At 44.9% G+C, this 144,179-nt stretch overlaps 1 protein-coding gene across 2 annotated transcripts; it reads right to left on the bottom strand.

The window, feature by feature from the left end:
• Window positions 1-47,979: 47,979 nt before the first annotated feature.
• LMCD1 (LIM and cysteine rich domains 1) lies at window positions 47,980-106,612 on the bottom strand. 2 transcript variants are annotated; one of them, XM_039254946.1, is made up of 6 exons: window positions 106,476-106,612; window positions 76,882-76,970; window positions 70,373-70,628; window positions 62,847-63,176; window positions 49,352-49,567; window positions 47,980-48,649 (listed from the first exon to the last, which is right to left on the bottom strand). In XM_039254946.1, the coding sequence occupies exons 1-6, from the start codon at window positions 106,515-106,517 to the stop codon at window positions 48,491-48,493; spliced, it is 1,092 nt and encodes a 363-aa protein (XP_039110877.1). In that variant the 5' UTR covers window positions 106,518-106,612; the 3' UTR covers window positions 47,980-48,490. The 2 variants fall into 2 exon arrangements, with proteins under 2 accessions (XP_039110877.1, XP_039110878.1); XM_039254947.1 differs by lacking the exon at window positions 76,882-76,970.
• Between the last annotated feature and the right edge of the window lie 37,567 nt (window positions 106,613-144,179).

Below are 144,179 nucleotides of genomic sequence, written 5' to 3'. Positions count from 1 at the left end.
GACAAAGCTGCTGTATTGGACGGACTGAAGGTCTGTGTGCCCATCTCTAACACGGTGCACTGGCAAGGGTGGGTTTTGGAGGGTGATTTTGGGGGGATACGTGGGGTCTCAGATCATATGCCCACCTCAGAACCCTCTCACGTGGTAGGGTGTGAAGTGGGTGTCCTGTGCACCCAGTCACAGGCAGCAAGGCTGGGTGGGTAGGGGAGGAGGATCTGCAGACTGAATGCCCCGGCTGCTCTGGGGGCCGGGCAGGCCACTGTGCAGCTGGTTGGGGTGTAACCAGAGGCCCCTGTCACCTTACTCCACCTGCATCCCACCCAGAAGGCGATTGCTACACACCGAGAGGGTCAGTCTGTGCCCTCTTGATCCCCAGGCCCCTGCTGGCCTGCAGCCCTTCCCCACCTCAGTGTGGGAGGGTGTGGACATAACAGGGCTGGTCAGAAGAAGCCTGGGATGTCTGAGGCCACCCCCCAGGGCACTGTTGACAGATGACATCCAGACGAGCACTTCCCCCTCACCTGCAACCCCCAACCCCCAGGACGCCGTGCTCCATTCAGTTACTGCTGCCCCCTCTCCCCCACCAAGCCTGGACGAACTATGTGCTGGCGGGGGCCTTGCTTACAGGGAGCAGCAGTGTCCTGCTCCCTGGGGACTGCATGGCCGACAAGGGGAAACTGAGAAGCAAAGGACGTGAGCTGGGAGACCCTGAGTCACCTACCCAGCAAACCTTCCAGGCTCAGACTTCACCGGGCTCCAGCTGCCCCCAGCCAATGCCATCTGTCCCTGTGGGGGAGGCTGAGACCAGGTTGCGGTGCGCCCCCTGGTGGCGGCGGCGCACTCGGTCCCTGTGGACGGACTACTACTGGAGAGTGCTACAAGCCTCCCTTCCTCCTCTTCCCCCTGAAGGTCCTCGTGCTCAAGTCGGGGAGGCCAACACCTCTACCCCTGAAGTCTCTCCAGCCCACCTGGACCTCGGGGGGGATGCTTCTGCTCCTGGGGGCATTTGTACCAGTGGAGGGTGCAGGTTTTGTTTGCTGCAGTGATTGAAGTGACACTGCTGACCTTTGGTGGCTGGAGTCCAGGAGGGCGGGTTGTCTGACAATCCGGACAACGAAGCCTGTGTCACGTCTCCCACAACTTGCAGATACCCCACTGACATTCACAGGGAACTTGGTCACACAGAATCTCAGCTGTTGCTACTTGATGCGGTGGTAATTCTTATTTAGCGTTCGCCTCTGTCCTTCGATTTTCCTGCATGTCTTGTTTGAAGTTGCTTCTGGATCTCTCATTTCCCTGCAGTCCCAAGTGGTAATTCCCTGCCGACTCCGTTACTGCTCCTCGTGCAATCCCGCCTGAATGCCCACAAATTCACACACATGCATTAAAATATCACTTTTCTTCTCATTTCTCTGCTATCGTTCAGTTTGTGCATTCAAATGCTTGTTTTTGTTTTTGTTTTTAAAAACGTGTTATGTGACAGGACTATATGTGAGTGTCCTTTTAGGATAAAAAAGGAGTGTCAGGTATATTAAGGTTGAGGCCCAGTGACCCGGTACATACTATTGGTGTGTGAACCCAAAGAGAAAATCTAGCTGGAATACAGTGGGTCCAGAGGAACACTTTTCCAGTCAAGGACCAGTGGGTTCCTAGCCACAGGACCCCTAGATCCCCTGGTCCTGGCAAAAATCCCAAATAAATCCTGGGCCCTCTAGCTACTTGATAACCATTGCATGTTTCTCCCTGGAGTGTTACCTATTTTTTTTAATGTTTTTTTTTTTTTTAATTTATTTCTGGGAGAGAGAGAGACAGCGTGAGCAGGGGAGGGTCAGAGAGAGAGGGAGTGACAGACTCTGAAACAGGCTCCAGGCTCTGAGCTGGCAGTCAGCACAGAGCCCGACGCGGGGCTCGAACCCACAAACCGCGAGATCATGACCTAAGCGAAAGTCGGAAAGTCGGACGCTTAACCGACTAAGCCACCCAGGTGCCCCTGTGTTACCTATTTTTACGACCTTCGCTGCAGCCAGGGTATGACTTCATTTTCTATTTCTGCCTCTTTTTATTATCCCAGGGCTGAGTTGGCAGTCATGTGTAGCCCTAAAACTAGTCAAAGTGACTGGTGGGTGGAGAGTAGAATATAAGGACAGCCTGGACCCCAGAACTGGTCACCACAGACTGTGGCTCTGGTCTCCCTTCTGTTTTAAAAGAACATCAGACTCAGGTGATTTGCTTATTCTTTATTGCTTTCCCAAAGGAGAGCCCTAGCTCTTCACTAGCTACTGATGGTCAGTCGGCCAGGTGGCCAGAACCATGCTGGGCTTTGTGAGGGTTTCACAGAGATCCACCGTCTCTGCCCTACGACTATAAGAGAGTAGGAGAGAATGCATGCAGAGGACAATGAAAGAATGAATGTGATAGTCATGTAGCTTTATAAGAGGATCCCTAAGACCCAAGTCAGTGGTAGTGATTATAGGTGACAATGACTCAGATTGACTCGCTGATTGGCTCTTATCCCTTAATAAAGTTTACCAGCTTCAGGTACAGCTGGATCCAGAGATTTGAAGGATTTCATTCCAACGTGGTCTCCCCGGCCCTCCTGCCCTCTTCCTTTCCTACCTGCTTTTCTCTTTTTTGCTTTTGTTTGCAGGCACGCTTTCCATACCTTGGCAGTAAGACAGCTGCCAGCACCTCTGGAATCTCATCATAAGAGTTCAGTGACCCCAGGCTCATTTTCCAGAGACACCTGCACAGAGGTCACAGGGAAGGTTCTCAGTGGCTTGCTTTGTGTCACATGCCCACTCTGGAACCAGTCACTGACCAGTGAATGGACTGAACTGGCCAGCATACGTCCTGTGGAACCCCTTCTGTCTAAGCTGGGGGCAGCGTGGGGTTATCAGAAAGACCGCTAGAAGCTGGGCACCCCTCCACTAGAGGCACAGACAGAAAGTGCTGAGTTTATCCAGGGATGATGTCCCAGAGTTTTTTGTGTACTCTGCCCCAAATGACCTCTTAAGCCAGAGAGGTGAAATTGGGATTGGGTCCTTTCCCTGCCTAAGCTCTGCACTTCCCTTCCCTGTATTTTCTGGGGTTGTAGGGCCGCTATGCCTCTGCAGTTTGGCTGTTAAAATAAGAATTAGGACTGATCTTGGTCTCAGGGGAGGGATATGGTCCTGGAATGGGAGAGGGTATATGTCTGCGTTTGTCTGTGTGTGTATACATATGTGTATATATGTGTGTGCATGCATGGTGTGTTCATATGTATGTAAAAGTACATGGTACATGTGTGCATTCATGATGTGTGTGTACATATGGATGGTGCATGTGTGTATATTTGCAAGTTTGTGTGCATGAGGTGTGTGTGTATAGGGTGTGTGTGTGTATGTGTGCGCGCATATGTTTGTGTGTCTGTGCATGGGGTGTGCATGTATAGGGTGTGTGTGTGCGTGTGCATATGTGCATGGAGTATGCATGCATGTGTGTATGTACATTGTATGTGTATGCATGTGTATGTGTGTGCATGTATATGTGTGTATGTGTGTGTGCATGGGGTGTGCATGTATAGGGTGTGCTTGCATGTGTGTGTGTATGGGCTGTGCATGTATAGGGTGTGTGTGCGTGCATGTGTGTGTGGAGTATGTGTGCATGTGTGTGCATGTATGATGTATGTATGGTGTGCGTGTGTGTATAAGGTGTGCCTGTATAGGGTATGCATGCATGTGTGTGTGTATGGGCTGTACCTGTATAGGGTATGTGTGTGTGTGCATGTGTGTATGGAGTAAGTGTGCATGTGTGTGCACATATGCATGTGTGTATGAGGTGTGCATGTGTAGGGTGTGTGTGCATGTGTGTGTATGGGCTGTGCCTGTATAGGGTTTGTGTGTGCATGTGCTTGTGTGTGTGTTTGCCAGATGGAGAGCATACTGCGTAGAAGGCAGGAGGAACTTCTCCCCGACCTAGTTTTACTTCCTTCGCTCCAGGGTCCTGTCATTCTCTGTAGCTCCCAATACCCAACCTTCATTGCATGGTTAGCTTGCTGAGCCCACGGCCAACTTCAGTTTCTAGTTCACATGCAGCCCTTGATATGGAGAATGATGAGAGAACTGTTTTATTCACAGTCAGGACAAACAACCTGAATGGAGTTACACTTCTCAGCAGGAGGAGAGACCCTTCTGGCTCAAGCAGCATGGACTCTGCCAGCTTACCCTCAGAATTCCATTCTCCATCTGCTCTCATGGAGTGGTCGGGGATTGTGGAGAGGACGTGGCTTTGGGGGTCCTAAACCCTCTGGTTGAACTTCTGGCTCTGCCTATCGTCAGCCGTGTGACACGGCAGTTCACTAATCTTGCTGAGCCTGTTTCCTTACCCCTGAGATGGGGATGACACCACTAGCTTTTCAGGGTGTGTTGGAAAGGGATGAGGTGTGCAGAGCTCAGTGTCAGTAGGTGCTCAGTACCAGGAAAGGCTGTGTACTTCAGGCTTCTTCCTGAAGGAAACTCCTTTGGGGGGGTGGTGCTTGAATGCTTATCACAGGGCCTCTCTAGATGACGATGAGCTGGGCTTCGTCAGTGGACTGCAAGACCTCACTTTTCTGCCAGCTCCCCCTTCTTCATCCTTCAGCTCAGCTCATCCACCCCTTCCCCAGAGGTGTTTCTCCTCGCCTTCAGGTCAGGCCTGATCCTGCTGCCCTACTGCAGAGCTCGGACTACAGCAGAAATTACAGGTGTATTTTTCCCATGATTTGACTCCTATCCATTCCCACACTGGTCCACCCACTGGTCCCGTGGACAGGCCACTGTTTTGCCAATCACTGGGTTACCTACAGTGCCCTTAGTAAGGACTACCAAGTGTGGCCCATTGACCGAATGAAGGTGCACAAATACTGATATGACACAAGAATATTGCATTTTAATTCCAGTCTCTACCACCTGTGTGATGCTGAGTAAGTCCTTTTATCTCTTGGGCTTCAGTGCAATGGATACAAATATGTATATGTAGGTATGTATGTATATATATATATATGTAATTAATTTTGAGAGAGAGAGAGAGAGTGTGTGAGCAGGTGAGGGGCAGAGAGAGAGAATCCCAAGCAGGCTCCTCGCTGTCAGCGTGGAGCTGGATGCTGGGCTTGATCTCAGGAACTGTGAAATCATGTGACCTGAGCTGAAGTCAAGAGTCAGACTCTTCCCTGACTGAGCCACCCAGGTACCCCAGGACCCAGGTACTTAAACACAGCTCACAGCTGTGCTCCAGGTGCTTGGCACCCACTTGAACATGGCCAGTCTCTCATAATGTTCCAGGCTTCTGGGAGCTGGGCTGCATCTAACAGACCACAGGATACTCCTGGAAGTGTTGTCTGTTGTTGTTGTTAAAGAGAATTAGACCTTTGATGTGAGTGTATTTTCTGATTGTTTCTCAGAGTGAAAAATGTATATAGATAAGCATCATGAATGTTCTGGACAGTTGTTTATTCTCCTGTACTTTGGAGCAGAAGGGGCCCTGGGACATCCAGATTTGGGGTCCCTTCTTTCTATCTTGGTCCCCAAGCTGAAGGAGAGTCTGTTACTTGTGTTGATATCTTCAAGTCTGGGGCATTCTTTGCCTTTTCCCCATCAGCTAATTGAGATTTCCGGCTAAAAGAAAGAAGTGACCTGGATATAGGGAGCTAATATTTTAGAGCAAAATTAGTCACTGTCATTTTAGTACAATTAGTTTCTGTCCCACGGTCAGAAAGTCAGGCACAACTCTGAGGGCTTGGGGCACAAGATGGGACATTCTGTAGGGAAGATGGTACAATGTGGGCAAAGCCACACGATGTGGCCTCGTGGTCACAGCCTGGGCTTCCCATCCCAGCTCAGCTGCAATTCACCCATGTGGACTCATGTACCCTTGCTTGCCCAGAGGTCCTATCTGTAAGATGGGTACACTCTGCACTGACTGCTAGGACTGTGGGAGATGCAGCGAATAGTGTGTATGGTTTGCATGGCACATGAGTCCTCAACGATGTGAGAGGTTAGTAGTATGTATAGGTTAGTAGTATACAGGAAGAGGCAACTTAAGAAGACCCTAAACATTGGGGATAGAGCACAAAGACGGTGCTAGAGACTATGTGTGTTCCCCCCCCCCCCCCAGTTCATATGTTGATAGCCTAACCCCTGAATGTGATGGTATTTGGAGATGGAACATTTGGGAGGTAATTAGGTCATGAAGGTAGAGACCGCACCAATGAGATTAGTGTCCTTATGGAAGAGACAGGGATCTCCCTTGCCATGTGAGGACATAGTGAGATGACAACTGTCTAGGAACTAAGAAGCAGGCCCTCACCACACGCTGGTCTTCTGGCCCCTTGATCTTGAACTTCCAGTAACCAGAACTGTGAGGCACAAATTTCTTTTGCTTCTAAGCCACCCAGTCTATGGTACTCTGATACAGCAGTCCAGGCTAAGGCAGAGGGTATTGAAGTACAGAATCTAAGGCTATGTGATCCAAGGCACTGGTCTCCTAAAGCCAGTGTGAGTGTCAGGACCTGACTACAGCAGCCTTCCCTAGAAAGTTTGTTAAAGATCCAGATTCCCAGTCTCACCCTTAGATATTCAGGACATTGGTGCCTGAGATCCTGTAGCCTTACTAAATCCTCCAAGATGATTCTTGTGCATAGTACAGGAAGTTCACATTTGAAGTCAAGATGATTGGGTTTTGGAATCAAAACTGTCTGCCTTAAATTTCAGTTCTTAGCTCACTGTGGGCTTACTTTCTCAAAACCTCAGTTTCTTCTGTGAAATGGGGACAGTCCCTGCACTACCTACCTCCCAGGGTTGTCTGAAGGCTCACATAAGATATGGAATGTGAAAGTACTTGTAAACCAGTGCACCACATATATGTATCTTTCTTATTACCAGTGGGAAAGACAACCTTGATGGTTTCTAAGGCTTCCTGCTAGTTTTGACCTTTCCCACCAGGGGGCAGCAGGTGCACGCACACGAAACCTTGGAGCAGAACTCCCACAGTGAGTTCCTTGTCTCCTGAAATCAGAACTTTAGGAAGGTCGTGCCCAGCATTTGTCTACAGAAAGCTCTTCAGAAATGCATGCAGTCTGTTTATACTAAATATTATTCAGAGGCTCCAGTTAAAATGTTTTATCCTTCCAGAAGGACATCATGCGGAACAGTAGTGACTGACATTTAGGAAGCCAGGCGGGAGATGCCAAACCAGAAGCTAATGGTTGAGGTCAACACATTGGCTCTGAATCCAGTTCATTCATTCACTCACTGACGTATTCGTTCATTCATTCAGTAGATAAGAACTGACTCCTCTAAGCCTCACACTCTTGATTTCAGCTCAGGTCATAATTTCATAGGTTCGTGAGTGTGAGCCCCACATGGGGCTCTGCATTGGGAGTGAGGTACCTGCTTGGGATTATCTCTCTCTCTCTCTCTCTCACTTCCCCTCCCACCCACCCTCCAATTAAATAAATAAAATTTAAACCCCAAAACTTAGACCTTCTCTGTGTTGGCCACTAACTAGGGCAGGCACAGGGAAAACAAAGGTGAGTCAGGTCAGGCACTGACCTCTTAGCCTTGAGGACTGTTCTTCAAAATAATGGTGATCATTTTTGGAGCATTACTCATGTATCAGGTGCTGTTCTCGGTTCTGCATATGTGTTAACTGATGTGAGCCCTGCCAGGTAGGTATTATTATACCTCCACTTGACAGAGGAGGGAACTAAGGCCCAGTGAAGTTAAATCAAGGTCCCACTTTGAGGGCAGAAGCAAGGACTTGAACATGGGCAGTCTGATGCCAGAGCCCATGATCTACCTGGTTTAGTGGGGGAGGCAGGCATAATCATGACTTGGCATTAAGAACTATAAGAGACCCATGCCTTAGTCACCCCTTGTTCCTAGGCACGCTGATGGATGCCTTTTTGAGGTGGGCAGTGGGGCAGCTCTGGGGAGATCATTCTTCCCAGGAAGTGGGGATTAAAGGATCAATACCCCAGCTCCTTAGGGACGGACAACTCTGAGGTGTGCTCTATATCGCCATCTGGTGCTCCCCAGTGGGACTGAGCTCTAGATGGTCACGTGGTACCTGCTCCATTATGCATGCTCCTTCCTTCTTACCTGTTCTATTTCCTCTCATTCCTACTATTGTTTCCTGGGATCACCTTCCAACTAAAGGGTTGCAAGGACTCCCATTGCAATCCTTGGTTCAGAACCCGTTTTGGGGGGAGCCCTGACTGTGACATCTATTTCCCTGAAGTTTGCATCCCTTAAGGAGTAAAGAGCTGGATCCAGTTTGTAGCTAGAGCCTCAGCCCAGAGCATGTCAGGGCTGAATGGAGTGGAGTTGGAGGCTGAAAAGACTTGGGGGGAGGGGCATTGATTTGACCCTGTGGGGAGCAGTGAAGGCCCCTTGGAAGAGATGACATTTGAACTGCTGAATCTGGACACTCCCCTTACCTTGCTGTGAAGGGGTGTTCTCTCTCATCGATTTCCTCCTTGTCTTTGGAACCCACTTGCTTTTGGAGGTCTCAGAGAGTCATGATTCAGCACCCCGGATTCCAGTGCCTGCTGAGCCCTGCAGTGTCAAGCTCAAAGCATTTTCTTCCCACGGATTTATCAGCACCGTGAACCAATTGATTCCTTCCGCTTGGCTTTCTTTAGCCATCTGAGACCACAGGTCACCTTTTGGGGCGCGAGTTTCCACATCTGTGAAATGGGGGTGGTAATGCTCTTTCACCAGGCACCTGTGAGTCTCAGTGTAATAAGGTGAGAATGGGTTGTCAGCTCAAGGGCTTCTGTGGGAACTCCCAGCACAGCGCTATAACCTTGTGAATGAAGGTGGCTCCATCCCTCGCTGACCTCTGCCCTTTTTCTTGGGTGTCAGGCAGTCTTTCGGTCTGATTTTTGCCCTCCATGGTAGAGTCTTGGATTCTTGGAAGAAATCAAAGGGAAAGATGCTATATTTCTTGCTAGTTTCTTTTGGATGCCTCCAACACCCAGTAGAAACCCAAGCATCTCACATTAGAGGCACGTGGCCAAATAGGCGGTCCTGACTCCATCCAGGAGACTCAGCCCAGCATCTGGGCTTCGTTATGCTAACAGAGCCTCACCTCCTCCCACCTTGGTATGCTACCCAGCTCTGCGGGATTCATCTAACCTGACATTGCGATTCCTTCCAATTCCTAGTTCCCCTTTTCACTGATTAAAACTGATAATAATCATGGTAAACATTTATTAAGCCTTTACCAAGTGCCAGGCATGGTACTAACCATTTTACAAATGTTTAGCCTTAAATCTTCCTAACAATCTTGTGCAGGAAGGACGGTTTTTATCCCCATTTTACAGATAAACAGACTGAGGCCCCAGAGAGTTTAAATCACTTGTGAAAAGTCACAGAGCAGGGAAGTGCAGAGCTATGTTATCTGGTTTTCAATCCTGGGTGCAAATGCAGTTTGCCAGTATAGACGGTATGCTTATGTGCGTTAAGAGGGGCCGGCCACCAGGACTCCAGGGGAAAAGGTTGGAGAGCAGCTGACAGCAGCAGCAGCCCCCCACCCCCAAACCCCTGCCAGGGCCTGCCCAAGGCAGTGGGCGGACAGTGTGCCTGTCTTTGGGCGGCTGGAACAGCTGTGGCTTTTGGGAGGCCCCAGCCTGGCAGCTGATGAGAGGAAGTGCCTTGTTCTTGGGTAGAAATTTGGGGCCCAACTTTCTCTGTGGCAACAGCTGACTCTGCCTCTTCTCAACGTGGGTGGGTCCCAGGTCACCTTTTGAACCACACCCGAGAATAGGAACTTCATTTTGGAGTGCAAGTAACTGTCTTGTCCATGGCTTCCTGTTTACGATACTGTCCTGGGGAAGGGGGCTAATAGAGCCCTGTGTGATCCTTCTCCCGTCCAGGTATTCCCGGGGCTAGAGTTACTCATATATTATACCGTATATATGTAGTACACACTCACAACATATATATGATGAATTGTAAAATCACCTCTAAGAATTGATAAATACCAACTGCGCTCCTTCTAACTGGAAGACCTTGGTTCATCAGTCTCTGTGCACTCAGTCTGCCCATCTGCAAAATGGGATGTTAATAGTAGCTCCTCCTTCTGTAGTGGTTTGAGCACTAAGGGTGTGTAATGCCTGGAAAGCCCAGAGAATGGGGCCTGGCACGTACTAAGCACTCCGTGGTGATCACTGTCATTAATCCAGTGTCAGTGACCATTATTATTATTCCTGTTGCTTCTGCCCTGGAGATCACTGTAGGCCTTAAATGACTTAATGCACGGCACACCACAAGTGCTCATTAAAGGGCCATTTCTTATTTTGGTATTTAATTTTACTAAGTTCTTTTACGCTCATTTGGTTCTCACTCTGGATCTGAGGGAAAGCTGGAATTCCATTTCTCATTTGAAAGATGTAAAGCAGAGACGTAAAAAAGAAAAATGTCTTGTTCCAGGTTTCCTAAAGAGTGAGGGTCATAGTTGTGACTGAAATGCAAAGTATTCAGGCTCAAAACCCTATGTCCTTCTTTGAAGGCATTGAAGACTCTTTGAAACTGACCTCCTGTTATATAGGAAACAGCCTTTTATTTAATTTAATTTTATTTATTTTTTTAAGTGTTTATTTATTTTTGAGAGAGAGAGAGAGAGGCAGACTGTAAGCAGGAGGTGAACAGAGAGAGAGGGAGAGATGGAACCAGAAGCAGGCTCCAGGCTCTGAGCTGTCAGCACCGAGCGGGATGTGGGGCTTGAACCCATACCTGAGCCGAATTTAGACGCTTAACCGACTGAACCACTCAGGCACCCCCAGCCTTTTATTTTTTATTTTTTAAAGTTTATTTATTTATTTTGAGGGGACGGGGGAGGAGCAGAGAAAGAAGAAGAGAGAGAGAATCCCAAGAAGGCTCCACACTGTCAGTGCAGAGCCCAACATAGGGCCCAAACTCACGAACTGCGATATCATGACCTGAGCCCAAATCAAGAGTCAGACACTTAACCATCTGAGCCACTCAGGTCCTCTGGAAACACCCTTTTAAACCACACCAGCTTCTTAACTGCTTATTTATAAAACACCTTTCTGCCTACTGTCCCAGTCTGATGCACTCATTCATCCTTTGAAGCCTATTTACCTTAAGACCCATTTCAAAGATGAGAAAAATGAAGTGCAAAGAGCTTGAGCGTCCTGTGTAAAGTCACGTGGTGGGTTGGACCAGAGCCAGGACCTTCTGGTTTCTGGATCTCTAGTATGGAATTGAAGAAAGTTCCTTTAAGACCACAGAGGCTCGAGGTCCTAGGAGGCACCATTCCTAACACAGAGCATGACTCTTCCTTCCCTGTCCCCTCTTCCCTGGCCATCCTAGCAGCTCCCACTGTCTGTGATGCCCCTGCTCTGACTCTGGTTCTGTCCCCTCTTGTAACTGATGACTCCTGTTGAGTTGTGTCCTGGAGCCCAAACCTGCCCCACTTCTCAGGGCACAGACCATTTTGGACGTCCAGAGCCTCCTCTCCCAGCTTCTGATCCCCGGCCATCCCTGGGTCCAGTTTCCATGCTCTTATCCCAGACCTGCCAGCTTGCTGCAACATGTGCCCTGTGCAGCTAGGCCAGGGCTCACACTCGTCACATACCGCTGCCTCCAGACCAAGGCAGGACACTCGAAGACAGAAGAGGAAGGTGTGCAGAGGATAGCTGTTGCTGACTCCACCAGCAAAGAGTGACTCAGATATAGCAGAAAGAAAATGTAGATGGACACGTGGGCACTGGGGCACTTAGTTGTGGGTCCCAGCAGCCCGGCTCACCCTGGCAGAAGCAGTTTGTTGACATGCAGAAATGAAAGCCTCGGGGGTTTTCTGGCCTGGGGTCTGAGTGTGCCCAGAGTTCAAATGGTGCCATTAGGACCCTGTTTCTCGCCATCTCTTACCTAGTTGGGTGGCATGCTGTGCACCCACCTTAGTTCCAGGCTTATGCTGACTCTCCCAGCAAGTCTTATAGCCAAGTGCGCATGGCTTTCCTGATTGCTCCAGAAAAGGTTCCAGTACTGAGACTCATTGGGCCAAATGGCCTGGTTTGGGCCAGCTTAGGGCCAATGCCTGTGGCCCAGGTGATGAAAGGAGCTGGTCAGCCAAGCCTTACTCCAGGGATGGGACCAGGTCCATGCAAACCTCCTGGACTCATAAGGGGAGAAGCTTGGTTCCCTTAGGATAATCTGGATGCTGTTCCCAGAAGGAGAAGAGAATCTACGGGGCTGAATAAACAATGCCAGGGCAGCATGTGTGCACACACTCTAGATGGGGCCATTCCCCAGCCAACCTCTTTCATCCCGGGACAGTGAGCTTGGACCTGCTCAGTGTCACACAGGATAGAAACCTGGGTGCACAGTTTCCTTTGAGGATGCAGGGGCTGGGCTGAGACTCTCTGAAGCTGGGCAGCAAAGTCAGGCTCCCCACTCTCTTTCCTTCCTGTGGTGCGCTGTCCATGGAGGATTGCTCTGCCTCAAAGAGGAGAGGTGGTTTGACAGGAAGCCAATTGCTTCTAAGGAACATGCATTGTCTTCTGGTGGCAGAATGCAGCCCCTTAGAATAACAGCATGAATGCAGACCCAGTGGGCTGTGGGAGCCTGTGAGTTCCGTCCCTGGGCAGTGACGGGCAGATTGGGCAGGTGGCTCTGGGTCCTTGGCGGTTGGTAGGAACGAGGGGATCTAGAGACTTGCAAGGGAACAGTCCACATTCCATTGTGCAAACGTGAAATCCTCCTGGCATCTGCTTATTTCTCTCATCCTTGGCTCTGAGAGAGCTTTCTCAAAGGAAGACCTGCTTGGTGGCTGCCCTGTATGGCTGCAGAAAAGCCTTCTTAGCTTTGCCCTGGAACATAGAACTGGAGATGCAGCAAATGAACCGTGAAGGAATGGGATTTGTATTGACAGACTCATGTTTATCCAGATCAATTAGGGAGAATTATTATTATTTTTTTTTTTTGCAACACTCCCCAAACAAGGCTTTGCAGCTGATAATGAGTTGGAGCTGTGCAACACGAATGACAAAAACGTGAAGTGAGATGAGAAAATGATTTGCCAAACTGCCTCTGGGGGAGGGGGCTGTATGGCCCAGAAGAAATGCTGTGATGACCCCTTGGAACAGAGAGCAGGATGCCTTCTAAGTGGCTCTGCATAATTAAGGAGGGAGCGGTTTGACATTGGGGAGGTTTTAAAAGCTGACCTCTGGGGAATCCTGGGTAGCTCAGTCCATGGACTCTTGATTTCCACTTAGGTCATGATCCTGGGATGATGGGATGAAGCCCTCCGTCAGGCTCCGGGGTGAGCGTGGAGGCTGCTTAAGATTCTCTCTCTCTCTCTCTCTGCTCTACTCTCTCTCCCTCCCTCCCTCCTTCTACCCCTCCCCCTTGCATTTTTTCTCTCTTCAAAACAAAACAAAACAAAACAAAAATGAAAAAACCCATCCACTGTGTGGAGGAAGGACAACAGACAGGAAGAATAGCAGAGAAGGGCCCAAGGAATGTTGAAGTGTCAGGTGGGGGATTTTTCAAGAGAAATTCAGGGTGCTGGGTGATGTGGGCCTTCCCTGGCAACATACACAGTGTCAGTAGAAATTATTAAGAAATCCCCAAGTGTTTGGTGGCCTGAATCTCTTCTCTTTGCTCCTCTAGCTCTGGGAGGCCATCTGGCAGAGGCTTTCTTGCCCTCTGGCTTCCTTCGGGTTTGGCCAACAGAGGGCTTTGGGATTGGCCAATGAGGAGCTTCTATTTATGTCTGGTCAGAGCATCAGAGGGAATGAGGAGAGTGATGTGTGGGGCTGCTTGTCCCCTACTTCCTGCTTCCATGTTGCCTTGAGTTGGCTGTTGCCAGCCCCAGGGAATGAACTACACCCTGCCCACACCTTTGTAAAGTTTTCCTCTATTAGACACTCCCTAAATTATCCTAATTTGAGTGTGCTTGTTTCCTGCCAAGACACTGACCGACTCACGTGGGATGAGCACATTCTCCTAGAATCCTGAGTGGAATGGGTTCTGCATCCTGGGCGAGAGGCCCAAACAGCGGTTCACTCAGGCGAGGGGATCGATGACTTCCGCTTGTAGCCAACAGGTGCTCTTATGGGATCTCCATAGCCTAGCAGCTATGGTTGCTTGGAAGTAAAAACTGTGAGTTTCAAAATAATCAGAGTGGGCCTGGGAACTTTCCCAGGCTGGGGGCCCTTGCAGCATCATGGTGTGGTCCTCTTTTGACTGAGGCTGGGGACAACAAGCATCTGGAGACTCAGAGAGTGGGGAATTGGAGAGCGGCTGGGTGTGATCACTTCACGGATGTGAAAACTGTAAGTGGCTCAAGGTTACGTGTCAGGTAGATGGCAGCGTTGAAAGAACTGTAGGATTGCGAACACAGGGCTTGGTTTAAGATCAGTTATGGTGTCAAACAGAGGAGACGTCAGACAAGTAAATACAGAGCGGAGTTGGCCAGATTGGAGGGTGCGGAGCTGGGGCCCTTACAAAACAGTTCAGGCAAGTGAGCTAGGAGATTGAAAAGATGCTTCTCCGTTTTTTCTGGTTATAAAAGCAATTCAGGTTCATTACAGGGCATTTGAAAACCATGGAGTAAAATAGAAGTACCCAGGATCTTATCACCTCAAACTCAGTTGCTATTTTAGTATATTTTCTTCTGGACTTTTAATTTTTTCAATATAGCAGTCATTCTGTTCCTACAGTTTGTATTCTACTCTCTTCTCTTAGCATTATGAGTAAATGTCATGGATAAACATGATTTTTAAAACTCTTTTTTATATCATGCAGATTGCCATAGTTTGTTTTTGTAACTATTCCTATGATATTTAATTATTTTCTCTTCTAAATTTTTTGCTATTATAGTTAAACACACACATATGTAATGATATATATATATACCTAATGTATAGTGTTCAATATACCATATATATACTTCATATATACATAGATGAATATGTATATATGTTTTTGTCCTTTCAGGCCATGATCCCACTTTAAAAATTCTGAATGAAGGAGATAATAGAGATGCACATAAAAATGTGAGTACAAAGTGTGTGTGTGACATTATCTATCTACTTTAACAGCTCCTGTTATGTGCAGATAAATTGCATTCCAGAGAAGCTGCGTTCATCCCATTTCTCCTTCAGGTTAGGTGTCACTGTAGCTCTGCCTGTATGGAGTTGGGAAGGGACTCATTTCAAGGCCCCGCCCTGCCCCCAGATGCCACCTCCACCACCCTTAGTCTTAAGGGTGAGCCCACGGAGAGGGAGCACATGCAGTAAGTAGGTGAGAGTTTCTCTGGTTCAAAGAGTAATACCTATCTATTTTCTACTTTCCAGATGTTTCTTCCCTCTGGGACCAATTCCATAGCTCCCTGGAAAGTGATACGATGACCTTGGGCTTGAACCCAAAGAGGACAGGAAATTTTTGGCAGGTTGCTGATGGAGTGGTGCCAACCCACTTAGAATAAATACACTGTGTGTTGGGTTTACATGGAGGGATGCGTCTGCATCTGCCTCCCATGGGCTCAGAGCCACCACAGGATCCTCCAGGAGACCGCCTGAGTATCTGGACCCTCTGTGGGGAAGCAGGCAGGATGGCTTTTAGAGAGGATTTATCTATAGGGATTGATGGAGGAGTGAGCATATGCTAGGTGTGGAATCAGGGGACGTGGGCCTCAAGAGACCATTGAGACAAGATCAATGGTGCTACAAGAAGCAGGTGTTTAGCCTCCCTGGGTCTCAGTTGCTTTGCTATGTGGGTTAGTGTTGCAAAGACTTCTAGGGCCTTCCCAATAAGCTCACACACACTCATGTGTGTGCATGCACACACACACATACATGCCTAAAATATACATTTTACTGCATAATCCACTTGCTGGATGGTGAAATTGCAAATCATCCATCTTAAATGTTTGGCTTCCTCCAGCTTACCCTAATGCTGGGAATTCACTTAGTAGATTAATAGTAGCAGCTATGAAAACCTAGAGTGGCCTCGCCCCTGACAAGGCTGTCTTCCTGTCACTATACTTGTGGCTGGGTAGAGTTCATTTTACTCTTAACTCAGAAAAATATGATTAAGAAAGTTGATCCACAGAGCTTGTGTTTGGTCTTATCCAGTGTGTGTGCAATCATGCTGGATCACTTTCTCCCTGGGTTGCTGGATGGAACCATCTTATAGATGTAGAAACTGAGGCTGAGAGAAGGGACATGTTTAGCAAGAATGCCCATGCAGTGAATAGTGGAGTCAGGATTAGAATGTAAATCTCCAGATTCCAGGCCAGTGCTTTACTTATTTAACCTGTGCTTTTGTAAAAGTAGAACCTCTTAAAGATTATCTTAAGTTCTTTCAACTCATAAACAGATGGAAGTAGTGGAGAGGGGGTTCTCTGTGGCCCAGGGCCACATCCCCCCCAGCACTTTTGAAGCAATTCCATGGATCTTTACAGTTCCACTTAAAAACCAAGCAACCTGCCCCATTTATTACTGTCTCATTCATTTGTCCATTCAACAAGCTCGTGATGAGTACTTGTTATATTTTAGGCTCTGCACTTAAGTGAGCTATCTCCTGTCTTTGCAGTGAATTCTATGCTCTTACCTTTTTTTCTTTATTAAATTACTCAGTTGTTTCTGTTGCTTTTCATCAATGAGCCCTACTAGGTCCAAGGAGTTGATACTATCTAGATGGTAGAGCTCCTTTGGAAAATCTTAGGCAGGAGAGTCTCTGGGACAGGTTTGAATATATAGACCATGCTGGTGAGTGGACATTGAATGGCTTGGTTCTTGTGAAGGTAGGAGGTAGATAGGAAAGGAGGCAAGAAGATTAGTTAAGTAGCATGAAGACCAGAAAAGAAATATCAAAGGTGCAAACTAGGTCAGTGCTTGCACCAAAGGCAGGAAAGTGTAATGATTAAGAGATTGGTCTCTGATGATTAGTCTGGGTTTGAATCCTAACTATGCCACTTACTTGTAAGTATAAACATGGGCTAGTCACTTAACCACTCCAAGTTTGTTCCATAATCCAGATAGGCTAGATAAGAGTTTTTCTGCTTGTGGCGAATTGGGATGATTCACTGAAATAATGCAAGGGAAGTCTGCACATTGTCTGGCTCATAGAAAGAATTCAGTAAAGGCTGTTAACCGTTCATGATGAGGATGGTGTGAAGAGGAAGATGGTGACGAAGCTGGTGATGGTGATGATAGTGAGGATGAGGGTGAGGATGACAGTAATGAGAGTGATGATGGTGATTGTGATGAGGAGGATGGTGATGATGGTGATGATGACGATAATGATGATGGTGGTGGTGGTGGCGGCGGTGGTGATAATGGTGACAGTGAAGATAATGACGGTGATAATAATTATGGTGACAACTACCAGGGAGGGAGATAACAAGTGGGATTTGAAGAAAAAGTTAGGAGTTCTAGGCCAGGTGACTGAGGGACCACCTTTTAAGAAAAGAAAAAAAAAAAAAAACCACTCAGAATATATTCATATAGTTATATTCTGTTGTAGAATTTGAAAAGTTGGATATTGGCTATCTTACCCCTAGGCAGCTATGACTGCCTTTTCTGTCGTCTCTGACTTCCCGTCCTGCATGCTATGTCCCGTGCCAGGTGTGCTGGGCAGCCTCAGGAGGCCTGTGCAAGCTTCATTAAATCTCTGGGTCATCACAATTTGCACAACACCCAAATTCCATTTGCCCAACATTTTTTTACATTGCCTTATGGTTGTACATCAAAGCAGCATCAGTTCCATAAATAGAAAGTGGCTCCAAGAATTCAATGTGATGAAAATCTAAGTTAGTTAATCTTGGCTAGAGACTGTTGCTGGCAAGTGCTCCAAACCCAAGGCTCGCTCTCGGTCTGTTAAAAAGGGTCAGCTAGCATTAGAAAGGTGTTAAAGACACTGGCACCAAAAGTGAGCCTTTCTCCGTGTAGCCACCAGAAAGATGTGAAGAGAACTGATGGCAGAACATGGCCAATTTCTCAGTGTGTGAGTCAGTGTTATTAAGCGATGGGCTGTGGACCACCCGAGCCATTCCTCAGCTGCCAGTGGAACTCACCCTCCACCCTGGACAGTCCTGCCCCAAAGACAGGCTGTCATATCCCCATGTCACGTGGTTACATTATCTAGGACCTTTAGAAACTGACACTGACAAGTGGTCACAGGTACAAATTAGCTCAGGATTAATCGGCTTGGCCTTTGAGGTTGCCTTCCTCAAGCAGCAAAAGACAGGCATCCTCACACAAGGCTTCTATTTAGAGAAGGCATCTGAACAACTGGGTTCGGGATGGGCCAGGCTCTGCAGAGGCGTTGGTCACATCTCCAGAGCAAGCTTGCTGGTGGCATCACTGGAGCCAGGACACAACAGTCCAGCTTGGAGACTGCCATGAATCAACTGAAGGGACAAGGAATCTAGGGGGTTCCCTGGAGGTACCCCCTTCCCATGAAGGAGGCTGAAGTTAGCAAATTGGTCTCCCAGAAAAGAGAAATAAGGATGAGCAACTTTTCTGCCTTGTTTTTGTTTGTTTGTTTAGAGTATGAGTGGGGGAGGGACAGAGATAGAAGGAGAGAGAGGATCCCAAGCAGGCTCTGCACTGTCAGCACAGAGCCCGACGTGGGGCTTAATCTCATGAACTGTGAGATCATGACCTGAGCTGAAATCAGGAGTCAGACACTCAACTGGCTGAGCCACCTAGGCTCCCCACTGTCATGTTTTTAATGAGTGTGCTTTTCATAGTCCCTGCGCTGCTCGATCACATTTTGTTCAAATGACTTTTGGAAAGATTAATAAGCACTAACATAATCACAGACACCAAAATTGACCTTTGCCAACTATTTGCATCCTTTTAAAATTCTCTTTTGAGGCTATAACATTAGCAGTGATACTCAAAATATTGGCACCATCTTCTTTTAAAATCTTTAATTGTAGAACATTTCAAACATATATAAGGGTAGAGAGAATAGTATATACAATGAGGCCCCTTGTACCCAGCACCTAGTTAGAGCAGTATTAACTCACACCCAGTCTCATCTATTACCATCTCCCTCTCTTCCATTACCCCACTAGAGTATTTGGACGGAAGTCCTAGAATTATGTAATTTCATCCACAAGTACTTAAAGACTTGTTAGGTTGGGCATGCCTGGGTGGCTCAGTTGAGCATCTGACTTTTGATTTTGGCTCAGGTCATGATCCCAGGGTCATGGGATTGAGTCTTGCATTGTGTTCCATGCTCAGCACATGAGCTTAAGATTCTCTCTCTCTCTCTCTTTCAGTCTGTGCCTCTTCTGATCATGCATGTGATCTCTCTCTAATAAAAAAAAGTATGTTACAAAAAAAGAATGTGTTAGGTTGAACCCTATGCAGTTGCTAATAGACAAACATTTATTTGAAGTTGGGTTTTGGAGAGAAGATTCAAACGTGGCCCACCTGTTTTGGCAGCTTCTCCATGTTGTGGCTTCTCTTACATCCACAAGCCTCCATCCTTGTTCTGTCCCTCAGATGTATAGCCATCCCTAAAGGGGGAAGGCAAGCAAATTTGTCTGTGGAGCCCCCAAGCTCTTCTGGAGCTTGTCTGCTCTGTAGGGTTCCCACCCACCTCCTTTAGGTACTCAGAGATTGTATATTTTCTACTTCTTTATGAGTTTTGATTCTCAACAAATTCTGATTCCCTGAAAAAAGAGGTTCTAGAGATGAGAAGAACCAGTGAATTGGATGGTAGAAAGGCCTCCTTGGTGCTTCTGGGCCCCATGGGGCTGGCATATCTGTGTAAGAATTGACAGAGTCCTTGCCACTGCTCTGTGACTCTGGCCAGGTCCCTCAACCTCTCTGGGTTTCAGTTTTTTCATACGCCACAAGAGAGAACTTTGGTTCAGTTATTATTACTTTCATTTCCCACCGTTAGACTGAAGCCTGCCTTGTTTGTTGGTATAGCAAAATACCTAGTGTGTTGTGAGCACTCACTCATCTTCTGGGCAAGTGGATGACGTGCTTTCAGAAGCCCTTGCACTCTGAAGGGCTGTTCCATGACACCCAGACTGGCCAGTTGTGCCCACGTCAGGATGTCTCCCGTCCACCTCCCATCTCTGACTTTGCTTGGCTGAGAAGTGGCTGCAGAAAGTACTGGCGGAGAAACGGTCTGGGATCCTGGAGGCCGTTTTCCGAGTGTCCTTGACTGAATGTCCCCCTCCTGGGTGACAGCCTGGGTCCCAGCACTCTGCTCTATTTCCGTCGCCATTTGGCATGTGTCACCTTACAGAGGCCTGGGCCCTTAGGGACAAAAGGCTGCAATCTGCTACAAGAATGGTAATTTGAGGAAACTTGGCCCCGTGCCCCTGGGGCTTCGGTGTTCTTTGGGACCAGTTGAGTGATGATATCACGGACTTAATTACTTTCTGGGCTATGAAGGGCCCTTGTCTCTGGGCTCCAGCCGGTGAGAGGCCCCAGGGAGACTAATTTAGGAAAAGGAATCAGTGAGATGGCAGCTGTTGAAAGTGCTTGGCTCATGCCTTCAGCCAGAGAATTTAAGGAAAAGGCCCTTTGAGACACCCATCTCTAGGCAGGTCTTCCTCCTGAGCTCTCTCAGGATGGTCCTTAGAGATGAACGAGCCTACAGAGGTGGTCTGCACCTGCTAACACCCCTCCTGACAGCCCTGAGAGGGGCTTGTTCTGGCTGGGCTTCACAACTTTCAATGATGGGGAGCCCAGGCTCTTTGGAGACAACCTGTTTTGTTAGTGGACAACTCTATCTGCGGGACAGTGCCAACCTGACTTCTCCTTGGCTCAGTATGCCTTGATGCCACTTCCATTGCCCTGGTGTCACCTGTGGAGCCACATAAAACACATTTAAGTTCCTCCTTCTTGCGGCAACCCTTCAGATATTTGAAAGCAGCTCTCATGCCCTCCCTGAGTTTCTTCTCCAGGCTAAACATAGCTCTTTCAGCCATTGCTCATATGACATGGCTTCAGCCCACAACACTGTCCTCATCATTTTCCACTGGATGAGTCCCAGCCTTTCACTGTCCTTTAGCAGGCAGGAGTCAGACATCACTTTATTCCGACCCTCACACATCCACCATCACGGCTCGGCTTGGCAGACACCCACACTCTTTCCATGCAACAGAAACCCCTACATCTTTCCCACACGTGCTGCTGGTAAGCCCCGCCACCCACTCTGGGATCGGGGCAGCTGTGTTTCAGGGCCCAGGCACAGGGCTTCCAACCATCTGTCCCCATTAAAGTTTCACCTTGTTGAGCTCATGCTGTTGTTCCAGGCTGTCTGGGTATTTTTGGGTCCCAGTTCTCCCATTCACCCTCCCGGCAGTGTGGTGTCCACACTGCTCACTAGGGTGCTGCCTCTGCTCGCAGTGTCATCGGAAACACGACCTGTGGGAATGGCCATGTGTGTCCCTTTTCAGGCTCCCATGAAGCCACTATTCAGTGTGTTTTCAGAGCGGTCACTCAGCACGTTCCAGGCTGTGCGGTCATATAGCTCCTGTTTCTTCCCCAACTCAGAGATGGTTAGGGAGGCCAGGCTGCAATCCACATGCATCGTGTCCAGACATAGCCCCTGCTGACTTGTAAGGCTGAAGGCACTGAGGTTGGTCTGCGGTGTCTCGTGCACAGTTAACCCGGGATGCTCCTAGTGACCTCTGCTATCTGGGGGACCCTGGAAGAACCCTTCATGTTGCCCCAGAAGCCAGAGGGAGGCGAGCATGGAGGTGGCAGTCACCTCTGTGGGGTCCTGGGGTGCAGGCTCTGGGCTTCTGGCTGAGGTCCTCAGGGAGGGCTGGGTCCCGGGTGAGGGAGCAGGGAAAGGGGAGTCTTCTACCTCATACAGGCCCGCTCACCTCTAGAACCTTTCCCAGCAGTTCGACTCAGTGGCTTCCTAAGTAGAGTGACTGTAGGTCTCAACGTTTCTCTAGTTTATTTTTCTTCCTCCTTCCCTCCCTTTCCTCCTTTCTCGCTTTCCCTGCCTTCTTTCCCTTTTCCTCCTCCTTTTCAGCAGTGCTTCCTCATCTCAGCAAAGTCTGTGCTCACCATGGCTGTCAGGTTGCAGGCCATTGGACAAGACACATGTCAATCACCAACATCCATCCCAGGGTAGGAGGCGGGCCGAAGCGCACACGGGGTGCTACGGGAATGTGGGTTTCTGTGCAGTCCCAAGGCTTGAGGATCTACTCAGGGGTCTTCATGAGACCTTGAACTCCCCCTGAAATCATCACACTTTGGCGTCCAAATGACAATGTCCAGATTAACTTTCAGACTTGAAGGAGAGTAAAATTTCTCAGCCTCCGGGCTTACTTTTGGTTTGAAAAATGTATCCTTGTAAAAGGTGACCTTAAAGTCAGCTCAAGTCATTTTGGGATTCAGGACGCTTCTGAATTTGGAGACAAAGCCTGAAAGGAAGCAACTAACCATAGGTGTTGTGTACTGGAACCAGGGGCACCTGTAGGCTGGGAGCCTAGGAGAACCAGGAGCTCTTTAGGACCTTCTGGAAAGAGTGTAGATGCTCACATCACTCTTGGGTTTGTAGGGTGGCTCTTCCTCTCACTGTGTGTGTGACATTGAGCCTCTTAACCTCTCTGAGCCTCAGTTTTCCATATCTGTGAAATGGGGCTAGTCCTTTGCAGTGTCAGTTGTGAGGATTCATTGAATTCATGCAGCACCTGGTATATAGTAGACATTGCATTTATACTTTCACTGTGATGCCTCTAACAGCACCATGAGCTCTTGAAAAAAATCTGTCACTCTTCTGAAAAGGGAAAAAAAAAAAGGAAAAACAGTTTCTAAAAGTAAAATGGTGGAGAATATGAAAAATACAGATTTCCACAGAGGGCTTGAATTATGGTTTCAAACTGATTTCTAATGTACGTCTCTCGTGCATGTAACTTTGTGCGAGTTTGCCGTTCTTCACCGTTTTCACTAGAAAGTCTTTCAAGAGGAAAGAGTGCAGCTGCATTTCAAAAGAAGAATGCAGGCCTTGCCTTCATTTGGGACACCGGGGCCCCACAGAGAAAGGGTCTGGCCTGCTGAACCATGACAGGTGGGCCCTGGCCTGCCCTGATCTGTGCAGTGAGGTGGGGTGTAAATCAGGGAGCTCCCTGGGTGCTGAGTTAGAAGCGCTTTTGCGTGGCTGGGACAACAGGACAGCACAGTGGCATGGAGTGGCATGCAGGAGGAATGTGAGGCTGAGCCACTCATGTCTCTTGGGCTCCAGGCTAGGGCATGGCATACAGGAGCATCAAGGTGGGGAAGATTGCTCCTGCTCTGCTGACCTTCACTTCTCCTCCCTCATCTTCAAGGGCAAGGTCTGAATTCCATGTTCTGCATCCTACCCACTGTCCTCAGTAAACTACTCACAGGGCTCCGCCCAGTCCGGCTGCTAGTTCGCTGCAGCTCAAACTGAACCTTGTCTGACCATCATTTCTCTCTTGGATTTGTCTCCCTTTCCCCTTCCTCCCAAGTCCTAACATTGCACGGCGTCACCAGGATTTCCTAACTCCAAATTCCATGACACGGCCAGCCCATGCCATTCCTTACTCAGTTAAGTCAGCAGATTTCATACTATTTATAGGCTGATGCAGCAATTCAGACCTGGCGCCTCGTAGGCTGGCCTGGCGGTCACAATACACTTTGTTTCCTTTTCTCTTTTTTCTTTATTCTCTACACTTTAAAGATGATTATTCCTTCAAATAATATGCAAATATATTCTCATTGGGAAAGATTTTAAAAATAGAGAAATATAGGAAGAATACTTAGAGTAAAATATTTAGGTTCCATTTCATTCAATTCTGACTGTTAACAGCTTAGTATATTTCCTTCCAGTCTTTCTTCTATGCATTTATATACATATCTGTATAAATACAAATGCAAATATATGCGTGTCTCTGTGTTAAAGAGTTTAGCCTTGCTCCAAAGGAAGTCTGGCCTTGACCCTCAACTCCTGGGAGGTGACCTTCATTTGCCAGGGGTCCTTGGGCCAGCCAGATAGTAACAGTGCTGGCCATGACAGAAAGACCAACAATGGGATTTAGGGTGGGGGCTTTGGGTCATGCTCAGTTGTTGACCTGCAGACTAGACCAACCAAAGAATCAATCATGCCCGTGTAATGAGCCCCGGTAAACACTCTGAACACTAAGCCTTGGGTGAGCTTCCTTGTTGGTGATGCTCTGTGCATATAGTCACACATTGATGCCAGGAGAGTAGCACATCCATGACTCAATAGGGGGAGGACAATGGAATGTCCACGTCTGTCCCCTCTCCTGGACTCTGCCCTATGTGCCTCTTCTCTTGACTGGTTTTAATCTGTATCTTTCCCCTGTAACAGACCACAGCTGTGAGTATAAGCGTTTTCATGAGTTCTCTGAGTTTTTCTAGCAAATTATTGACCCTGAGGGGTTTTGGGCAGCCCCTTGAATTCTCAATTGGTGTAAGAAGTGAAGATCGGTCTTAGGGACAATGCCCTCTAACTTTTAGTTGGCCTGAACTTATTGCTGTGTGAATTTACATGCATGTGTGTGTGTGTGTGTGTGTGTGTGTGTGTATTTAAAATTACATAATTGAGGATTTTATTCATGGTTCTGGAACTAGAGTTATTTCACCTTTATGTACTTGGAGACCATTTTTTAAATTTTTTAATGTTTATTTATTATTGAGACAGAGAAACTGAGCATGAGTGGGGGAGGGGCAGAGAGAGAGGGAGACACAGAATCCAAAGCAGACTCCAGGCTCTGAGCTAGCTGTCAGCACAGAGCCCGACACGAGGCTCAAACCTACAAACTGTGAGATAATGACCTGAGCTGAAGTCGGACACTTAACCAACTGGGCCACCCAGGCACCTCACTGGAGACCAGTTTTTAAGGCTTCTGTGCCTTAGTTTCCTTAGTTGTAACATGGGATAGTGCCACAACCTGTATCCATAGCGTTGTAACGAGGGGTAAATGAATGAACATTTTAACAGAGCTCTTAGACAGTGACTGGCATGGAGTTAGGGTTATCTAGGTGATGATGATGATGATGGTGGTGGTGGTGGTGGTGGTGGTAGTGGTGGTAATGATTTCCACACCAGACCATTGAAGTCTAGCTTATTGCTTTTAATAGCTGATTAATGGTTATCATTTCTGTGAGTTCCCTTTGGGTGTTCCCACAGAGAGAGTAATCAGTGTGCTTTATGGGAAACGACTCTTTTGCTGCACTGCAAGTTCAGATAAATTAGCCAGATGATCTAGAACAAGTATGCACTGAGTGCCAGTTATTTATCAAGCAAATATTAATTTGGCACGCACTATGTGCAGAAGCCCTGTTCTGAAAACTGTGGAATTATAAAAGCAAATTTCTTGGGGGAAAGAAAAAGGGGAAGAGAATAATAACCATCAGAACAGCCACTAAGTGTCACACACTGTGAATCTGTTATTTCATTTTATCCTACCCACACCCCTAGGAGGAAAATATTAGGACCTCCATGTTCCAGAAGGGAAAACTGAGTCTCAGATTAAGAAACTTGCCCATGTTGACCCAGCCAGAATGTGGTGGGGGTAGAACTGAAGCCCAGAGATAATGGTTTTCAAAGCACCTCATTTTGAGCTGTGTTTTGTCCTTATGCAAGACATGGACCTCGTCCTGGAAGAGCTCATGGTTTCTTTGGAGGAGGTGAGGTAGAGGTGGGAAGGACCTTTGGAGGAGGTGAGGTAGAGGTGGGAAAGACCTTTGGAGGAGGTGAGGTAGAGGTGGGAAGGACCTTTGGAGGAGGTGAGGTAGAGGTGGGAAGGAGGAGCTACAACACAATAAAAGAATGCTCCCACTCTGAGAAGCACATCTCCATTTGCAAAGTTGCTTTGTCAACCAACATAGCATCTAAATTTTCAGAACAACTCTGATGTAGGCAAGCGTCCTTATCCCTCTTAATAGATAAAAAACCCGAGGCTCAAAAGGGCTAAGCCTCTTGTCCAGCTTAAACATCTAATAAGGGGCAGAATTGGGAGCTGCATCTGTGCACTGAAATGATTGGGCATAATACTGGTACAGGGAGTGAGCATCTCAGTGACTGGGAGAGCTGGGCGGCTGCAGGCAGGAAGCTCCTGCTCCCCCCTCAGGACCTTGTCACCTGTCTCTGGAGGGTGTCTGTGGCTCCCCTGATTCCCAGCTCCTTTCTCTCCTGGGTTGGCTGCTCCAGCCATCAGGATACTGGGAGCACATTCCTTTGGGCTCTCAGTAATGGAGCATTTCAAAATTGAACCTAAATTAAAAATAAAAGCCTTAATTAGTTTCCTTTGCAGTTTTATCTGCAGACAAATAAATGGCTGCCTCTGGAGAGTTTTCTTCATTTTTCCAGGCATGATTCATCGCCAGATACATGCTTCCTCCAAGACACAGTAGAGAACTAATGAGAATCTAATCTCTGCTGAGCAGAGTAGGAAGAACGCAAGTTGAATACAGGGACAGTCACAGGGCAGTCAGCGAGTGACTTAGAATGCTCAGTCTGACCTAACTTGGCCTTCAAAAGGGGCGCTGAGCTCCGAACCACCAAAATAAGGATGTGAATGAAACTGATATTCAGTTTATGAGACACTCCCGGGACTTTTCGCTCCTGCTGAGCAGGCCCAACCACCTCAGCCTTTGCAAAAATACCAACTATTCCTCCCTCTGGCACAGTCAGGCTGGCATTAAGGTGTCCTAATCCCTCCTGGAAACTGGGATCTGGTTTTTTCACTTTGGAATCACAGATATACCTGGGACAAATACTGGGACCATTCTCTCAGGTTCTGAGGACCACAGGATTGCTGGGGTTTGGGGAATTACTCAGGAAACTTCTGCTCTGAGAAACCATGGAAGCAAAAACAATTAATTGGCCCATTCATCTAGCTACTTTTGATTGAGCACCTACCATGACTCATTCAAAGTGTGAGGAACTGGGGGCACAGCCAGGAAGACAACAAATGTGGACCCCCTTCCCCCCCCAGGAAGCTGGAATACTCTTTGGTCATCACAAAGTCAGTTGGTATCCACAGCAAGTATGCAGAAAAGGCAGAGATTAGTTATTCCTATTTTCCAGATGAGCAAAACTGAGGTTGGAGAAGGGAAAATAACTTGGTGACAATCACAAACCAGTGTTGGAACCAGGTCTTCAGAGCCACAGCTCCTTCTACCCCCCTGCACTTCCAAACCAATACACCCTGTGACTTTGGGTAAGTTACTTAATGTATCAGGCCTCAGTTTCCCCTCCTATATGGTGGAGATAACTCTACTCAGCAGAGTTGCTGAGGTGGCTGAGTTAGATGGTATAGATGGATATTAATAGATAGATGTCAATCTGTAGAAATACATCAAGTAGATAATAATATGCTTAAAGCACTTGGTATTCTACTGAGAGCATGAGACTAATCACCATTGTGATACTAGTACCAGCTCATCTTTATTGAGTGCTGACTGTGTTTCAGGCAAGTTCTATTATCACTCCATCTTGCACTTGAGAAAACCTGAGAGTGCAGAAGTGAGGTGATTTGCTTGAAGTCACTCAGTATACTGATGATGGTTGGAAGGCAAGTACTCAAGGGTACAATATAGGCATATATTCCATGTAACTCCATCAGCTATATCCCCTTTTCTTTCACCAGTGGGAATAAAAGGCAGTTATTTTGAACTCCACAGAGGAGAGGCTGAAAAGCTTTTCTCAGATAACTTACATGTAGACTTTCCAGATACTAAGCTATGTGTAGACTCCTGGAAGAGGGCTGGGGCCTTAGTGTTCTCACCTGTTCAATGGGGATGGTTGTAATTCTCTCAAGCTTCTTGTAAATATAATAAAAAAATTTTTTTGGCAATGTTTACTTATTTTTGAGAGAGGGAGAGAGAGAGAGCATGAGCAGGGGAGGGAGAAAGGAAGACAGAGGATCAGAAACGGGCTCTGTTAAACCCACAAACTGTGAGATCATGACCTGAGCCAAAGTCGGACGCTTAACTGACTGAGCCACCCAGTCACCCCAAGCATATTAAATGAAGAGTCTGAAATGCTTCGCCCGTGAAGTGCTGCCCACAATGAGAATGGCTTGTCCTCTTAAGTGAAACTCGTAGGTCCACGGCATTTTGTGCTGGGTGTAATGATGTCATTTGACACAGAGATAAAGCATTTTTCTAGGTCTCCAACCCAGAAGATGGTATTTTACTGGGGCAAAGGGACACCCAGCTGACCACCTTGGAAACCGCTAGTAAACTATTTAAATTAAGTGCCTGGGTTATTGATGACCCACTGTCCCAACCGACGCCCTGACTTTAATCTCATTTTTAACAGACTTGTCCAGAAGCTGTTTCCTTGTTCTCATTTTGCCTTTAAGAACCTGCCTCTTGTCTTAAAATAATGCTTGGTATCACTGTATTGAGGTGCATAATTCAAAGAGGGAAAAGACAACAGAAAATTGAAATCTCTTTTATCAGTAAGCAAAAAACTAGAAATACCCTCTAGTATTCCACCTGTTTTCAGAGGTGGTGAAGAAACCTAAGGTAATAATTTCTTTTTGTAGATTTTTAAAAATAAAATTATACTTTCTTATTGTGGTTATATATATAAAACATAATGTACTCTTTTGACCATTTTTAGGCTAATAACTCAGTGACATTAAGTACATTTATAATGTTGCTGTGAATAAAATTGACCACCATCAATTTCCAGTACTTTTTCCTCATCCCAAACAGAAACTCTATAATCAGTCAGCACTAACTCCCCATTTCCGTCTCCTCCCAGCCTGTAAACCTCTATTCTACTTTCTGTCTCCATGAATTTGACTACGTTGACCACCTCATATAAGCGGAATCACATAATATTTGTCTTTTTGGGTTTGGCTTACTTGCTTAGCTTAATATTTTCCAAGTTCATCCATGTTGTAGCATATTATAAGCTGAATGGTGTCCCCTGCTAGAATTCATATGTTAAAGTCCTGACCCCCAGCACCTCAGAATATTTGGAGAGAGGGTCTTTACAGAGGTGGTTCAATTAAGAGGAGGCTGTTGGAGTATGACTCGTGTCCTTACACGAAGAGAACATTTGGGCCCAGACACATACAAAGAAGGAAGTCCATGTAAAGACACAGGGAGAATGTGACCATCTGGAACCCAAGGAGAGAGGCCTGCAACAGATCTTTCCTTCATGGTCCTCAGAAAGAACCAATCCTACCAACACCTTGACCTTGGACTTTTAGCCTCCAAAACTGGAGAAAATAAATTTCTGTTGTTTAAGCCTCTCAGTCTGTGGTACTTTGTTGTGATAGCCCTAGAAAACAGCATGTACCAGAAATTCCTTCCTTTTTATGGCTGAAAAACATTCCACTGAATGTATAGACTACATTTTTTTAAACACATGCGCCTATCAGTGGACACAGGTTATTTCCATCTCTTGACTATTGTGAATTATGCTGTTTTGAATAGTGGTGTACAAGTGTTTGCTTGAGTGTCTACTTTCAGTTCTCTTGGGTATATGTCCAGCAGCACAATTCCTGGATCCTGTGGTAATGCTGTTTAACATTTTGAGGAATTGCCAGACTGCTTTCCAAAATGGTTGTACCATTTTAATTCTTACCAGTAAAGCACAAGAGTTCTAATTTCTCCACATCATTGACAACACTTGTTATTATACTTTTTTGAGGATACGTTTGTTTTTTAATATTTGTTTAGCCAGAGCCATTAAGATCAACGAGTTACACTTCCAGGATGGCAGAGTAGGCTCCTGATAGCTGGTCCTCCCTCAGAGAACAACTGTAAACTCTGGATAAAATACAAAAACCAGTACGTGAAGCCTCTGGAAGGTGCATTAAAGTGGACAGATTTTGAAGAAGGTCAAAACTTGAAAGAAGAGACCATCATTGAGTAGTTTTCAGTTTTTGTGGTTTTAGCTTGAAGGTGAGGTACAGTCATGGTGAAATGAACAGTAGCTAAAACTCCAAAGTTTTGGGAACATTGTTTTACGCCTGGGAACCAGAGGTAATTTCTGTGGGGCTACAGTGACCACTGAATAGCAACAGTGGAGTCCTGGATAGAAGAGAACTAGAGAAGGGGAAACCCCCCAATTCTTCTTATTCTCCTTAATGCCTCTGGCTGAACATAGAAAACACATGTGCAGGGCAGATGTAAGTAGCTTCCAGCTAACGTTAAACAAAATCATGTGTTCATATATATTAGCAGAACAAATTGGAAAATGAAATTTTTAGACATTACAGTATCACCAACAATTTAGAAAACATTTAACCAAAGATATCCAAGACTTTTGCAATGAAAGACATTTGCATTAAGAGAAATTAGACTTACATAAACGGAATGATATACTATATTCATGGATTGGATGACTCAATATTGTTGAGATGACAATGTTCCCCAAACTGCTGTACAGATTCAACACAATCCCAGCCAAAATTCCACCAGACGCTTTGGTGGAAATTCATAAGCTGGCTCTAAAGTTTATGTGGAAAAGCAAGTAATCTAGAGTTAACCAAAACAATTTTGGAGAAGAATAAAATTGGAAGATGTACACTATCTGGTTGCAAGACAATATAAAATCATAGCAATTAAGAGAGAGTAGTATTGGTGAAGGATAGACATACAGATTAGTGGGACAGAGAGAGTCCAAAATAGATCTACATACATATGATTAATTAATTTCAACAAAGGTGCCAAAGCAATTTGATAGGGAAATACCCAGGAACCCCCTAAACTCTACCTCTTGATGGAAGGGGCAGCAAAGTCACATTGCAAGGGCTGTGAAGATGATAGGAAGACATGAAGGACTGGATTTGTTTTGGAATCTACCACCCCAAGCAACCTGAATGAGCCTTTGGGACCACACATCAGACAACTCTACTTATCTGCCCAGGTTTCAGCTCAAAGGCCACCTCCTCTGAAAGGCCTTCCCAGATGGCTCTACCTTAAGCTGACCCACCCATGATCATTTATGACACTACCCTGGGCAGCAATTTCATAGCTCTTCTATAATCCTGTTTCTTCATTTGTTGGTTGGTCTGCATTCCCCATTAGGATATGATTATCATTTAAGATGGCTTTGAAGTAGGTGGGAAGAACTGAGGGCTGGATGGGTAGCTGGAGGCCAGGCTGGGGCCCCAGTGTTCCAGTAGGGAATTCAGACATTAAGTTGTACAAAGGGTCAGGAGTTTAGAGCAAGGATGTAACCTGATAAAATGGATATTTTCTAACAAGGCTCCTGTGGCAAGGGCACCAGAATAGAATTCCTTGGGAGGTAGGGTGAGGGGAGAAAAGGAAAGTGTGAGAGCAGTCCATCTCAAAATGGCTGTGTCAGTTCAAGTGACAGTAGACACCCTGGGCAAAGGGTCAGTGGGGATGGGGAGGCAGGTCCCTGAAGGTAGATATGGCTGGAACTTCTGATTTTTTCAACAGAGTATAAGCATTTAGATGCTCTATGTGGAGACTCAATATTTCTCATTGTTGGCAAGTAATAAAAATGTTTAAACTATGTTGGATGGTGGGATGTGGCCTGAGCCCCACTCACAGCGTCTCTGCCAAGTGTTATAAATTATGATCACATGGGTATAATTTTAACTTAACTTGAATGCCTGGAATTCAGGTTATTGCTCTGAATGGCTTGTGTGTGCAACCCATGATGCAGCATGTAGGAGACAAGATCAGAAGATGGGAGAGCAAGGGGCAAGGGAAAATGATGAGACCCCTTGGGAGATGGAGAGCCAGCTCCCTGCCATCACTGGCAGGAACGTTAGATTCTAATACGTGATGAGTAGTCATGGAACAGCTCTGCCATTTCTCCATTTCAGTTTCTTCTTCTACAAAGTAGGAATACTAATATGTCCATCTCAGAGTTGGTTGCTGGACAAAACAAGATCATGTATTTACTTATGTGATGCTAGCCATACACCACACTCAGTTCTGTACTCTTTGCCCAAAAATTCACTTAACGTTAACAGCAACTCTGTGAGGTTGTTATTATGGATACATACTTGGTACTTTTAGGCCCACCTGCCGTTTTATAGAGAGGGAGAGGGGCTGGAAATTGGGTTTATATCGGAGCATGTTTACATGATAGAGCCTCCATAAAAATTCCCAATATACAGGGTTCAGACAGCTTCCAGGTCAATGGGAAGGTAGCACACCCCTAATCCACAAGGACAAAAACTCCTACACTTGGGACCCTCCCGGACCTTGCCCTATGTATCTCTTCATCATATCCTTCCTAATAAACCTATAAAAGTAAATGTTTCCATGAGTTCTGTGAACCATTTTAGGAAATAATCAAACCCAAGTTGAAGATTGTGGGAACCCTGATTTATATCCAGTTGGTTGGGAATACAGGTGACAACCTGGGATGTGTGATTGATGTCTGGGTTGGGGTTAGTCTTGTGGGACTGATTACCTTGTGAGATCTGCACTAACTCCCGTTAGTGTCAGAATTGAGTTAAATTATAGGACATCTAGCTGGCGTGAGAGAACTGGTCAATATGGGGAAAAAAAGCCACCCTTCTGGTCACAGAAGTAATCTGTGTGTGGTGTGTATACTGGCCTGAGAAAATAGTTTTCCTTTAGCTGGTGTAGAAGAATTTTTCCCTTATAGGGATATAACATAGAATGACTGGGGATGAGACTTTCGGATAAATTTGGCTTCTATGAAGAGGTGATACCTGAGTGATGCCGGAGCCAGCCATGTGACAACCTGGGGACGGAAGGAGAGCAAGAGCAACGTTCCTGAGGCTGTGATAGGCTTTGTGTGTTACATCTCAGGCAAACATGGAAAGGCATGAATGGTTGGTTGGAGCATGGTGAGCAAGGAAGGGAGTGGTAGGAGAAGAAGTCACAGAGGTAGACATATACCAGGTCTTACAGGCTGAGTGCTATTCTATAGGGAGATATCATCAGGCCCTAAGTAGAGAGTGACTTGAGCTAATGCATATGGAGCATCACCTTGAGGGGAGTGTGTCATAGTGGGGGCAGGAATGGACACCATTTGGGATGGAACTGAAGTGGACCAGGTGAGTGATGATCAAGTGCCATTCACCATGCTGGGCCATGAATAGGCCACAGTCCTCAGGGCCTCAGAGTAGAGAGAAGACCACCAGGGAATAGACCCTTACATACCTGGGACAAAGAAAAGCAGCCCATCACCCATCACCCCCATGCCAGTTTCATGAGCCTCATCTTCCTAACTGGGCCAGAGAGTTCACAAAGTGTCCAAGTTCCTCTCCCAAATTACTTTCCTGCTGAGAGACATAAGCAAAACCTCTTAAGTAGCTGCTCCCTGGAAGACAACATGACAGAATGTTCTAGGCCCCTAACTTGCCTCTACACTTTGGCTTGGGTGAACTATGTTCAGGGTTATGGGACCCTCAGCGTGTGCCTTGAATGTGCCAGGTCTGCCAGGGTCACTGGCTGTGTTTTCTGCCTTTGTTACATGTTCTAGTTGAGGTGTACGACTTAGATGTGCTTAGAAGTACTTCCCTGGGCCAGTCAGTATTTTAGTGTGGATTCTGTGCCCATCGTGATGTTTTCACAGCACTCAAACTCTGGCTAACACAGGGATTCGATCCATCAGCAGGGACCAGGCTCAATGTCAATTATACTACTTGTGGTGGTGTGATTTTTGTTTAAAAAACAAACTGAGAGTGGAGCACCACACGGCATCACAGGGAGAGTCTAGTGAAGAATTACAATAAAACGAGAAAAACAAGTGTTTCATTTTAAGGATTAATTCTTCCTTTGCCAATCTACCTCAATTAAATTCTCCGAACTTTGTTCAAAAAATGATGAAATAACAAAACTAGTGATGACATCATCCTTAGTAATTGCTACTTATTGCAGGAGTCGCTACCACCATTCTTAAAGAGGAAGGTCTTGCGGTGCCTGGGTGGCACAGTCAGTTAAGCATCCAACTTCAGCTCAGGCCATGATCTCATGGCTCTTGAGTTTGAGCCCCATGTCGGGCTCTGTGCTGACAGCTCGGAGCCTGGAGCCTGCTTCGGATTCTGTGTCTCCCTCTCTTTCTCTCCCCTTCCTCCTCTTTCAAAAATAAATAAGCATTTTAAAAAATTTTTAAAGAAAGAGGAATGTCTCGTGACCAGAAGCCAGGAAAATAGGTTCTAGTCCCATTTCTGCTACCTCCTAGCCATGGGTTTTGAGCAAATCACATTTCTCTCAGGGCCTCAGTCTCCTCGTGTAAAATCCCTATGGCACATCATCTATGAAATGCAGAGACACATTTGCACAAAGGAGTTAATAACACCTACTCCAGTGTAGGCAAAACCCAAGGCCGTGGTAGGGACCCTGGACATGCTATTTCTAGGTTGTATTGCTGACAATAATGTCTTTCTCCTGAACCACCCTGACATTTTCCCTGTTAAAATTTTCCTTTGCTCCACACTTAGTATCTAATGATCTGCAATGACACAGACAAGGAAAAATGAACACAATTGTTTTGAGCTTGTTTTTCCAGGTGTGGGGGTTGAGGGAGGGAGTCTGTCAGTTTTGGGGATGAACGGGGACTGAGCAAGTCCCTGCCAGTTACCTGAGGCCAGGACCTGGGATTGTGTGTCATGTGTAGAATCTTGTTGTCTACTGTTCAGGCATGAAGGTTGGTCACCCGCAGGTTTTCTCCAGGGCATTTTCTTTTTTTTTTTTTTTTTAATATTTTTGTTTATTTCTAGGAGAGAGAGAGAGAGACAGCGTGAGCAGGGGAGGGCCAGAGAGAGAGGGAGATACAGACTCCGAAATAGGCTCCAGACTCTGAGCTGGCAGTCAGCACAGAGCCCAACGCAGGGCTCGAACCCACAAACCGCGAGATCATGACCTAAGCGAAAGTCGGACGCTTAACCGACTAAGCCACCCAGGCGCCCCTCTCCAGGCCATTTTCATTGTTGGTTTCCTTCCTGACACTGTCATCTTGAGTGGGATAGAGGCCCTGATCCACTACCTGAAAGACCGCGAAACTGGTCTGGCAGCCGGCAGCTCCAGGGCCAATATACTGTCCCAGCTTGCCACTTGGTTAGGAAGAACAAATGTAGGAAAATTTCCCTTCGTTCTGCTATTCATCACCCCATGGATTGTTTGGTCAGATTGCCTGCTGTGCCTTCCCACTCCTGTCCATGTCCTTCCTCAAGGAGCTTCCAGAGCCAGCCTGGACACAGAGGGCTTCAGCTCCTGCCTGTTTGTGAAGTGGCCACTAGCTGGGGATGAGCCTGATGGTGAGGTCTGGTCTGGAGCTTCCCCCTGGCTGCCTGGGAGCCCTGGGGTCTGTGGGGAGATGTCTGATGTTGCATCAGTTTGAGGCATAAGATGAACAGAAGGGGGGGGTCTCTAGCTCCCCTCCTCCTGCTAATCTTTTATTTCATTTCATATATACGGAGACTGTATAAATTTCATCAATATTAATGGTTCAAACATGTTTGAACATGCCTGAGCTAGCCCATTGGGTGCTCCTGAAAGAGTGTTCATCTCAAACTGCATTAGGAGAGAGCTGATAGTTCTGGGAATATCAAACAAGCAGACCCTCCATGAATAGGGCTCTTTATCATTTTCACAAGTCTTTCCTATCTGCTATCCCATGTGATCCCAAGCAGTCCTGGGGGGGTGGGGGCAGGGAGAGGATGGGTGGGATCACCACCATTTCACAGGGGGCTCTTGAGGTTTAGAGTGATCTCGTGACTTGCCAGGGAGTAGGAAAGCTCAGATCCAAGTGCAGACTCTGCCTCATAGGCCAGTGTTCCCTGTTTCATATCTAGAACCCCCAAGGAGAACTGGGAGCCCTAGTTTCTGAAAGGGAGCCCTGGCTCAAAAAAAGCCCTTACCTAATACCAGAATAGGTGCCACCCAAAACGAGCTACAGGCCAGTGAGGACAAACAGATGACCGAATAGCTGTTAAAGCAGGGCACAAAAGGAAATCCACACTTATAAAGTAAATTTGTATTTGTAAAGGTGTCTTCCTCACCTGTAATAGGAAGAGAAGGACTCATTAACTCTTATCAGTGGAGAAAGTGTGGACTAAATTCTGCATAACAAACCTCACTAAACAATCCTTTTTTACTTTCCTGCTCACCTTCCCAACTTGCCTCTCCCTTCCAGGAGCCCCAAACCCCTTTTCCTTTGTTTAGACCAAGATGATCTATAAGCCTCATTCATCTAGCCACCTCCCTGGGCCACATTTTTCTTTGCAAACTGCTGTGCATAGGTATGTAATTGTAACTGTTTTTTTTTCTTTCCTCTTCTTTTTTTTTTTTTTTTTAAATTATGTTTCTTTCTTATTGGGACAGAGAGAAACAGAGCATGAGTGGGGGAGGGGAAGAGAAAGAAGGAGACACACAGAATCTGAAGGAGGCTCCAGGCTCTGAGCCATCAGCACAGAGCCGGACACGGGACTCAAACCTGCGTTTGAGATCATGATCTGAGCCAAAGTCGGATGCTTAACTGACTGAGCCACTCAGGTGCCCCTTTTCTTTACTCTTCGTAATCCATCCTTTTTCAGTTTGATTCATTGGCCCCAGCCAATGAACCTAAGATGTATAGAGGGACAAGGAATTTTTTCCTTCCCTATACTAGTCTGCCAGTGGTGCCAAGATACCAGGGCAGCAGAGGCATGGGTACCGTGAACAGAGTGTATGAATGGTGTCCTAGTGTTTAGGATCCTCAGAAAGATTCTCTCTCTAAGTAACACTAGGACTGACACCTTTGATGCTGAGTTACAATGTTGGCCATTTTTCCTCTTCTCTAACCTTTCCCCGCAGCCTTGCGGTTAGTGTTCACAGAAGGGGAGAACACAGGTGTCTGGACTTGAGGTAAGGTAGACATGCTCACCCCTCTTCATCCCCCATAGAAAGGAAGCCTGATACGGTAGGCGTCTCTAATTTATTTGTTAGAATAACCATCTGGACTGCTTCTGCCCAGTTGCCAGCAGATGATTTAGCCTTTTAGAAAAAAAAAAAAAAGCCATCTAATTCTAAAGAATTAGAGAAAATAGCTCTCATTATGCATTATAAATGAAACCGACAAGATCCAGATTAGCTCTGTTTCTTATTATCCCATTCCTTGCCAAGAGTTTCCTAGCACGAAGGATGCCACCTTTGATATGAAACCTTTGTTCAGAGCTGGGATTGCCTTAAAACTTTGGGGTGGAAAGAAGTTTCTTAGAGAGAATAATGTCCTGACTCCAGAGTGAAATTGGTCCCCAGGGCACCCTTGATCTGATAGGGATGGATGGCCAACGAATAGAGCCCTGTGCTTTCCGAGGCAGGGGATCCTTTGCAAGACAATAGAAAGCAGTCACAGTTTGGGCAAAATCTGGAGTATCTCACTTTAACTGGCAGGTTGACCAGCTAACAACAACCTGACCGAAGCACATATGTGTCCCCATCAGAAGGCACTTTGGACTCTGAACACAGAAGAAAAAAATCAAAGGAGGTCAGCAGCAGGCTGCCAGGTATTTCCCAACTCAGTGACCGGGCTTCTCATTAGTTCATAGGAAGGGTCTCTGGAGCCTGTAAACTGCTGTTTCGTTGTCCCAAACAAGGTGTTTTCGTTTGAAGTTGTGGACATTTCATCTAGATTATTTGGCATTTTCTTCCAGGCCTCTATTTTGAAAACCCTTTCACTTAAAAAAAAAATGCTTTCTTAAAAAATGTGAATGTAGTCGAGGTTCAGTCATGGCTCATTCTCTCTCAGACCATGTGCTATTTCAGGATTTGTGATAATTTACTGAATTGATTTTCTTTAATGAAGTTACACTGGTCGTGTATGGTGTGAAAACCCCCTGCGGGGGAGTGGGGTGGGGGTGAGAATTTAACTTCTGAAAATAAATGACAACTTTTACTTTTTGAGAGAAAGATAGAGAGGGAGGGAAGGAGGGAGGCAGGCGTGAGTGGGGGAGGGGCAGAGAAGAGAGGGGGACAGAATCTGAAGCAGGGTCCAGGCTCTGAGCTGTCAGCACAGAGCCCGTTGCGGGACTTGAACTCATGAACGGTGAGATCATGACCCGAGCAGAAGTTGGATGCTGAACCGGCTGAGCCACCAAGGCGCCCCGGAAATGACAACTTTTAACTTCTGGTTCCAACAGACTCCATGCCATTCATGGATGCAAGCCATGGCAGTGTTCTTAGGTGGAAATGCATGGGTCGCCCTGATTTAGAAATTCACCTTGCATACCCCATCCCATTGTAAACTGAGAAGCCAAGAACACCATGTCTTAGACGAGCTCCTTCTCTGAGGTGGATTTCTTTGTATGAGTTGTTTCCACATGTGGATTTTACCTCTCTGTGCATACCATCCACTTAGGTAACAACTTTGCAGGGGGCTCGGGAGAGAATCTATCAAATTGAAGGTATACTGTAACTCTAAGATGAATCCCTGTTGTAGGAATGTAGTGTTTTCATTTCATGTGTACTTTGGAAGTGAGGATACAAGACACTCGGCTTCTCTTCTCCATTTCTGCAAACTCAGAGGACAGCACTTTCCTGATTTTGAAGACCACGGATTGCATTTTAAACTGTTTTATAAGTCATACTGTCTATAAATAGAGACTCCCCCCCCTCCCCCGCCAATGTCTAATCAGCTTAGGCAGGGGCCCACTGGCCAAATTAGGCCCACCTCCTGATTTTGTAAGTAAGGTTTTATTGGAACCAGCCATGCTAATTTGTTTACATACTGTCTGTGGCTCCTTTTCCACTACAACAGCAGAATTGAGTAGTAGCCGAGGCCATATGGCTTGCAAAGTCTAAACTATTTACTATCTGGTTCTTTACAGAAAAAGGTAGCTGACCCCGGTCTAAGGTTATGCAAACTGCCCACCCACAGACCAGTCGCAGCTTACAGGCATGTTTTGCTGGTGTTTTTAAAAAGTAAAGCCAGCAGGTGTACATGGCCCCTGCTGTGGATACTGGGCCTGCTTCGTGCATTGCCCTCACTGCCTGGCACTGTAGGCACTAGATCCCCATCCATGGTTGGCGCACTCAGGAGGGGCCTGACTCGGAACCTGGAGACCTGGCTTACAGTCTTGCTGCACTTTGAGCTCACCGTGTGACTCTGATAAAGCTACTTCTACTTCCTGGCCTCAGTTTCCCTACATCTCACCTGGCTTCTAACCAGGTCTTTCAACCTTAACAGCCTCCAGTCTTGCTCTTCCAAGTGTGGTCCTCAGGCCAGCAGCAGTGACATCACCCAGCGCTTGCTAGAAATGCATAGTCTCAGGCCTCAGCCCAGACCTGCTGAACCAGAACCCACCTTTTAACGAGCCTCCAGGTGATTCTCATCAACACTAGACATGAGAAGCACTTCTCTAGAATATCACCAGATATTGCCAGAAGATTCTCTGGAATGATATGTTATTAGCAGCAAAGTGCAATAGAGGTGGCTAGAGCTTTCAATTTCTGATTTGCTTTTAGTTCTCAGGTGAGTTAGGTGAGACATAAAATCTGTAATCTTATTAGTGTAACATTTCCCTAGGCACTTGCTTATGACTTTAGGGGACCCACTGTGAGGCTGAGGGTCAACGGAACCACTCACCATTCTTAAAATATACATGGCACAAATGAAGGACAGTTACCACCTGGCTGGTTGGCTTTACCAGTAAAGAAAGAGTATCTGTATTCACGTGTGTGTGTGTGTATGTGTGTGTGTGTATGTGTAGCAAAATGCTGAAATGTTCCTCTTAGTGGGGAGGTCATACATGGGCATTTGCCAGAATGTCTCAGAGATTAGAAATGAGAAAACTAACGATGATGTTTGCTAATGAACTTTAAGAAACATGCACAGAATTTCTATTTTTAATTTTTTTAAGTTTATTTAATTATCTTGAGAGAGAGAGAGAGAGCATGAGTGGGGGAAGTACAGAGAGAGAGAGGGAGAGAAAGAGAGAGATTGAATCCCTAACAGACTCTGCACTGTCAGCACAGAGCCCAATGTGGGGCCTGAATTCACAAACCATGAGATCATGACCTGAGCCAAAGTCAGAGCTACCTGGCTCTTACTTTAACTGACTGAGCTACCTGGGTGCCCCATGCATAGAATTTTCTTAAAATAGCTGTTTTCAAGAGTAGAGTAGGTTGCATTTGACTCATCATCCAGGGTCCACTGGCTGGTAATACAAATAACGGCAATAATTCTAACAGCCAATACTTACTGAGCACTTATTATGTGCTAGGAGCTGTTCTAAATCCTTTAACATGCATGAACCCACGTACTCCTCAGAGCAACCCTATAAAGGTAAATACTGTTACGATCTTCATTTTACGGTGGAGAGACTTGGGAACAAGTGAAACCGTTTATCTAAGGCGACAGAGTCAGGATTAGAATGGACACATCTAGCTCCAGACTGTCAGTGACAATGCAGTGCTGAATCTATCTGGTGGGTGACTGGGAAAGACCAGGCCTGCCAGTGGCCTGTGGACAAGGAGCTCTGGGGTATCTTGGGAAGGGACATAGGCTGGATTTCCCTATGCCCTCATATCTGAGTAGATGATTATCTGTTATTTGTTACTCTCCTCTGATAGAGTTTAAGTCCTTTAAAGCAGAAGCCATGTCTCCTTTGTCTACTGTTGTATTTCTGATGCCTTAGCACACTGCTTGGGGGCATAACAAGTGCTTAGTAAATGCCTGGTGAATGAATGAAGACTAAACGAGTGAGGGAGGGAGGTAGGGAGAGAGCTGCCCATTGCTTGGAAGACAAATCACAGAGTCTGACATCAGTGCAGTTTTTCTGGTCAAGGGCTGAATCATTAACACAGTAGGTGGAGACTCTGAACACCTGAAGGAATCACCGAGGGCTTCCTGGAAGAGGGAGTGCTTATGCTGAGTGTGGAAGTAGAGGTGGCAGAGGGGTGACCTATCGGGCAGGAACAAGTATTAAAAACACGGTGTTCGCAAGCCCTGGTACAAGATGTCACAAACACCTCTCCTGCAGAGAGGGACCACACAGGCAGAGTATTGAACAGACACCTTCCTGCTTGGCGTGGGGCTTTGGCTGGAGCACGATCTTCTGTCCAGCTTTGGCACCAGATGGTCCCCTTGCATCGGCCAAGGATACTTGCCTGCCTGCTCCTTCTCCCTCTTCCCTTATCAGCTGAAGATGAACTCTGCAGAGCTCTCCTGTCAACTGAAGCACAAACCATTCCCTTGTAGGGCAAAGGCTTGCGATCCTTTGCAACGATATTTCATAATTTATATATTTGATTAAAAACTGGAACCCCGTGCCAGCAGCCTGCATAATCTAACATATTGGGATCATTAGCTGCTTGTGTCACTCTTCTATTTTAAAACTTTCCATATTTGAACTCCTGGAAGTACATCCTTCACATTTATTAAACTTTTCCCATAAAAACTGTTTAGTAAGACTCCATCATCTTTCATAGAAGTAAGGGGAAAAAAAGCCACAATAAAACCCTTCAGACACTTCCTTTAGGGAATACCATTTTATTTCAGCCTTTAAAAACATTTGTCTTTTCTTGCCAGTAATTAAAAAAAATGTCAAGACAAATGAGATTTTTAGTGGCCTGATAATTAGTTCAAGATGAGCTTTGTGACTTGGCTTCTTTCCTTGCTCTTTGGGTTGCTCTTCCCGGGCCCCTCAGGAACCTGCATTCCCCAATCCTCAGACAGTCTTAGTCCCTTAGGTTCCCTGGGTTGGTTCTTTTCCAGCTTCTCAGACTGTTCCTTTTCTGTGCTCTGCTCCTGTTGTTTTATCCACCCTCCCTTTCTGTAGAGAACCAAGCCAGCTCTACTTTGCCCTGCAGGCTTTTTTTTTCCCCTCCTGGCTCCAGCTCTAACAGCCGCTGCCATCTTTCTTTCTCTCTCTTTTTTAACAAGGGGCCTGTTGCAGGTGATTTGCTAGGGGCTGTCTTTGTGAATCCCTTGCCGTTGGCTGGTTGGCATGTGACGGAGGCACTGCCAATCCCAGTAACCCACTCCTCTGACTCCTCTGGCACAGCAGCTGAGGGGTAGGCACATGACCCACCCTGGGCCAATCAGAATCATTCTCCAGAAACCCCAGAAAGAGACAGTCCCTTTTCATTGGGCTCACTAGCTCTAAGGTAAAAGCGACCGCGGCTGATACCATCTAGGGGAGCCTACCTGAGGATGAAGCCAATATGGAGAGAAAGGGAGGTGAGAGAAAGGAAGAAGATCCTTAACTGCATAATTAGAACTACTAGATCCAGTTTTTCCTGAAGCTGGATCCTCTTGAACTTTCTGACTAGAAAATAGATTCTGGAATGTGAATTTGCTCTAATTTTTGGGTGTGTTTGTTTAAACTGGTTTGAATTGGAGTTCCCTCACTTGTAACAACAGCATTTCATGTGGCATTTATTCTGTCTCCAAGTCCAAATTCTTTCTGTGTTTTTTTTTTAAGAACCAATGTTGTCCTGAGGCGCCTGGGTGGCTCAGTCAGTTAAGCCTCTGACTTGAGCTCAGGTCGTTATCTCGCAGTCAGTGAGTTCGAGCCCCTTGTTGGGCTCTGTGCTGACAGCTCAGTGCCCGGAACTGGCCTCAGGTTTTGTCTCCCTCTCTCTGCTCCTCTCTTGCTCACACTCTGTCCCTCTCTCTCAAAAATAAATAAACATTAAAAAAAAAAGAACCAATTTTGTTCCAAACTCAGACCAAAGAAACACTTCATGCTGATGCCTATAGTTTCTGTTATCAAAGAACAAAGGGAATCAGACCAAGAGATAATTTTGCTTCAAATTAGTAGAATCTGACTGAATGTTAGTAGCAGTTGAGAAAAAGTTGAGAAAACACACTTCTTTCTTCAACAGCATCACCTCCAATGTTGGCCATTGCACAGTTTTGTCTTTTACGTAACTTTCTTATATTTGAATGCAAACATGTAGAGCCAAACTGTGATAACCCAGCAAGTCAGCCACTCATGTCACTTTTGCTTGCATCACATGGGACAGACTTGATTAAAACTCCAAATGAACTAAGGGGTGTCATGGCTTCAGAAGTGTAGAAGGCGCCCAAGCATCTTGGGTATCAGTTACAGTTTTGGCTCCAATCAACAAGACCCCATTCATGAAAAACTGTATGATGAGGAAATATGTCACATATGGAGGAAATATCTCACCCTGCATAAAGAACAAGGAAATGTATTGTCTCATAAAACAAGAAACCCAGAGGTGAGTTCACCAGCTTGATGACATAACCAAGTCCCTAGGCTCTGTTTGACTCTCAGGTCCATCATCCTCGGCATACTGGCTTGGTTCACGGTCTCCTCAAGGTTCTAAGATGGCACCAGGAGTTCCAAGCTAGCAGCACCCCTCTTAAGAAGAGAGAACTCCTTGAGAAACTGCTGATTCCGAAGCTGTGGTGAAGAAAATACAAGCTGAGAACTCCTGATTGTACCAGAACATTATAGCTGTGTTTGGAAAATGATGGTGATATGTCAAAAGGGCATAGCCAGTTTGAAGGAAATTCCTTTGGCCAAATTTTGGACAATTTGAACATCCAAATAAATAATGATGGTACTAGATTATAAATGATTGAGCATCAAAATGAATAATGATAGTGTTAGATTACAAGGATTTAATAAAACAGAAATCTATTAACTCCAAACTGATACAAGTAAAGGAATAAATAAATAGAAGAGAGTTTTTCCTTATAGTAGAATGCTAAACATTGACGGGCTGCCTGAATTACAAAAATCAACATTTGCCAGCTATCATAATAATAATAATTAATTCAGTCAAGAAACATCAATAGATACTCATAGCCAGTGGGTGGCATTTTGATGAGGAACAGAATATTAACATAGTATCAAATACAGGCATATCTCATTTCATCACACTTTGCTTTATTGCATTTCACAGATATTATGAATTTTTTTACAGATTGAAGGTTTGTGGCAATCCTCTATTGAGCAAATCCACTGGTGCCATTTCTCAAATTGCATTTGTTCACTTCATGCCTCTGGGTCACCTTTTGGTAATTTCCTTAATATATCAAAAATTTTCATTATTATTATATTTGTTATGGTGATCTGTGATCAATGATTGTCACTCCCTGAAAGCTCAGATGATAGTTACCATTTTTTTTTTTAGCAATGAAGTGTTTTCAATTAAGTTATGTACATTGGTTTTTAGACATACTGCTATTGCATGCTTACTAGACTACAGTAGAGTATAAACATAATTTAAAAAAATTTTTTAATGTTTATTTATTTTTGAGAAAGAGACTGAGAGAGTGAGTGCAAGTGAGGAGGGGCAGAGAGAGAGAGACACACAGAATCCGAAGCAGGCTCCAGGCTCTGAGCTGTCAGCACAGAGCCCAATGCGGGGCTCAAACCCACAAACCATGAGATCATGACCTGAGCCGAAGTTAGACACTTAACTGACTGAGCCACTCAGGCAACCCTAAACATAATTTTTACATGCACTGGGAAACCAAAAAAATTCCTTTACCTCACTTTATTTGTGATATTCACTTTATTGAGTGGTCTGGAACTGAACCCACGGCATCTCCAAGTTAGGCCCACATCTTCCCACAAGATACTCATGTAACACAAAGGGGAAAAGAGTAATGTTACAAAGGAAAAATCTAGCTTAATCAAGTGTTGAAAATTAACAGCAACACCTAATAGAATAAATAAAAATCTTGTATTGTCCGATAGGGCACAATGAAAACATTGCTTTCATGGCATTCCCACCAAAAATGCATAGCCTGAATCTGATTATGAGAGAATATCAGACAAAACCAGTTTGATGGACCTTCTACTCAGTAAGCAGCCTTCTTAGATGTCAAGGTCATAAATGTCAAAGAAAGAACAAGAAACACTTCCAAATTACGGAGCACTAAAGAGACAAGATAACTAAATTGGAATGCATAATCCGGGACTGGACCTTTTTGTAGTAAAAGATATTATTGGTAAAATCAGTGAAACTTGTATCTGAGGATCAGATGGTAGAGTGTTCATTTCTGATTTTGATGGTTGTTTTATGGTAGGGGTATCTTTCTGTTCATGAGAATTAGACACTAGAATACTCAGGGGTGATGGAGCATTGTGTCAGCCACACCCTCACATGGTTCAAGGGAAAAAAAATTCTTTGTTCTCTTCTTGAAACTTTTTTTGTAACTTTGAAATTATATCAAAAGAAAAAAAATACAGGGCCTTTTCTTCCAGAGCGTCCCTTTCCATTAAGGAAGAAAACTTTTCTAAGCAGCTTCCCAGTGGAGAATCCCCACTGGCCAGGAATGAGTCACATGCTTTTTCTTTTTGGAGCCCAGAGCCATTGGCAACAGTGAATCCTCCAAGAGCCTGAGGATGTTTGTCCTTGCATTTAGTTGCTAGGTGCTGTAATAAGGATTGGAGAACCAAAGAGAGTGGAAGAAGTTCATAGAGGAAGCCTTTCAGGAACTAGTAATTATAGCACAATAGCATCAATGATTGCAGAAAGCCTAGATACTCAGGGCACACAGATGAACCTAAAACATCCCAGAGGGGAGGGTGAGGCCAGGGAAGGCTTCTAGAGTCGCAGTGATGGGAACAGTGGCTCCTTTTTGCTGAATGGGGAGTTAACTTTGTAGCCTTTTAAAGCCTACCTCCTTCCAGTTCTGCTACAGAATGCCTACCACCTCTGGTGGTCCCATGGAACAGGCAGCGATTAAGCACAGTGTGGGGAACTCCCAGAAGAGGGAATAGCCTGAGCGATGGCACAGAGGTAGGGAAAGCAAGAAGCAAGGACCTGCAAGCTATTCACCTGGCCTCTGAACGGGGAGCAGGAAGCCAAGGTACTTTGGGGCTGGGAAAATAAGAAGCTTGCTTGTAAGGCTAAGTTTTGATTTTCTTCTAGGTATGCAACAGAGAGCCTCTTGATTGTTTTAAAAGAGGCCTGTGTTTCTGGGCAGTTCATGTGGGCAGTGTGTGGAGAGGGTGAGTTCCAGTAGGGAGACTCACTAGGAGACTATTGCCAGTCTGGGCTGCAGTCATTCAAGGAGAAATATGGCTTTGGGGATGGAGGGAAAGCCATGACAGTGACCCATCTGACAGGAAAGGAGTGTCAGAGAGGATTCAGGTGTTCCAATGCCACGCATGAGGTGTCTTTAGTAGACATGGGGAAGGCAAGAGCATGCTCTGGGTGGTATCTGGTGGGGTCTATTGGGTGACATCACTCCTGCCCACAATGATGTGAACAAAGAAATTAGGACAAAGTCAGTCAGGCATCATGCTGGGGTTTCAACAAAGGAGAGAACATGTATCCAATAATCTCTCTATCCAATCATCACTACCCTTGCTTAAAACTCTTCGAAGGTTCCCCATTGCTCTTAGGATAGAGGCGGGTCTTTACTGTTGCCCACAAAATTGGTGCACCTCTTATGTCTCACATCTCTGTATGCACCACACTAGTCTTCTTTCAGTCCCACTCATGGGCCATGGTCACCACTGTATCTCCAACACTAGTATATAGATATTGAATAAACTGATGCTACTTCAGCCATAGGAACTTTGAACATGCCATCCATGTATTTATCCTTAACCATCTTCCTTTTCCTCTTTGGCTGCTCAGAATTTACTTACCCTTTAGATCTCAGTTCAAGTGTCACTTTTCCAGGAGCACCTCTCCTGACTAGGTCCAAACTCTTTTATATTCTTTATAGAGACATGTTCCTCCCCTTTTTATAATTTTACATTGACTTGTGGGACTATTTGCCTAAGGTCATATCCCCCACAGATTATAAAATCCAGGAGGCGGGGGTATTGTTCTTTCTGTGAACACTCTATCTCCTATACTCAGCTTGAATAATGGTACTCTGTAATGCCCAGTGGATATTTGCAGAATGAATGAATGAGTGAGTGAATGAAAGAGTGAATTTTCCAATGGTGCCTTCCAGTGGGAAGGGATTGAGAAGCACGTTATGCTTGAGTAGCACCTTATAGGACCAATAGAATTTCAACAGATGGCGTTGGTTTTCAAGTAACCAGCACAAAACTGGGAGAAGCACAGAAGCGAACTTGATCAAAGGCAGTAGGTGAATGTCTAAGAGAAACAGGGAAATGAAAATCAAGAGAAATGAAGGGTTCCAAGGCCAAAAAGACAATGAAGCCAAGTTTTGGAAGGATTCAAATGTCAGGGTGAGGACTTGGTTCTTAACTTGGAGACACCAGGGAGCCAGGCAAGGCGGATGAGGAAGAAAACACACCCAAAGCTTCTCTCTGGGGAGACAGACACGACAGGGAAGGTGGCTGGAGAGCAGAGCTGGAAACAGAAAACCACCTCCGGAGGCAATTGCAATAGCTTTGGTCAAACTTGCAAGGTCAGGGTATTGTAGGTAAGAGATAAGCAGAGTGAAATTTGGGTGGAGAAATGAAAGAAACTTGGCAACAGATGGGAAATTTGAGAAAGGAGGAAAGCCATGGGTGACCAGGCTGTGAGCTCTTCAGACTCATGTCGTTTTTTGTCTTGGTTTCCCCAGTAGTAAAAGAGATTCCTTTTCTTAGATATTGTGTAAAGGAAACTAATCTGGGAGCTGCAAATGCTCAGAGAGGCCATAAAAAGAGAAAAAATCTGGCCCAAAGACCTATTCTATTTGGCTCATTCCCTGTTGAGCTGGCAATGTGTAGAAGCAGACAGATTTCTCATAAACATCCTGTATTTCTTCAAGACTGCCCACACTGGTCACCATGTCCCATGGGGCACCCATTGGCTGAGCTCAGGTGGCCCTGTGGGGCTGCTCCCAACACTCCACCTGGTCTTCCTCTGAGGATTTCACTCATTACCTGTGAGGGCAGCTGATCAGCTCCTGGAGACTGCTTTTTGATGTACCATGAACCACGGCAATTCCATCACTGACCTGGGGGTTCCTGGAACTGGGGTACAGGGGTTCTGCCTTGAGAACCTAGGCTCACAAAGAAATCTGACGAGACACAGTTGATGAGGAAGCACACCAGCACTTCCGCGCCTTCTGCCACGACCAGCACTCAGCATCAAGGGGCTAAATGGATGCCGTGAAATCACCACTGGTGTAAATAAATAGAGGAGGGCAAAGATGGACTTCGTAAGACTTTTATTGATAAGATCATCATGCCAAAAATGTTTTTTATTTAAAACTCAAATTCCATTTGAAAAGAAGGCCACAAATGATTGTTGGAATATCAGCCAGCTCCTGGAGGAGCCCCCATGTTCATGAGAAAGCACGCACATCCTACAGCTACATGATCTGATCACTCCGAACTGCATTTTGGGAAGCTCCTAGAGATCCCCTTGCAGGATGCCAGTTGTGCCTGTAGTTGGTAGGTGAGAAACAACAACAACAACAACAAAATAACCCCATCTAAGACCTCTCAGAACATGCTGGCTTTGAAACTACTGACCCTCAAGGATCTACCACCCAACCTAGAATATGTGTGTGTGTGTATATATATATATATATTCCCACTGAAAAAATCACTGTTTTCATTGCTTGCTGGCTGTCACATCAGACCCTTAGGATGATGTGAGCACACATGGCTCTCCTCCTTGATGGGATCCTGTGGATTCTGGCTGTGGACGGGCAGCCCTTCAGGACCGTTTGGACTTGCTACAAGTTGGGCACAGAAGCTGGCCCTTGGTGATGATGTACGCCCGGCCGCTCAGCTGCTGCTCACAGCCCTCACAGACAAAGTGCTTTCGGTGCCAGGCCAGGTCTTCCACACGCTGGTAGTCCTCCGAGAATATGATCTGGGGAGGGGAGCAGAGGACAGGCACAGGTCAGGTTCTGTCCCTCTTAGAGATGGGTGTTGAGGACAAGGTGTAGAATGTGGGTCCCCCTCCCCCATTCTTGTCTTGACCTTCAAATGCATCAGTGGGGGAATCTGACATAAATCTCAGGCAGTGAGTACAATATCTGGCACAGGTCATAATTATATCTTGTCTTCTTAGATGGAAAAAAAAATTCTCTGCTATCGTCAGGTTATACTTATCTAGCAGCTGCAATACTCTGACGCACATCCAAAGCCCAGCTTTTTTCTACGATGGGATTGCATATCCCAGTGAAGGCAGCCCAACAATAGCTAAGTGGCCTATGGCCAGGCTTCACCAGCAAGGTCACACAGAGTCACTTGGGCTTTGAATAAAATGACACTTTTTTTTAAGTTCATTTATTTATTTTGAGACAAAGAGAGTGTCCATGCATGCAAGTGGGGGAGGGGGAGAGAGAGGGAGATAAAGAATCCCAAGCAGATTCTGCACTGTCAGTGCAGAGCCCAGCATGGGGCTCAAAACCACAAACCGTGAGATCATGATCTGAGCTGAAACCAAGAGTTAGGTGCTTAACTGACTGAGCCACCCAGGCACCCTACACACTTTGGAATAGGTATATATATGTTGAGGAATCCCTGAGGCTCAGAAAAAATTCAGAAAGAGCAGAACAGCTCTTCTCACCTCATCGCAGCCAGAGCACCGGGGCCGCACGCTCTCGCAGTAATGGCGGCCACACCAGGGGGCACCGTCCTTCCAGAAGTAGATGAGGTCCACCAGTGGCTCGGAGCACTTGACACACACAAAGCAGGTGGGGTGCCACTGCTTGCTGTAGCCTGCCCTGTCTGAGTAGACCACAGGGCTGTCCGCAGGGGCCACTCCCTTGCAGAGCTCACAGACCTAGAAGAGGAGGGAGACAGCAGGGATACAAGATTGTCAGGAGAGCATAGTGACATGGGTTCGAGCTTCGGCTTGTCTTTTTTTTTTTTTTTTTTAATGTTTTTAATGTTTACTTTTGAGAGAGAAAGAGAGAGCGAGCAGACAGGGAAGGGGCAGAGAGAGGGAGACACAGAATCCGAAGCAAGCTCTAGGCTCTGAGTGGTCAGCACAGAGCCTGATGCAGGGCTCGAACCCACAAACCACGAGATCACAACCAGAGCTCAAGTCGGACACTTAACCAACTGAGCCACCCAGGTGCCCCTTTGCCTGTCTTTTTACTTCCTGGTGACTCTCCAGCAAGTTACCTCTCTGTTCCTCAGTTTTCTCATCCTCAAACCTACCTCATAGGTTGCTGTGGGGACTAAAGAAGATAGTTGTTTAGCTCAGTGAGTTCCAAACTTTTTATCCTCAGGACCCTCTATATTCTTACAAATTATTAAGAACCTCAAAGAATTTTTGTTCATATGGGTAATAGCTGTTGAGATTTACTAGAAGAAAAATTAAAACTGAATAACTTGAGTAACTATTTGTTGATTGATTTAAAAATAATAAACCAACATGTTAATATAAATATTTGTAATTAAAATAACTCCAGGGGTGCTTGGGAAACAAGCGGTAGTTTCTCAAAAGTCAATGTGGAATCTGAACCATATCACTTAACCTTTCATCCTGGTTCCATTAAAACCCACTGGACCACTTTGCACTTTGAATGGATCTCTTACCCATGTGTATTTATTTTGTATTTTAGTTTTTTAAATGTTTATTTTTTGAGAGACCCAGTGCGGGAGGGCAGAGAGAGAAGGAGAGATAGAATCCCAACCAGGCTCCAAGCTGTCAGCACAGAGCCCAACAGGGGGCTCAATCCCATGAACCATGAAATCATGACCTGAGCTGAAGTGGGATGGTTAACTGACTGAGCTACCCAGGTGCCCTGTATAATTATCTTTCAATGAACTTTACATTTTTAGAACAGTTCTAGATTTACAGAAAATTTATGAAGATAGTACAGAGAGTTCTCATTTACCCCACACCTAATTTCCTCCGTTCTTAACATCTTAGATTAATGTGATATACTTGCCACAATTAACCAATATTGATATGCTATTATTAACTGAAGTCCCAACTTTATTCAGATGTTCTTAGATTTTCCTAATGTCCTTTTTCTATTCTGATCCTACACCATATTTAGTCCTTATGTCTCCTTAGGCTCCTCTTGGCTGTGACTTCTCAGACTTCCTTTGTTTTTGATGATTTTGACAGTTTGGAGGAGTACTCTCAGGTGTACTTCAACTGGGATTTATCTGATGTTATTGTCATGATTACATTGGGAGGAAAACCACAGAGGTTAATTGTCATTCTCCAGACATACTTCCCAGAGTATGTATGTAATCCATCAAATCTTTTGAGTCATTTTGGGGTTATTTCCAGCTTCTCAAAATTCCAATGGTGATGATGATGATAATGATGATGATGATGATGGTGGTGGTGGTGGTGGTGGTGATGATGATGACTATAATTCTAAAGACAGGTCTACATCCAGCATTATGCTCAGGACTTTGCACTCCTTACAGAAGCCCTGAGGAGACACTTCCCCTTCTAGATTTGGCTCCCTTTTAAGGAAATCATTATTTCCCTCCAGACCTGGCAAAAATGAGTTTCAGAGAGATTCAGTGGTTGTTCATTAATGTACAGCTGATAGGAGGCAGAGCTGGGCTGTGAACATGGGCCAAGCCTGATTCCAAAGCCAAGGTTCTTTCTACTATATGGTGTCCAGGTATCTGTAAACTGCAGCCATGCCAAACCCCAATGTTACCTGTACTCGTAAGACCCACCAGCTAAGAATGGATTTTACGTTTAAGCTCCAGTCCAGTGAAATGTTTTTCCTTTTTCTCATTAGTAGACCTGCATTAGGGACTGAGTTGTGTGCCCCCCACCAATTCATGTTAAAGTCCTAACTATCGATGTGACTGTATTTGGCTACAAGGCCCTTAAACAGGTAATTAAGGTTAAATGGGGTCATAAGGACGGGGCCCTTGTCAGATAGGACCGGCATCCTTACAAGACTAGGGCCCAATCAACCTCTCTTTCACCCTGAGTGTGCATAGAGGAAAGGTCCTGTGAAGACACAGTGAGAAGGCAGCTATGTACAAGCCAGAAAGAGGGGCTTCATCAGAAGCCCACCACAGCAGCACTTTGATCTTGGACTTACAGCCTCCAGAATTATAAGATAATACATTTCCCTTTTTTAAGCCATCCAGTCTGTGGTGTTCTGTGGCGGTCTGAGCTGACCAATATTACCAGTATTGGTAAAACCTGTGCTTAATTATATTATTAGATTTTGAATTTCAGAAATGGAAAACTTTGTGGAAATTTCGTTTTCCCTCTTGTTACATAAAGTACCTACATGATACCATCAGTTTTGGCTCTTGCCCTACAACACCTAAAATATTTACCGCTTGGCCTCCATGGAAAATGTTTGCAGACCCTGGCTTTAGATGAGAACTCTAAGATTACTAAGCACCAATTATGTGTCAGCCAAACCAGAAATTCTGCCGTACAAACATGAGTAGGCATAAATTAAGAGCCTAGACACTAGGCATTCTTAAGGAATATACTTTAATTACATTCTTAATATATATTCTTGTGTATGAAGAAAAAATAAAAGTTATGATGATGAAAAATAGGGAAAGAAAACCAAACCACAAAGAATGCCCATGTACTGACAGGGGCCCCTAAGCACAGTAGCTGTTGAATGAATGTCTACATAAAATATATGTTTGGCTAATTGATCCGGACAGCTTGACAGTGTTCCTTAGAATGTGCTGGACTTGTTTCAGGTATGCCCACAAGAATGAACAATGCGAGTCCTTCACCACAATGAAAACCCTGTTCCTCTGAACATGACTGAGTCCCAGCTTCCATGGAACTCATCAGAGGTTCTAAACCAAAAACAAGTGATGAATCATCATTCACTTATTTTCACCATCCCTTCAGCACAGCCGGGACATGTAAACTATTTGGCAAGCACTGTGTGAGTACCAAGTGAGTTTTCTGTCTGCCTGGCTTTCTAAATTTCATGGGGCAAAATTTCCAGCCTCTTTCCTTCCACGAAGAAGGGGCTTTGTGTCAATCCACCCACCACCTTAGTTGGGTCTCACTGTGGTATATCAGTGCGGCTTCCAACTCCAGATTTCCAGCTGTTGCTTAACATGGAAGCCCGGAAAGGGAAAGAGATATAAATGCGCGTGGAAGAGGATGGGGAGCAGGGGAAGGCACCCACAACCCACAAAAGGAAATGGAGGGATGGGAGGTCAGAGGGGCAGTCTGTGTGGCTGTGAGCCTAGGTTATGGTTGAGATCTCTGGAGATAACAGGGAGCCATTACTGGTTCTTGAGGCTGGGAGCGCTGTGTTTGGTTTGCAATGGAAGGAGATAATTCTAGCGGCAGCACAGAGAGGGAAGGAAGAGAGAGTCATGTCTGCAGAGCTTGGTCCCTACCTTCCCCCACCACACCTGAAAAGTTCTGTCTCAAGCACCTCCCTCAGTGGGGAGTGCCCTTCTCTCATTGTTCCCCCAGCATCCCTGGCTCGTGGCCTCATTACGACCAGTAGCCAGCCTTTGTAAAGCAAACAGTGTCACTGCCATTTTACGAAAACAAGATGTCTGGATAATGAGCCCTGTCAGCATGTGTCAGGAACAGATTTCCTCCTTTGGCCTCTGAGCTATTTTCTGTGTTCCTTTCTCTGTCCTGGATAGTAGATCTGACAGTGTGCTGGCTCTGTCAGCCTGGTGGCCCCTCAGCCACCAGGGGCAGGCTGGCAACCAAGAGCCAGAACGCCTAGCCTGCTTGGCTCCTGTGATCCTTGGCCTGCCTTTCTCTGCACAGACTTAATCTCCTACCATCCTTGGTACTGACGTTGGCAATTTCTAAAGTGCAGTGGGTAGTGGAGAGTGGGGCTGGCTGCGTGACCTTGGGCAAGTTACCTAACCTCTCTGTGCCGTAGTGTTTTCACCCATCAAGTGAGGATACCAATAATATTAAAAATGTCATAGAGTTGTTGCATGGATTAAATTCAGTACTAGAGTTAATGGACTTTATAAGGGCTCAATAATAATTAGCTAACATTTCCTGTTATCCATACCCCAGCCCTCTTTATAGATGAGAGACTGATGGCTGGGAGGGGTTAAATCCATTTCCCAAATGACAAAGACATATTGAAGGCAGGATGTGCTTTAGGTTTGGAGGCCTGGGGTTCCTTTTGGTAACTCCATGATCATGTAGATTGGTAGGAAGTGACTCCTTCCACCAATGACCTTTGTATTTTCCCATCTCCATTTTCTCCATCTGTGCACATCCAGAGAGTAGAGTTGTGTGAGTTGCATTGTCCATCACTACCTCAGACTCGGCTACAGTCATTCCCCTCTCCCAAACTGCCCGCTGTAAGACTGTGGTTCTCAGACTGGAGTTGCCCCAGCACCCCCCAGAGAGCTTCTTAAAACAGACTGTTGTGCCCTACACCCAGACTGTCTGATCCGGACAGGTCTGGGATGCAGTGCAGGAATCTGCAAGCTCTGGGGTAGTTAGGGGACCCACTTTGAGAACCAGTGCCATATGGTGTGTAAAAATGACCTTAAACATAAGCTCAGCAAAAATGATATCATCAGCTCAGTTCGGTTACAGCAAAAGCCAGTTTGAATTCCTGGGGTACTTAAATTCTAGACAATTTTTAAGAAAGCCTAGGGTGGTCATTGTCAGGCTACTTCCCCTGTGAAGGAGACAGTGTGGCCAAGTACAAGTCCCTTGGGACTATGTTAAAAAGCATAGAGAAGAGCACTTATTATTAGCATATTGGTTGGTTCTTATTCATACTCTCAACCATCTAAAATCAGAACTTGCTCATGAAAAATCTTTCTAACATGTGCCACAGAACTTAGTTTGCAGTTTCACCCTGGGAGGAGGTGGGGTGCCCCAAGTCTTTCATAGGTAGAAAAGATATGAAGCATGTCTTTATGCCCCTGAAGTTTTGCCCTGTCCCTGTTCAAATAGTGAGAGATTCTTAATGAAAAGGGTTTAAATGAAAGGGTTTGAAAATTCTATACTTTGGGCTTTTGTAATCTGTAAAAAAAAAAAAAAAAAAAAAAAAAAGCCTGCTTTGAGAAAGGCTGAAGAAACATTTCACAGTTGGCTGCCTCAGAAGCTAAGACTCTGCAGGGTTGGGGGTCCTTCAGTTGAGGTCTATGGAAATGATGGTGGTGAATTCTTGGACACTCCTCCAATCAATGGGGTATCTATGTCCCTTCCTTTGATTGTGGTCCCTCCTCAATAACTTGCTTCTACTGAACAGAATTTAGTGGGAGGGATATTACAAATTCTCGAGGTAGGTCATAAAAGACAACACAACTTTCAGTGGGATCTCTCTCTCTCAGTACGCACACCTTGGGAGCCCTGGGTGAATGGGAAAGAAATCCTGAGACCTCTATGCTGGGGCGACCTTGTGGAGAAACCGTACAGAGACCAAGCAAGAAGCCCAAGGAGTCCCTCCCTGGCTGGTCCCTCCCAGATGTTGTGTCTTCCCAGTATTGAAGCCAGACCACTGAGCACCTGCAGGCTGCTCCAATGATGCCACATGGGAAGAGACAAGACACCCCCACTGAACCTTGCCCACACTGCTGATTTCTGAGCTAGATAGATGTTCTTTCTTTATGCCTCTCCACCATCATGTGGTTTGATATGCAACATTAGGTGACAAGAACATCCAATGTGGGCATGCAGAAGTATTAAGACTTCTGAAATGGGACTAACCTAGACACAGAGTGTTTAAGGCAACGGTAGATTAGCAACAATGGCCAAAGGCTACGTGGCCAAAGAACTGTCTCTAAGGACTGAGCTGCGCTGGCCTTCAGAGCGGGAGCAGCAGACACGGAGAACCCTGTGCACCAGCAATAATCTCTCTGCTGGGGTTGCCAGAGGTTCTGTCCCAATAATTCTGTTCTTTTCTGGAAGGCTCTTATCCAAAGGCCTACTCAGTCTAAACCCAGAGTGCCTTGTGAAAATCTCACTATTACAATACAGTAAATATTAACACAAGGGCCTTGAATTCAGGCGCTGGGTTCTTTCCAACACAAATACTCAACAATTTATTTATAAACAGCATCTCCCCATCTCCTCTTATGGTGATTATTCGCCATCTTTGCTTTGCAGCCTCATGAATCCCAGAAGTTTTTTTTTTTTTCTTTCCTTTTTCAGCCCAGTATCATTTCTGGTATCTTTAGACTCTTATGTTCTGTCATCTTCCTGAGACTCCTCACAGTACAGACTGGGCAGGCTGTGGTTAGGGTGAGGGGCTTTGGAATGAGATCTGTACCATTGCTTCCTCACTGATAAGCCCTGAAACAAGTCACCCACTTCTCTGAAGCCTCAGTTTCCTCATCTGTAACATATGACAGGCCCTGGCCCATGGGAGATGCCTTACACACGGCGGTCCCTGTTGTGGGCCCATCATTTCACCTCATGCTTCTTCTTGGGGCAGATGACTGAATGTGGGGCTCTCTGCCAAGCAAAGTAACAGGTTAGACTTTTCTCACTGAATCTTTCTCACTGGTTATCTGATGAAGGGGGATCATGGAGCCAGGAAGACTTCATACATGCTATTCTTGGAAGAGAGGCCATCAGCCTGGGGTGTTCTCAAATCCAGCTTTGACAAGTGTGTGGGCAAGGACTGGCTTCCCACCAAGGACACTACAGAGTAGGAAAAAGCCTTCTATGTGGTCATCTTGTTGCAGCAGCCATGCATTGTGCCTCCAGCTGCAGAGGGGCTATGGAAAAAGGAGCTTCCGTTTCAGTCTGTGACTCCCTGTCTCTCTGACCCTCCCCTGCTCATGCTGTCTCTCTCTCTCTCTCTCTCTCCTAGAAATAAATAAATAAAACATTAAAAAAAAAAAAAGGAGCTTCTGTCATCTGTGGCCTTTGCAGGGTTTGGGGTAAGGCAGGCCTTCGTTCCAGGTCTGCCTTAACCACTCACAAGCTGGATGACTAGCAAAAGAGGAAATTATATTTTGTAGGAGAATTCTTAGGATTCAGTAAAAAAGCCTATTGGAAGCCTTTGGCACAAGTGCCGGGCACAATCTAGGTAGTCAAGGAATGGCAGAGGGCATCATTATCATCATTATTCATTAATTTATATTGGCAAAATGAAATTGAATAAAACCAAAGCAATTCATAACAGGCTAAAAAAAAACATGTTTCACAATTGTTCTAGTTCTGGGGTGAGCAAACTACATCTGTGGGCCAAACCCAGCCCACCACTTATTTTTGCAAATAAAGTTTTATTGGCACACAGCCATGGTCGTCTGTTAGATGCTGTCTATGGCTACATTAGTGCTACAAGAATAGAGCAAGTAGTTGTGACAGAGACTGTGTGGCTTGCAAACCCTAAAATATTTAGTATCTGCCTTTTATAGAAAAAAGTTGCCAGCTTCTGTTTTAGTCAATGGAATATTATGCAGCTCAATCCAGGAAAAAAAAAAACACCAAAAAACTTGTGAAGTCTATGTGGCAACATGGAAATGTATTTATAGCCTAAAAAGTGGGATAAAGGGAATTTTCAGTGGAAAAAAATTCCTTTAATGTCATTAAAATATCTCCACTGTAAAGAAGGAGGGAGGCAGACACTGAGAAGCTTGGTAACCATGGTGATTTTTCCTGCTGCTTCCCTGGGCCTTTTACCCTCTGTCTTCCAGCTCAGACAGGGCTCAGGACCTCAGGACGCGGGGGTGGGGCAGTGGTTTCAAATTCTCAGAGAGGGGCTGGCAGGAAAGCCAGCCTGAGGAGCCCACAAGCCAAACATCTGCTGCACAAAGATTTGGAAGTCCCTTGCCCACAAATATGTCCCTTGTTGGGGCAGGAGTCTGGCTGGGCAGCCAGCTGCTGTAAGTTTCCATCGGAAAGGCAGGCCTTGGTGGGCGGGGTGCTGTGGGGAAGGGGCTGGGCGAGGGGCTCTAGGCAGGGATGATAAATTTCTAAAGGGTGGAGCTCACACTGAATGCTACATTCTGGCTTCCTTTCCCCTTTCTTCAGTTACAAGTTTGGGGTGTAGGGAAGGGAGGAAATTCCATGCCCAGGAAATCCGCATATTTCGTTTCTGAGAAAATACCAAGTAAGCATTCTAACTGCGGGGAAATGGTTTGGTGGGGCTGTTAACAATCAGAGCATTGAGGTCATTGACCTCGCAGCCCAGGCGCTCATAGGTTCCAGCCAGGTGGGAGAGGTGGGGAGCAGAGGGCCTGGAAAGTGGATACGGGGCTCTGCCATTCTATAGTGAATGTTCCAGGTTGCTGGAGTTGGCAGATCCCTGGCCATGGGGCTCTCTGAAGCCCCCCCAAACCCATGAGAACCCATGGTGGGTGGGATTGGGGTGCAATGGGCGAGTCCTTCCGTTGTTCTTGGCATGCATATAAGAGGCCCCCAGATTCTCCACTGAACTGGGTTGTGGGCGACTCCAAACTCTGCAGCTGGTCCAACAAATGTAAATACACATCACACCCTTTGTGGTACTACCCTCACCCATCCAGGGCCCCGCCCCAGGACTGCTCAGACTCCTTAGGACTGGTGACCAACAAGGATCCACGATGGAATCCCAGCCCCACCTCTCATCAGCAAGCCTGCTAACCTCTCTGTGCTTCAGGTTTCACAGCCGTGAGGTGGTAACAACTCTAGTCTCTCCTAGTTGTCAGGAGGATTCAAGGACAGGAATGAGCCTGCAGTTCAGTAACTGTCCCTTCCCACCTGCCTCCCTTCCTTGCCAACACACATGGTGGGGCAATTAAAGGAACTAGACGGAGACATTAAATAGTTTGGGTTTTTAATTGGCCTCACTGATTTAAAGGGCACGCTTGTGGGGTGACAGCGGCTGAGTTAGCATCTAGGATTTCTCGCTGCAGTCTTTCCTCATGAAGATGCGTGCCTCTGATAGCATTTCCCGTGGTGTCCTGCCTCTCCTAAGCTCAGTGTAGTAATGACTCTTTGGGGCAGCTCTGAGGTAGGCAAGGGCAGTCCCAGCTCCTGGGTTCACTTCTCAGATGAGCCTCAGCTGACGTTAGGTTGCCCTGTCCCATCAGCGGGTGGGTGTGCAGGTCTGAAAGGTGGTGCACATCTGCGAATTGTACTCAGATCTGAGGACTGCACAGCCCCAGCCACACGGGTGAGTTGAGCTCAGAGGGTGCTGTTCCCACAGGCTGACTAGGCCTCCCATATATACATGGCCTCACCCCTAACTCAGCTCACGGAGCGGGAGGACTTCCACACAGGCAATGTGGAAAAGGCTTTGGAAGTTAAGCTCCTCTGGTCTGGAGAACCCTTTCCTCTGAGCTTATTTTGGTGGACGGGCTTGGCGAGGACTCAATAGCCTGATCCTGCCATGGCTCGGGTCCCCAGGTCTCTCAGAAAGGACAGTAAAGGCCAGCAGCAGCTTGGCAGAGCCGTGCCAGCTCACAGAAGTGCCCTGCAGTGTCTGGTGTTTACGGCTCAGTGAAAAGGAAGCGTGTAGCCTCAGGCTGCTGAATAGTGTGGTTGGGTGCGGTATAATGCGGCGTGTGATGCGATGCCTATTTTTCCGGAACTCCCGGTGGACCTTCCAAGGAAGATACCTGTGTAGCGTCCTCAAAGCCGGACTCCCTAAGCCAGGAGGCCAACTACATCTACAAAATGCTGTGTTGTCATTGCTTCCATCCTCCATACCAATTTAATATTATTTTTCCTGGGCTCATACGTAAAATTACTATTTTTTTTTTTATTTTTGAGAGACAGAGACAGTGTGATCAGGGGAGGGTCAGAGAGAGAGGGAGATACAGAATCTGAAGACAGGCTCCAGGCTCTGAGCTAGCTGTCAGCACAGAGCCCAACACGGGGCTCGAACCCACGAACCGTGAGATCATGACCTGAGCTGAAGTCAGACACTTAACCGACTGAGCCACCCAGGTACCCCCCGTAAAATTATTTTAAAACTTTTTAGCAGTGGTTCTCAAAGTGTGGCCCCCAGGGCAGCATCAGCATCAACCACTGGGCATTCATTAAGACTAGCTGATTCTCTGGCCCCACGTGTTTCTACTAACCAGGGAGCTCTGGGATGGGGTCCAGCGCTCTGGATTTTAGCCAGCCTTCCAGGTGATTTTAGTTTGAGAGCCACAGCCACAGGCTGCCAGAGGCTCTGAGAAGTCCTACCACAAAGAAACCCACTTAGATTTGGTTAGTCTAATGTCTCCCAAACTTATATGGCCATGTAACCCCTTTAAGATCTAATATCCATTACATATCCAAGGATCAAGTTTGGGCAACCTGAAAGATGGACTTGGGATCTGATGGGAGGTTGGTTCAAATCCCATAGCTTTTCGTCAAGTCGCTGGATGGTTGGGCGCTTTATATCAGACACTCTGGTTCTTAGCTGCTGCCCTTGGTTCAGAGAAAGCCTGCCAAGTCATAGCTGCTAACAATGGTAATAATAATCACTCTTAGGGTGAAAAACAATACTATGTCACCAAGAGAGTTCTAGGAAAATATGTTTTATGTGTTCTTTCTTTTGTCCATTTTTCCCCCCATAAATCACCGCTTGGATTTGGGGCATCAGTCTGAGTTCTACAATTTCCTCCCCATATCTGGGTTCTCAGAGTGAATGCCCTGACCATTTCTGGCAAAGTTCACTGTCCTCCTCAGGGGAGCAAAAATCAGGCTTCCTGCCTGATGCTTGGCTCTGGTGACTGTCCTCCACTGCCCTTTTATGAGGAACAGAAGGCACACAGCACATAGGATGGCCAGCACCCACGTCTACTTGACTTGGCCGCTGACGGGAGTGAGGCAGAGCAAGTTTGGGATTGTTGGGGACACGCTGGCTATGGCCTGGCAGGCTATCTAACTACCTTTATAGGATTTTCTTCCTGGCTTCTAGGAGATAAACAGGGAGTTAATAAGAGCACCCAGGCTTCTTTCTTCCTGGAACAGGGTTTTATAACTCAGCACCATGTAGTAGGAAAAGTATCTGATACAGGTTCTACTCCTTAGAAACTGTGGAACGCTGGAAAAGTTACCTACCCTCTCTGAATCTCTGATTCCATACCTGTCAAGTGGGGTTGGTGAAATTCACTCTACCAGGTGAATTAAAGACCCTGAAAGAGTGAGGAAAGAGGCACAGAGCAGGTGCTTAATAAATGTGAACTTGGATCTCATCATCCTCCTGGGAAAAATGGTCATCAAAACTGTCCCCATCGTTTGAGGCTCTATTTAGTTTGAACACTCATTTATTCATCCATTTGTTCATTCATTCATGGTTCACATATTTATTGAGCACCTACTATCTATATCAATGGCACCTGCTGAAGATACAGAGATGAAAAAGACAAACCTGCAGCACCTAGAGGAGACATGAACACATGAAATACAGGCAGGGATCCACTAATTGCATAACTAGTTATCCAATCAAGATTGGGGGTAGGGTAAGGAAGGAGAAGGCCATTTTCCCCAGCCAGCCTAGACCAACCAACATGGGATTCCTTCAAATTCCCTGTTTTTGGTCTGGTCTTATTGTTTAAATGCTTCCAAACTGTCAGAACTACTTCCTAAAGTTGATGTAGGCAGGAGCTCAGGATCGCAGGTCACCTTTGCCCCACTTCCATGCTGTACAAATATGTGGGGCTGAGTCAAGGATAAAATAGCATCTCTCTCCAGGGAATGGCAATTGGGAAATGTCGCAACAACTTAAAGAGATCGCCTTCCAACTTGGAATTATGCAGTATTTATGCTTTAAGAACAGACAACTATTGGGATATAGGGCTGGATAGGGAGGACAACTAGTTTATGAAACATTGTAACTGGTTCTAATTTTCTTTTAAGTCGCTAGGACACGGATTCTTCCTTGGAAATGGGTCTTTTCAACATCGTCGCCAAATCTGTGGTAAGGAAAATAAGTTTTGTTCCTTTGTCTTAGAGTTCTCAGATGAACTGTGTGCGGCCATGGTTCACTGGATGGTAATCCCAAATGAATGTGCCAACAAATGGGGGTTGGACAAGCAGGATGAAGGTTTTGGATGGCAAGTTTGAGTCACTACAGGGAAGAATGAACCTGCCCCTTTCTGAATGTAGTGACAGCATCATTGGGGCTGGCATTTCCCCGGGATGTCTGGCTCACATGGGTGACTGCCAGCCTGTTACCAGCAAGGCAGGTAATTTGCTTGAGGGCTTCATGTATTGGGACACTTATCTCCAAATATTAATTAGAGGCAGCTGAATCCACTTGTCTAATTGGGGCAGAGGGCAAAAGGTAGAAGGAAGCCAGAGGCCGTGAAACAGCAAACATCAGCCCTCTTGGCATCTGTCTCAAACTAGTCCTTTGAGCTCCTGTGTGGCAGATTAAGACAAAGCCATCCATGAGGTTTTCACCACTCTGACACTCTGCCTTCTTCATTTTCTCTCAAATAGCCTCCAGTACCTTACTCCCTTACAGCACAATCCCGCATGCTGCTAGAGGGTGCCTTCCAAAGCACAGCTCAGATCCTGTGACAGCTCCCACTGAAACCTGCCATAGCTGCCTGTGTCCCCCAGAGTGAGGTCCTACATCCATGGTATTCTCCACTGTGGAGACAGTGTCCTCCCCTTGTTTGATTTCCTGGGGCTTGGCGGACAGCACACGCTAGTCAATACTTGGGTGATGAATGGATGGAAGGCTTGCCTCTTCAGGAAGTGTGCCCCTGCTGACCTTGCCAGATTTGTGTCCCCGCGTCCCCCAGCACACCACGTTCTCAGGCACATGGGACTTTGTTCAATCCTCTGGCTCCACCGTGCTCTCTGGAACTTAGGGTTGCTTTGCCCGTGCTCACCTCTTTAAGACAGCCAGGGTCTTCCTTGCAAAGCCTGAAGACCTGGGTGCATCCTAATCATTCCTCCCAGGCCAGGTTGGGCCTCAGCTCCTCTTCCAAGCCCACTCTCACCTCGAGTGAGGTTAGATGCCCTTTCTCTAAACTGTGACAGTCTGGTAGCCTTCACTGGGTGATTAGCCTCTCAAGCACAGTGACCTGTGTTATTTTCCACAGGATAGTGCCTGGCACAGAGTGACTGAGCACCAAACAGCCACTGGTGATATGAATGCGTGAATGAATGTAGGAAGGAGGGGGGAAAGCCTGGAGGTGGGGCCTTGACTGCGCAAGCCCTGGGCCTGGTGGTTTCAGCCAGACCTGGAGGCACAGGAGACACTTACGTATTCTTTGGATGGGTCACCGATACTGCCGTTGGTGGTCGGAGCGGTGGTCTCTGTGCCCCCTGGCTTTTCCTGCTGCTTCCCTTCCTCCTTGGGCAGGCCCCCCTGCCCAGGGAGGGCCACCTCTCCCACACCGAGGGCCTCGCTCTTGTATTGCTTGACGAATTCTTCCATTACTTTCAACTCATTCTCCAGAAGTCCACGGCAGCGAGAGGGGTCCTGGTCGTAGATGGGGAGCTGGTGCATGAGCTGGCGACGGCGGTAATAGGCGCCCTCGGTGCCTGTCACTGGCTGCTTTTCTTTGGGGATGAGCTCCATGTACTGCAGGCCCTAGTGGGGAGGAGATAAACCGACTATGATTCTCAGGCACCCAAGCAAGATCTGGAATTGGTGACCAGTTTCCAGCTTCTCCAGGTGTTTTTGCAGAACCCAAAGATGGTCAAGGCAGAAACGTTTGAATTTGGCAACACCCAAGAGAGGCCTAAATAAGCTGTCACTCCCGTTGGGTCATCACAGAGTCACATTCTGGATGGGAATGGTGTACTAGACAGGTTGGCTTTGTAATGCAGATTTGCTTTCCTTCAAAACTAAATATTTTTACTTCATTTACCTCATGGCAATGCTCCTTAAAAAGAAAAAAAAAAGTCAATCTAGTTTAAAATTGCTTTTCTTGGAAAAGTATAATTAAATCATTATAGGTGTAAAGTATTTCATGGTTTATTAATTTAAAAACAGGCAAAGGCACCTTCTAATAGAACAAATTGACAAGGTCTCATGGTAATAACATTTCCACATCAATATGACTGAAAACCATCTGAATATTAATATGTCCATAGATGACTGTCCAGTTGGCTTTTTTTTTTTTTTAAATGAACAGTAATCTTATACTTGGGTGGGTTCCAGGGATGCGGAGATTGAGAGAAGAAAAAGGTCAAGGCCACACAGCATGAGGAAGTGTGAAAAGCAAATTGTTTATCCTTCACAACTGTTCTCCATTTCTTTGCCTGACCCTGAATGTGAGCCTGAGACCCCCACCAGTTTGCCTGACTCCCACTGCCCAGGTGGCTGTTGCCATATTTACCCTCTTGGAACCTGTCTGCCTCCTATCACATCACTTGGTTGGAAGTGAATTGTGTTCATCAACATGGAAAGTCATACTGTAATTCATAATGAATAACCCCAGCTGCTGCCTCATGTTAGGGAGGAGGGATGAGGAACCTGATGGAGTAGTGTACTAGTCCAGAGCCTGGTTTGCTAAATTCCATAATAAATGAATTCTGGATCAGAGCAGTTTTAGAGAAGGGAGAGGTAGGGTTCCTGTAGGACTCATGAAGTGAAAAGTGGCTGTAGATGCCCCCCCAGGTGGCTCTGCCCTGGATCCTGGAACACCTGTGAGCTCACAGTACACCCTGTTAACCCCCTTCACCTACACAGTCCCCAGGACTTTCCTGATGCTTTCCAAGACACAGGAGATGGACTGGGTGGTGGATAGAGTCTTAGGGTATCAGGGAATTTGGGTTTCTAGCTCCCTCCCTGCTGCTGTTCTCTGTGTAAGACTGAGACATTACCTAGCCTCCTAGGCCTCAGTTTCATCATCTGCAAAGTTTGGGGTAGACTGCATGATCTTCAGGGTCCTAACCTCTGTGAGGGGTCTGTGGTGACCTCACTCAGTCCTCACCACAACTAGCAGAGGGAAGCAGTAGCATTGACCCGGTCTACAGCACACAAAAGTGACTCAAGGAGCCCATAGATTCTGGTTGGCCAAAGAGGCCAAAACTCTGAACCTCAACACGTGGAAGAACAAGAGTTCCAGGGAACCACATGGCTGACCACACGTCTGGGAAGGGCTTGGTCCTGACCCTGGGGGTATGTCGGGCCGTGCGTTTTTTCTCTGGGTCAGTATGAAACTGCAGGTGGCTTCCAGCACACACAGGCCAGGCAGGTAGGTCTGAAGAACCTAGTCTCAGACTGTAGGGTGCTCACCTAATGACCTTGTGAAAAAACTTTCTGGGATCACCCTAGACTCTGATTTGGGAGCCTGGAGGAGCCCAGAAGTGAGCACTTTTGCAGGTCCTCCTGGGTTATCTGAAGCAGGACATCTGAGGACTTGGGCCTCTCTGGGGACAGTGGGGGATGGGGGGGAAGGGGTGTGACCATCAGAGGTCAGGGCAAGCAGCAGGCCAGCAGCCCACAGGCTGGGGCAGAGCACAGGGCCCTGGGGAGATGGGTTACAGACAGGTATGGGGGGGGGTGTCAAATATCTATCCCAGGCTTTCTTATTTCATGTCTGAGGCCTGTCCTGCCCCCAGGATCTGTGGAAGGGATGGAGAGGTAGAAACAAGAGCATGGCTCACCGTGCCAGAATGGGCACTCACAACTGGCGAACATCTCATTCACTCCCAGTGTGGAAGCAGATCCAGGTGCATGGCTGACTGAGCTCCTGGGAGCATAGCCTCTTCTCTGAAGGCTGCTGACTCCCCCAGGTTGAGTGGTTAAAGGAATGGCAGGAACTTATGTGGTACTTACTATGTTCCAGGCACCCTTTTAAGGGCCTGACCCACACTAGCCCATTTACTTCTCACAGAACCCCAAGGAAGAGGGTACTAATGTTATCACTGGAAAAACTGAGGCACAGAGAAGTAACCTCCCTAAGGTCACACAACTAGTCTGTGGTAGACACAGCTTTGTACTCAGCAGCTCGAGTCTCCGCCCCTTTGACACTACCTCTCTAGAAGGCAAATTACTTGCAAAGACAAAAAAAAAAATTCCCCCAATCTCTAGGGGAGTTTCCTTTTGTCTTCATCTCAGGGTGAGGAGGCTGTGCGGGCATTGCCTAGTGCAATGATCCCCTAGCCCTGGATATGCCTGTGATTCTGGCCTTCAAGAGCAGGCATCTCTCCCTGCATAGCTTTACAAATAAACACTGTGGTAGAAGTCCCGGGGCAGCGGCCTTGCTGGCCACCTGTTAGTTGATCCCTGTATTCAGTGTCCTTTCATGGCTCTGTCCTGGCCACAGGTGTTTGTGGCCTGCAGGGCTAATGGACTCCTGGCCACAGCCCAGTAGACCGGGAGTGTTCCCTCCTGGGAACCTGGTGTTCCTATTACAGGTCAAAGCCCCAGCTGAGTACCTGCTTTCTGCCTATGCAGCGTCAAGGTCACAGCATCTGGCTGCCAGTGGTGTGTGTGTGTGTGTGTGTGAGATGGCTGGCCTGAGAATCCTATTCACACATGTGTGGCAGACATTACTCATCAACCCTGGTGAGGGTATTGGAGTCTATCTTTTTTTTTTTTTAATGTTTTATTTATTTCTAGGAGAGAGAGAGAGAGAGACAGCGTGAGCAGGGGAGGGTCAGAGAGAGAGGGAGTCACAGACTGAAACAGGCTCCAGTCTCCGAGCTGGCAGTCAGCACAGAGCCCGATGCGGGGCTCGAACCCATGAACCGCGAGATCATGACCTAAGCAAAAGTCGGATGCTCAACTGACTAAGCCACCCAGGCGCCTCTCGGAGTCTATCTTAACATGGCCCTGCAGACAATCACTGTTGACTGGCATGGTCTTGGGAAGGGGATGATGGGGAGAGAGCGCTGGGTCAGTCGGCTGCCTGTGCTACTCCGAGCTTGTAAGAGAATCTCTCAGGAATCCCTTCAGGAAGCTGATTAAGGTCATGTTCCCAAAACCTTTAGCAAGAGGCTTTTCTCAGAGCAGTTGGAAAGGTTGGTTCAGGTTTCAAGTTTTTCATGAGGACCTTTCTGAGTCATTTGGTGCTTTGCTGTCTGGCTGGGACATCTTGGGTGAAGAGGTTCCCAGAATTGGGCTTTATCAGGAGAGGAATCAAAAGGCAGAGAGAAAAGAAAGGTGCTTGATTCCCAGAGTTGGGCATAGTTGAATGCACATGGACTCTGGAATCAGAACTCCCCCATCCTGCCTGCTCTTTCTGCTTTTCCGATGATCAGGCAGGGACAGTACAGTGTTACATGTTAATCCCTGTCAATAGTGGCTACTTGGAGTGCTGTGTTGAGAAGGATTCTGAGACCCAAAGAGGCCCAAGTTAGTGATCTTAACTCTCCAGCAATGTTCACCATGGGTGTGGGCATAGAGGGTGAGGTAGGACTGCCACATCTGCACAGGCTTCTCAAGAGCCTCTGTTTGCTCCCCTGTAAAAATGGGATTATTATGCACGTAGGGAGTAGTGAAGTGTTGATGATAATATATCATATATATAAATATATCATAATGTTTATCATAAATCATATGTATACTGTAGGGATTCCTGAGAGATTCTCTAACAAGCTCTGAGTGGCACAGGCACCTGACTCTGGCTCAGCCCTCTCTCCTCATCAACATAAATAGATAAATTTATCACACACACACACACACACACACAGACACACACCATGCAGAATGCTCAATGCATGCTGGTTCCCTTCATCTTTTCCTTCTTCCCTCCCCCAAATCCTGGCTAGCTTTCAAAGATTTGCCCAAGTCCCTCCCTATTCTTAGAAGCCTTCCCTTAAAGGTGCTATCCAAGATACATGCTGCTTTCTGCCTCTCCTCCTACCTCTCTGGTTCTCCTGGCCTGGCTTGATAGAGGGGAGCCTAAGCTTTGGAGTCAGAGAGGCCTGAATCCAAGACCTGGCTCTGCCATTTAAGCCAGCTATGGGACATCTGACTAGTGCTCTCACTTCTCTAAGCCTCAGTTTCCCCCTCTGTAGATAAAGGTAGTAATAGTATATCCCTAACAGTGTTGGAAAATTAGATGAGACTGTGCATGCATAGCTCTTAGAAGAGTGATTAGCACATGCAAGCACTCAGTAATTAGCTATTAGGTTTATTGTTACTAGTCCTTAAAGGCTTAAGAATTTCTCCATTTTTCATTCTGGTTGGGAAGGATGATAGCAAGATTCCGTTCCACTTCCAAAATATAATCAGTCCTGATCACTTGGTAATTAAAACAAACAAAAAAAAAAGTTGGGAGGGTGAACGGGAAGGGAGAGTTATCCAATCTCAGAGAGGCGACTTGCTCAGGCAGGCCAGATGTAGAGCAGACAGAGGGGCCTTTATACCATGTGGTTTTATGAGCAAGCATTAATCACAGCCTCACGATGCCTTCCTCTGATTAGTCTGGAGCCGAAGCATTTGGGGTTTTCACCAGCCAGTTCCTGACGCCCGCAGCCAGCTCTTTTACGAGCTGCTTGCTTTAGTTTCCACTGACATCTTGAGACCTGCTTGATGGCTTACCCAGACCTGGATGCTAGATGCAGACCCACATTTGGAGCCACCCGGCACCACTATAGTTGGATGCCACTCTCTGTGGCCCAGATCTGCCCCTGCCCAGCCCCTCCGGCGGGTCAAGGCCAATTAACCATTCTGTGTTTCCTCACACGTAAAATAGTTCCTACCTCACGGGGTGGCTGAGCTCACATATGTTGACATATTCTTTTAAAATGCATTTTCAAGAACTATAGCTTTTTAAAAAAAGCATCTTTGCCTCTCTCCACTTGGTCTAGAAAGGATTTCCCCCTTCTTTCTTCCACGTAAGCTCAGCTTAGAAGGGTGCTACTCAAACTCTCTATGGTGAAGGATCAGGTTTTTTTGTTTGAGTTTTTCACTGATTGCAGAATGATTTGTGGGCTCACTGCATGAGATAAGAATGTAGCACATGCCACATGAGATTTCCACGTGAGTCTGACCACAGTGGAATTCTGTTCAGTGACAGGAGTTGTCTGATCACATGCGTGGATGTCAGTTGCTACTAAATTTCCCCAACATTTATTTTCAATTTCTGTACTTCTCATTGTGGACCAGTCACAGGATTTTGTGGTGCACTGTGAGTCCACAAACCACATGTGGAATGCCACTCCAGGAGGGTGATGTAGCACAAAGACTCATCAGGCCTACTACGTGCCCTGCATGGTACAAGGTGCCACATAGGATGGTGCACAGGACAGGTGTGGTGTCTGCCCTCATGGGCCTCACTTCACTCCAACGAGAGATGACAACTAAGCAAAGACATGTAAGACAACTGCAGCTTGCAATAAATCTTCTAAAGGATCAGTGGAGAACTGAGGGAGAGAGAAAAAAATGTAGCTGGAGGCTAGGTGGATTGGAGAGTTAGGGAAGGCCTGTCTGAGACCCAACTGTCAGAAAGACCCAGCCATACAAAAAGCAAGGAAAGGCATTTCAAGTAGAGGGAAGAGCAAGTGTAAAGTCCCTGAGAAGGGCAAAAGCTTAGAGTTTTCCAGAGCAGGAAAGAAGAAGGTCAGAGCACTATAAAGTAATGAGTGAGGGGTCAGAGCCAGAGCTATGGGAGTAGCCTATGGGGTTATGACCCTGCAGGACACTGGAAGGTTCTCCTTTTCTCCCAGGAGATTTAATTAAATGCCAGGCCTCCAACTTTAAAATTGTAGGAGCTTTTTCAATCTCATTAACTTGTGGAAATCATCTGGTCCCTCGCTATTCCAAACATCATCTGGGGGCCAGCATCCCCTGGGAGCATGTCAGGAGTGCAGAGTCTCAGGACCAGCCCCAAGCTTCCTAGATATATTCCTGCAAGTTGTCTAGGTGATGTATATGCTTGCTGAAATTGGAGGGGCACTGGTCAGGTCTGTGGGGTCATGAAGGTGTCTGCATGTGGCATTATCTGAGGAGTGAAATGTCCGTGTCTGGTGATTCTGATCCTGCAATCTGGAGCTTCTGATCTTGGATGAGGCCTGGGCGTGGGGACTTGGTATGGGTTTGTAGTGGGCAGCCAGGGTGTGACCTGGTGCAAGTCACTTGCTCTCTCTGGATGTTGTCCTCTGGGAGACTCATTCCCAGGGTTGTGTATAGCTAGTTCTCCCTTCCAAGGCTAAGAGCCTTCAGCTGTTGGTGAGAAGAGAGGACTATTTCTGTGCTCCGCCCCCTAGGCCTGCAAAGGGTACATCCCAGGCCACTCTGAGGGAAGATGAACACCTCACACATGAAGACAAGTACTGGGAGAGTTTGGAATGATAAACCAGCCTTTGTTTAGAAGTGGGGAGCCCTGGGGCATCTGAGTGGCTCAGTCGGTTAAGCATCTGACTTCGGCTCAGGTCATGATCTCACGGTTCGTGGGTTTGAGCCCTGCGTCGGGCTCTGTGCTGACAGCTCAGAGCCTGGAGTCTACTTCAGATTCTGTGTCTTTCTCTCTCTCTGACCCTCCCCTGCTCACGCTGTCTCTGTCTCTCTCAGAAATAAATAAAACATTAAAAATTAAAAAAAAAAAAAAAAGAAGTGGGGAGCCCAAAGGGAACCATGAACAACCCTGCACTGGAGTTGGAAGGGCCCTCAGAGTTCATAGAAACACTTCTATCCATTTCATGGAAGAGGAAAAACAGGCTCAGACAGTTTTCAAGATCACATAGTGATGCAGGAGCAGGTCTGGAACCTTAGTTATTCTTATCATTTCTATAATCTTGCCCTCTTCTTACCTTGTCTTTGAAATTCAGGCATGACTAACGTTTACAAGGATAGGAAAAGAACCACTTGGCTGGAGAAAACTCTCTTACCAGTTTCTGGGTGACTCCAGGGGGCGCCCACTCATAGGTGATGGTGTCAAAGGTGGGATCTTTCCCAGTGGCAATGGGATTGGTCATGATCATCCGATTCCTCTTGTAAATCCGGATGCCGTCCCCGCCTTTCACTCGGGCTGTGAGGGTGGAGTACTTGGAGTCCATCAGCAAGCGGCCAATTTTCCGATCATCTTCCAGCTCAGAGCTCAGGCAGTGGTCCTCATGACTGCATTTGCATGACTTGCATATTTTCCTGGGGTGGAGGGCGGGGGGAGGTTAATTAGGACAAGGGAGATCAACCTCCAGAGAAGAGGAGCAGAGTCTCCTGCTGGTAGCATCTGCCTTTTTGAAAGCAAGTTCAAGATTCAACTTTAGTAACTCAGAATGGCTGGCCTCAGATAAATGGTAAACTGAGACCAAAAGGCCTTTGGGATTGAGAACTGCTTTGGGGAGGCTATCTGTCTGTCTATGGGGAATGTGGGATATGACTTTAGCTGGTAAAAAGACCAGCACATTTTTACTCACGGTGGCAGCAAGGGCTGGTTCATTCATTAAAGATGCTCAAAAGCAGGAGTCTTTATGACTTGCAGGCTGAACCTGGCCCCAAATTTGCTTTTATAAATAAAGTTTTATTGGAACACAGCCATGCTCATTCATTTCCATATTGTCTGTGGATGCATTTGGTCTACAACAGCAGACTTGAATAACTGCAGCAGAGACCATGTGGCCCACAGAGCCTAAATTGTCCACTCTGTGGTCCTTTATAAAAAAAGTTTGCTGACCTCTGCTCTAAGGAATTATTGAAACTGTCTCCCAAGATTCATGAGCTTTGGAGCTTCAATAACTGTGAACTCTTTAGCACTCATACTGAAGTTAGAATGCAACTGGAAATTTTCTTCAAGAAACTTGAGGCTAGGACCCAGGGGGAAGAGAATGAGCTAAGAAAACCCCTTGGGCTGGAGAGATTGATGTTCACTGGCAAGGCTATGTTGTGAAGCTGAAAGAAGGAAAAGCATCCTGGGGAAGCTTCAAATTCATTTGAAAGCCTGACACTTCTCTCCGACAATTAAAAACAAAAGCATCTGGCTGCTTTGTGCCATGCTGCTGGGTTGTGAAATCCAGAGTGTTCATGGTGTACAGGAAAACTGCTTCCCTCCCTTTCTGGCTTGTCACCTGAGGTGTGCTGTGATGCCTGAAGCGTGCTGTATCTCAGTTGCTCCCATGCAGGAGACATAAGAGCTTGTTAAGTAAAGCGAGCAATGTCAGAACCTGCAGCAAAGATGGAGGGGTAGGCCCAAGCAAAAGTAGCATGGGTGCCCCGCAGCTAGGCATGCCCTAAGGAACCCTCCTTTTTTTTTCTCTTTTAAACTCTGGAGATTGATATGTTGACTCATATATCACAAATATTGACAGGGCGGTCAGCAGGAGCACGCCTTGATATTCTACATCAGTGATTCCAAGCTAAGGTCAATTCTGACCCCCAAGAGGCATTCGGCAATGTCTGAAGACACTTCTTATTGTCATAATGGGGTGATACTGGCTTTAAGAGGTTAGAGGCCAGATGTTTACTGCTAAACATCCTGTAATATATATAAGACGGTCCCCCCACCACCACCAAAAAGAATTATCCTGCCCAAGATGTCAATAATGCTGAGGTCAAGAAACCTTATCTAAAGTGAGGAGGAGCCAGTGCACGTTCCAGGAGCCTATAGTTGGGGTGGGCGAGGGAAAGCAAATCAGATGGGAACTGTAACACAGAGTAAGGTAGGGCCGTATGAGTGCTGCATATGCTCCGGGGTGGTTCTGCTGGTCTGGACCAGTTCCCCCAGCACGTAAGAATGTGGCACATGGAAAAGGGCTCAGTGTGGGAAACAGTGGGTTACAGAAGGTTAAACACATTTCTTCAGTGCAAGGCTGATTCTCGTTTTTAATGCACTGATGTACAGTGTGACTTTAAGTCAGGGAAAATGCAATATTTCCTGTGTCATTCAAGGAGAAGCTTGCAGCCCACATTCATGTTCAGTAGGCTATAATTTGAGGAATGGTAAAACTGTTGATCTCAAGGACAATTCTAGCATTACAAAAGAGAATAGGATCCTAAAGAAGATGCGGGGCAAAACCAAGAAGTCTTGTCTTTTTTTCTCTGTTGCTCACTTTTTTTTTCAGAATTGGAGCATCTCATTCATGATAAATACCCTCCTGCCTCTCCCTTTGGGGGAGACTGCTTCCCTAAGGTAGGCAATAGCACCACTGGTTTACATGTAGGGAGTGACAGCAGCAGAGAAGGAAATGGATGGAGGAAGAGGAAGGAAGTGACAGAAAGCCCAGTGTCCAATTGGACCCTTGAACCCCCAATGCCTTCCATCCGTGGAGCTGGGTGGGGAGGCTGCCATTGCTTATTTGGTTAATGTAGATTCTCAGGATGCTCTTAGGGATGTGGGGAATGCAAAACACTTTGAAGTGGAAAATGTTGACGGACATGAGATAATCGTTGACATTATGTCAATACTGTTTCTTTTATTCATGCTGTCATGTTGCCAGGCATTGTTGCTGGGATTCTATAAATAGGAAGACACCCCTCTGACTCCACTCTACTCTTTCCAGGCACCCAGACTGAAAAAGACACAGATACACAGAAAGATCCTCAATAGTGTTAACGTGGCCATTTCTGCAATCTGTCCAGGGCTACCTGGAATGATGGAAAAGGCAAAATGTTGGGATATAATCCCAGCCTGAATACTAGCCCAATACAGGTCCATGGTCAAGTTTCTTATTTGACAATGAGAGAGTTGGTCTACGTCAGGGTTGGCAAACTACATTGCATTGGCCGAATCTGAGCCATCACCTAATTTTGCACAGGCTGTGAAGTAAGAAGAGATTTTTACGTTGTTACATGGCTGAAAAAAATTCAAAAGAAGATTACTATCTTCTGATACAAGAAAATGATATGAAATTTGAATTTCAGTGTCCTGAAATAGAGATTTACAGGAACATAATCACATTCATTCATTTACATGCTAATGGATGCTTTCATACTACAAGGGCCAAGTTGATTGGTTGTGGCAGAGACCATATGGCTTGCCAAATCTAAAATGTTTACTAACGGGCTATTTACTGAAAGTTAGCTGACCCCTGGTCTGTTTGATGAGCTTTCAAACTTTGCTATGCATCCAAATCACTGGGGCAGGTAGGTAAACTTGGAGATGCCCTGCCCTGGCCCCAGCTAGTCAGATGCACCTCTCAGGAGTGGGATCTGAGCATGGGTACTTGTAATCCTGTTCAGAGGTGATTTGGATGCACATCAAAGTGCCAGAGTCACTAATTGGTCCCTTTTGGGAGTTTAAGCAGCTATGGATGACTTTCTCTAGACTGTCCATTGAAAAGCAAAGGAAGCCCAAATCTTAGGGCAGAGTCAATCTGTGAAAATCCACTGCCTTGGAGAGAAGAGGCAGAGGTAACAGTGTAACTCCTAGGCAGCCTCTGGAGCTGGCATGGAGCAGGACCTCATCAGAAGGCGTGTCACAATGGGGAGAGAAGGAGAATCCATCAGAGAGTGACCCCTGAGGAATGTAACATTTTGTAATTTGAAGAGCCATTGGTCTGTCTCCCATTTTTCATACTAGGTCCCTTTCCTCAAACTGCAGTTTTCCTCTACTAACTGGAGTCAGTATACATTAAAAAAAATAAAGCAGGGGTGCCTGGGCGGCTTAGTCGGTTAAGCGTCCGACTTTCGCTTAGGTCATGATCTCGCGGTTCGTGGGTTCCAGCCCCGCATCGGGCTCTGTGCTGACTTGCCAGCTCAGAGCCTGGAGCCTGTTCCAGTCTGTGATTCCCTTTCTCTGACCCTCCCCTGCTCACACTGTCTCTCTCTCTCTCCTAGAAATAAATAAAACATTTTAAAAAAAAAGTTGTTTAAAAAAAATAAAAAATAAAAAAAATAAAGCTATTACAATAAAGATAATGTAAAAAAATCTCTGCATACAAGGAAGAGACTTTCTGTTGGGCTCTCTTTGAAAAGCCTGAAGTCCTGGAGGTGTGTTTCCCTCTGCTCTGAAGGGGAGTTCAGCATCATGAGGTTGGCTCAGGATGCCAACAAACCCAGCATGTCCATCTGGGAAGTGGGAGTCTGCAGGCTGCTGGTTGAGCCTCTCCTTCCATTTTCATGATATGCTCATTCTGAAAGTCTGCTCTTGCTTTCACTCTATACTGTCCTCTCCAAATAATTCTGATATCTGTGCCTCTAATACTAACACCATTCTAATTCTGTTAACCATACCAATCATGAGTTTGATTACAGACAACTTGCCTGAAACTATAGATTGTAAAGCCAGAAGGGTAACCAAGAGCACATTGGCTATAATACTCTCATTTATCAGACGGAAAAGGTGGGGCTTACAGAAGGGAAGTGTTTGTCCAAGCTGAGTAAGCACATGAATTATTGTTTGAGGGACTTGCTCACTAAACCAGGCTGGCTGCCACTTGGTTCATTTAAATATCTTTCCAGCTACTGACAGTATGAAAACTGGAGCATAAAAATGATTTTATGTGGGTTCTCCGCTAAGGTCCTGGACCCTCACTGCTCCAGTATGGTTTGAATAACCTAAATTCAATCTGCATTTCTTAAGGATAAATTTACTGGATGTTCAAGTCCTTTGTAGAATGGTGGGGGGGTGTAGGGATTAAAATAATGCTAAGACACCTGCTTACAGTCCTGAAGAACAGGGCCCAGAATTGCTCTCCTGCCATAAACAGCTAGAACAACAGACAGAATATGTTAAATGACCCTTTTCAGATGTCAGACAAGAGGCAGCAAAGGGGCTGAACCTCGAGAGGGGGAAAAATTATTGAACCGAGTCAGGGGTGCATTCAGGGAACATTATCCCTTCCCTCTGCCCTAAGAATTCTAAAAGGAGGCATCCCAGCTGTCTTCGGAGAGCTGATGAGGAGTCAGCATTGTTCTGTGACACCCTGATGGCAGGTTCAGGACTAAGGGGACGGAATGATAGGGAAGCTGACTCTTCAAGGCCAGAAAGAGCTCTAGAGGCCAAGCTAGATGCGTGGGGTGTTCCCCCAGTGGGAAGTGTGGTAGCTGTAAGAGGAATCTGTGCAGGGGATGAAGTGGGGTTTGGATGACTTTGAAAGTCTCTTGCATCCAGAAAACTACATGAGCTCCTGTGAGGTCGAGGACTGTCAGGGAATGGAGTCAAGGAACAATCCCATGCTTCAAATGCCAACGACCCACAGTACTGCTGTAGAATGTTTAAGAGCATGGAGTGGGGTTTCACGAAGACCCAACTTTGAATCCTGGCATTTAGTAGCTATCCCCTCCTCCTCCCCGTTACCCAGCCTCAGTTTCCTGATCTGAAAAATGGAGACACTAAGATACTAACACCTACTGCTCAGGGTTACTTCAACATTCAAACGTACAAGATTTAGTTCAGCTCAACAGATGTTTTTGTAATGGCCATCCCATCATGGAAATAAACAACTCTGAGACAAATACCTCCCAAATTTCACTCCTGCTCTATGTGTCCCAGGAAGCCCTCTGGCAGGCAGATCAAAAGCTCCTACTTTGCTGTTGTGCCCTACGGAGGTTTGCCTCTCTCTCCCAGGGCTGCCCTACGGAGGTTTGCCTCTCTCTCCCAGGGCTGCCCCGACAGTCTCACAGGCTGTGTGCCCTGCACGACTCCACACAGATGCTGATGGGAATAGCGCCTGGAGGCTGTGCAGTGTGGCAGCTCCACCTCTGCTTTTCAGAGTCCTCAATGAAAAAGGAGAAAGAAACATGCTGCAGATCCAAGTCCAGCTGGATCTGATGACCCTCCCTCACAGATATGAATGTAGTGCCTGGTTTTTAAATACTGTGGACACAGTGATTTTTAATTTTTTTAATGTTTTTTTTTAATGATTTCTGAGAGAGAGAGAGAGAGAGCAGGGGAGGGTCAGAGAGAGAGGGAGACACAGAATCTGAAGCAGGCTCCAGGCTCTGAGCTGTCAGCACAGAGCCCGACGCAGGGCTCGAACCCACGAACTGTGAGATCATGACCTGAGCCGAAGTCAGAAGCCCAACCGGCTGAGCCACCCAGGCGCCCCCACAGTGACTTTTATTTCTGGCCCAGGGGCATTCTGAGATCCAAATGGGGTGACAGCACCATATGGGGCGATCCACCACATGCACCAAACCCCAGGGTAGAGCAGTCGGGAGAGGACTAGGCACCAACTAACATCTGCCCACATCTGCCCAGTGCAGTCCTTCGTGGGGCCAGCTTGGTGGCCTCCACCTCAAAATGGTGCATAAAGCACCAAGCTCCTTCCTCATCTTGGCTCCTCGGGGCTTTTCTGTCATTTCTGAATTAGGCCAAGCAGGAGTGTCTTCACTCTGGAGCCAATCCTCCCTGAAATGCATGCATCCTAAGCAATCCCAGCAGAGAAGAATAGCCAGGGTTCCCAGAAAGGACAGCCAAGAAATGCAGGCAGGCAGAGCCTCTCCTGACAAAGTCTGTTACCTCCATGGATGTGGCTCGAAGCCTGAACACGTCCCCTTGCATCTCAAACAAGGCACACCTCTTGCTGACTGCTGCTGGCCCAGGGACATCTGGAAAGGGAGACAGAAAAGAGGGTGTTTTACTTCCAAAAGTCTTGGATTGGGGATGCTTGACCTCTAAAAAGCTTGGCATGCCAGCAAAGGGATTGTGTGGAGTTCAAAGGGCTTGAGATGAACAAGCCATCAGTTACTGTTTACCAAGAATGGAGAAGACCAGCCGGGAAAGTGGCCATAGGGCAGGCAAGTGGGTAAGGGTGGGGCCCTTGCCAATAAAAATGGAATGAGACGGGGGCTTCTTGCTGGCCTTTCAGTGCTGTCGCCAGCCACCAGGGCGGCACTGGAAACTCTCCACTCCTCCCTCTATATTCATCAGCTCCCCTGGTCCACTTGTCACTGGAATGGAATCTTCCAGTGAGTGCCTCCTCTCTCTCATTTATTTGTGATTTATTGATAGTGTGATTAAACCAAAGCTACAGGCACAAACAAATGCTCATGATGCCAAATGTCTATAGCTCAAAGCATAACTTAAATATTTCTCTAAAACATGGAAAATTAGGAGCATTTGAAGTCTGGTTGTCCTTTGGAGGGAGAACACCCAGGATAGGTTTTACTCTTTGTCACCAGCTGCCGCGGATGTGCTAAGACCCAGATGACTCTCAAATGGGGTCTTCAAATCAGCGGCATCATGGAGCACTTGCCAGACCCTCAGGCCCCACCCCAGCCCTCTAAATCAGAATCTGCACACCAACAAAATTCCCAGGAGATTTGTATTACATTAAAACTGGAGAAGCCAGGGGTTAGTGTACGGATCTGCTGGCTGAGACACTTCCCTAATTCTCACTTGGGGGTGGGGGTGACTTGCTACAGGTATGCACACGTATTATGATTTTATCAAGAACAAGGCTTCATCAACTAGGAAGAGAAGCAGATAAGCTCCTCATTCAACAGACATTTGATTCATTTAACCACTAACTTAGTGTCTACACTATATCAGGCATAGGGATACATCATAAGATTCGGGTGTGCCCTAGAGGTGCTCACAATCTAGGGGGAGACGAAGAGAGAAACACATATTTGTCGCCTGCTCCTTGAGGCAAAGGAAGCTGCCTATTGTGTAGCAGAGGCTGGACTTTGGAGCCCAGGAGATCAGGATTCCAAACTCAGCTTCGTGACTTACAAGACATACTGGCCTTGGACCAATTGAGCCTCAGTCTCCTTACTTGTCGAATGGGTATAAAGATAATGTATGTAAAGTGCCCATTCACATTAGGTACTGAAGATGGTAGCTGCTATTATTTTGCACACAGATTTTAGGTGCCCAGAGGAAAGCGTTAATAAACCTGTAGGGGAAGTCCAGGGAGGCTTCTTAGAGGAGGTGACTCTGGATGGGGGTTATGCAAAATGAGAAGGGGATTCTTAGAAGGAAGAGAATGTGTGAGGGCAAAAAGATACAAAAGGGCATGATGGGGGGAGCTCTTGCAATCTGAGCGTCACAGTTTCCTCTCCCTGCTTTTAAGTGGGGAAAAAAGAAGCAGTGAACCCTGTGAGTCCATCCTCATTGCTACTGTCAGAATCCAGAGAAGTACATGAAAGGACGCAGTTATTCACAATATTTCTCTTCTGTTGCTCACATCTTCCCACAATGCCACTGAAGCCTCATATCCCCAACTTGACAACTGCTGTTTACACCATGTCTTCACGTACTATGCTGTTGTATAAAGTTTTTTTTTTTAATGTTTATTTTTGAGAGAGAGAGAGAGAGAGGGAGGGAGGGAGGGAGGGGCCAAGGGACAAAGGATCCAAAGTGGGCTCTGTGCTGACAGCAGCGAGACTGATGCAGGGCTTGAACTCATACACTGTGAGATCATGACCTGAGCTGAAGTCAAACGCTCAACCCACTGAGGAACCCCCCTACTGCACTGTCCTTACACACATTCACAACTTGGGAGAGTAAAAGCCACGTTGCACATATCTGAAGGGGAGCATGTTCAGATTTGTGCCTGTTCAGTGCTAGATTCAGGTTAAAAATAGAAAACAAGTGGATGCTCACCATTGAGTCATCGTCTTAAGCTTTCACTCACAGGTGGAACTTTACTCCGTGAACCCCTGGCATGTAAAACCTTGCAAACTTCCACCTCTTGTTCTTCCCTCTGCCTCCTGTTACCTTGGATTCTACTAGTCAAAACACAGCAATCCTTTCGCACTTCGTGTTTGAGTGATTCAATGGTTATTTTGGAAGGTGTACAACTTACATGAATAAGGCTTCGTTGTTGGATTGTTTTAGAAAGACTCAGAGGCAGCAAAGCCTGGGAACAGAAGAGCTAGGTGGAAGCATTTTGTAAGCGGCAAAGCACCCTGCATGCGAGCTTTGCCATTCTTCTAACAAGTAGCTGATTTAACAGTCTTCCTATAAGGGGATTGGTCCTGATGCTTGGCCAGGAGGGTCAAGCAGCTGGCTCAGGGTTTGGTTAGAAATAGTGATGTGAGGCAGCGTGGCAGAGCATGTGGCTGCGGCAGGGGGCTGGCTCTTTGGTGCCAGCTCTGACATTTATTAGCTGTGCAGCTAGAGGCAACTCATTTCCTCGCCCAGCCCAAGTTGCTGCTCTGTAAAATGAGAAAACTGGCCTGGATCGAGGTTGTTGGAATCCTGTTCCACAGAATTCTCTTCTATGAGATGTTACCAATGGTGGATGGCTGGGAGAGGGAAGGATCAAATAAAAATAGTGGACACTGGATATGAAATGGCTTTCAGAATGTTGGAGGTGCTGGCCTTTGTGAGGAGTGAGAAGAGAGGTGGGGAACAGGCAGCTCTTTCAAGTGAAGTGGTCCAGGCTTTGAGGTAAAGGTCTGGATTTTAGTTTGTTCCTTTCTTCTGGACTTGGGCAAGTAACTGGACTTGCAGAGTTACTGTGAGGGTTAAAAGGGTTGCTGCATGGAAGGGGCTTGGTATGCGAACATTATGCACCAAGTGTTTGTTCTTGTTGTCACTGTACCTCGTGTGAACACGAGGTAGATAGACCCTGATAGACCTGTCTGATAGACCCTGAAGCAGATGTCCTAAAAAAAAATTCCTTTCCAAGCTTCAGAATTCTAGGGAGCTTCAGGGGAACTACTTTCTAACCACATACCTCATGTACTTTCTTACTGTCTACTTTGCTTCATGTGTACAAGTGTTGCCTCTCTGACTCAGAGGAGGAGGCAGACAGTTGGCTTTAGTCTCCATCCTGCTAGTGGGACAGTTTCCATGGTGACAGAAGTCTGTGGGAGAGAAAAATAGATGGCCTTGCAAGGAAGAAGCAGATTTGGGCCATCAGGACACACTTGCAGCCAGTTTCCTGGCCGAGTGCTTAACACAATAAATAACCATTTTGTCCACTGCATATCATTTACCCAGGAGCCAGACAGACCTAGCTATCTGGGACACAGAAAATGATGATCCTGTTTATTGAGGGGAGGAAAACATCAAGCAGAAACACTCTTTCAAACAAGATATTCTGGTTTATAAACAGTAGATTTCTCCGATGTGGACTTGGTCTCAGATGGAAGATGGCCCAGGGACTGCTCACAGTAGCTGAACACAGAAGAGTGTAAGAGGAGCCGTCACTTTAAAAAATGGGTTCCGGGAATGTAGCATCTATTCTATCCCTTTTCCTGACGGGAGATAAAATGTTTTGACAATTTTCTTTGGCTCTGGAGGAGTAGGATATTGTGGAACTGAATCTTGTCAGGGACTTGAAAGGACTTATCTCAGGCCAGGAGCCCTGGGGGCGCAAGGGTGGGGGGCGGGGCACGCGACAGGGCCTTCTCCCCACTTTGAGCATTTCCTTCAGGTGAACCGCCAAGAACAAGGCAGGACAGAGATGAAGAAGGGAAAAGAGGAAAAGCAATACAGAGTTTAGGAATGAATGGAGGACTTGGGAATCCAGAATGGGAGTTCTCCTCCCATTGTGTAACTCGCTTTCCTCCTCTGAGAAATGGGTTTTCCCTGCCCTTTGTGCCTCCCCCGGGTTGTAGTAAGCCTCAAGTCAGATTAAAAGGTTGTTTGCAATGTAAAATATTTACCACAGTTAAAAAACAATTATCCAAACCTTGAGCATGAGGCAGAAAAGTGGGTGGCACATCTCAGTGTCATGGTGGCAATGATATTGGCCCTTGCCCGCCCCCCCCCCATAAGGATTATCTAGACAAATTTACTTTGCTTTATCCCAAGACTTGGTGCAGTTACATATAACTTACAGATTTTTTTGTCCAGTAAAGATATAAATGCAAGGAGTTTTTGTCTTTTTGAAACAGATAACCTTAAAGGTATGGTTTATTATCCTGCTGGACATGAGCTCCTTGTGTACCTAACCCATCAACCTTGTGGTAACATTGAATTACCTATAAATACCCAGCCCTTCAAATGCTTTTTGAACTGGTCTAAATATCTTAGTGATTACTCCATTAACTAATGAGTTGGGTAAAATCTTTACTAAGTTTTATTGTATATTTGCACAAGAGTCGTGATTTTATGTTTTTGAAAATTATATCTTAACACCATCACAGGCGCTTCTGACTCTCCATGGATTTGCCTTCTGAGCTGGGGTGTTCTGAATATTGACACTGAATTCCACTCCAAGTCAATTACTCTGACTAGTCTTTTATAGGTAAACTCTATATGCATATGTGTTAATAATTTAAGTGTTATTTATTTTTATTTTGAGAGAGAGAGAGAGCAGGTGAGGGGCAGACAGAAAGGGAGAGAGAGAATACCAAGCAGGCTCCACATTGTCAGCTGTCAGCCCTGACATGGGACTCAATCTGGCAAACTGTGAGATCGTGACCTGAGCCAAAATCAAGAGTTGAGGCTTAACCAACCAACTGAGCCACCCAGGAGTCCCTGTAAGCATATGTGTTGTTAAAGATTATTAGCCAACATGCTTTGTTACGTAAAAATAAACCTTTTCCTCCCCACCAAGGAGAGAAGGTAGAGTGAGGGTAGTAAAGAGTGGGGTGAAATTATGAAAAGGTCCAGAAAAGAACTACTATCATAAACAGAAAACAAAAGATTCCAGAAATGATTCTACAGCTATCAACAATTCCCAAATATTAACAGCTTGACAATCCATGGAGTGATCTTACTTACTTAAGCATTTTTCCTGAACAGTTATGATGACACTGAGGTATAATCATTATTCCTAATCAACAAAGGATGCATGACAGTCTGAGGGAGGAGAAGCAACTTGTCCATTCAGAATGGTCCAGACTGGAGCTCCTATGGGGAAGGAGGGTCTCCTCATCCTACCCTCATCTGTACTTTAAGCAAAAATGTTATAGTTTTCCTCATGATTCTGACTGTAGCTAACATTTATTGTGTATACCTTATGTGCCGGGCATATGCCAGGCATATTCATAATATTTACGCTTGGTGAGCCTGTGAGAGAGGTGCTCTTAGTGACTTCATTTTCAGATGAGGAAGCAGGCCCAGAAAGGTTAAGCCTTTTCTTCAGGGTCTAATGGCTAGTAAGTCATGGAGCCAAGAAGGGAAACCAGGCAGGTCTTACTTCTGAGTTGTGCTCTCCTCTTATCAGCTATGGTACTTTCCACCAAGGATATAGCACTTGACAGTTTACAAAGTATATTTACATTCCTTATCTCATTTGGTTTTCACAACAACCTTAGGATGTGGACACTTTGCATTTGCCTCGTGGGGAAAAAAAAACTGAGCTCATAGATCTGATGGGATTTGCTGCTCAGGACATAATTCATACTCATGTTTTTGGAATCCAGACCCTATGATTTCCTACCACACCAGGAGTATCCAGACCTCAGACAGCCTCCTACGGGTCTAGCCTTGACTCTGGGCATTAGGCCAATGGGATCCAAACAGGAGGGACAGTGTGTCTGTAGGAGTGGAGTTAGGGGGAGGGGTCCCAGGAAATCACTGGGGGCAGTAGGACAAGGCCATGATCACCATGGTCTCCAAATTTTTTACCATCCAACCCTGTTCTGCTAAATTAAAGTGTAGATGTTCAAGGCAATGGACAGGCTTCAAAGGCAGCTAGAGAGGCAGTAGCTGGAGGACAAAGTGAATCAGAACCACAGGCAGTGCCTGTAGGAGAGAAGCACCAGGGCATTGGCTTCAGTTGATTTATCTATTTCCTCTCTGGAAGCCCAAGTGAGGTGTGAGAGGTCACTTATGCTTAGTACCAGATGAGGGAGCTGGAGCTCACCCTCCAACCCAAGGTCTGAAGATGACTGGACAGACAGTAGCCTGGGAGACAACGTGTTGAAAACTGTCTTCTAGACATTGTTACCACTTAAACCACTTTAAAAAAGACCAAAATCATAATAACCAAGGCAAGAGGCAAGTCATTCCTGGGTTTATTCTCAAGTGTTTCGTTTTTTAAAAAAAAATTTTAATGTTTATTTTTGAGAGAGGGCGCACGCAAGTGCACTTGTGTAAGAGGGGGAAAGGCAGAGAGAGAGGGAGACAAAGGATCCGGAGTGGGCTTTGCACTGATAGCATAGAGACCGATGCAGGGCTCGAACTTACAAACCTCGTAATTATGACCTGAGCTGAAGCTGGATGCTCAACCAAGTGAGCCACCCAAGCACCTCTATTCCTAACTTTTAATAATTTGTTTATATGAAGGAAACTAGCACCCATCTCATTTTGAAGTTGAATTAAGCCACTTTAAGAGGCACTTCTAGAATGTGGCCCACTTCACTGGCCCAAATTTATTTATTTTACTTCCATATTATCTACTATTTCTACCCGATTTTCTTTCCAATCACCTGAGCCTCTTGCAGTTCTCTGAAGTATACACTGGGGTTTGTTTTTCGTTTTTTTGCTCAGGCTCATCAAACCTCAGGGACCTTTGGCCCCACACATTCTTTCAGGACCAGCTCAAGTCCCATCTTTTCCTTAAAAAAAAAAAAAAGAAATTAATTGCAGCTGTAATGACTACTAGGCCTTGCAGCCTTCCAGCCACTGTGCTAAGCCCGAACTCAGGCAAATCTTACACCACCTCGTGGTGATTCTCCAGGTGTGAACCCCAAAAGCACCTCGGAACTTGGTAGCAGTGCCAATCCTCAGTTCTCACCCCAGACCCACTAACTCTTTTTTTTTTTTTTTTTTACAAATAGTTTATTGTCAAATTAGTTTCCACATAACACCCAGTGCTCATCCCCACAAGTGTCCTCCTCCATGCCCATTCCCCCACCCCCCCACATCCATCAGTCCTCAGTTTTTGTCAGCATTCAAGAGTCTCTCATGGTTTGCCTCTCTCCCTTTCCCCCACCATTTCCGCCCTTCTTCTCCCCCTTGTTCCTCCGTCAAGTTCCTCCTAATCCTCCTATACGTGCAAACATATGATATTTGTCCTTCTCTGCCTGACTTATTTCACTCAGCATAACACCCTCAAGGTCCATCCATGTTGCTACACATGGCCAGATTTCATTGTTTCTCATTGCCATGTAGTATTCCATGGTATAGATAAACCACATCTTCTTGATCCATTCATCTGTTGATGGACACTTAGGCTCTTTCCATGTTTTAGCTATTGTGGAGAGTGCTGCTATGAACATTGGGGTACATGTGCTCCTATGCCTCAGCATTTCTGTATCCCTTGGGTAAATTCCTAGCAGTGCTATTGCTGGGTCATAGGGGAGTTCTATTGTTAGTTTCCTGAGGAACCTCCACACTGTTTTCCAGAGCCAGACCCACTAACTCTTGATACTCTCTGTAGGGCCTCGTCATTGCTGTTCAAGCCCCCCAGGTGATCGGGATGCACAACTGAAGTCTGACAACCACGGATCAGGCTGTGCATGAAGTAATTGAAGGAAACTGATGATCTTGGTTTGCCCCAGGCTGAATCAGGGCCTGAATGCAGGACTTCTAGTGCTGAACCCAGGAATGCTCTGGACAAACCACAATGAGTTGGTCTCCCTAATTAAGACTATTCACAGAGGTCAAATTAAGTCCTGGTGCTTAGATTTAAACACAGGTCTCTCAGAATCCCCAATCTCCATTTTAATTTAACCACTGCACTACAGGCAATGCCAAGAAACAAAATTTTCTAGATATTTTGGGGCCCTTACTCTTACATCTCAAAGAACCCATGTAACTGTAGAACTACAAATGCATTAGGTGCCAGGAATTAGAAAGAGTGTGCTATGGCATTGTACTTTACTATGGGGATTTGGCTTGGTCTGCATATGTTTGAAATTAATCAGACACTCTGATTTAGCATGAAGAATAGCTGGGATCTAGTTAACTTGAAGACTCTGGTCTAGCAGGTCTGAGGTGAGCCTGATATTCCATAGTTCTACTGACCTTCTAGGGAAAGCTGATGCTGCCAATCTGCACACCACACTTTATTTTTCATTTTTATTTAAAAATTTTTTTTAAATATTTTTTTTTAACATTTATTTATTTTTGAAAGAGAGACAGAGCATGAGCAGGGGAGGGGCAGAGAGAGAGGGAGACACAGAATCAGAAGCAGGCTCCAGGCTCTGAGCTGTCAGCACAGAGCCCGACGCTGGGCTCAAACTCACAAACCATGACGAGATCATGACCGGAGCTGAAGTCGGCTGCTTAACCAACTGAGCCACCCAGGTGCCCCCAGGGACGACACTTTAAAGAACAAAGGGCTACATCAGCGGTTCCCAAACTTGTCTACACATTAGAATCCCCTGAAGATCTTTTAACACTTCCAAAATCCCAGCTGCATGCCACAGCAACTTAGCCAAAATTGCTAGGGATAGGCAACAGACCTCAGTCATTTGGGAAGTTCTCTGGAGGATTCCAACATACAGAAAAGTTTAGGAACAACTGGGCTTCCCCATCATACCCTCAGCCACTACAACTTGGATGCTATGGCTCTCAGCTCAGTGGAGGGAGGCCTCTCTTCCGAGATCATTCACTACAAGGTGAGATCTACAGCATGTCTAACTTTTGTTATTTCATTTTGGTCCCTTCTGTCCTGGCATAAGCCCACCTCACAGGCATTCATGCCAAATGCAGCAACTCTCTGAATAGCCAGACAGAAGGGAGACCACAGTCCTTCCTTTGCTTCGAAATTTCCCTGGCTGGCTGACTTCCTGCAGGACTCCCACTGATGCTGAGACCCTTTGCCAGGCCTGCAACACTCGAGGCCCAGATGGTTATATCATGGAAAGTTGTTCCCCCCAATCCCCGCTTAAGAAGTGTGATCCTTTCAGAGAGTGACTTGGCTGGGAAGTGTAATGGGGGCCTTACATTTCAGTTTCCCATTCAAGAACCCCATGGTCTCGACAGGGTTTGAACTTCCTCCATTTTTTTTTTTGAAGCTCTCCTGTGACTGAAAGAATGAGTTGCCAACTAGCCTTAGAAAATCATAACAGAGTAATGAAATCAGTACACTTACTAGTATAATAATTGTCCATTCTTAATGTCAGAGTTACATTTGTCACCCTTCCTGAACATAACCCTCCTTGTGACATGTCCTATATACCACCAGAGGTAGAGACTGGGGCCGAGAAATCCAGGGATGCTGGATGAACAACACAGACTCTTACATCAGGGTGACTTTGGTCATTATTTCATATTATATATTTATTCCCTTTTCACCTGAAATGGGTGTTCCCCATCCTGTCCCCTCCAATCTTAGGCACAATTATTGCTCTGTGTTGACCTCCTGGCTCTGTCTTGTCCCTCCTGATGCTTGTACTTGGGCTGGGGAAGCCTCAAGCTGGGGCTTCAGTTTGTGGCCAAGAAAACCCTGTTTCCCCAAACAGAAGATGAAAAAGTGGGGTTTATAGCCAAAACCCTAAAGGGTTCTAACTTTTATCTCACCTGGCCTTAAGGTGGCTGGCTTCAAATACGGCACAGAGGAGTGAGCAGAAACTTCCTTACTCAAATTTCCATTCTGCACGGACTGACCTATGCTCTCTATAATGCCATGCAAATTAGCTGTGGAAACAACTTAGGGTAAAGTCCCTTCTAAAACCACAGCAAGTCTCACAAAGGCAGCAACAAAGACATGATCTACATCAGAGGTCATATCTGGGGATACAAATACTCTTCAAGAGGACTGTGTGTGTGTGCACATGAGTGTATGTGGATGTGTGTGCAGATGTACGTGGCTATCTGTGTGGGACGTGTCCACATCTACCGTTTCTACTCCATGGTTGTTCCCTAGTCTTCTGTCTGGACAAGCACAGATGTAATGAAATCACTTCAACTTAGATACCCTTTTCCTGAATTGTGTAATAAGGATAAAAATGCATAGACTAAACAAACTGAGATTAGCCCAACTGATCTTGTACTCCGAATTCAATGGATGGAAAACGTGTTCTTTTTCCTTGTTTTTAAAGACCAATCCTATTTAAAGCAACAGAAAAGGAAAACATTTGGTGGGTGATGAGCTGATGGCAGAAATGCTTGAGTGGTCAGTATTTCGGGGTACAGACCCGATTATCTTTCCTGTTAGATGGTGTGTATGTATTAAGTTGATTATGTGGGCCAGCTGTGGTTGAGAGAGTTAGTCTGGTGGATTTAGCTCACGTTAGGAATGTCTGGTGTCCCAAATAAAGTTTTGAACAAATCCCCAACAAAAGAGCACTTTTTATTCTCTATAAGAAATGTTTGTTTTGGTTTTTGAGTTTTGTTATTTGTTTGTTTGTTTTGTCTGTCAAGATAGTTTGTCCAGGCTCATCTCTATGAGAATTTGTGTTTGGGGCAAGATACACCATATTCTCCTTACTATTCTGCTTCTCTCAACACGTCATATTTAACAGGTAAAATTCAGTTGAAATCAGGGAAGCCAGCAAGGAGAAACAAATTCACAGAATCCCAACACATACTCTAGAGTTTGTGAAAAGTTAGCAGGATGCCTGGTGGTCCCAGTCCATGTGGGGTGGTGAAAGAAGCTTGTCACTTCTGTGTCTCCCCTGCCAGCTGTCCCTGAAATGGGTCCCAATCCCTCTGTTGAATCTCCTTGATGAACATGCCTCTGGGGAAGTTCTGGAAACCACCAGCCAGTTCCTCCCATGACCTCTTCAGGAAGCTCTCCCCTCTCCTGTCCTCTATAAACTCTTAACCACCATGTATGACCTGTTACACACCCATCCACATGCATGCACACACACATGTACACATACGTTTCCACACAGGGCATGCATATCCATGAGCGCGCACACACATAGCCCTGCACAGAACATTTGTATACGTGTAATCACTTGTTTGGTTCTGTCCTCCCCTCCAGGGAAGGAAGTTATTGGAGTTTCCCAAGATACACATCACATGTGAACAAAAAGGGTTAATCTAGCTCTGAAAACTGAATAGTAAAGCAAATCCATATGGGGAAAGGGAAACGTGAAATGAAAGGTTTCTCTGTTTAAGACCCTGCTCTTGCCTCCCTTTCTATCCCCCCTCCCTACTCTTTCAGCCAACCTTCACTGATTTGAGGCTGGTTCCAGAAAAGCAGGAATGCCCAGCCCCAGGGCCATGAACAGAGTGGGCACACGGAAGCCTGTTTTTGGGGTGGCTTGTTCTAACACTGCACCCCATCCAACAGCTGACCCCATCCTTAGCTATCTGCGTCCTGAATGTCTCCTCCTGATTAGAACGAGTTTTTGCAACCATGCTTCCGTTATCAGGCCTGGTTGGCTGCATCTGTTAGTAATGCTTCCCTCTGACCACATCATCACTCAGCATAATGGAGCAAGCACTGTGAGTGCTCCGCTAGCCAGGATAGGGCATTATCTACCCCTTTTTCTTTTCCTTCCCTCTGCCTTTTGGGTAATTCTACTCTTTCGTATTTTTAGCACTTTCATCAAAAATAGGCAAAGAAGCGATAAGACTCAAATCAGTACGTTTTCCAAGGGTTTGTGGCTCTTGGAAAGGCCTGACGTGAGGGACCTTTGGACGAAGGAGCTGTAGCAATTTCATGAGACAATTCACATGGCTGGGCTCTTCTCCCACTTGGCAATGGCCAGAGCCCTTGAAAGTGGGCAGTCTCGAAATATTCACAGAGTAACTCTTCTTTCAAAGGTGATGGGGCTGGGTCACTCTGAAAAAGGGGAGTAAGGAACAAGGTAGAAAGTTCCAAATCCTGAACTGAGAGACCCATGGCTGGGTGATTGTATCTGATAGCAAGGCATGGAAAGTGCTGGAAGATATCAGGCCCTGCTCAGGACTCTGACTCCGTTGTTGGACATTCCTTTGGCAGCACAAAAATGATGGTGACTGAGGGAGAAAGGAAAGCAGCCTCTGTGCTGCCAGCTTCTTGCTGACAGCTGATGGGTACAGGTGGTTGAATCCAAAGCAGGTCCACAAATTTTACGTGTAAGGGAAGTGAAAGGATTTTCAGGACTGAACTAATATTTTCCTTTGACACCAGCTTCCTTTGGACTAGCTGCAGACACTGCGAACAGCGAACTGTACAAACTCAGACTGACAAAACCACTCTCTGTTTTTGAGAACTCCTTGGTTTTAGACAACTCACCCCATTGTTTGAGGGGCGCACTGCTCATTTAAAAGCCAATGAGGGGAGGGTCCTCCTGCCCCCCTCCCCGCCCCTAACATCCAGATTTTTTATGGATCTTTTGAGATGCTAGGTTCCCCAAAGTATGGGCATTGTTTTCATGGACTGCGAAAAGGATTCCCACAGGCCAAGAGTTGACCTGGCATTTCTTGACAAACTGTTTCCAGAGGCTCCAACATATCTTTTTTAAACTTGTATTTTTTCTTTCATGGATAGACCCTGCCAGTTCTTGGGAAGATGTAAGTAAAGCCACTAGTTTCGCTAGGAGCCAGAAGCTATCCAACCCCTGGGGAATTTTATCAGAGATTTACCAAGTGGCTTGAGGGAAGTTAAGACAAAAGAAAATAAAGTCCTTGTAGGGTTTCTTTACTCTCCCCTCCCCCATTTCCTAAATGAGAACAAGCTGTTGGTGTCCCCAGGCCTAATACCTTCAGGCCATACTTGGAAATTTAAACCTAATTGGCTTTGTGGTTCTTAGGTTTCAGCCCTTAGTAGACTCCTCCTCAAGTATAAAACTCTAAGCAATACCTACTTATTATACCTCCCCAGTTTTTATAAGACTCTTGATTTTAGGGCCCTAATGTCTTAAGAATATATTCCTAAAAGGATGTTAATTGGGTATGTGTGGTTGTCCATGTGTCTGAATTCTTGCAGCATTACTGATCTAAGGATAACACACTTTTGATGGAGTTAATTTTGGAAATGGAGAGACTTAGCAAACCAAGAATTTTTAATCTTGCTTATCTGAATCTTAACATTGTAGTAGGGACTGTGTCATGTAACAGCACTGTTATTAAGAGTCTGAAGGCTCTGCTTATGCAAATGACTCCTGCTGGACTCTCACACATAAATTCTCAGGTTAACTTCTGACACTGGAAACATGGAGACACACACACATTTCCTTCAGCCAACACTGGTGCCTTGATGTTAAGAAACTACTTGTGTTTTACTGGAGCGGCTTTAGCAAGGTTTCTTGGTTTAAAACAAGTACCCTTCTTATAAATGACTTCTTTTTCTTTGCTAGCCTATGTTTTTCAAACTAACATTAAATACATTTTCAAATATTTAATCCTCACCTTGACTTTCCCCCTCCAAAATGCTCTAGTTGTATATACTTTATATAGTGGAATTCTATGTTTAAGAAAATCTGACACATGGAAATTACAGATTCTTAGAAATAAAAACACTTTAAGAACATTTAGATCAAGTTTTTCCAAGCCTAGTTTTATGAAACAGAAATTCACAGATCGTCATTCACTTTGCAAATAATTCATTTTCAAGGTCCCACCTTTGCAGCTCATTTAACAGAATTAAAATGTAGAGTCAGAACTACAAAAACCAAGTCCAGAAAATTATCTCTTGAATAAATTTAGGATTATTCACTGAACCATCTGCCCTAGGAAAGAGGACACATTCCTATATACCTCTGAGCCTGCCCATATGCAGTTCCTTCTGCGTGGAACATTTCTTTCTCTCCTCACCTAACTCCTATTTGTCATTCAGGTACCCCCATCACAGGGTTTGAGAAAACCCTGTATCTTGTATTTCTTTGCAGTACTCATAATTGTTTAATCCTGAATATAACTCTTTAATAACATTCTTTCCTGCTAGACTGTAAGTAACGTGGGGGCAGGGTCCCTGTGTGTCTAGTTTATTGCTCTAACACCAGTGCCTCAAATTCTGCCTTGCACATAGTAGCTCCTTAATAAACATGTGTATGACTATAACACTTCTTGCCTTCTCTCAGTGCTTCTTCAGTGTTGCATTAAAAGCTAATGCATAAGAGATATCCTTCATCTGAGGCTGATTTTTGCAGAAAGAGTTGGGAAAACAAGAATCAACCTGACTTCCCATAGTTTCCAAGATTCTGGCCTCCTCTGGTTGCCCAACCCTTCTTCACAGCCCTCCCCAACTGATTCCTCCTCCCTTCTAATGTTCTAGCACTGGTTCTTATAGCCTTAAAAACATTTTTGTTTAATGTTCATGTATTTTTGAGAGAGAGAAAGAGAGAGTTGGGGAGGGGCAGAGAGAGAGGGGGACACAGAATTTGAAGCAGGCTCCAGGCCTTGAGCTGTCAGCACAGAACCCGGCGCGGAGCTCCAACTCACAAACTGCGAGATTATAACCTGAACTGAAGTAGGACGCTTAACCGAATGAGCCACCCAGGCTCCCCATTATAGCACTTGATTCTCAACATGCTTCTCTCTTATGCATCAGTCTACTCACATGGCTTTACTATTCTATCCAGCTCTCTCAGCGTTCTCTCCATGAGTGTTTTCAGCTCCTGGAATCTCTTCATGGATAGGCTGTTGGCACTGCTACCTTGCCTTGCTTCCCAAACCCACTGGTTTTCCCATCTTTGTGGTATTCCTGCCCATCTAGTCACCCAGACCTGTGGTGTGAATCCCAGTTAGTTGTTCAAGGCAAGTAGACATGGAAAGAAATGCTCTTCTTCTCGGGCAGAATCCAGCTTTTCCTCTTTGAAGGGCCCATTTCTAGTGTGTGCCTTCACTTTCATGGTGTACCCCAGAAGATAGGAGATGCTCTTGGGATGGGAGAGCCACTTTCTGACCTTGTGAAAGGTGACTCACCCGAGAAAATAAGGCTTCTCTAGAGCAACTCAGGCTTCTCCACAAAGCAGAATATATACAAGCACTGGGAAACCGTGAAAACTTAGGCCAGCCCATGAGAGTCATTCAGTTCTATAGACTTTCATGGCATTTCTGGTCTTGGATCACATCCCTTTACCCACTTCTGTCCTTGAATTTGCTGGTGGAGCAATAGGGGAGCATTGTTCTTGCTGGAGCTTGAGGAATTGAACCCAAGCCCTGGCTATTTTATCACTACCCTTATGACCCTGGTGAGCAGTTTCTGCTCTCTGAACCTTGATTTTTTTCACCTTTAAAATGGATAATAATTCCTACCATCTTCATGGAGTTGTTCTGAGAATCAAATATGATCATACATATAGGATGTTGAGGAATCTGTAAAGTGCTGTAGAGATCAGGGGTAATCAAATATTAGATGTTTATGAAACCCTATGTTCCTCCTTCATGAATTCTGTCCTCAATATACCATCTAGGTGATTATAATATTTCTTTAACCAAATTACTTTAAAAAAACTTATTTCTTGAAAAAAAAACCCTTTAAAAATAGAAGGTAAGCTGGGGTGCTTCAGTGGCTCAGTTGATTGAGTGTCCAACTTTGGCTCAGGTCATGATTTCACGGTTCGTGGGTTCGAGCCTTGCATCAGGCTCTTTGCTGACAGCTCAGAACCTGGAGCCTGCTTTGGCTTCTGTGTCTTCCTCTCTCTGCCCCTCCCTGACTTGCTCTCTTTCTCTCAAAAATAAACAAAACATTAAAAATTCTTTTAAATAAAATAGAAGGTATGCATAAAAATATGACAAATATGAAACAACATCATTAGATTCTAGCTAGTACTATTGACTTTTAAAAGATCTGAGCCTGAGTCCTATTCTGTATCATGACTCATCTTTTTGGAACCCTGTAAACGTGTTACATGTAGATAAGAATGGCATAGAGGGCAGAGGGAGAGCTGTGGATTGAATCTCCTACATTTAATTTATATTCATCATCTAGCTATGACACCAAGGCAATTTATTTAATCTCTCTGAATCTTAGTTTACTCATCTATAAAATGATATTTCTGTAAATACTAGGAAAAAACTATGTAGCCTAGCACATGGCCCATGTTTGATATGCCTAGTGTAAGAGCAAAGCTTCTAATTTAATCCCTCCTATCAAGGGCAGAACTTAATGAAATTTTTTGGTTTTGGTTCTGAGGAGTATGGAGTGACTAATAAAACTGAGGAGAAATTTTGGGGCCATTTCTCTACTAGCAAAGTAAAGAGGTAAGTTAAAGTATTAACTGGACCGTCCAGATTTTAGTAAGATGGGAAAAATATCAACCAGCAAAGCAGTTTCACCCAGCAAAACTTTGAATAGACTTATCCACTCTTTGAAAAGAGTGTTCATAGCAGGGGTGCTGGGTGGCTCGGTTGGTTAAGTGCCCAACTTCTGCCCAGGTCATGATCTTGTGGTTTGTGACTTTGAGTCCTGCACTGGGATCTGTGCTGACAGCTCAGAGGCTGGAACCTGCTTCAGGTTCTGTCTCTGTCTCTCTCTGCCCCTCCCCCGCTCATACTCTGTCTCTTTCTCAAAAATAAATTTAAAAAAAATTTAAAAAGTGTTCATGGTGTCAAGGGCTAGGCTAAAATTATAAAGCACCAAGAGGTGAAGATATTAAGAATTTTTTAAACAAAGGAGTGCCAAATCTAAGTTTTGGGGATAAGAAGAAATATGATGGGTCCAGGGCCTTCTCAGAATTTCTTGTACTTCAAAGAGTATGTACTTGGCAATGATTCCATTGCTTTCCTGAGTTTGGTCAACGTGGCTGAGGGAAGGCAAAATTCTTAAAATCCACACAGATGGAACTTTTCCACTGGCCCTATTTTGGTATAAATATTCATCAAGGACTAGAAACTTAACATCGATATTGGTCTGAGCTATGAGAGGTTTGGACTAAATTTCAGCCAATTTTCAGATGTCCCTCTGCTCTCGTCTCTCAGGAGGGCCAACTCTCCTGAGACATGACTGCTGTTGTCCAGAGCACTGAGCCAACTGCCTCTCCAGACCAGCGAGATCACTGGAGTTTGTTCTTGAGAGACCTCCAGCCAAAAAGAGGGGGCCTCAAGGATCAGATGAAAGTTCAAGTCAGTTGTTTGAAGAAAGGAAACAAATCAAGGCTTGGCTCATCCACCATCCCAAAGCCAATCCTTTTGCAGCTGAGCCTGCAGGAGGATAATAAAACTTGGGACCAGACATTAAAAACTCAGAGTTTGGTTTGGAATGGTGCCTTCCCCAACCCTCTCACTTTCATTTCCTTTTCATCTCCAGATCCTTCCTAAATCCACCAGTCTCCCTCCCATGCCTCTGGCCCCACTCCTACCTTGTCAGTTCTGATCTTGGCCCAGGAGTAAGAAGATTTTAGATTAAGCCACATGGTTGGGGATCCCACTGAGGGACCCTGGTCTCACCTACTGTATTCCATGTCTGTCTTGTGTCCTCTGCCCTCATGCTCTCTCTCCTTTCTATCCCCTCAAGATTCTTCTACCAGTTTCCCAAAATGGTTGTATTATTTTACATTGGCAACGTATGAATTCTAGCTGCTCCACAACCTTGTCAACACTTGTTATTGTCAGTATTTAATTTTACTACTCTTCTGGGTGTGTAATGCTGTATCGTTGCGCTTTTGTGTTTTTCTGAGAAGTAATAAGGTTGAATACCTTTCCCTACACTTATTAGCCATTTAGACATTTTTTTTCTGTGACATGCCTGTTCAAATCTTCACCTATTTTTTTAAAAAATTGGAATGCTTTTAAAAATTGATTTAAAGGAGTTATTTATATATTCTGGATATAACCCATTGTCAGATATATGTACTGAAATATTTTCTTTGTGAATTGTCTTTCACTTTCTTAGTGGCATCTTTTAATGAAATCGAGTTATTCTTGGTGACTAACCTTCATTTTTTTTTTTAAGAAGGCTTCAGCCCAGCATGGACCTCAGTGTGGGGCATGAACTCACAACCCTGAGATCAAGACCTGAGATGAGATCATCAGTTGGACACTTAACTGACTGAGCCACCTAGGCATGTGACCCCTTCACATTTATATTTTGAGTATTCTCTCCAGATGGAAAAGTCACGAGGATATAAAATTTAGACTACTTTCTTACTGTTCTAGCATTCCATATAGTAATAAGTTATGACAACTTTGCAAATAATTTTAAAAGCTTTTAAAAAAGATATTACCTGTGTTTATCAAGGTTTTCTTCTTTTTCTACTTAGCCTTTTCTGATTTCTTATTATCTCCTCCCCTCCCCCCGCCTTTCACCCTTTACATATCAGGTACTCTGTGTGTAGACCAGTGCTGATTTTTCATGAGTATTTAGCACATGGGTTTGGAGTTCTTAGTACTTTAGAGTTGCCTATCCCTACCTCTTTTGCCAGGTTTTTCCTCTTTAAAACCTATCCTCCAAGAAATATGATAGTTTGGTGGCATAGAAGTGACCTTCCCAACTGGGTGAAATTTTAAGGAGAGGTAAACATCCTGCTTAAATGGAGAAGGTGGCACAAGTCACCAAACTTGTCCCAAAACAAAATGTGGGGGCTGTCTGTCAGCCACCTCACTTAGCTTAAGGCTGACACTAGGTCCCCAGAATGCTAGAACCCAGGAAACAGATGCTTTGACCTTAATCTTGAACAACATGTAGGACTTGGTCAGTTACCAGACCAGGAATGTTAGAAAAAAGTGGTCATCACATCCTTACACCAAGGAGCTAGGGAAACAAGCAGTGGGAAGAAGTTGCAGAAAGAAAGATTTTAGCTCACAATAAGGAGGAGCTGTCTAGTAAGTAGAGGAGTTCAGTAGGTGTCCTCAGAAGTTGGCAGTGCTTGTTAGTGGTATTCTCAGTTCATCTCATGTTTAAGTCAAGGATGAGACAGTTGAACAAAATAAAGTTTTAAAAGTCTTTCTGAACCTGAAATGCTACGATACCTCAAATTCTTACCCTAGCTCTTCTACTCACTAGCTCTGTGACCTTGAGCAAATCACCTAACCTGCTAGATCTGTTTCCTTGTCTGTTAAATAAGGAAGGTGACCTAGGGAAATGCTGAAGCCCTTTTGACCTCTTAAAACTTAATTGTAGTTGCTGAAAGATACACCACAAGCATTATTAAAATAAATGTATGATGATTTCCCTTGTGATGGCCCCAGTCCTGGGCTGGGTCCAGGGGAAGATAGAGGCAGGTGACAACAGCCATTCTAGGTACCATGAATCTTAATTATGGGGTATCTCCCCCCATAAGTGTTCAGGTCTCTGGCTGTGTAGGAGGTAAGACTCAAGGAAACATAGCTTTTCCATCAAACTTCGCCTCTTCTCAGTTCCTTCGCAGGTCCAAACACAGCGATGATGCCCATAATTTCATTTTCCAGATACCTGGCAGGGAATCATCTGGGATTTTTCTTTTACATACCATACACAACTGACAAAAATCATGAACAATCATCCCAGTGGCATTTTGACATCCATGCTATGTGTTTTTCATTTCGATGCCTCACCTGGTCTAACACATGGCAACAAGGAACCCACATTTTCAGACCAAGTGAGAAATCTGAAGAAGCGTACAAAAGGAATTGTTGTGATGGAATTGATCTTATTAACCAAATTCCTGTATTTCAAAAGGCTAATTTTCTTTCTCTTAGTTCATTAAGGTGTACTACTTGGGATTTCTTTTCCTCTAGGATCATTGATGGCTTCAGAGTTTAAAGATGAATAAAACTTGGGGCACAAAAATGCTCCCTTTGGGGCTCTGGATTGTTCATGTTCTGCTCACGTGTGCAGCGTGATGATTTTCATAGTGTGTGTGTGTGTGTATGTGTGTATGAGTTCCTTTCTTCCCATTTGTATTGCATAATCTCAGTTCTCTGAATCTAAATCTTCCTGAAAAACTTCAAACTTGATGGGGGTGAGTTGGCTGAATCCTTTGCTGGAACTGGGAGAGTCTCAAGCCACTGCCATAAAGCTTTCTATGTGCATGTTTGGCAGGGCCTGCTATCCTCATCACCTGAAATATGTTGGTTGAGAGGCAAGAGGAGCATGTTCTCAGATGAGAAAATAAAAGATGCACATGTAGGGATGGATGCATACATGGGAATGTATTTCTCTGCAATTCAAGATGGATGATATTCCCCAAGTTAGAAGGCAGGTAGGATGGACAATATATGTGCCAGACTTGGAAAGCATAAGACTGGACCATGACCCGGTCCTAACAGCTCATTTATCCTTGTCTTTCAACACTCGGCTCAGATGTCGCCTCCTGGGTAAGCCTTCCCTGACCTCCCAGGTAGGGTTAAGTATTGCCTCTTCTGATCTCCCTCAGTTCCATACTCATACTTCTGATCAAGGTCTGCAGGCACTATTCTTTTTTCTGATGGCCGGACTGGTTGTTTCTTTTCTGAAACCATTAGCTTCTGGGACTCTTTTCCTTCTATTTTTCGATTTATCAGCTAAGTCCCTGGCATATAATAATTGCATGTATGTTTGCATAAACTTAATTCTTTTTTTAAAAGTTTATTTTGAGAGGGAGCACACAAGAGCAGGGAAGGGAAAGAGAGAGAGAAGGAGGGAGAAAGAGAATCCCAAGCAGGCTTCATGCTGTCAGCACGAAGCCCCACAGATTGCTCAAACTCACTAACTGTGAAATCATGACCTGATCTGAAACCAAGGGTCAGACACTTAAATCGACTGAGCCATCCAGGCACCCCTATATATGCACGTTTGTGTATATGTATAGACAATACTGTTAAAGTTTTATTTTGACAGAGGTCTTACTATATTCGGGCTCTTTTGGTTGTCTAACATGAAAGCATTCTTTCTTAGAATGTTTTAAGTGCATAAAATATATAGGATTACAGAGGAAACCATTATCACTGAAACAGTATCAATATATATAAACAGATCTGTGATTAGAAACATACATGCTTTATTAAGTTATTAACAAGACTCAGCGTGGATTTATTGTTATTCCAGAACAGGGATAAGTGTAAGTGGTACATTAGACATCTATCTCAGCTGTAATAGGATATGAAAGTATCAGATTTCCATTGGTATCAAGGGCATTGGGCCTATATCCAGCTATCTTTTTCTAACGTAAATATCTTGTTCAATAGCTTTATTTGGTTAAAAAGACAAGTCAGGAGCTGCTAAGCTGTCTGGGCTTTTGCCTTCCATCATAACTGAAGGAAAAGCTGACTCAGACAGAGGCTGGGTATATTGGGATGCAGTGTTTCTTCATTTACGTTCTTTGATACCCTCAATTCTATCCACAGATTCCTGGTTAAAAACCTCTTGTTAGCAGTAACAAGATTAAAAAAATTCCCTTGATTTCCTCTACAATAAGCCCCAAGATGCTGACCCCTCCCCACACTGGGGCCAGATCCTCTGAACAAGGACACTAGCTGACTTCAGTGCCAGAGTTGGGCAGGGAGCACAGCAATGCCTCAGCAGGTGGGTGGCTCTCCTCCAGGATGAGGGCAAGGCTGGGCTCCACTTTCCCTCCAGTTCTTCGAGCCAGTGGATCAGCCGGGCCAGTCACCTTGGTAGTCAGCCTCATGAATCAGTACCTGGACACGCCACTTAGTCATACAGCCCAAATAGATGCTGTCTTCTTAAGGGCAGGTTACAGGGGTGTTAGTCAGCCAGGGACCTCATTCCGTGCCCCTGTCCTTTGGTGCCCCTGGCGTCCACACCACTAAGGACAGAGCCTGGGGTGTTGGGCTGCATCTGCAGACATAGGCCCAGCACAGACGATCTGTCTTCTACCACATCTGCAAGGCAGCTGAAGGTGCTGCTGGTGACCAATAGTACCTGAGAGCTGCCAGTATCCCCCTGGCCTCAAACTTCTCATCACTAAATACCCTGTTTAGAATGCAGTCACTGGTAGAATTATCATACTCATTCCACTGTTGCACTGTAGCAATGGCTGGGGTTGGTTGTGGCTCAGATGTGTGCAGTGCTGGGAAATACGAGCGTGGGTAGCAAAGGAAGAGAGGTAGGTATGTGTGTGTGCACGTGTGTATGTGTGTGAGTGCTACAGATGGTCAAGGCACACACAGAATCCTAGAACACTAATGCTATTTGGCCTTTGTCCTACCTTTATGAGAAATGAATTTCAGCAGACTCAAGTTTACATAGCAGGGACCAAAACTTATTTTATTCAGCTCTCAGCACAGTGTCTGGCACATGACAGATGCTAAATAAATATTTGCTAAATGAAGAAATGAGTGACTATTACCTTGATTTATAAGCAAGACATCTGAGGCTTGGTGAGAGGAAGTCCCTGTACAAGATCACACGGCTGGGGCCAATGACTGGTCTCAGGCAAAGGGAAGGCTCTTATTTAGAAGTGTAGCAACCAGATACCCAAAGCAAATTGTTGCCATTGTCACTATTTTGCATATGATGCAGCCTGAGTGTATTTATGGCTAAGTCTAAGTTTAGCTACAAAGAGAAGGTCCTGCAATCTGATATCTTAGAAGCCACATGTGACATGACGTCGGTAAGCTGAACTTGGTTTAACTACCTATGGGATTTCTGTGCTGTACTGATGAGGGGGGATACCAGTAACAGCAAGAGGAAATATTTTTTGAGCACTTACTAGGCATCCAGGCACTTCTCGTGCTTTATCTCATTAACTATTGTTTAGATATAGAAGTATTGTTAACTCTTTCTCAAATAGGAAACCAGAGGTCCAGAGAGGAAAAGCAATTTGGCAGAGGCTGCAGACCTAGCAAATGGCAGAACCATGAGTCACATCTAGATCCCCATACTTGCAAAGGCTGTGTGTTTAACCGCATCTCAGTTGGCTTCTAAATTATGTGGCCAAAGCTAAATTCATAGCCAAAACGTTCATTTGACATTCTGAAGTTTGAGGGTATGAATTTGACATGAAATTAGAGTCCTCTGGGCATGGAAGCGACAGAATAGAGAAGATCCCCTTTTCTCCTGTTTTCACAAAAGATGCTGTGAATCAGTGGATCTTTTGGTTATGTCTCAGGTAAATTTTGGATATGTTATTTCTCCCTTGTGTCCCAACTGCAACACAGAGGAACTGATCCCTAGATTCTGTTCAGCTCTTTTAAAAGTGATTCATTTGCATTTTTCTCCAAAGATTAATTTTACAAAGAATCTAATGTTTTAAAACACAAGGAGAAACAAAAAATCCATAAACATATCATGTGGATTTGAAACAGCCGCCATGGGCTGGACCCCAAGACTCCTTTGTTCTTCCAAACAGTGCCTTGCCAAATGGAGCCTTTGCTTTTTGCCCCCTGCAGCAATCTTATTTCCTTTTAAAGCATGTCCTAGTGGGGGCTTGACTGTGTTTTGCTTGGTCCTGGTTCACATGTTATTGGGTACACCATGAGTCAGGCTGACTAGGCATACCAGAGGTCCAGCTTATCCCCAGGCTAGAATTTCCTGGAAGCTCTGGGACTGGGATCTCTAGGATTTTTTTAATTTTTATTTTTATTTTTTGGTCAAGGGTCACTGCTTCTTCAGTCATTTTAGGATATTATTGTATGCTTCCTTAGATTGTCTCTCTACCACCCCACTCCCTTGAGAGTTCTATCAGACTTCTAGAAAACCAGGAACCAGGAGAAATCTAGAAAGCCCTTGTTCTATATCTGGAAATGGCTTTGACTTGGTGTGGATGACAGTATAGTGACCAAGAGAAACTAGAGAGGTACAAATGCCTGGTAACATTTGGTAAATGCTGGGTAATTCCTGTATCAGACTATTAAGGTATAGAGAGACTTTGATCTCTGAGTAGAGCTCTCACTGATAATCACAGCACCAGACTGCAACTTCTGAGGAAAGCCTTCTTATTTTTTCTTAGAGTGGAAAGAGGTTAAGGTTTGGGACCAGAGAAGACTGGGTTTGAGTTCTTAACCTGCCATTATATAATCACTTAAACTTAATTTACTCATGTGTAGAAAGGACATTCATATTTTTGCATGGTGGTCCTTAAGGTTAAATGGGATGTGAGAAAATTTCAAGCACCAACATGCCTCAAGAGATATCTTTCCTTCCTCTCTTTTGTCTTTCCTCGAATTTGTCTATGCTAGCAGAGAACAGAGGAGTCTTCCTGGAGAGTCATTAGGGAACAGGAGTCCAAATAAATGATGTTCCAAATAAAAGACCAAATATGACCCTTCTAAGAGAAAATGTAAAAGGGTTTTTGCTTCTCATATAAAAGAGCAGACAATGAGTGAAGAGTTGATCTGGAAGTTTGACAAAACCTCATAACTGTATTACCATTTCTGTTTTTGTGAGACCCGCATCAAATATTTAGGCTTAGATACCAAGTATAATTTGGCCACTGAAAGAGTCTCAGTGCACATAATGAGACCCAACTTCTTGTGTAATGCTTTCTATAAAAGCTTTATAGAAATCATTTCTAGAACTTCTGCAGATCCATGCCATTGATATGTACGAAGCTCCAAGAATAGGTTTAGAACACCCTGAACATTCCGTGTGAAGTTAAAGAAATATCATAATCTTGAGCAACTCCTCCAGAAGTGGTTGGTGGCCCTGCACCTGGCAAGATCACGGCAGCTGCCAGCCAAATCCTCTTCCCAAAAGCAAATGAAAGGGAGGGGGTGGGGTGGTACTTCCAAAGGAAGGCACTTAAAGAACAACAGCTGTCTCTTCCTTCTGGATGTCCTGAAAAGCTGTTCCTCAATCCTACTTTCAGTAGGACAAGGTTTTAGGCCTGTTTTTCCATAATCATTTGCTATTTGGGAGACAGTCTGGTGTACAGGAAAGGTCAGTGGACTGGAAGGAAAAGGAAGACTGATTCTCATCTAAGGTCTGTCACTTCCTAGGAAAGGTGGCCTGTCCAATGTCACCTGGTAAAGAAATGCCTGCAGTTATTATAATGACTCAACCTCTGCCAGAAAACTTCTCATAATAAATAGTTAAATGGTGTTGGATGAGCCCTGGGAAGATAAGAACTCCTAAGGTGTATGCTCATCGTGACAGATTTCCACTTTATTATTCACACTCTATTTTGAATGTGCAAGTTGGAAAGCAAAAATGATTCTCCTTCCAAAGTCAAACTGAATGCCTCTTCTGGAGACCTGCTGACTCCACTGGGCTGTAGGAGGAATTATTCCTTCACTTCTCTGTCCTTACCTTAGCCTCATCAGAAGTGGCAGGCATGGCGGTGGGAAAGAAAGATGCACACATGAGCCTGTGTCACTGTCCCTCCTTCCTGGTCCCCAGCTTTTGCTGGACTCAGCCTATTCTTTTGCTTCCTTGTCACCTTTGGCTAGTTAATGTGGAGAGACGATACAACCACAGAACTTCAGAGGTAAATACCGAAGTCCTTTCCCCCTGTCCAGCTTATAGAATGGTGCATAAGTCCTGGCTAGGAGGAGGTCTTGGAGCCTAGATGGCTGAGTGCAAAGCCTAGAGATGGTCTGTGATTAAGCCTTTCCCTGCCTCCCGTCACCCCAGGTGGTGGATGCACTGGTAAACGTCAATCATCTGCCCCCAACCCCAGATATTCGTACAGGTCTGCACAAGATGACAAGCATCTGCAATTTACAAAGTAATGGCTTCAGCATCTGTTTTCAGAGATCCTTTAAGGAGGCCTTGGATATTTTCTGTCTTTCTTTTTTAAAAAGTCTCTCTTTTGGGCCAAGTTGTTTATACACCTATGGGCATGTCTCCAGTTCCTTGGCTATTAACATCTTTAAGTGACAGTTTAGTATATTTTTAAGACTGAAGGAGCCAACGACAGTTCTTGAGGAGCCTTGTTTACATTGGATCAGCTCACTCAGGCAATGTGCCAGTGGTTTTGCACGCTGCAGGAACTGGAGGTGAAAGCAGGAAGGGCTGAGGACAGAGGAAGGATGAAGCTGGAGGAGAGGAAAGCCAAGAGGGAGGGGATGCGGGGAAGGATGTGGGGAGATGCCTAGCTGAACCTGGTAATGCACTTAAAACCATCATGTAATGCTCCTCTGACACTGTGTTGAGGGGTGAAAAATAGAACCCTTTGGAGTCAATCCACTGGCATATGTACCGTCAACAGTGAACATGCCCTTAGATCTCTTTGTTCTAGTCCTTTCTAAATTCCTGCAAGTGGCTCCTTGGCAGCCAGTAGGCCTGTATTCTTGCAGAGCCTTATGGGTTTCAGCACATTTTCTCAGCAATCTCAGATAAGGAGCTGGACCCCTCTGGGGCGAAGTTTCCTCGTCTAACAAGTGAAAAGAGCTCCATGTCCCTTTTCAGGTCTAAAATTCTACAGCTCCAGAGTGGGATGACTGGTAATCTCTGTTCCTTGTAAGCAGATTTTGTATCTGTGGGGGTAGAATGAAGAAAAGAGCAACATTCAACTTATCAAGACTGAGCAACTGGCTTTGGTTCAGCTGAATGAAAATTAGTTGCTCTTCAGATGGGATAGTCATAAAGAAAAGCGTCCACCAAAAGACTCCCTTCAGCATTCACATGCCCATCGAAATACACATTGCCAATAATAATAATAATAGTAATAATAATAAGCAGCTAACTCTGTTTGAGAGCTACTGTGCTGAGACTGTCATATGTATTATCTCATTTAATGACCACAGATACCTTAGGAAGGTAGATGCTGCTATTATCTCTCCAAATTTCCCATAAGGGCACAGACTCAGAAGCTAATCTGCTTGCCAGAGAGCTCATAGCTATTAAGTGGTAGAGTTCGGGTAGGAACCCGGATCTAGTTACAAGAACAGCAGTACCAGTATTCTTACATTTGCTTAATAAACAACAGAATAAATCCTCAGTAGTGGTTGATTCCACCAAAAGAAATGGCATTTGGCCTTCAAGGCCCTTTATTACCAAGGAATGTTGACTATACTCAGGGAACTCTCTGTACTAGGAAACCTTCTCTTTCCCAGTAGAAAAAAAACAAATGATGGCTCAAGAGTAGCCACTGGGAGCACTTAACTTGGCTCAGATGAGAGGAGGCAGGTAACTGTTTCTAAGGTCTGCCACTAACTAGGTATGTGACCCTCGGTGAGCCACTCTGTCTGGGACTGGTTAGATAGTCTTTAAAGCTACTCCGGGTTTTGGATTTTATGTTCTCTTGAAGACCTTTTTACGACTTTCCAGCTGCTAAGGATTCCTCGTATCCCTCTTCCCCTTGGGGGTAGGGCAGCAGAGACAGTTTGTATGCCATTTTAAACCATTTCTCATTTTGTAAATAGGTCCCTTGCAGCTCCCAGAGTCTAGGAAATGGTTTCAAAATGTCTACATGTGTCCTGAAGCCAAATGTTATAAAACCCCCCACTGCTCCAGACTTAAAGAGTAAATATGCAATAAAAGCTTTTCAGCGTGCTGTTGGTATGACAGTGTTTAATCACTATTATAAAGTTCAGCAGAGAGAATTGCTTCCCCCACTCTCTTCTCTTCCCTTGACTTTTTGAGTTGAAGACTTTGGTTAATCTACATAGTGGTGATTATCCTCCTCATTGCCACAGTCTCAAGAGGTTAAAAAAAAAAAAAAAACCACCCTTTCATCTCTACCCACTGCATTCTTTCTCTAAGCCTGTAATTGGATCTAAATGGAAAATAAACCCTTTGCAGGCCAAGGAAGTTGGCACTAGAGGGGTGACAAGAAGGAGAACGTGTTCCACCTCTAATCTGGATAATCACACTCTCCGATGCAAAGGAAAATAAAAACAAGGTTTCCTCCAAGCGGTGGCTTTGGCTTTCAGTAAGGAGGAGGGTTTCCATCTACTCTGCCTTTCTTCAGACATGATCTGTCAATCAACGGGTAGTAAAACCACTCCCAAATCATCTGACTTTCTAGAGGACATTGGGACTCTGCCCCTTTAGCCCTATACTTTTTACCTCAGCTGAATCTGGGGAGGTGGTTCAGACACACAAATATCCAGGTGCTACAAGTTAAAAAACATTCATGTACAGAATGTACTGTCCGCGAACTCTATGGTCTTAGCTGGGCGGATATTCAGTGGTTCCCTAGTAGTTTATTGAGTCCTGCTGTGTATGGTATGCTGTGTTGGAACAGAGATGAGCCAGAAAGGTTTGCCTTCAAGGAGTTTAGAAAGATGTGTAAAGAAATAAGAGCAGTGCAGGCAGGACTCGCTACTAGGTAGGAATTAGTAGGTGTCTTACCAAGGTCTAAAGTATTATGAGAATTCCATAGAAGGAGAGAGGACTTGATTCTCCAAATAGTCTGGCAAATGTGATGGGACATGGTACATTCCAGAGAAATGCCCTGATTACGTCTGACTTGGTGTACACATTCAGAAGGGTCCGCTAGACTGTGTGTGGGAGTCTGGGGCAGGTCAGCTATGTAATGGTGCAGCAGTAAATCAGATGTATGAATGCTGTGGCTCTAAGTGTCTTGCATTTTTATTTTGATTTGGACATGGGTTTGGGGTTTTCTGTTTGTTTGGTTTTGGTTTTTGGCCTCTCATTCTACTCCACAGGTAATAGCCAATGTCTAAGGAGGACTTTGCCCTGCAAGACTTTAAAAATAACTGCTTTGAGAGATGAACCCACAGTTTAGCATTGCTGTTACTGCTGCTGGGAGGGAGGCAGGGTTTATTATCCCCAAAACTGGAGATAAGGAAAATGAGGCACAGAAAAGTGACTTGGTCAAAAGCAGTACAGCTCAAAGGGGGCAGGGCCAGGGTTTCAGCGCCTAAGGCTTTCCTGCCTGCTGGTACCAATCAATGCTCTATAACCCTGGGCTTCATTTTCTCCACTGGCTTAGACGGTCTGTCTCTCTGCTCCTTTCCAGCTCACCTGCCCTCTAAGTCTCTGACCTGTGCCCTCTCCCAATGGCATGCAGGTAAGTAGCAGGTACGTGCTGGCGCTACAGGCACAGCTGTGGGCCTCTCCTGCAGTAATTCACCCATGACTTTCTGGGCTCTGGGCCAGCCCTTCCTGAAAGGGAAACGTGCAGACCCTGGGGACAGAAATTAGTTCCCCAGTGGTGGAATTGCTGCCATTGCCAACATCACCAACTAAAGAAACGTGTGTGTGAGCAAAAAATACAAAATATTAGGATGACAGAAAGCAAAAGGGGAGATTCCTTGTGAGTAAATATTACCTTCCCCCCAACCTTCACCTCAACCCAGGGAGGTAGGGTTTTTTTTCTCCCTACAGAGAACAGAATTACTCTTTAAAAAAAAAAAGTTTTATTTAAATTTTAATTAGCACCACCAAAGAACTAAGATTCTTTGCAAATACTTTACACAATGGCTTTTAAGAGTAAGTCTTAGGGTGTGTGCCTGTTGGCTCAAATATGTATTCCCAACTGTTGTTTTCTGGGAAGTCTTGGAATTTAATGAATTTCCTCCTTACGTCTAGGGAAGTCTCCGTGAAACCTGGGAGGGGGGCACAGGGAAAAGGTAGAATGTGGGTTAAGTACAGACAGATAGCAGCTCACCTTCTGAACTCCTGGGTTGAGGTCCTTAGCCACCTTTGCCATCTTCTGCGGTGCAGGAACAGCGCCTGGCTTCTCGGGCAGAGGCGCTAGGGCGCGCAGCGGGGACAGCGGCTGGCTGAATGGCTAGGTTCGCGGGCCTGAGGGAACTCTGCGCTCAGCCCGGCGCCGCGAGGTCCTTTAATTGGAGAGCAGGACTCCCTCTAAAACCGCGCCAGCCAATCCTCGCGAGCGCTCGCGCCCAGCCAGCCAATCGCAGCGCGCGGCTCACCCCCCTCCCTCTGGGCGGCCAGGGCAGCTCCGGGCGGCTGCGGCGGCGCGAGCGCTGTTCTGACGTCAGTGCGGCCGCGGCCCCTGCCTGCCCGGGCGGCTCTCATCAGTCCCTCGAGCTAGCGGCAGGAATCCGTCCCCACGCCCTTCTCCTTTAAAGGACAACGGGCAGAGGGTGGGGCGGGCTGCTGAGCCCCGCGATCCATTCAGGTCAGAGGGGAGAGTGATCAAACAAGAAGGCTGAAGTATTTTTAGTGAGCCGGGTCCAAAAATAAATGCTGAGCGTGTTCCCCTTCCCACCCTTTCTGCCTTGTTTTAGGGGGGTGCAGGGCGAGGGGGGCGGGGGGCAGGTGGTGTGCAGCCGCACTGACTCGAGCTGCTAACTTGCCCAAATCGGGGAAAGTCCTCCAGTGACCAGACAGGAGGTGAGAGCCCAGGGGAGTTAAGAGGTTTTAAAAAATTAATATTTCTAAATTATATTAATCAGCCTTCCATGACTTGCGTTAGTGTACCTCCACCCGGTAAAGCGAGGAGGAGAATACAATCTTGATTTTAAATAGGCGCTAAGATGTACATCTTCTTTCTAGGTTCATAAGTATTTCCGGTGTTCTTATTACCACGATGACGATGATGATTTTCACTCGCGTTTGGGAGACTCGGACACAGGATCAGAGAGGGTAACTGGTCCAAAGTTGAACTCTGCAGCAAGGCTTTACATTTGAGTTAGAGTGAGAGCTTACCTAGAAAGAAGGGGACACAGGATTAAAAGAAGCCATAAACCAGGAAATTCTAGTTAAACGGGGTGAACTGGGTTATGAAGATCTGGCTGAGGAACGATCTGGCTGAGGAACACTCCGTCTGTGGATGTCTCACATCCTTGGGGCAAAGTGTTTGGCAACATGTAGCATAACAAGTCCTATAAGACAGTGTCAGCCAGCTCTTCCCATCAAGGTGCTATGCTGTGTGCCTATAAATCCACCTCTCCATTAAATGGGTTCTAAAGACCTGGGGTCCCGGGGACATTTTCCCTGCCCGGACAGAGGACTAAACCCCAGCCCCTTTTTACCCTGGAGAGAATGAATACTGCTCTGCAATGCGGTTTTTGGGGCTGTAACTCACTGCCAGAAATCAGTACCCTCTTCCACTAGAGCTCTAGTGGTTTAACGTAAACTAAGTTGCAGGCAGACTGAAGTTGGGGATGGTCTCAAAGCACTTTATGTGACTGATTAATTTGGAGGATGGGGGAGCCGCAGGTCACATTCTAGGGCTTCCTCTCCTATTGGAGGTACTTTCCTTCTTAAAGCCTCCTCCAGTTTGGTTCTTAACACATCATCACCCCCAGCAATCCCAAATCTTAACCAGTGATCCCAAATTATGATTCCTTTTTCACATTCCTGGAAAAGGCTTTGTATTCATGATTCCCCTTTTCTCTTTCTTTGGACCTGCTGGAGTCGATGTTTGTCTTGCTTGCTCCCAGCCGTAGCCCCAACACCTGTCATGTGATGGACACTCGGAACACAGGTGTTGAATGAATGCAGATTGGGTTCTGGCTTTTAATCAGCAGTGAGCAGGCAGGCAGGACTGGGAAGAGATGGTGCAATGCAGCACCTGGTTTAGTTTGCCCAAACTTCCAAGGTGGGCTGCACAGTAAACCAGTGTGTAAATAAACGTGGCCAACAGAAGCCTGGCCTGGAAGAGGTTTCCATGTGAAAAGCCCATTCAGTAGCAAATCCTAGGAACAAAAGTGCTGAACAGGGATGTCATGCCAGAAGCCTTTATATTTCAGAGTTACAGGAACAGAAGCCAGGAGAATAACAAAGACAGGCTTTATCCCTTGCAAACTGGGCAGAAGCCTTCTCAGTGAAGTCATTTCTCACTCCTTTCCCAGCCACCCTTCTTGCCCCATCTTGAGAAATTATTGTTTCATGGAATAATTCTAATTGTATTAACTTTAACACCATATAGGTCCAAACACATGATCTTCCTCTCATCCATATTTTTACCCTTGGGCCCAGTGGCATTTAAGGAGGCAGATATTGTGGCTCTTGTGAGAATCAGGAGCTACTGCTTGGGGTGGCCCATTTTTTTTCCTGGAAAACAACCTGTTGTGGGCAGAAAGGCAACCCCCAGTCCCTGCTGGTATTTACTCAGTCCCCAGCTAAAGATGCTGACTCTGACTCCTCGAACCCTTCTCTTGAGCCAAATGTTCCCGGGGACCTATAGTTCAGAGTCTTGGCTGGATAGCTGGACAGATTATTATAATTTTGGACTGTTCTGGAAAAAGGAGGAAATGTGGCCATTATACCTCAGCCTCACTCTAGCTCTGAGATCCTTTTGCTTCTCTTTGGAAGAAAGTGGACTATCATTTCTAGGTTGGAACAGTGAGAGATCTGATTTTTCCAAGGCTCATTGCTTTGTGGTGTCAGAGCTTATCAGAGGGTTCATGCATCCTTCAAGCAATTTGGGACACCTGCCCTAGCCAAGCCCTGTGCTGGGTGCTGGGGACACCCCAGGTAAATAAAAGAATCCTTCCCTTTCAAGAAGGTCTTGGTGTAATAACCATCATTGGAGCTCTCCAACTGACAAGGCTCTTCTCTTACTTGAACTTCAAGGCAATCACAGAATCATTTTAATTATTCCATAATAGTTCTAATTATTTTTCTGGGAGAAAAATGGAGATTTTGGACAATCAAGCTCTATCCAAGGTCACACAGCCAGTAAGTGGCAGAGCTAAAATTCGATCTCAAAACTTCTAACTCCAAACTGTGTCCTTTCAACTGTACTACATTACCTCTCAAACAAATCTTTATTATTATTTTTTAATGTTTTATTTATTTTTTTTGAGAGAGAGAGACAGACAGCATGAGCAGGGGAGAGTCAGAGAAAGAGGGAGACACAGAATCAGAAGCAGTTTCCAGGTCTGAGTTAGATGGTGGTGTTGTCGTCATTATCAATGGGTTTGTCCTGACTGGGATTTTTTGCTCTGTGTCTGCTGCCATTTTCATTGTTCACTCATTCATTCATTCATTCAACAGACATTGAACTGAGAACTACAATGGGTTAGGAGGCCCTGAGCTGAGGATATGACAGAACATGAATAAGACAGGAAAGGTTTCTCCCCTCACACAGCTTCTATTCTAGTGGAGGGAGACAGGCATTGATCAAGTGAACAGAAAATTAGATAAGGTAATTGAGGATGGCAGTGAGTGCCTTGGAAGAAGTATATGGAAAAGACATTCACTGGATATATGGTCCCTTCGCATCCAGTGGTCCAGGAAGGCCTGACTGAAGGGATCATGTGAGCTAAGACCTGAAGAAGGAGAATGAGTCAGCTATGAGTAGAGTTACCATGGAAAGAACATTTCAGAAGGATGGAATCATGAGTGCAGAGACTCTAAGGTGGGTGGGAGGTACAGGCTTTCTATGTCTGAGGGATCATAATGTTGCTATGGCTGGAGGGCACTGAGGGACAGGGAGAATGCATCAGGGGACCTGAGAAGTATTTGGTGACTGGATCACATTGGACCCCCTGCTATGGAGGCTAAATTCTTTTCCGAGAACAGTGGGGAATTATAGATCAGTGCTTTCCAACTGAGACCTAGTGTGTGCCAGGTAAATCATTTAAACATTTCTAGTAGCCACATTAAAAAAAAAGTAAAAGGAAATCGGTGAACTATTTATAATATACTTTAGTTAACCCAACATATCCCATTTCCACCTGTGATTGATACACAGCATTACTGAGATATTTTACATTCTTATTTTGGTACTGTATCTTTGAGATCTGGTGTGTGTTTTATACTTGTAGTTCACCGGCATTGAGATTAACCACGGTGCAAATGCTTAGTAGCCACTTGTGGCCAGTGGCTACCATATTGAACAGAGCAGTTCTCGAGTTTTAAGCAGGGGCGGGGAGTGACAGGGCCTGATTTGCTATTTAATTCACACCAAGGATGCCTAAGAGGTACTAACAGAGACCTAGGTTGTTATCAGGTGTAAAGACCAAGGGCCTGTGAACCAATAGCAACATGTCTGGTCTTCTCTGTTTCAAGTTCTGCACTGGGAAGGACAAGTGATTTGCCAAAGCTACAAAGCTAGAAAGAAGCCAAGCAAACCTTGAACCCAGATCTTTTAGCTTCATGCCAGATACTTTAGGAACTCTCCATAATTATGGTTCACAATGATGATGTTTTTATTGTTACATGGTAGCAAGTGTGGCTTAGTTGTTTAAGATGCAAACATGAGTGATGGCTTCTATTCGATTATGATTTTTTAGACATATGTGTTCATTAAAACACACAGCAGTTAAGAGTAGGTATATATAAATAATCCATGAATCACCTGATATACTTTGATGTGCAATAATTGACTTATACAAATTAATCCCTGAACCATGTAGTACATTCTAATATATATTAATTCATATAAATATATCATAAACTGCTTACATGTTTTAATTTGTATCAACTTGGACCATCATTTATGCCAAGTCTATGTGACTTGTTCACAACTTAAAAGTTTTTGGTTTATTTCCTGCCATGCTTACAGTCACTTTAATTTTAGAATAACTATCTAATTTTCTCCAGATTTTTGGATCATGACCAGACTTCCTAGATCAGGAAAGGCTTTGTCTATAAGGTCAAAACATCTGGATAAAAATAAAACATGGTGGTTGGGCCCAAGCATTCTCCTGCCTTGTAGCCTAACTTCCACAGAGATTGTGAAGGACTCAAGGAGGATCTATTCATTGTGAAGGAGCACTGGATCAGGAGTCTAGAGCCCTACATTTTGATCCTAGCTCTCCTAAATGGTGTGGCTGGCCATCATCTCTAATGCCACTTGCAACTCAAATGTATTATTATTTACTAGGAGCAAGTGATAAATTTGCTTTCAGTATCAGACACATATCCCACTTGATGGTGCAGTGGAGCCATTCCCTTTCTTTGCCAGTTCAACAAGAGAGTGTGAAGAACACAAGATTTAGGCCCAGAAAATCTCTGCATGTGTTTTAGCTCTGTCACAGGGATGAGCTCAGGCATTTGGACAATGTATTTGCATATTTGCTGGTTAGAGAATGAAGCTCTGCTGGGTTATTTAAGCTGCTTAAAACCTCATAGCTAGTTAGGATCCAAATCCAATTGGGATCACTCACAAGATGTCTGGCTTTACAGTAAGGAAGGGCTTAGCCTGGACAAAGATGGGGAGACTAGGCTCCTCACCCTTCAGGATTGTTCTGGGTGTTTTTTTGTGTTTTTCTCCAGATCCATTCTTTGCTCTGTACCTGGGGGCTCACACAAGGACTCTACTCTTGGGCCCCTTTTGTGTCTTCTGGGAAGCAAGAGACTGGTAGGAGATGAAGGGGTGTGTGTGTTTAATCTCTCCTCTTCCTCCCTGTTGGCCAGGGTTTTGGAGACGGTCATGTTCTTCTACCTACAGCCACAGCTCCTGTCAGCCTGGGGACAGCTCTCTCCCATGGTCTCTTCAGGCCTGGGTGTGGTCTCTGCTTCCTGCTGTCACTGGCCTCAGGGTGTTTCTTCTTCTCAAGTGAGTCCATTGAACCTTGTTTTCACCTTCATTGGTAGTGCTTTTATTAAACTGCCTTCGGTCACCCCTTAAAGTGTGTCTAGCCAGGACTCTGACCCATACAGAAGCAAAGTGGATTTTTTTTTTTAATGTTTATTCATTTTTGAGAGACAGAGGTAGAGCAGAGAGAGAGGGAGACACAGAATCGGAAGCAGGCTCCAGGCTATCAGCACAGAGCCTGATGTGGGACTCGAACTCACAAACCGTGAGATCATGACCTGAGCCGAGGTCAGCCGCTCAACTGACTGAGCCACCCAGGTGCCCCGCAAAGTGGATTTTAGAGATAATCTCTGTCGCCTTTGCTGGGTTGTTGAGATATAGAACACCCTCTGGGTTTCTCATTGTAGCCTTTTCTGCTATTGGCATGTGAATTAGTTAAATGATTTGGGACTTGGCAATTACTTAGAATAGGAAGACCAGTTGGAAGAAACTTGGGGGCCTTCTCTAGGGCAGGACTGCCAGCTGCTCTCGCGTGAAGAGGAGGCTGAGCCATGCCATTGACAGTGGCTTTAGGTATATAACTCCCTTGTGCCTTGGTCTTCTGTGTCAAAGTGGGGCTCATTGTGAGGAGTGAATGTGGGTCATTTGCAAAAGTTTGGTCTAAGCCTAACAGCCCTTCCAAATGTTCTGTTCCCATGCCAGGGTTCCAGCTGACATGAATCCAGTCTTGCGTCTTTGGGGATGAGGCTTGTCTATGAGATGCTGGGGGACTTGGAGCAATTTGCTGAGGTAGACCCTCTTGAATCACTGTAGTTTGCTGACGTATGTGTACTTTGCAGCCAAGATGCAACAAAATGTTTGTTTTATTTGACATGGCCCACTGGGAATGAGGTGTTGGTATGACTCACTTTAGAGAAAGTGTTTTGAACAGGATTAAGGGGCAATATTGTAGCTCTAAGTTTCTAATTTTTTTAAAAAATGTTTATTTATTTTTGAAAAAGAGAGAGAGAGAGCAAGAGAACGAGCGCAAGTCAGAGAGGGTCAGAGAGAAAGGGAGACACAGAATCCAAAGCAGGCTCCAGGCTCTGAACTGTCACACAAGTCCCAATGCAGGGCTCGAACTCACCGTGAGATCATGACCTGAGCTGAAGTGAGACATTTAACCAACTGAGCCACCCAGGCACCCCTACAACTCTAAGTTCCTAGTTTATGAATGATTTTGGTATTTGAGGGGGGAGCGGGAAGGAGGACAGTGAGAGGGTGGACTAGGTTAGAGAGGTTGGATGGTGGGTTGGCAGTGGCTTATCAGAGGGGGGATTGCCCAGCTTCAGGGACATGCTCAGGATAATGTATCAAGTGCCCTTTCTGAGCTACCACCAACATGACTGCCTGGCTCTTCCCATGGACAATTTTATTATATTCTCCCAGCACCTTCCTAAAGCAAGTGGTTTCTTTCTCTTTTTACAGAACAGCAGACTGGGCCCTAGAGATGTTAAGTAGTGGTCCCAAGGTCATGAACCTGGTTACAGAGCAGGAATTTAGACCCATGTGTGTCAGACTCCAAAGAAGGTACTGATGAAAACTATAGAACCACAACTAAAGCCCCAGCACACATTTCCTCAGCACCATGTGCCAGGCTATGCTAATCACATTGCATTCCTACAGGATAGGGTCTGGATCCCCGTGAAAGAAATAAAAAACACCCTCCCCCAACTACACACAGACACACACACAGAAACACACACACACAGACACACACACACAGACACTTAATGCCTGTGGTCTAATTGTAGGTAACCCTCAACAACCTAATTATGGGGACCATTTGGAATATAATTCTATATTAGAATAACTTTCTTTACACTAGATAATGGGGGAAAATCATGCTTTTTCAACATGGGTTGAACAGCCAGGGCTTGGGGGGAGCATTATAGCACCCCTTATTTTCCAAGAGACAGTAGGGAGATAAAAGTCAATATAGTTAAAGCCATCATTATCTTTTCTCATCACATTTTGCATTCTGTTTGCCATGTTGTCATTTTAGCTTTCCAAAGCCTTATAAACATGCATTACCTGGTAACATCTCGTCATGGGATATTTAAATCATTGTGTACTCTGGGGGAAAAAACTGGGAAGTGACTTCTGTATATTACCTTCAGGGGCAAACCCATATGTGGGTTTTATTCAGATTAAAATCTCTGAGGTCCTATTTATGAACTTGCACCACTCATTATTTGGAACCAGTCCTCTGGCTTGGATTCAAGGCCAAAACTAGAATGCATTTTGAAGGATGTGTCTTCCTTTCTGTTATCTGCCTCTGCTCAGTATTTAGAATGCCTGTCTGAGCATCCCATTCTGACCTACTCTCTTATGTCTTACTCCATGCTGCAGCCTTATTATTCTGCTGTCCATAAAAATTTACCTGTCCTCTGTGCCTTCCCTTGGTGTCCCATCCAACTTCCCTTGCTGGGTTTGGCAGCAAACTGTTGAGAAATGAGTGAGGGTTAGGAACCTTAACTTCCCTATCTGTAAAATGGAAACAGTGATACCAATCTCCTGAGTTTGAGCCCTGGTTATACTACTACTAGCTATGTGGCCATGGGCAAACTAACTCTTCTCTTAGACTATTCTAGCTGTCAGATGGAAATGATCAGCCCTACTTCCAGAGGTGGCACCCTACTTTATGTGGGAGCATGTGCAAAGCACCCAACCCATTGCTTGACACAAAGTAATACTCATGGTTTCCTTTCTCTCCCAAGATTTCTGTCCTTTGGAATGTTCTTCAAATCCATGAATAGAGTAACAGTGGCCCACTATTCCTTCCTTTAGCCTCAGAGATGTAACTTGCATTAGACTGCTTCTGCAGACATTGCTTTATTTACAGATGGTGATCAGGTGCAGGCAAGGGTAAACTTGTCAGCTGGTGAGTAGCCATCTACCCAAAGCAAACAGAGGGCCAGAACCTCCAGGGTATTCCATCTCTACCTGTGTGGCACCTACCCTCTGCTTGGATGCTTTCCATGTCCAAGAATTCATGCTTTCACAGGGCCAATCTAGTGGTTTTGGACATCTCTCATTGTTAGAAGGTTCTGTGTTACCTTGGCTGACATCTCCTTTCCTAGAGCAGTCACCTACCTGTTCTTTCCAGCCTTTGCAATGTCTTTGAAGGGCTCTCCTTTCCTTGAATGGTGACAGTTGATCTGTTAGGAAACTGTTGTCTTGTGTTCACAGGTCTTCTCCCCTCCAGACTTTAGGAACTATTTTATCCTTCCCCAGTTATATTCCACCACTCCATTCCACTTTGTCAACAGCAATCCTTTCCTCTATCTTGGTAGCTACGTTGCAACCTGTGGAGGGGTCAGAGCATTAGCTTTGAAGTCAGGCACATTTGGTTCAAATCCCTGCATGGACACCCACTGGGAACCTCAACTTACCTATCTATAAAATGAAAACAGTAATACCAACATCCTAGGAGTCCCAGGCAGATTAAATGTGCTGATGTATGTAGCAAGTATGCAGTCTCTTGCCAAGCATGGAAAAGGTGTGGTAGCTGTATAATTATTTTTTACTCATTTCCAGGCAAGTGGTCATCATGCTTGGTTCTCTTAGAAAATCTCCCTAGTGACCTTTAAGATTTTCATCAGCCTGGATTTGAGAGTGTTTCCCTCCTCCCATACACTAGGAAAAGGGCATTAAATGAGTGTTCCATTTATTTTGTTACAATCCCAGATCTTAGGAGGAAGATAGGAAAGTATTTTGACTATCAACGGTCATTTTAAGTATGTTCATGCGAGGCAGGTTTTAATTTAAAAACAGTTTGGATCTTCTGTGGCTAAACATGTACATTCTAAGAGGTCCTTTGGGATTGCAGTGGAGTGTTCAGACATCCATGGGCAGAATTCCAGAACTCTTGAAAGATGAGTGTGTCCTGTGGCTGATGAACAAGGTATGAAGACACCAAATCCCCCTGACGAAGTCCAGCAATGCCTTGCCACTGATCGGCCTTTCTGGAAAGACTGGATGAGCTCATCGAGAAGAAAAGGGTGGATGGGAGATTTCAGGAAAGATTCTTAGTTATCAGAAATTAGGCATTGGGAGATCTGGGACTTCCTGTTGGTTCTGCAAGTTGTTCTCACAGCCTAAGACACATGGTTGGGCCATGATGTAATCTGACATAGATAGACACACTGAGACCAAAAACTGACAAGCAGATTCTAGATTATGATGGAGAGTGGGAGGGATGTACAATTTAAGGGCCATGTGAGTGTGGAGTGAATAGTGTTTTTCAAAAGGGTATTGCTACCCATCCTATCATTGGTAGGGGTGGGGGAAGAATTGAACTCTGACATTAAAAAACAGGTATTCTGTATCCCCCCCAAAGACCTTACTTTTCCAAGTTAAAATCCTGTATTCAGTAGTCTCATCTTTTGTCATGCTAGGAAAGTATTTTGTTTTTAAAAGCATTTTTTTAAGCTGATTTATTTATTTTGAGAGAGAGAGACAGTGTGAGCGGGGGATGGGCAGAGAGAAACAAAGACCGAGAATCCTAAGCATGTACTGTCATATGTTCGCAGGTCTTTTTCCCTACAGACTGCCAGTGCAGAGCCCGATGTGGGGCTTGAACTCACAAAACTGTGAGATCTTAATTTTATTTTTTTAAGTTTATTTATTTTGAGAGAGAGAGAGAGAGAGTGATCAAGCAGGAGACAAGCAGAGAGAGAGAGAATCCCAGGCTGTCAGCACAGAGCCTGATGTGGGGCTTGAGCTCACAAACTGTGAGATCATGACCTGACCCAAAACCAAGAGTCAGACACTTAACCAACTGAGCCACCCAGACGCCACAGGAAAGTATTTTCACATCCAGTTGAATTTAGATGACCAATCTCAGTCATTCATTCATTAGTTCATTCAGTTGGTCATTTGATCACTCAGTTGGTCATTCAATCATTTGGTCTGTAGTTCTATCAGTTACTCAGATTGTCACTTCATTGGTCCATTGGTTGTTCAGTCTTTCATTCAATGAATGACTGCTGCACCTCTCTTTCTGTACCAAGAGCTCTGCTGGGTGTCAGACATGCACAGTGAAAACAGATTCATAGAATCTACTCTCCTGAGAAAAACAGATGTTAAACAAACAATTGCATCAAAAGTTGATTAATGGGGAGCATTATGATAAGAAAAACATGGACCCAGAGGCAAAAGAAGTTCAGTTTGGCTGGAGATTACAGTTTTCTATTACCTAAAATGTCAGATCCCAGTGGCTCAACTTCCTGGGTGTCTAAATACATAAATCCAAAGACTCTTCCTTTAGAAAGAATAAGAGCTAACATTTGTGGAGCCCTTGCAATGTAGCCAGCCACTGAGACAAGTCCTTTACAAAGATGGTCACACCTAATTTTCCCTGAGTTAGGGTCTCAAAGTATTCCCATTTCACAGATGAGGCAGTTGAGGCTCACAAAAGGATAAGCAGCTTGTTAGTCACATAGAGTGAAACAGCAGAGCCAGAATTTGAACCCCAGTCTGTCTGATTCTAGAGCTCATAGTAATAACCATGAATATTCTCTGCCCACCCCCAACTTGTTCCCAGGAAGTAGAAAATCTGTAACAAAAGGCATTGGGAAGCCAGGGCAAAGAAAGCCTTTGGACTTTCCTACCCTACTCCCAAAGAACAAGAGCTCTGCAGTGAGACTCACAGCCCATGGGAAAAAGAGCAAGAACTTGGGGTGATCAGGTCAGAGAGCGACTTGGGGTGAACTATGTTCCTGCATCCCAGAAGGCATGAGAAAGCTTTGAGGGAAGTTATTTGTAACAGTAGAAAGACCTTAGGCAATCCAACCCAGAAATGAATCAATCTTATGCTCACATGTGCATTTTAAATGTAGCTAGAATAATATAAAACCAAATTAGAAAGCCTAATGTCCACATGATGTCTTTATTTAGTGTAAAGCAATCCATTACACACACTCTCTTTCCTTTTCAGTGATTAAAAAATAATGTGAGTCAGTCATTTTTGCAAAAACAGTCCCCTATTTCAAAAGAAAATAGTTTTCTTAGAGAACATAGCCTTCTCTCTATTTTTTCTCTCTCCTTATGTCCCCTCCTCCAACTCAATAATAAATATCTCCCGTCCAGATGTTAGGACATATTGGGATAATTTGGAAATCTCCATGCTTAATTTAGAAATGATTCATCTGCACATTGAGTAGTACCTAAGTTTGGCCACGGACAGGGATAGTTGCTCGTAGTAGTGGTGATTCAGGCTTGCCAGTGGATGATCCGTCTTCTATCACTTGAGGTATTACTGAACTGCTGTGATGACTCAGCTTGAGTCTGTACAACTCTAAATACAACAGCGAGCTCCCTCGGCATCTTTTCTTGTTATCCCCCACGTGGTTTGAGATGATTCTGTGCTCACCGGCACTGCTAAGTGTGTGCCATGTATTCTCAGTGAAGGCATGCGTGAGTCATGTTTCCTTATGTGTCCCTGTCAGTTCTGTGTGATAGTCTGCAGTTACCATAGGTGTAGTCCATACATCATCCCCTTATTCGAAGAGGTCTTTTACCTGATATCTTAATTATCATTGAAGAATCTCCTTTCAAGAACCATGAGCCTCAGAATCCAACTTATCTGCCTTTGTTCCGTATTACTACAATGGTATACTACAATGGTATTGCTTCTTCTTGACATTAACAAGTACTATTCTACTAGTGTAATCCTGCAGTTACCATCAGTATCACCACTACCATCATTTCTCCTAGGAAGCAGTATTTTAGAATACTCAGAATGTTAACAGACAATGGTTGGGCTCCTAATACGCTTTATCTGAATTAATCCTCATACCAGTCACATGGAATAGGTGCTACTTAGAGCCTGATTTTGCTTAGGAGTTAAAAACAAGGCTCAAATATGCAAAGTAACTCACCTGCAGTCTCATCAATAGTAAATGGCAGAGATATTCTCTAAACCCAACTTATCTGATACTATGCTTTTAACTAAGACATCATTATTTTCTAACTTCATGATCTTTTTCACCATCTCATATCATCGTATCACCTCTGTGCTGTTAATTATGTAATACTGACTACCTGATACTTGCTACACTCATGATCAAGGCTACAGGAGCAGACAGGTCATTTTCAGCATGGAATACTTACAACCCACTGATATTTGGATCACAATCTGCATCATCTATTAAAGTAAATCCCCTGAAGGAAAATAGAAATCCTGCATTAGTATGGACTCAGAAGGATGACATTCAAGCTCCCAGTCTCGCCTCTCTGGCAGATACTTTCCTTATCAGTCTGCAGGCAAGAGAGCCATTTTTTAAGTAGTTATTCTTCTTTGATACTTGATTATTTTCCCTACTGTCCTATAGTTTTGTTTTCTCTAGTGAAGACCTCAGTTCTTTCTAGGAACACTTTCAGGGCATCTATATTTATTTAGTTTTTTTACAAATAGTTTATTGTCAAATTAGTTTCCACATAACACTCAGTGCTCATCCCCACAAGTGCCCTCCTCCATGCCAATCCCTCCTCCCCCCCACATCCATCAGTCCTCAGTTTTCAGGGCATCTATAATGTTTTGCTCAAACTTTATTTCTCCTGGTTGAACAACTCTAACCTCTGCCTACAAAGCCCTGATGGTGTATTTAGATATTAGAAATTATCCCCTGGTTTCTAATTTCAAGGGAGCTCTAGTGAGTGATGACTCCCAATACTGCCTTTAGACTCAGGCAAGAGTGGCTCCTGTCCTGGGGACCCCACTCTGGTCTTGGTCCTCCCTTTCAGGCCCATCCCTTTCAGTCCAGGCTTAGGGTCCATAGACTCAAGAATTCTTTTCTTAAAAAACCCCAATCCCATATCTAGAACAGAGTGGCCCTCTGCCCTAGGACAATTCTCCTCCAAGAATGGACCTCGTCACACTTTACTCCTAGGTCCAGGGGCTTATGGGATGTGGGACGAGTTTTAAGCAAGACCCCTTGGGTTGTGGGGTAGAGCTAGGTAGTGACAGACCAGAAGCCAGAGGGGAGTCCAAGAGCTTGGAACTCAAACCCAGCCTTCCAAGTTGTTTTGAAGAGTTGTCATGTAGGAAGATAGAATCTATTTTTATTTAGCAGTATGTTAGCTTGATTTATAACTTGTGTATATTTAGAAACATACCCCATTGGCCTCCACTTTATACCCTTTTTCCTTAGGTCCCACAAGTATTAGGGGTAGGCCTGTTAGCGACCACCAGGGCAGCCAGTAGTGCCAGTGTATCTGACACTAAGGGCTTTCCTGGGATTCAGGATTTCAAGTGCTGGTGGAGACAGACCCGAGAAAAATGAGTTGGAAGAAAATGAGTTGATCAATCTAGACCACCCACTACCTATAATGTAGTGACCTCTATTGATTTATATAACTATTGGAACTCAAACTCCTTTCTGGGGCAGAAAGAACTTCTATTTACATTTTCATCATAATAGCATTCAAGAAATTCCGTTTAATGATAGACCTTCTCTCAGAGTCAGGAGATAATTAAAGGTCATTTAGCCACTGGCAGGCACACTGTCTCCAGGGCAGGATGCAGCCATTAACAGTGGCCTTGGTAAAATTGCCACTAAATCAACAGTGAATGTTCATTGACCACTAGAAGAAGAAACAACATTGGAACTATTGCTGGAAGTCAAAATAGCTTTGTATACCATGGACTGTTTTATTTCTTCAAGAATGAGGAGAGTGGGAATGGTTCCATGTGACATTATTCCTATTGATACCCAGTTCCAACTTGGTTTCAACCATCTAAGGCAACTCCTTGCTAGGGAGCTTCCAGGTGCCTAAGAGCTGTGGATATTTTGAAGTGTTTGACAACTGAAAAAAGAGTAGGTGGAAGCATCTTCAGCTGAACAACTTTTTAGGCAAAACTGAGAGGCAGATGAAGTTAATTTCTGCCCATGCTGCTGTTTCTACGTTTCCCACCATCTTGTTAACCTGAGTTTTTAGGAATAAGACATTCATTTATTGATTAATCCATTCATTCATCTAGCAAATGAGGCCCAGCGTGGTAGCACTGCAGGCAAAAGAAACAGCAAGAGCAAAGGCTCTGTGGCAGGGACATACTTACTTGAAGATCTAAAAACAGACCAGAGGGATGATCTGGAAAAGGAGGAAAGCGGAGCAGGATAACTCCTTAGAATTGGATAGGGGCAAGGTCACATGGGACCTTAGGGTCCACAATATAGACTTTGGATTTTTATCAAGTGCAATGGGAAGACAGTGTGGTAGTCTGATTGATGGTCCCCAGAGACAGCCACATCCTAGTCTTGGAACTGACCACATTGTCTGATATGACAAAAACAGACTTTACAAATGTTATTAAATTCAGGATCTTTAGATGGGGAGATTACCCTGGACTATCCACATGGGTCCTGGGCACCATCACATGTATTTCTATAAAGAGGGAGTCCATGGGAGAGTAGACAGACAAAAGAGGACAATGCATTTTGACCATGGAGGCAGAGATTGCAGTGATGTGGCCACAAGCCAAAGAAGACAGGCAGCCTCCACAAGCTGCACGAGGCAAAGAACACATTGTCCTCTAGAGCCTCCAGAGGGAGCATGGCCCTGCCAATGTGCTGATTTCAACCCCAGTGATAGAGGTTTTGGACTTCTGGTCTCCAGAACTATGAGATAATAAATTTTATTGTTTTAAGCCACCATGGTCATGGTAATTTGTTACAGAAGCCAAAGGAAACTGATACAGGCAGTTTTTGGCTTTAGGCTGGGATGTGACGTGATTTCCATCCTTCAGTGACTGCCATGAGAGATGTGTGGAACAGAGATCAGAGGGGACAGAAGCAGAAATCGAGAGACCATCTGGGAAGGTCTTGGCAGGCATGCAGACTAGACACAGTACCACTATGGAGGCAGAGAGAAGTGGAATACTGAAGATTTTCTTTGGAGGTAGAATGACAGTACTTGCTCACAGATTGCCATTAGGAAAGCAGGCTTTGAGAAATTGTCAGCAACTTAGTCTGAATGTAAATATGCCTTTTTCTTCCTAGGAAAATGTGTAATTTAAAAAAGAATCATAGGGATAAGCCCAGCAGCAGAATTTTAGGCTCTGTCATACCCCACGTGTGGAGAAAGGCATAGTGAGTTGTAGGCTGGTCAAGTTTCTCTGCAATCCATTCTGTGATGCTGCTTCGCTGACCATCTTCTTTGTTCACGAACTGTCACGAATCCTTTTTTACAAGTAGTTCGACTGCTAATCAACTGATGATAGTTCCCATGATGTCTCAAGGGGAATTTTCTGGGTCAGAGAGGCATCTGAAAGATGTGACTTAAATGCCTTGATGTTCTGATGACATTTCAGAGGTTTCCTGTATTGGTTCTTCAAACTGCAGCCTGTATCTGATTCACCTGGGGGCTTATATGTCAGTCAGATTTGAGAAATGTGGCTCGAGAGATTCTGATCCTAGGTCAGGGCATGTCTAGGACAGCACCTCCCAGACTTTTAAAGATTCTGATTCAGCAGGCCTGGGTGGAGCCTGAGAATCTGCATATCTGATGAACTCGGCTGGTCTTTGGACCACAATGGAAATAACGAGATTCACAGAGATCATTTTCAGAGCTTTAAGCCCCCATGTGCCAAGGAGGAGCCTAACTCCAGTTTGGATGTGATACCACATGTTTTAGAAACAAAGGTAGCCCAGACACACTGCCAAGACTTTCTGTGCGATGGCCCAGCTGTCATCCTGGTGCAGCAGATTCTTTTCCTCTCTAAACCAGTGACACTCTGCATTCTCTCCTGCTGAGCTCACAAAGGCCTCCTTGCCAAACCCAACAGGGGCCAGCTTCCCAGACTGGGTTACGAGGCTGAGGTTTGCCAGGCTCGCCCCTTCCGGGAATGCCGTGGGCCAGACAGCTTCCTCAACGCAGCGGTGTCTGTCTTACTCGGGGCCCATTGTGGGTTGGCACACCACAATCAGTATGCTGTTTCCAACACATAGTCCTGGCCACACTTTTCTTCCACATCAAACCGTTCCCTAGCCCTGGTCAAGCTCCCTGGCATACCCACAAAGCTCTACTTCTATCTCTAGCTTTTGCAATCTACAACCCACCCATATAGTTCCCTGTTTTCATAGGCTTGCTTTCTCTTCTCTCCAGGCCTGAGTTACTATTGAAGTCAAACCATCCTCATAGGATGGCAAAGGAAACACGTGGTAAAAAGAAAGAGGAGCAGAACGGGGGCATAAAGAGAGGCAGCGCAAGCCAGTGGTTAAGAGCACAGGCTTGAGTATAAAGCCCAGCTTCGTCATACCTCTGCTGTGTGACCTTGGGTAAGTCTCTGGGCCATCTATAATGGGATAAATAAAACCTTTCCCACAGGACTGTTGAAAGGACTTAATGAATTCATATACTTAAAAGGCTTAATTTTGTGACAGGTCTATAATAAGAGTGGAGATTAGCAATTCAGATTAGCCACTGATGTCTGTCACTCTTTTCTAACCTTCCCTTCTTCCCCCTTCTCTCCTTGCTCTTCCTCTCAGGATCTTGGGGCCTTCATACAGGTACAGTTTTTGGCATTCTCTCTAGGTGAAATTCCACAGGGGTGAGAAGTATTGATTATATTTCAAAAACTGTTTTTGGTAATTGACCAATAGGAATGGTTTGGGACTGTCCACTTAGCTACATTATCAGCGGTACTTTAAAAGGAAATGAATGGAAATGTTCATTATTCCGGTCATTAGTCCAAACTTGGAGCAAACAGGAATCTCGAGTTCCAAACATTTCCTCTGTAAAGCTTTGTTTACCTTAGAGACTAACATCAACACAATTAGGTTTCAATATCAACGACATGGGAAGGATTGAAGTCAGGACCACAGTTAACACCTTTCTTTCTAGGCTAGAAGTGGGACATTTCAGGGTTGCTCCATCAGACTGAGTAATCAGGAGCTGACATTGGATTCCAGATGAGATTATCACTAGAACTATAGGGGAGACTCTTTGAATCTGTGCAGATAAGGTCCAAAGATGAGCATTTGCTGAGGCTCAGCCATCACCACTGCCAGCCAGATGAGAGGCTGCATTTGTCCAGGGGTCACTAAGGAAAAGTACTAGAGGCTTTGGCTATGGCTCATTCACACACATAAATCAACAGATGTTTCCTAGGTCTGTGCCAACCAGCGTTGTAGATGCTAATGGTGCAACACAGTAAAGGAAACACACAGAAATCCTTACCTTCATGGAGCCCACATGCCACTTAGGAAAAGATTTACATCTTTAAATCTCATAAAATATCTACATGCCTTTGCCTGAATTCAGAGACCTAAAGAATCACAGATCCTGGGATTTGATGGAGTCAGAAGCCTTGAAGATCACCTAGTCTGTTGGTTCATTACCTTTCTTAGGGTGACATGGTCTTTTGAGAATATGGTAGAAGCCATGAACCTACCTTGAGTTATGCCAACTTCTGCCTTCAGTTTCGGAGGGTTTCTGTCCTACCTATCCTTCCTATCTCAAGCCTCAAACTTCTGATCTGGTTCTACCATCTTGAGAATAGTCCTCAGCATCCTTGCTAAGAGAGGCTTACCATAAGGTTTTTGTTTGTTTGTTTTTGTTTTTTTTTTAAAGAGGTGAGGGACTTGTTACCTCTCCAGGCAGCCCATTCCATCCAAATAGTGGATAGAGGCAGCTCTACAGACTTCAAACTACCAATTTCCTTTTCCATCCTGTTCCTTGCCTCTAAGCCCCGAGACTGGGATCTGGCACAAATATGTCTGGCACCATATTCACTGGTGTTCTGTTTTTTTCTCGAAGGTGCAGAGAGAAGTGCCTACTTCTTCCACCCTCCTAGGTTTGGGGCTATTATGGGTTTGGCTACTATCCTTTACCCTGAAAGGGAAAGACTACAATAACATTTCTTCTCTCAGTCTCTCTATAAAGATACTGGCCTAGGACAGCCCTCCTTAATCTCCTCCACCCTCTGTTTACCTTCTTATCTGAAAATATGACTGGATTTGCAGATTAGCCAAAGGAAACAGAGACATGTTTTTAAGACTGGCGACTTGCTTTTTGAGCCTGCCAGTATTTATAAGGCTTAAATGACTTCTCTGTTCCTTGTGTTGTGTGGGAGGAAAAAGAAAACTCTTACCTACAGTCGGGTGAGAGAGCAATGTCAACAACTACTCGTGCGCCCCACCCCCACCCCTACCCCCACCCCGCTGAAAGCCAGTTTTTCTTTTAAAGCCAAGTCCTGGACACGTGAAATCTTTCAAGAGGACAGGGTCAGTGATCCACCTATGGGAGTTCCTTCTGAAGTGAAGGTAGTACAAGCCCGTCACACTACCCTGAAGAGGTTACTCTTCAAAGAACGTTGGCTAAAGCGTTTGGAAGTAACTGGGTCTTGTTATCCATCAGACTAGAGCTGTATGATCTTTAAAAGTAAGATGTTCAAGAAGATGGAGAGATTGCATTGATTCACCCAGTCAGTGGAGCCATGAAGCAGAGGGAGCTGGAGTGAAATTTTTTTTTCTTTAGCTCACTTCAAGCTGTTCTTGAGCCACTTGTACACTCAACCACCACCACCAGCCAGGATCTGGATGTTCCTGTGCAGGCGCCCAGGCTATGGGCCATGCATTCTGAATCCTCACAGCAACCCCACCAAGAAGGAATCCATGTTGTCACCGTTGGTCCTCAGCTTCACAGAACTAAATGAATAGTGACTCTGGGTTCATGACACATGCTCAGAATCACATATTTTAATAATGTCACAAACACTCATGACCCTGTGCTTAGAACAAAAGTGCAGACATTGACACGGACTCACATCTACCCATAAAGCTCCCTCTCCCATTTCATCCCTTCCACCTTAACAGAGGCAATCTTTGTCCTGAAACCCATTTCCAGTACCCTCTGGGTTTCCTCTTCAAAATTGCATTGTATCTATGTGTGTCCATAAGGATGTATGTATATATTTCATTTTAGTTGTTTTAACTTTATATAACAGGCTACCATACTTTATACAATTTCATTGTAACACCTTGCTGAGATCCTTCCATACTGGGCACTTCTGTGTACTTCATCCATAGTGATGGTTCTAGAAGATTTCACTGTGGGAATATACCGCAGTTTATTCATTCACTCTTCTACTCATGAGTTGTTGGGTGTTTGCCAGACTTTTGCTCTTGTTAACAGTGTGGCCTTTGAACATTCTTATGTGTCTGTCTTCTTCCGAATGGTTGCACCAATTTGCACACTTACTGGCAACGTATAAGAGAGCCTTCGGATTATATTCAATCCAGTATTTGGAATTGTCATGTTTAAAATTTTTTTCCAAGCTAGTAAAAAACTTTGTCTCCCACTGTGGCTTTGGTTTGCATTTCCTTGATCACTAATGATATTGAACATCAATTCATATATCTTTCTCTGGCTCTATGTTCCCTCTTTTGTGAATTGTTTGTTTCTTTGCCTAATTTTCATTGCATTGGCTGTATTTACTTACTAATTTTTGTTTTTTCTTATGTTCTTGTTACTAATCCAAATGGAAGAATTAATACCTGTATTTTATCAATGGAGAAACTAAGTGTCCTAGAGAGTCCATGACTTGCTCAAGATCACACAGCTGTTCATGGAGGGCCGGTTTGACCTGGTGTATTCTGAGGGTACCAGGACTACACTGTCTTCCTACTGCCAAGTTTGTGGACCTGTGGAATGTGAAGTCTGGTTCTAGCCCCTGCTACACCACCAGTGGGATGGAGGGCATTGAATTAGTTCCTCTGTCTCTGGGCTTCACTTTCTTCATCTGTAAAGTGACAGCTTTTCTTCCAGTAAAGCTCTGTGGACCTGTCTCCCTATTTGTGATTCTCACTGACTTTAAGAACCAATGTGGCTGATGTGCTGGTGAGGGAATGTATCCCCACCACCTCTTACCTCCACCCTGTACAGTCGTTGTATGCTTGGTCTTGGAGAATTGTGTCTGACTGGCAGCTCCAAGGATTTTGCTTCCTTTGGGGATTGGGAGGCCTGGAGTGAACAAGGATAGTACAGATGTCTTTTTTTTTTTTTTTTTTTTTTTTTTTACTTTTTCTTGATTATCATTTGCCATCTCTGTTTCTAGGAAGTCATTGATTAAACATAGAAGGGAATATTGTCATGAGAGCTTTCTATTATCTGGTCTTATAATAATCAATAAATATTTATTAAACACCTACAACACATGAGACATACAAGGCAGATAGTGTACTTAGGTGTCAGATAGGCTTGAGTTTAATGTCTTTTACTAGTTGTGGGAACTTTGACCAAGTTTTTCCACGTTTTGGGTTGCTTCCACATTTTGGCCATAGTAAATAATGCTGTTATGAACACTAATGAGTGCTTATTTTAATAGGAATATCGGGAGGGTAAATTGAGATAAGATACGCCCTGACCCATGATAAAAACTCAATAAATAGTTGTTGTGATGAAAGTGGATCCTATTAAGGGGAAGAAATGTCAGTGAGAAAGTGCCAGAAACCTGCCTGAGGGACAGTCAGTTAGATTACGGGAGTCCATCTAACTATGTGCATACTGCAGAGAAATGCCTCTTTACTCAGAACTTTTTCGTTTAGGACTAGACACTGGAGATGGAGACTAACAGTAGTAGTGGTGCACATTTACACAGCACCCACCATGTGTCAATCCCTATTCTAAGTGCTTTATATTACATCATTTAATGTTCTCAACAACCTGGTAAGATAGGTGACAGGTGTTAAATCCCATTTTACAGATGAGGACAGGGAGGTGCAAAGAGTTTAATTAACCTGTCCTAAGTCGCCGACTAGTAAATATTTGAGCCAGGCTTGGAATCCAGGCCAAATGGTCCCACGGTACCACTGCAGAATGAAGGAAGCTGAATCCCCATTTTGGGGGAGTTCATGTGTCTTGGGACAGACATTTCATTTTAATGCGATCAAAAGTGTCTGAATGGATTTATGAGTGTTCATGATGTTTACTTCCAGGGAAAGACACTGGATTGAGGGAGAATTTCTCTCTCCTTTTATCTCATTCCTTATTGTTAGGATTTTTTTTTGTTTGTTTAACATTGAACATCTCTTAATTTGGAATTAAAAAAAAAAAATCACCATGCAGGCAGATACCAAACAAGGAGTTGGTAGAAGTAACTGCAGAGATGTAGGCTGGCATCCTGGGAACCCAGAGGAGGTGACTGCCAACTCTAGTGGAGTAAATGATGTAGAGTTTTGCCAGAAGAGTAGGAGTATACTCAATAGAAATGAGCAGAGTGATTATTCCAGATAGAAGGATCACTTGGGTAGAAGCAGATAGGCTTGCCCTCAAAATAAGAAAAGTGTTGGCCCAGGGTATGGACTTAGGAAGTACATGGTAATATTAGACTTCCTGTCCAGTGCCCTAGGATATAGGGAGTGCCCATTTGTACCTCTCTCCTGGATTCTACTCATTAATATTATATCAGTTAGGATTTCTTGGTAGCCATGTTTGAAGAACCAAATGGTGGTTTCTTAAGGCACCAATCTGGCCACACAAGGAAAGCTGAGGTTAAGTCTGTTCTTTTTTGGCAAAAGAGGCCCAAATAGTCAGGAGTCAGTGTCCCCGCCCATCTCACAGCTTTTCTCTGAGGCAGGGTCCCTGTCGCGGTCTCCCCCTGCAACTACCCCCTCCTGCAGCTGCAGGCACACATAGGAGAGGGCTGACCTTCTCAGTAGCTCTCCCAGAAGCCTCAGGTTCCTTCTGAGTGGCCCAGGCTGAGCTGCGAGCAGGTCCTGAACCAGTCCCTGTAGCCAGGGCCACAGAGCATGCCCACCAGTGAGACCAGAGTTATGCATATCAGGCGTCTTTGGGGCTGGGAGTAGAGTTTTCCCCTCCCAAATCCCAGAACACAAGTGAGAGATGATAGTTCCCCTGCAGGAACTTTGGGATGCTGCTCCTAGAAGAAAGAATGGATGCTAAGTAGGCAAAACCAAACAGAAAAATCAGGTATTTTGAAATAAAAAATGGTTTATTAGGATATGAGCTCAGATAGGGGGCCCCTGATATGTTCACGTGGTAACGCCTCCTGTGTGTCTCCAAACTCATGAAGAATTAGGATTAATGAAGGGAAACTATCACAGAACGTGGTTCTTTCTGTTTCTTCCAATTTATCTCTCTTATCTCCATTTTTGGATGTTTTCAGGCTGGGGAAATTTGACCCTTTGGAATACATTTTCAATATTGTTTTTCATCCAAGAAATTACTTACTTTTATAGACATTCATTCAGATCATTGTTTTCATTCTTGGTGTTTCCAAAGGTGAGCTCCAAAGGCTGAGTCAGGGCAGTTGTGTGAGGGGGTAGTGTTCATTACCAAAGTGTTTTTAAAGTTTCAAGCTTGCCATGGATACAGATGTTAGCAAGGTCATATGTCTCAAAAAGGTCTTGGATGTGTACTGAGACTCTGAGAAATCTATGTTCTTTAGAGAGAGCTTTTTCTGCTTGGTGATGACTTCTCAGCTGGCATGATTGGGCCATAATGTATACACATCCATGACCTAAGGAATGGGTACCTGATCAGAGATTTAGACTCTGGAATCAGACTTATGTTCAAGTCCTGGCTCTACCACTTATTAGCCTTGTGGTCTTAGGCAAGTTCCCTAACCCCTCTGTGCTTTACTTTTTCATCTGTAAAATGAGGATAACATTAGCACCAAGAAGACTAGATGACACAATGTGAATAAACTTAGCCCAGGGAGAGAACAGATCTAGTCTTTATTGTCTGGAAGTGAATAATAAAGTGACAATTAATAAAATGAACAAGCCCCTATAGTGTGTTAAAGCAAGAATGCAAAGTTACTTTCTAAGTCTGGATTCCAACCCTGGCTGTGCACTTAACAACCATGTGGACTTGACTCCCTGAGTTTTACTATTCTTATATGCAAAATGGGGATAAAGGAGACCACCTTGCAGAGTTAGTAGGTGAATCAAGGTGATTTATGTAAACCACTTGGCCCAACGTCTGGCATACAGCAAGTACTCAGTCGGCGGCACTAGCTTCCACCCCCCTTTCTGTCTGGGAAGCTGTGGCCAGCCCACATCCCTGCCTGGGTGAGGGGTGCCCCATATTTGTACAGTTCAAGCCTGCTGAATTCACTGGGGTTGAGAGGAGAGGCTGTTTCACAACATATCTCAGACACTGTCATTCAGTGCTGAAAACTACCAGCTCCCCACCGCTGGCTACCCAGAAAGAACTCTTTAAATGATTGCCCCATTTGACAGGATTTGACATGTAGAACAAATGCTTCTGCCATGCCCGTGGTGAGTGTCACCTACCACATAGAGAAGCCGTGTGCCAATCACTAGGGTAACTTCAGGTTTCCCGGAATGGCCAGGGCTGCACCATGGCTGCTGGCACCTTACAAAAGCTGCCTCTTTCAGTGTCTAAGTTCCCAGGCAGGCCCGAGGGCAAAGCCTGGTTGGCATCTCACTGCTGTGACCCCACCTAGGAGAGCACTCCAGGGATAATAAATTGCAGTATGAGAGTCTGGGTGGGAGTACTTGGCTTCCAGAGTGAATAATTCACTCAATGCAAACAGTCCCCAGCTGCCTCCCACCAAGGGGATGCTGCATCTCAAACTGGAGCTGCCTCCTCTCAGGCTTGCTAAGTGAGAGGCAGAGGACAAGGAGGCGGCATCAGAAGCAGGAAGGAGTGAAGATAGGTTTGCCTGAAGTTGAGACTTGCAGATTTCCTGTTGGGGCCTCCAGGGTGGGAGATGGTGAGGATACAACATGACACTGATTTATTTTTTTAAAATTTTTAATTTTTTTTTTTAATGTTTATTTTACTTTTGAGACAGAGAGAGACAGAGCTTGAGTGGGGGAGAGGCAGAGAGAGAGGGAATCACAGAATCTGAAGCAGGCTCCAGGCTCTCAGTGGACAGCACAGAGCCCGACATGGGGCTCAAACCCACGGACTGTGAGATCATGACCTGGGCCGAAGTTGGCCGCCCAACCGACTGAGCCACCCAGGTGCCCCTCAATGTTTATTTTTGTAAGACACACACACACACACACACACACACAGAGAGAGAGAGAGAGAGAATCTAAAACAGGCTCCAGTCTCTGAGCTGTCAGCAGAGTCTGATGTGGGGCTCCAACCCATAAACCATGAGATCATGACCTGAGCTGAAGTCGGGCATTTAACCAACTGAACCAATGTAGCACTTATTGCCGGTTACTTTCTTCTCTTCTAATCTGATGTGTCTTGTTCATTCAAACTTGTTCTTGTCTTTCCTTTCTGTCTTGTTTCTGAACACCCTGTCCCTGTGTCTCTCTCATCAGCTGACCCAGTAGTGTTATAGGGCAGCCCTGCTCACAGTTGGCTTGAGAGGAGTGGAGAGCTCCCCATCCCCCAAACTGATTCCTCTTAAAAAAACACAGTAGTTCTCGCTCATCTGCTGGGCATACATTCCAAGGCCCCCAATGGATGCTTGAAACCACAGAGAGTAGATGTAGGGTTCAACCCTATGTTTTTTCCTATACATACACACCTACTTGTGATATTTAGGCATAGTAGGAGATTCACAATAACTCATAATACAGTAGAATGATGATAGCAATATATTATAATAAAAGTTATGTGACTGTGATCTCTTTTTCTCTCAAATTATTTTGTACTGTACTTGCTCTTCTTGTGATGATGTGAGATGATAAAGTACATACATGATGGGATGAAGTGAATGATGTAGGCATTGTAATATAGCGTTAGGCTACTATTAACTATCTGATGATACGTCAGAAGGAGGATCATCTGCTTCTGTACCACAGTTTACCATGAGTAACTGTAAATGTGGATGGGGGGGGGGGTGACTGCATTCCTTGCTGTCTCCTTGCAAGGCCTACTGTGTCATAAGACACCGGGATTTCAAGAGGCTCATGTTGTAGAGAGCATTGATCACCCAGGAGACTAGCACCCAAATCCACTGATACCCACTGTAATGGATAGTTATCTGGGTAATAATAAACCCAGAATCTTGTGGTGTATGCCGCAATGAGTTTTTTACTCAGATATGTGCAACAGCTTAGATGACTGGTTTGGCTCTGCTCCACATAGGTTCCTTCTGGGAGCAGGCTGAAGAGGTGGTGTGTTTCTGGGGGAGCCCATTTCATGGGGATGGCAGAGGGTAAGCTCAACCACACAAGCACATTTCAAGCCTCTACTTGTATCATGTCTGCTAACATACTTTTGGCCAAAGCAGATCCATGACCAAACCCAAAGAAAAGGGATAAGGTTATACATCTTTTTTTGTATGTGGAGGTACTTCATGATTTCATGGCAGAGGGTACCAGATACAGGAAAAGGTGAAGAATTGGGGCCAATATTAGCACTTGAATATGAATTAGGTGGCTTAGTACATAGAGTGTAGTAATGGGGGGGCCCAGGCAAATAGGGCTCATTCAGTTCCCTGAGGCAAGGTGAGAAGAATAGAGACAAAGCCCGGTTATTCTTTAGATAGGCAGTGCTTTGAAACCTGGAGACAACGGTATGGGGGGGGGGGGGGGTGTCACTGGATACCCAATAGCAGCTGTTCTCAAAATTTAGCTTGTAATTCCCTGGGAAGTTTGCTTCTGAATACAGATTGCTAAGCTCTACTCCTAGAATTTCTGATGTAGTAGGTCTAGGTTAGAGACAGAATTTGTACTTTTGATAAATTCTAGGTAATGCTGGTTATTCCTATAGGAACTATATTTTGCAAACTACCTCCCAAAGGAAATTGTTTTTACTGAAGACAAGCCTATATTCATTAGTGACAGTCTTCCCTAAGCTTGGCTTAGCCTGCTCTTGATTCCATGCCAATCCTAGTCTTTGTAACCTTTGTTCCTTTATTCCCATTCATTTCCTCTTGATTCTGCACCCCAGTTTTCTTCCCAGACAGCTCCTTCATCCTTCTCCTGCTCTGTAGCACCTTGATCTGTGTTTTCCTTTCTCCTTGCTCCTAGAAAGTAAAAGAACCCAGGGTATGTGTGGCTTGAGTGTGAATAACAGACACAGGCATAACGGCCAGGCACCTGAATCATAATATCCAGGTTATGATTCAAAGCACTCCACGTTTAGGGTAACCAAGTGATATGAAGATAATATTCTGTGAAGTAGATGGGTCCCTTGGCAATATTCTCTGATGGTTTGTTTGTTTATCTGCATCTGTGCAACATCTTGTAATTTCACTTCCCAAATGTGTTTGGAGCCTGGTGGCAGCCCTCACAAGGCACTGACTTTAACAACTTGTGAGGGATGAGATGTTGGGGTCTGGTACAACTGATGTGTCACAAAGCTTACCCAGGAGTTTGGAAAGTGGTTGGACCTAAAGCCCAACTCACTCTCAGAATTCAGCCCTGTGCTAGACCTGTGCTAGCATCATCCTGGACCTGGCCCATCTAGTGGACTCAAATGCCAGGAGTTCAAGATTATGAATGTTCCAGCATGCCCTGCAGCTCCTGCCTGAGGGAATGAATGGTTTGAAGATGTTTATAGCTGAGTCACAGAGACAGACAGAGAGAGATGAAAGAGAAGAGAACTGTTGTACCAGGGCCACCAGTGGCTCCTTTATTTCTCTGCCCCCTTTACACTTGGGGGCCCATGCTGTACAGGCCCCCAGGTCTCAGCCTGTTATGTTCTGTTCTCAGTTCTATGCAGCCCATTCCTTAGGGCTTTCTCTCCCCAAGCCTGGCTGGGGAGTGATGCAAGTGTTCCCAACCCTTTTTTCTCCTGCCTCTCCAGAAGACAAGTCCAAAGAGACATTTTGCTTAACTTAATGCTAATACCAGGGTATATCACAACCATACTGACCACCGGTTAACAAGCCTTGACTGTCTCTGAAACCGCAAATAAAAGCATCAGGTTCTTTTTTTTCTTGATTGCCACGTTCTATAAATTCTAATTGCTTCTGACCTGGCCTTACAGTAGATATCTTTAGTGAAAGAGTCTTTCTGAAAATGAATGAATGACTTTAATCTCCTCTGTATTAGTTTTCTCTTTCTGTATAATAATTTATCATGACTTCACTGGCTTAAAACAACATAAATGTTAATTGCTTCATGGTTTCTGTGGGTTTGTGGACACGGCTTTGCTGGATCCCATGCTGGCTATTACCAGCAAGTAATCCAGGTATTAGCTAGGCCTGTGGCCTCATCAGAGGCTCAAGCGTGGAAATAAACACTTCTGACTTCCCCTAGGTTGTTGGCAGAACTCAGCTGCTGTGGTTGTAGGACTGGAGTCTCGTTTTTCTCACTTGTTGTCAGCTTCAGAGGCTACCTGAAGTTGCTTTCCATACGGTCCTTTCCGTGGGCCTACTCACAACATGGTAGCCAGCAGTAGAGAGAAATCCTTTCCCACTCACATTTGCTGAGATGGAGTCTTATATAATGCAGTACAATTATAGGCATGAGACTCCATTGCTTTTGCCCTATTCAGTAATTAGAAGCAAGGTCAGTGTCCCACCACAATTACACAAAGGCATAACCAGCAGGAATGTCTGTCTTTCACACCCTCTTGTCAATCTGAAGATGTAGTACAGGCAGAATGATCTCTCTTGGTTTTCGAAATCACTTTGCTTTTCTGAGGACCTTCAGTGGGATGTTATTCAGTTTGGGAAACCTCTTCCTCCATTCACTTCTGTCACCACAGGACATTTTTTCAATAACCCTCCCATTTGGGAAAGGAACTCCCAGACTGTCTGACACTGAGTGGCTGTCATCACCATTGTATAATTCATTTTCATCACTTATTATTAGTTCACTCAACAAACATTGACCAAACCACCTGTCAGGTACTTACCACTGTTTCAGGCACTAGAGAGACAGTTGTGAACTTGACAGAGTCCCTGCTCTCATGCAATTTACATTCTAGCTAGGAGAGAGACACAATAACAACTAAATAAAGAAATGCATAGACTAGCAACAGCTGTTATTAAGGAAACAAAATGTGGATAGAACAAGCCAGGACAGTGCTGTAAACAGGGAAATCAAGGAATGCTTTCTGAGGAAATGGTATTAAGTTGAGCCTGGAATGATGGCAAGAAGCCAGCCATATTACCATTTGGGAAGAAAATAAGTATTTAAGGTAGGGGAGCAGCAAGTGCAAGGGAAAAGAATTTGGCCTATTTGAGCAACTGCAGGAAAGCCCATTGTCTGGAGCTGTTAGGAGATGAGATTGAAGAAATAGGCTGAGAGCTGATCTTGCAGGGTCTTCTGGGTCATGGAAAGGAATTTGAGTTTGATTTTTGTGTAATGGGGAGCCACTGAGGGGGCTTTAGTAGGGATATTACATAATGTAATTTATACTTTATGAGACTCATTGGGGCTGCTTTATGGAGAGCAGAATTTAGTGCAGCATGGGTGGAAGTGAAGAGACCCATAAGGAGTCTGTCACAGTTTTCCAGGCAGTGATACCATCAGTTTGGGCTAAGGTCACAGCAGTGGACTCGGGGAGAAGTGACTGAAATTGAAACATATACGGAATTGCCTCATTTACCTCCTAACCATGGGAGTTGAACATTAGGGAAAGAAATCAGTCCTTGAATCAAAAATGATCAATTTCTTTTGTTTTGCAAATATTTGAAAATTTCTATAATAGAGAGTTAAAAAAGTGATATAGATCTTTCTGATGTACCACATCAGGCTGCCCTTTCAGAGCCTCTAACCACCAACTCTCAGCAGCATGAGGGATTACTCCAAGTGGAGCCTCATGAAATAATTAGAATTTCGTTGACTGAAAAATTCCACATGCTAGACCCTTGTGCAAAATGACTTCTGCCCCCATGGTGTGATTGTGGGGCATCCATAAATATTTTCTTTGTGATTCAAGGAATAAAAATAAAAAATAAAAATAAATGCTGCTCTATTCCCAGGGCTAAGGAGTGGGGCAGATTTTGTGCTGAAGCATGAAGCAAATGCTTCTTGTTAACATAGACTTGCAGCCTAGCATCATAGCTAAGAACACAGATTGCAATTAGAGTATTTGCATTTGAATCTGTTTTGCTGCATGGCTCTGAACAATCTACTTAGCCTCCCTCTGCCTCAATTAGCTCATCTGTAAAGCAGAATGACAATATAAGCAACATAATGGGTTGTTACTCGGATTTAATGAATTAACACTTATGAAGTGCTGTTAGAGAATAAAAGCAAATGATAAAAAGGTATTTGATAAATTAAAAACAATAGCCCAGGTATTTTTAAGATCCTCATGATATATAAAGAACCCATTAAAAATCAACACTGCTTCCTCTTCCTTTACTTTATATGTCAGCACAATTACTGTGGAAAAACACCATGGGGTTTGGTGTCAAATGGACATGATTTAACCCACAACTCTGCTATTTAATGGCTGTGTGACCTTGGATAAGTCACTTAACCTGTGTAACCTTGGATAAGTCGCTTCATGTTCTCATGTGTAAAATATAAAGAATAATTAGATTGGAATGCTGGTAAACAATAACTAATTCTGAATATAAAAAGCCATTGTTTGCAGTGATTTCTGGTGCAAACACAGTTTTACATATGTCTACCATAACTGATTTCAGGCTATCTAGGTGATGTCACTAAGCACAGAGTTGGGAAGAAATGCAGACAGTCTTTTCTTGGGAGCAGCAGGATTGTCTCTGGCAGGCTCATGAATGAAAGCAATATCTACCATTTATTGAATATTTAGTATGCATACAGTCTCAAGTTATTCAAAGTGAAATAGAATATTTTACTTAATCCTCAAATCAACCCTATGATGGAGGTGTTAACATTATCCTTATTCTTTGGTAGACACAGCTGAGGCATAGCTAGATAATTTGCCCAAGCTCACACTGCTAGCAGGGATGCAAATCACTCAGTTCAGTGCCTGGCCCCTGGACAGGCACCCAAGAAGAGGGAGACATTGATGTTATTGCTTTGGACACAGAAGGAGAGAGATTTCTTAGTATTTAGTCATTTCTATCATGTTCCATTGGTTTTCATGAAGTTTACCCTCAATTTTCATACTTCTAAAGGAACTAAAAGATTTTGTCCTTTCCATTAAAACAAGGGTGAGAGTATGAAGTTCAAAGAATCATTCTTAGTTTATTAAGATAAAGGCTGAGGATTTGACTCTGCACTTACTTGATAGAAAGATTAGCAATCAAGAGAAGATGTGGATGTGTATTAACTACTTACTATATACTAGGTGCTTCATATATTGTATATCATTTAATTCTCCAGAGGTAGAAAGAATTATCCCTCCTCTGCTCCCCATTCAACAGATGAAGATGCTAAGACTCAAAGCAATGCAGGCACTTGCCCAATTTTACATCACTAGTATGTGGCTATGCTGGAATTTAAACCCAATAGAATGAGCCAGACTTGGTTTCCTTTCATTGTACCATGGGCTCATACTTGAACTCCACTGTCCTGTGAATGTCAATGAGGCTCTTTTCTAGAACTCAGATTGGAACTCTGTGAAATAACAAACAGGCCTTGCCGGTCACAGAGCATCTCTTGTCAGCTAGCTCAGCCCTACTCCCTCTGACCACCATCAGTAAGAGCCATGCCACAGCCAGTGTCATGATCAGTGGCCTAGAAAAACACAGGGGCCCCACTGTGGGCCTCTGGTACTGTTTATATGAAACTGCTCAGAACATGCCCCTGGGATGCCCAAAGCCCTGGCTGGTTGTTAAGGGAAAATATCAGCCAGTGCTCCATTCAGGTCACCATCTATACACATTCCAAAAGGCGAATAGTACATTTTAGCTGATGACCAAGTTAACTTTGAGACTGCAGAGACCCAGCCCTACTTGCTAGTATTCACTTTCATCTTATTTGCTTCAGGTCCAGGGCCTGAGTCTAGAGCAATCCTGAATTTAACTTTTTTTTTTAAGTTTATTTATTTTGAGAGAGAGAGAGAACACACAAGCTAGGGACGGGGAGATAGAGGGAGAGAGAGAATCCCAAGCAGGTTCTGCACTGGCAGCATAGAGCCAGACATGGGGCTCAGGCCCATGAACTGTGAGATCATGATCTGAGCTGAAATAAAGAGTTGAATGCTTAATGGGCTGAGCCACCAATGGACCCCTGAATTTAATTTTTCATCTGCATGGCTGGGGTGCCCAAGATTGTGCCAAAGATTACCTTTGTAAACACTGACAAAAATACTACTATTCTGTTATCTTGAGTATTCTGACCCAACAAGTTGAATGGGAAGGGTTGTCTTTAATTCCTGCTGAAGGGGATAGCAAGCCAATGTATTTCTCAAGCATTACAAGGAGCCCTAGAATATCCACATGAAAAAAGATATCTATTCACTTATTCATTCATTACTTCATTCATCAAATAGTTTTTGGTCACCTGCTGTGAAATTCAGAAGTTGTTGGGCGTCCAGGTTAAAAGATAAATTTTTCATGATTCTCATTAATGCAAAGCTTATGGTCTAGTTGGGGAGGCAGTTTCATAAAACAATCCTATCTAAAATTACAGCTGTGAAAAATATTATGAAAGAGAAGTACATGAACCAAGGAAACCATTTAGTTAAGGGACTCAAACTGACTCAGATTATGGGGGTCATGGCAGGCTTCCCCAGGGAAGTAGCATTTGGGTAGTGAGATGGAGAATGGTAGTGGGTACTGGAAAAAGAATTCCAGGTAGAAGGAACAGCATATGCCAGGTCTGAAGGTTGAAGTTAACATGGCTTGTTTAAGAGTGGAAAGAAGATCAGAGTAACTTGAGCATTGAGTTTAAGTGAGGGTAGGGCAAGATGAGACTGGGGAGCCAAGTATGGACCAGATCATGGAGGGACTTGACACCAAATTAAGGTCATTGCTCAGTCTCCTGAGAACAACGGGAAGACACTGAAGATTTCCAAGTACCATGATAACATGGTTGATGCTGTCATTGTAATAGCATATGTGGAGGATACAATGGAGGAAGAAAAAGGCAGGTTGAGTGTGGGGCTGGGAATTCAGATATATCATTTAAGCTGTCAAGGGAGAGATGATGGTGGCTTGACCTAAGATGTTGGTATTGCAGATGAAGAGAGAACTGGAGGCACTCCATTCCAGGGAGATTTAGGAAAGTTCATTGGCAGGGCTTGCAAGTATTAAAATTTTAATTTTATTCTTTTGGGGGAAGGGAGAGGAGGTTCCAGAGATGAATTCCAGAAACATGACTTGTGTGAACAGATGAATGCTAATGTCATTCACTACCATGAGAACATTGAAAAAAGATGAGGTCTGTGGAATTCGTTTACAGCTTAGGTTAGGTTATTCTAAGGTAATCAAATGACCCTCAAATCTCAGTGGCTTACAGGAACAAAGGTTTATTTATTGCTTGTGCTCTATGGCCACACAGGCCAGCTGCATTTCTGTTCCATGTAATCTTTAGGACCCAGGGTAATAGAGCAGAAGCTGCTCATAGGGCAGAGGTAGAAGACTTGAGGCAAACTATATGCTGATTCCTAAAACTTTATAGATGACACACATCACTGCTTACTTTTAATAAGACAAAGAAAGTCACATAGCTTTGCCTAAGTACACAATTCACCTATAGGGAGGGGCACTTCAGGGTGGGAAACAACTATATTTTAACAATAAAATCTAATGAAGGGAGATTTAAACTTCAATATCTGTAAAACTCAGATGATGATAGTAAATTTACTTCATTGGGTTCTTAGGATGATTGAATGAGTTAAGGCACAGGAAATCTTTAGAACACGTATACAACATACCCTGTGGTTTGGAAAGGAAAAGGAGTTTTTCCAGGAATACCTATTAATAAATACACCCACTACACCTAACTCTCAGGTGTGTGGTAAAAATAAAATTCCATCTGACAAACATTTACTGATATTTTTATACTATATACCAGGCACTGTGCTGAAATGATATTCAGATAGGAAGACTTACCCTTTAAGGAATTTATGGTATAATAGGGCAAAAGGATGTGTCAACAAGTACAAAACTCAGAGACTGTGTAACATTGCTAAGTCAGAGTGGTCAGTTCTGGATTTTCATTTTTCCTTTTGGATGAGGAAACTTGTCCAAGGTCACCAAGATTTCTCAGAAGTGGGGATTCTTGACTTGGGTCATAAAGCCTATCATCAGATAGACAATGTGGGAAGGCCATTCCAGGAAAGGAGAACAGTATGTGTACTCAGGGATTCAGAGCTGCCTCGTTCATTTGTAAATTCTACATAGTGAGTGAATTAGGCCTCAGCAAGTACCCAACTCTTCCCAATCTTGGACTTACCAAGCCTGTTGGATTATAAGGGTTTGTCTAATGATCTGGTTTCACTGAAACCTCTCAGCTAGTTGCCTGGCTCTTATTTTGTTCAGTGGATATTTGATCTGAGTATGGAGTGAGGCAAAAGAGTTAACATCAGTTGGAGAACAGTTTTTGCATAAAGAAAGTAGGGATACCATTGACAGTTATAATTGGAATTATAGAAAGGAATTTTGAGGAGATATTTCAAAAGGAATTTTTAAGGGCCAAATGAGGTAGTATAATCCTTTTTTCAATATCTCTGTATAAACCTTCAGTATAATTCACCTTTACTGTTCGAATGCTGTAAAGAATAGACTTGAGTGTCTATGTATTTATGTATATGTGCTTGTAAGTATGTATGTGTTGGGAGGAGATGATACATTAAACTTGACTGTGGTATAATGGCAAGCTGGTTAAGAAAGTCCAGGTGCATTTGGGTCCCAGATTAGCAACTCAGTAGTTATTGTGCAAAATAAAATGTAGGCAGTGTTAGGATATGTAAATGTACAAGCAGGCTGGGCCAATTGTGAAAATGGCCTTGAACATCAAACTAAGAACTTGGACCCTAGTACTCAAAGTTAAAAACTATTTACAGGACACAGAATTAATGTCCTATGGGGGACTAGAGAGAGTACTATAATTCCTTGGTAAAGATGGTTAAGGTGTCCTCACATGCCCTCAAGAGAGCCTGCCAACACTAGTGTGATTGTGGAGTGAGAGAAAAAGGAGAATTCTGTTCAGTTTCAAGATAAACAGTATTGCTTTAAAAAACCCTGCCATATCTCTATGTGGTGTTTCCATGGAAAGAACTATTTTCATCAGATGTGAGAGCAGGAAGCCACATAAAACAGAGAAGTGGCCAGAATGCAGGCTTGAAATATCCCTGGGCTGCCCTAACTTAGCAGCATTTTTAGAGAGGGCAGTTTCTTCATGTTTATATGACAAGAATGAGAAAAATTAAACATCTCAATGACCTATTCCTTCCATTTTCCCATTGAATAAGAAAGCATGCCTGAAATCTATGGAATGGAGGAAATATTCCAAGTAAATGACAACTTGCTGAATGAAGAATGGTCCCAGATGGCACATCAGTGACCTCACACCAATCACCTCCTTTCCCTCCCAACACCACTCCCATCTTTGAACTAAGTAGCATATCTCCCATCTTTGAACAGCATAGCTTCCTGTTAAATGTATGCATTAAAACCATTTAATCAGTTGTGATTGACTTTTCAAGGGACATATTATGCTCTGGCTAAGTAGGAAAGACAGTAATAAGGACATGCAGATCCTTCCAAGAAAAATATGTTTTAAAAAAGAAGCACATTCACAATTTCGGAAAAAAGAAAGCAGAGTCAGAACTTGGAATGAGGTGCTGGAGCCACCTTATGTGTCTGAGAAAATGATTGGTGCCAGGGTAAGTAGTGAAGCAATGGGTTGGGACAGGCATTTGCAGACTTGGGACTCTGGGAGCTGAAGTTTCCTGTCAAATGCACCAGAAACCAGGGAAGCAAATAATATTTTGTTGGCATGTCTGGCTTTGCTGTGGCCCTGTGGGCAGAATCTTAAAGTTGGCACAGTCCCTAAGGTTGAACAAGGGAAGGGTTGGCAATTTTAGGCAGCAAAAGTTTAGGATATTAAGTTCTTTGTTTTCTGAACAACTTTTGGGGGAAACAGAGCTCCACTTGAGAAGTGAATGTGAAATGGCATCCATTTCATAGATGAGACACTCAGATACCAACCAAATGTTGTTTCCTGCTTGTTCTGCTCAATTTCTCTTAGTAATCTCTTGATTGCTCATACTAATTAACATGGGCTGGAAGGGCAGAGTGTGGACTAGCCAGTTGATAGAAAACTATTTTGTTTGGTGTAGGAGTGTGGGATACAACTATTTTCTCGTGTCTAGCAACATGTCTTTTTAAAGTTTTGCCTAACACATGAGCCATATGGATTTTCTTTCTCTGGATAGCTGCAAGTCAAGGAGAAATGGGTACAGAAGTCACTCAAGTGCCTGAGTCATGTTGGAATGGCATCCAATTTAATTGGACAAACATTAATTGAGCACCTACTATGTTTGAGGGAACATGCAGGACTCAGGAATACAAAGAAAAGCAGAATCTCATCCCTCCCCTGAAAAGTCACAACCTATGGCATACACATATCCACAAATAGCTGTGATTACTGCTAGAATTCTAAAACAAGGACATGAGGCACTAGGACTAGACATTGTCTATTATATGATTTCATTTAGTTTTCCCAGAAATGATGATCTCTGATGCCATCATGATCTGTTTTTCAGATGAGGAAACTGAGGTCCAGAAAAGCTGACCATTTTCCTGTGCACTCATAGCCAGTAAGTGTTGGAGCCAGAATTCAAACTGTCTGTCTCTGAGTCTGTGCTATTTCTGTAACCTCACCTTCTGCAGTGAGATCAGAGAGAAGCAGGAGCATTGACTGGGGGTGGGGCTGGGAATGGGGGAGTGGGAGTAGAATCAACTCTGTCATGGGCTGAGGTGGGGATTGAGGTGAGGTACAGAAAGAAGGGGACACTTGGCTGAGGCCATGAAGAATGACTGGGGCTCATTGGGTTGTCCAAGGGTATGATAATGGGAAAGGTCATGACTCCCCTAGAAGAAAACTCTGCAAGGGTCTGGAGGCACACAGGATAGGGTAGCAGGGAGTCTGCTGTGGTCCTTATCTGGGCTGAGTGTTGGGCAAAGGGGCCAAAGATACTCATTACATTCTTTCAACAAATATCTGAGTGCCAGTGCTGTGCTAGTCTTTGATGGAGGCAATGGCTATATATTGGCAACCAAAACAGGACAGGGGCTTGACCTGTATGGGGGGGGCTTTCCTAGAGCCAGAGTATAAATGACTCTATGAATATGCCAACAGACCACATACGTATCAGCTAGTGAGATGCTGAGAACGTCTATTTATTTATTTATTTATTTATTCATTCATTTATTCATTTATCCTTCCTTCCTTCCTTCCTTCCTTCCTTCCTTCCTTCCTTCCTTCCTTCCTTCCTTCCTTCCTTCCTTTCTTTCTTTCTTTTTCTTTCTTTCTTTCTTTCTTTCTTTCTTTCTTTCTTTCTTTCTTTCTTTCTTTCTTTCTTTCTTTCTTTTNTTTCTTTCTTTCTTTCTTTCTTTCTTTCTTTCTTTCTTTCTTTCTTTCTTTCTTTCTTTCTTTCTTTCTTTTTCTTTCTTCCTTTTTTTATTGGGAGTCAAGGCAGTTTATTGGTCCCTGAGCAACATCCCCAGCTCTCCTCCTATGATAGCCAGCCCAGGAAGGTGATGGAGAAAGTGACATAGATAGACCTACAAAGAGAAAGGTCCTTTCTGTTGAGCAGCGGGGAGAGATGCTGAGCATTTAAATAGTGGCCGGAGAAAACAGATCCTGGTCAGGCACCGCTGATGAGGTGATATTTAAGTTGATATCTGAAAACCAAGCATGAGACAACCACATAGAAATTATGGGGAAAGCCAGGCCAGGTAGGGAGATAAGCAAGGGCAAAGGCTCTGGTGGGAAAATTGTGCCGAAGAACACATCACAACCAAACCTTCACTGCAGGGTGTCCTTATGTTTGTCGTGTGATCGATCACTCCAGGGGACTGTGATGTTTGATGCCTCCTACAGGCTCATGCGGGAGGGCCCCATCTGGGAAATT

The sequence above is a fragment of the Hyaena hyaena genome, unplaced genomic scaffold, assembly GCF_003009895.1.
Source record: "Hyaena hyaena isolate Hyena2069 unplaced genomic scaffold, ASM300989v1 scaffold_501, whole genome shotgun sequence".
Taxonomy (NCBI): domain Eukaryota; kingdom Metazoa; phylum Chordata; class Mammalia; order Carnivora; family Hyaenidae; genus Hyaena; species Hyaena hyaena.
The sequence above is the reverse complement of the archived record's forward strand: the minus strand, read 5'-3'. Positions and strand labels throughout refer to the sequence as shown.

Bases quoted from the DNA above. Each gene is read 5' to 3' on its own strand.
- LMCD1 (XM_039254946.1), bottom strand. From the start codon at position 106,517: ATGGCAAAGGTGGCTAAGGACCTCAACCCAGGAGTTCAGAAG. The intron at 70,629-76,881 runs GTAACAGACTTT...CCTCCACCCCAG, and splicing joins TTCGAGCCACATCCATGGAG to GAAAATATGCAAGTCATGCA. The intron at 49,568-62,846 runs GTAAGTGTCTCC...CTCCTCTTCTAG, and splicing joins GTGACCCATCCAAAGAATAC to GTCTGTGAGCTCTGCAAGGG.